General features: G+C 37.8%; 1 protein-coding gene across 3 annotated transcripts; it reads left to right on the top strand.

Moving 5' to 3' along the window:
• Positions 1 to 352: 352 nt before the first annotated feature.
• Positions 353 to 68337, top strand: OLFM3 (olfactomedin 3). Of its 3 annotated transcripts, none has more exons than XM_030033756.2 (6): positions 353 to 644; positions 49234 to 49380; positions 51890 to 52045; positions 55861 to 56080; positions 65151 to 65257; positions 66988 to 68337. In XM_030033756.2, exons 1-6 carry the CDS (start codon positions 576 to 578, stop codon positions 67663 to 67665), a joined length of 1377 nt encoding a protein of 458 aa, XP_029889616.1. In that variant the 5' UTR covers positions 353 to 575; the 3' UTR covers positions 67666 to 68337. The 3 variants fall into 3 exon arrangements, with proteins under 3 accessions (XP_029889616.1, XP_029889615.1, XP_029889617.1); XM_030033755.2 differs by lacking the exon at positions 353 to 644 and adding an exon at positions 44179 to 44511; XM_030033757.2 differs by lacking the exon at positions 353 to 644 and adding an exon at positions 47914 to 48038.
• Positions 68338 to 144179: the final 75842 nt, after the last annotated feature.

Here is a 144179-nt window from a genome sequence, read left to right on the forward strand (position 1 = left end):
ACAGCCTCCGTCAGCCACCGCTGGGGGGGGGAAGAACGCAAAGTTTGAGCGAAGGGCCACGGAGAGCCGCGCCGCGAGGCGGGACGCGGCGCGCCTTGGCGGCCCGGGTCGCGCCTCTCCTCAGCCCCGCGGTTGCTGGCGCCCCTCGGCAGCCCAGCCCAGCCCAGCCCAGCCCGCCACCGCCTCCCCGGCCGCTCCCCGCTAACGGTTCGCGGCTCCCTCACGGCGGCGGTGATGTCACATCCGCCGCCCGCGCCCCGCGCCCGTCCAGCCGCGCTCGCGCCGCCGTCTCCCGGGCCCAAACTTTTGCGGTGGGCTGGCCGGGGGCGGAGGGGAGGGGCGGGGGTGGGACGGGGCAGCGGAGCCGCTCCGGCAGCGCGGGCAGCGCCGTCCTCGCTCGCCCTCCCCGCGCCGAGGCTGCCCGCGGAATGAGCGTCCCCCGGGCGGCTGCCGCTGCCGCCTCCAGTCGGGCTCCGGCGGGCGGGCAGAGAGCGCGGCTGCCGGCGCGGTCGCTGCAGCGGGAGCGGAGCGAATGACCGAGAGGAGCGGCGCGGAGAGGCAGCCCCGGGATCAGGATGCGGGCGCCCGCCAACATCCTCAACCTCCTGCTGCTGTCCTTGCTGGCCGGCCTCGATCCGTCCAAGGTAGGAGCCGGCCGGGCGCCGCGCCGCGCCGCGGCCCGGCACGGCCCGGGCGCCCCCGCGGACGGCGGGTTCGCCCGGCTCCGCGGCGGCGGAGCGAGGCGGGCGGTGCCGGCCCGCACACGGCGTATGCGGTAGCGGGCGACGCGGCTCCGCCGGGCGGCTGGATGGCTGCGGGGAGAGGCGGGTGCGCGTCCTTGGTTGTCCGATCGGCCGGGCGGGGGAGGTCGTGGCGGAAACGGCTGTCCCCGGACCCGGGATTACCGGCTTCCCGGCGCGAGGCGGGGACGCGCCGGTGCCGGCCGTCAGAGGGGCTACGGGCGCGGGCACGCTGCAGCGGGGCCCGCGGCACCGGCGCGCAGAGCACGCGCACCCTACGTCCCCCGCAGCGCCGATCTCCCCGCGACCCCCCGGCACCGCCCCAGGCAAAAGTTGGATGGGCTGCACCGAGGGGGGGGGGCGGGGGGGGCGTCGGGACGGCGGGGGCAGGGCAGGGCGGCGCGGCGCGGGGCTCATCCCCCGCTCAAGGCCGGCAGCCGTCCAGCCGAAAGGAACAGCGACTTCTCCGACTCGAGGCAAAGAGGTCTGGACGGTGCTCGGTGGCTGCACCAGCTCTGGAGAAGCAGCTGGGCACTGGAAGCAGGGATGGACAGCCTCCGACTGGGAATAAATTTGTTTCGAGTGGAACCGGAGGCGTCACGTGAAGACACTGGTGTCGGTACTAGAGGCACGCTCCGGGCTGCTGCAGAGTTTCGTTATTTTCAAGTGTGTTCAGGTCACCAAAAGATCACGTCTGATACCAAAATAATGATGAAAGTAAACAACGTGGTTTAGCCGCGCAACCTGCCTTGTAAAGGTGATTTTAGATTAAATCATTAAAAAAATCAGAACTGCATTATACCGCTTAAGAGCAGTAATGACAGAAACCCCCTAGGCCTGCAGACGTCTGTAGTGCTGCATCTTACAGATGTAGAACTTGTCTCATTTGTCTTTTTGTGACATGCAGTCTTGTAACTGTGAGCATCATAAAAAAGTAACGAGAGAGAAAACGTTCTTACAGTATTGCGGTCCGTTACCAGCAGCAGTCCGTACCGTGTTGCCACAGCTTATATTGTATGTTGCTGAACGTCATTTCAGTGATACCATTTAGGTACCAGACAACGGTATGAGGCAATGTTCAGTTCTTCAGGCAGATTTTTTCCTTTAAAATAAAATCATTAATCACATAAATTAATCATATACAAAAATGTACTGAATTTCCAACAATATGGAAGGCATGTTCCTCTAAAAATATAAAAATAGAACTTAAAAAGCAATTCAGTGGAAATCTGATTTACAGCTGCAGTATTCTGACCACTTCTTAATCAGTAAGATACAGTGACAACTTAAAAAAGCAGGAGGTGATATAAGATTAATAACATTAGCTAAATAATTAATTATATCAATGTTATTAAATAGGAGCTATTTGAAAGTATTAGCTATTGCTGTGTCTGTAGAGAGACTCATCAGTCAATGCACGGGAGCTCCACATCTGTGTGAATAGCAGCACACGGTCACGTTATAATTACAGGTTTCCACACACTCGTTTTCTTTATTTTTCTATCTTCTGTTACACTTAGCGAGATCTATTAAAGTTAAGAGACTTAAAGAGACTGTGTGAAAGCAGGAAAAGCAAAATTTGTATCACTGTCTAGCCACAGAAGAGTAAAACCATTAATGAAGCAAACAAGCTTCAGCTGGCAGAATTATTCTTTTAGTTCAGGTGTCAGAGATATGCTCCAAAATAACAGGGGGGAGAAATGGTCCGTCCTACTTGCCTGTCACCATCCAGCACTGAAAAGTAGGATGAGCCACTGGAATGAAATGGCATGAATTAACTTTTGAAACTTTGCTTCTAGCCCTTTTTCTGTGGCACACTGTGCAGAGGGCATAAAAATGGCCTTTTATTCATCACTGCGTGTGACATTTTCAAGGATATTAAAATGTTCATTGCAGGCTCTTTTAACTTTGTGAAGGGGTCGTGAGCCAGAAAGCTCAAAAGTCCTTAAGATTATATAAAAATAAGAGCCCTTAAATCAAAGTCTGGTGTTTATCAGAGCTAAACTGGGTTTTCAGAAATAAAAACATGACATCAAGTGGTTACTCAGATCCTTGCTTAAGATGCCACATCACATTAAGCATTAAAAAGATACCACATAGCAGATAACCATTTAGTTTTGTTGACGACGAACAACAGATTTCATATTTCTGTGAAAAATGATGTATGTAAAAATGTTTACAGGATTTTTTAGCAAATAAGTACAAGTTGTGATTGAAATCTCAGTTTAGAAGTAGTGCTCAGTTATTTATCTTGCGTTATGCTAAATTGAAATGGAATAATAATTTTCTGCCCTGCAGGTTGGGAAGCAAATATATCATATGAAATTAATTGTAGGAAACAAGGGGATGTTAAATTCTTTCTTTTCCAGAAAGAATTGTGCAATATGCTCATGACTAGACAGACAACTTTTTACATGCCCTTGACACTCAGAAAGTATTCAGCTTATGAAAATAAATCACATCAGACATTTCAAAGTATACACAATACATTCCTATTCATGTCCTACATAATTAATATTCAATTTATAAGTTATTTTACTGATCAACTACTTTAAAATAATACCTGGGGAAAAAAGCTTTGATTTAGTATCAGGCCATCACTGACTCAAGAATGCTGTCCACAGGCACTCTTACTATGACAGGGCTTTTATGCTAAACTCACTAGGTTATTTACTGATAGGAAAGTGTTTAAGTGTCGCCATCTTATGGTAAAATATGTAACAAAATATGTATATATATATATAGTTTATTCTTACATCTCACATTAAGATTTTATTTCAACCATAGTAATTCTTTGCCCATGCTTTTGTATTTGGGGGTTTTGTTTGTTTGTTTGCTTTGTTTTTCCCGCTAAACACAATGTAGAATATTGACCAGCTCTGGAAATTCTTTAACAAGTAGAAGACACCTCACTACTGATTAACTTTAAACACTCTTAGTGCTAATTAGAGAATAGCAATTTTAAGAGATTTATTAAATGTTATATCTGTTGATTTGTTTCTAATTTTTCTCTGTATTTACATAGAAAAAAAACCCAAGAAAATATAATTATTCATGATAATATATTTCAGTAAAGTCTTATTTCCAGCAGGGTGGGTAGATATCCAGCAGGAAGCCAGCTATAGGGGAAGGACTTGGAATATAAAATCTTTCCTTTCTCCTACACTTAAGTGCAGTATCCTAAAAGAAAGAACTATTAAACATTAGGAAATATTCTAAGAGTTACTGCTAGATGGCATCTCTGTGCTGCTTTTCTACAAGCCTGGAGTTTTCTGTAATGACCTTCAATAGTATGTAAAGTGGACTTCTTTTATAAGGGTTGCTTTTGCTGGTCATCATTTGATAATCACAATAGTATAACCAAGTAAGCCTTTTACAAGTGATGTAATGCTGCTCCACATAGACATCAAGCTCAGCAGGTTTCAAAGTCTAGATGGCTTTTTTTAAGTTTCATTTTGAAAATTTAAATAGATCTGGAAAATATGTTCTTTTTTCAATGCAGTTAATGAACTTTATGCCTTTAGCCTTTATAATGGCTGTGTGTCCTACATCTGTTGGGTTTCAGTTATTTGAATTTCGCAAAAAAATGGTTCAGAAGCAGGCTGTCAAGTACAATCCCAAACAGAAGCTAAGTATAGTATCATTAAGGACAGTCACAGAAAGCAACTGTTATCTGTATTCATTGCTTGGGATAATAGGATGTTTGGGAATATTAACATTAAAAAATAAAAGCAAATTTGAAACCAGTCATCTATTTCTGAATGGTTAATTAAATTTTGCATTTTGATCTTCAGAATGGCTGTGTTTCTAGATTTCAAAAACCTAAAATTTTCACACATAATCAGACTATACAACTAGTCACTAAAATCCTTCTTTTTCCCAGATTTCAAGAACTTGTCAGTAGGAAGAGTGTGCTGCCTTAAAGCTGCTTCGAAATACAAATTAATTCATCCCCGTTGTGAGATTTTATAACAAGAATACTATGTACAAACAAGGGTTACCACAGTACACTATTTTTGTTGGAAATATGACTCATAGTACTACAATACACTGCAAAATTAAATGGAAATCTCATTAGCTACTTGGAAATTGATTTACCCCATTTCCTATAGTATTAGTAGTTAGTCAATATGAAAATTGTATATAATTATTTAGCCTGCATGATTTAAGAATGCTTTAAATCCTTAATTGCTGAATGTGGTCAGCTCTTGCTTGGTGTCTGCTTTCCCATTTCTGAGCAACGTGATTCAATAGCCCTTGAAGGACATCTTATTGCTGTCAATATATCGTGGGCCCTCTCCCAGGTGTCATTCCAGTTGTGTTACTCTCACTCTAGTAACTTCAGTCAATGGGTAAAGACCAAAGACTGTTGTTAACACTACTGGTTCTTCCTGCAATGGTCAATACAATGACTTCTAACCTTTCAGTCCTGGAAAAAAAGATGCTTCATAGATTTCCTATTCATCGGCACTCAATGACACATATCCACCATATGTTATATAAAATCACAGAAGTAACATATATTAAGATATTATAAGAGACTATGCAAAAACACACGAGTGACATCTGCATGACTGCTAACTCTTCTGATGCTATCAGACATCACATAGTCTTGAAGGGCTTTTTAAAACCGTTGATGCTATGTGAAGAGACCTTTTTTTTTCTCTAGCTAAAAACAGATTCCTCTGTTGTTCACTACTAATATGACTGCTACTTCTTTGAACGCACATATAGACTGATTATATACATTATATATAATCTCAAAAAAAATTTATATATGTATATGTGTATACATATACTAAGTAATTCTTTTCTTGCAGGAAACAATTTCCCACTAGATGCATATTGCCTTCAAGTAACCGGGCTTCCACCTTTCTTCTATATTTGGTCCAGTCATAAGCCAATAAAGGAGGAACAATTCACAAAATATGCAAAGAAGAAAAAGCTGAAGCAGAGAAGGTGACTGTCAGGAACAGAAAATGCAGTATAACAGCTATTAAAAGAACATCTAGCTATAGCTCTAAAAGTGGTGTTTCTAGTTGGCTACAGATTTAACAGTTACAAATTTCAAGTTCAAATCCGTGAAGTTCATAAGGGGCCTATTAGGAAATGAACAGGGAGTCCTCAGAGAGGGTCCAGTCTATTTGGGGCACTGAAATCCTCCTTTTCAATACTGTAGTATGACAAAAATGCTTCAGGGCATCACTTAGACATTCTTACTGGATCTTCACTGAAAGCCAGGTAAAATTCAAAAGCCTTGTGTAAGTCTTTGAAGCAGTAGTCTGGGAGGAGTCCTCTCAAAGACCATCTTTCACAAGAACAGCAATCTATATTACTGCTTCACTCCACAAGGCAGTGGATTTCTCGTCTAAGATAAAACCTAGAGAAAGTGAGGACTTCGTGTGCCTGGGTTTGAATACAGAATTCTTTTCATGAGGGAGCATTCAGGAACAAGTGGAAAACTTCTCTTGTTTCTAGAAATGAACTGAATATTTCAGAAATTCTTGCATTTAAGCTTAAGTGGGATAAAAACAGAAAGAAAGAACATACCTCAGAACTCCAGACCAGATCTATTATTCATGTTTTTAAACCAAGATGTGTGACACAAGCACATGTTCCTTAAATGTTCCACCTAAGAACCTAGCCAGCAGAATTCTTAGTCCTCCAAGCCAGTAAAAAACAGAAACACAGTAGCAGTACATATTACTCTTAAAAATACTTTGAATGGTCTACAGAAAAACATTCAGGAGTTAAACATATTTTTGTGTTTCAAGAATTCTGAAAGAAGATCAAAGAGCTTAAATTGTACTCATTTAATATAAGGATACAGTGTACACTACTTCCCACATGGTCAGCCAATAAGTGTGCACTTGGTTCACCTGCAGACCAGAACAATTTACTGTTCACCTGATCTGACCTTGTTTTTCAAAATGGAGTTCTTTCACCAAAAAAAAAAAACAAAACAGCACCAAATCTGTCCCCTTTCAGTATCTTTACTCGCTTTTTGTTTTCTAAGAGGAAATTTTCTTAATGCATTCACAGGGAGATCTCTTAAGAACTCTCAAAGTACACAGCATCAATCTTCATGTACTTCATCCTGGCATTAATGATGTTTTTTTGTTAAGTTTGCTAAAAAGAAAAAACAGGCGGCACATGTCTTAACCATTCCTTTATTCAGTCAGCTGGGACATTATCCTAACACTGGAAAGAAATTAATTTTCTAGAGGGCACAATTCCTCTTACTTCAGTACTAAGTTATCTTTACAACCAATTCAGATAGTTCATTCTTTTGTTTATCATATTTGCACTGGAACACATTGAATATTAACCAGAAAGGACGGTGCATGTTATCCAAGTAAGAATATAAGTGAAACAGAAGTGTAAAGGTGGCTGTTTTGAGTGAAAGCTGCATAGAACTCCAATTGAGAAACAGACAGAAAGTTGTAACTTTAACAATTCTGATTATGGCGCATTATTAGCTAGCTATCTGAAGGACACCCATCCACCACTGATGGCCACTTGATACCTTTCACTGTCTGAAATAAAGAAGTTACCCTCATTTCAAGATGCAGGAATCAAACATGAGTAGTTCAGTTAAGCGAGCATTTGTCTCTGTTCATGAATTTAAGATTCATATTACAAAGTTTGGGTGATGGTGAAGCAAAGACAATTCTGAGATTATTTCTTGTGCACAGCATGGTGTCAAGAAATGTCTCTGAAAAAAAGGAAGACTGATCTTGGACATAACCTCTTACATCACAGCATTACTTCCATGAATCAGTGACACTTCACTGTAAGCATGGACTGGACCTTCAGATTTTTTCACTAGTGACTCCAATCCTAAAGGCAACTGAACTTCTATCAGCAGCATAATTTATCAGAACACTTGAGCCTATTTCAAAAACATTGCTATTTTTATTGTCATTGTTTTATTCCTGTCATTAAAGGTTTTCAAAGTCTAGACTTCATTTTGTTTGGAATTGGAGAATTCATATTTCTGTCTGAAAGAGACACTAAGACATCAGAATGCAAAATAACAAGGCCCCCCATATGGATTATTTTATCCCCATTCGTAAGACCATCTCACTGGGAACAGTACTGAAAGATGTTTTAATAAATAGGAAATAACCTATGTATCAAAGAAAGTTAGTACCATTTGTCGAGCTAGCTCTGTGTTGACTAAAACTAAATGATCTCTAGTCTTCTTTACTGGCCAGCTTCTAGAAATAATATCCTAGTAACTACCTTTTCTGACAATATGACAGATTCATATTAATGAACTAAATACACCACAAAATGTGCATGCTTAGGGAAGGAAACACAGAGCACAAAATGTTGGTCATACAAGCAGTTAACGTTGAGGAAGTAACTGTATTAATGGATGTGGGAGTATACCCAGTAATTTGCTTACTTAAAGTTTCATGGTGGTATCACCATCACATATATTTTTTTCATACTACCCTGTGCCCTCTTCAACTTCATGACAGAGGTTTACTTATCAGAAAAGCAAAAGAAACAACTAGGTATATTTTTCACAAGTCAGTAAACAATCATAAACTGGAACTTGAGTTATAGCCAAAAGTAGGTTGAATAGGAAATATGAGGCCTATGGATATGCAATTTCATAAACTCCTACCCAGCTGCTTCTGTATCTATGTCTTTTCACAAGAAAGAAAAACATATTATGTAATTATTCACAAAATATGCACTCCTATTTATTTAAACATTTTTCTTGAAGGGAAATTAAAAGTAATTTTAATACTCTGACCCCTTCTGAGCCTTTCTCAGGCTTTTAAATCACTTAAATAACTAACCTAAAGCAGCCCCAGATAACAGAAATGTAATTTTTTCATCCTGCATTCCCCTCAAGAACAGTCATCTGTCTGCTGCACTGCCTTCTAACCAAACAAATCCTTGTAACTGTGAATGCAGCTTTAATATTTCTGTTTACTTATTTCACTGAAAAGCATGTATCGGTCGGCATAACAGCAGCTTAAGCAAATTCTGAAAGCAAGTAGCCCTCTTTACTCCTATGGTTTTGGGAAGCAGTGTTTACATTCTCCTGAAGCTCTAAAGTAACCTATAAGGGAGGAGCCAGAACAATTGGAAAAGACTTGCTCAGTTCAGAGGACTGCAGCTTCATGAACTCTCTTATTAAGTGCCAATCACAACACTGTGAATAATATTATTCTTAAATTATTGGTGCATGTTATTAAAAAACAGTTTTATAGAGATTTTCATTGACCTCCTTTTTTAGAACCACTCGCTTAGGAAAATACTTTAAAATGTGTTTCAGTGTATCCTTTTCAAGGAGATAACTAAGCACTTAAATAATTTTCCATATATGAAATTGGACATGTTATTTGAATCCGGACTTCAGTTTTAAAATTGGATTTACAGAAATATGAACTTCAGTACATTTAGAATACATTAATACCTGTGGTTACAGCAAATATTATTGATTTGAGTTCTCATAAATGCAAACCTGTCACACACTTGCTTACTCATATTAAACGGGGTTGTTCAGTCTTAGCCTCCCTACTGCAATTATTTTTTTCCTATTCATTTTGTATAATCTCTTACATATTATTCTAACAAGTCTACCTTCTTATAATAAGATTCTGTACATTTTCAATATATGGTATTGAGACCTTTCCAAGAAAATACATAGAAAACAGCATAGTTGTAACCCTGAGCTAGTGTACTAACAAACAGTACATAGAATAGATGATGGTATGAAAAATTTAGATACAGCTGTAGATACATGCACTCTCAGTTCTCAAAGCAAGTCTGTGACAGGTTTGAATTTATAATGAGATCTCAGATCAATATTATTTGCTGTCATCACAGGTATTTCTGGGCACTTGCATAAAGAATACAGAGGTGCATGTCAGGGAGAGTAGCAAATGAGCATGTTACAACAAATATGCTTTTTCTGAAGCATGAAGTAGGGAACTTTGACTATTTAGTAACTAATTCATATTTGCAGAAATTAACTACCAATTATGTCTGGTGTCTTATTACAAAAAGGTCAAATAGGCTCAGACATCACAAAAGTCCACAACTATATTAAATAAGAAAAAACACAGATATTAAGTATTATTCAAATTATTCCATCAATAAAATTATTGTAGAAATGAATGACAAAATACTAGTTAATGAAATCAGAATTGGTAAGTTCTTAAGTTTTCCTGGAGAACTCTGACCTCATAAATTATTTATAATATGCCCTGCACATATTTTACTCAGACTGACAATGTATTGAAAGCTTTTTGGAAATACCTTATTCAGAGAAAAGGTTTCTGAAAAGCAAATTTAAGCCTGAAAGTTACTTCTGTCACCTCAACTTAGCCAAGGAATTATTTTAAAATATATGTTTCAAAGAATGTTCAAAATTGTGGTTGTCTGCTTCAAGGTAAAATTACATTTCTTATGGGATCAGCATCATTCAATGGATTATTTTCTTTTGAGTTAGCCTTTCTGATACACTCAGTGGTTTACTTTTTAAATCAGTAGCTATTTTTCAGATACACAAAAAGCCTTGTTCAAGGAGTCAGTTACAACATTATATTCACTTTATTCAGCCTGGAAATAATTTCTATTCTGATAACTGATTTATCTTGAACAGCAGTGACTTAACATACTTTCAGGAATGAAAAGAGGAATACTAAGAGGAGTAAAGGGCTGTGCAGACTTCCCCCAGTACTGGTCTCAGTGCACTCCCAGGATCTGTTCTATGGCTCTGGCTACCCAATCAGGATGTCTTCATGACAACAGTACAGTAAAATCTGCCAAAATCGGAACCTTGAATAACTCCTTTGGAGGTTACCCCTGCTTGTAATTAGTAGTTCAAGACATGCATATACAGAAATTAAATGGAAAAAAAAAAATTAAGTGCAACTCAAAAAGAAAAAATCATAGTGAAATGTAGTGTAATAAAACTAGTTTTCCTGAGGACAAACACAGGGAATGATACTAACCTTTCAGTAAGTCAATACCAAATTAAAATAATACTTGGTAGTTGCTCATTCATGGCAAATGCATCCTTAAATACATGACAAAAACCTTTTCATGAACTCCTTAATAGTCTGAAGCTGTTTTATACAAAACAGATCATGAAACTTTATCATCAGTGCAATCAGAGACCTTTGGAGATCTTCTAGTCCATACCTCCAGCATTTCAAAGCCCCTCTCAACAGCAGCTCTAACTTTCAGCAATTTCCACTAATTTGGTGTCATTCTGCTCCATCATCCTGAAGATGTTAAACAGTATCAACCCCTCAGCAACGTCTCTCACTACCAGCTGTAAGTTAGACTTCAAACCACTTTGTAAGATTGTGTTTTTTATTATCAAAAAATGCAGTGACAAAAATGCTGACCCTTTCTCTGGAAAACGCTAAATGTTTACTTAAGGAAAATAAGATCTCTATTTCATTTTACATTATGCACTCTATGCAACCAATCAATCTTTTTCATAATCTCTCATTTCCAGGGACAAGTTATCTTTATTATTTCTGATGTTTATTTCTTGCTCATTTATGAAACGTGTTTAATTCACTATATCTATTTTTATTGATTTAAAGATATAGCTTCTATTTTAAATACTCATTTCTTATAAAATTATTTCTGTTTTGGGGGGTGTGGAGGATTAAGGACTAAGGGCAGAGGAAGTGGCTGGTTTATTTTGATTTAATAACCTTTCTATAAATTAATCCTTGAGCATTTGTATCAGTCCTTTCAGTCAGAAGTCCACTATGGGAAGCATTTGTTTCAGAAGTGCAGCATCCTCCATTATGTCCACTGTGTTTGCTTTGGTGTAAAACACTGCTGGACCATAAATCATATTCACAGTAGCAGCAATGTTCTGCCCTTTGTTTCAAGCAGCAAAATACAACTTTAGCCTGAGGACATATATGCTTGTTCTCCTCCTCTTTCTCAATGAAAAACAGGATGCATGTGAAGAAAATTTTGAATGGAAGTATTGACTGAAGCAGTGTTCGCAGAATGTCCCATTTATTTAGACCATGGTGGTTATCTTTTTTAAATACTAAGGACTCCCTTCTCTAAGGTGGTCTTTCTCACCTCAAGGACTCAAGAATGAAAAACTGTATTGGCTGAAACACAAAATCATCATTAAAAGGTATTTCATGAAGTGGTAACTTTGCTTTTGTGAGTGCCACCAGGGACTAGATTGTGGAATTTTGGAGTGGGCAGAGGAGTACAATTTCTTCTCCCAAAATGCTTGTATTCATACTGCAGTCGGCAGTAGCTTTCCCCCTCTTCCTTCTCCCACTCTGAGCTACCAGGTCCGGAGAGCAGCACATGAGGAAGAACACAAACGCTACTCATCTGCTCTTCCAAATCCTTCAAGATTGTCTGTGTTGGAAGGATGTACAGGCAGATCTGTTCCTCTTCTTGTTGGACTAGGCAATGAAATTATCCCTGATGGATATGATGCACAAGGAGAGGGAAGGTATATGTTGGCTTAATTTGTGTTTCCTCTGGCCTGAATGAGAAGCAAAGAGACACTCTTCCTCCTTTGGAGATTTCAAAACACTCTCCAAAGACAGAATGACATGGCTTCCCTGATGTCTCTGATAAGGCCACTGTACAAGAAGCCACCAGGTGATACTGAGAGCCTTGAACTTTAATTTTTTTGAGAAAATGAAAGAAGAGGGATTTTGATGCAATGCTGGCAGTAGCAGTAGTGTTCAAATTTGCCCAGTTCTAGATTTGTCAAGTGAGAAAGATACACTAACGGCTAAGGTTCACCACTGTTGTTCATACAGAAGAAAAATTTACCCAGATGCTGCTGGCATTCATGTTACATTCACTGGTGTCTGTCAGGAATACAATAAATTGCTCTTGCTTATAGCTTTCCCATTTAGAAAGAAAATGCCACAGAAATTAAATACGGTTAAGATGGGTTAGGTCATTGAGTCCATCTCCGTACAAGGGACATGACCACTTCATGTTTTCTCATATGGTTCCACAAACCACCTTCTAAACGAATGGTAATAGTGATGGTAGTTATTGAAAAAAATTCCTGATAAACCCTACCTGCCTAGTTTTTCTGTTAAATAGAAACAAGGTTGCAATTTTTTTCTCCTTTAGAATTTTCCCGAACCACGTACAATTAGATATTGTCTAACACTTGCTTTCCCCTTCTTGTTAGTATTTTTGGACATGTATATGCTACTTGGTTTTTTTGATTTTCCTGGTTTAATAGCCTCTAACACATAAGAACAACTTATTCTCATTTCACTTTCTAATTATTCTGGACCCCTACCTCCAGAAACAAATCTCTTAGGCAGATTTTTTCATGTTAAAATATCACCCTTTTCTTATCCATTGGCATAAATTTCAGTTACAGTTCTAAAGACTTACTGTATCATGTCGTCATTAGTTTCTCAAACATTTGCAGTTTTTAAGAAACTAGTAAATGTGATATCTTTCTTTTCTAATATTTTTGCTTCCTCTGTGGAAAATATGCTACTATTAGCTCTTTCATACCATTCAAAGTCCTTAGGCTTCTCCTTTCTTCTCCCTCCAAAATGCTGTTACTCTGTACCCACACACTCCTTGTTTGCAATCTTGGAATGCTTTCTGACTAGCCATATTCCTTACAGATCCCCTTAACTGCTAGGCATTTGCTTTTGCCATATTCAGTTGTCTTTAAAGGATGGCTTCTTTTTCGAGGAAACTTTTTTGATATTTTTCAGTTTTGAGAGATTCTTAAGAGTTTTGCTAAGTTTTGACAGACTCCTCCAGTCCCTTCCATATCACTCCATATGCTGAACTTTGTTACTTCTGTTATTATTTTTAATAATAATTGAAACCAATTCCTCTGAGCTACAAAAAAGTGCATTTCAAGCCAAATGCACTGTTAACCTAAGGAAAACATCCCAAGATTACAAGAATTCACATGATTATGGTTCATGTGCCATATATGTTTGATTTTACTTAAAAGTCCGTAACAGACAGATCTAGTAACTTGTTCATTAGACTGGAAAGACTTTCAGCTATCCTTCCAACGGCATATATCCAAATTCTGGAACAGTTACTCCCATTAGTATCAGTTTAACTAAAATGCTTCGGGGGGGGGGGGGGGACAGGGACCACCACTGCCTAAAGGTACCCTTTTTTATATATTGGTTGTTTTGGGGAGGCCACTTTTTAACACAAGTCTTCTCAAACAAAGCATTGACTGTAGTGGGAGGAGCTAATGATCAGCATACCTACCACCATCAATTTAAACACAAGCTTAAGAAAGATCTTAAATAATCTACTTGGTTATTTTAAATTAAAAAAAAAAATTATCCAGTCAGACAATTCACATTTGGAGATCAGGCACATTACTTCAGAGTCTCTGCTTTTACTACTGAACTCTTCTTTGAATTCAGAGCATTTTAAAATTGACAACAACCTGTTAGAGACATTTTTACACCAAACAGAGCACGTCCTCCCCATTTTCAGTCAATAAGGCTTTGCACTTCTGTTTTCATTAGGACCAGTGTGCTCAGACCTACAATCGTTGATGCTGGGGGAATTCTTACCTGACAAAATGACAAGGCTGATTCCTCAGTATAAGTGAGCGCCATGGTGTCCATTCATTACAAGACTCTACTTGAAGATTAACTTCCTTGAAGAGTAACTGGCTGAAAGACCAAAGATAACACTGGAAGTAATGGGAACTTCAGAATAAAGCCTTAAATGCCTAACTGTGGTTACAAGCCTATGCCACTGCTGACTTTTAAAAGTGACCTCTAAATCCAATTCAAAGCCACATGCTAGACCACCTGCACGGTTTACCTTGAGGCATGCCAGAGGGAAAGCTTTCCAGCAAACCATTGTACAGTCATGTATCCAGTTGCAGTATGGGCATTCCCATAACCGGGCAGCTTAGGTGTAGCACAGAGGGAGCCATACAGGCTTAAGAACAACTGCATATATATATGTACTGGTGGCCTGTACTCTTTTTTTGTTGAGAGGCAAGCACATCATTACTTTCAGTGGGCCTTTCTTCTCATTAATTTTTTGCACCACTGATTCTGAAGTGAGAACCAGCACAATAGGTATAGTTTCTGGTACATTTCCCTTACAAAATCTGTTTTCTACAAGTGAAACATCTCTTCGTAACAAAGACTGCCTCTAGACTGAGCAGTAGATACATGCTAGGGTACATCTGGAGGCTTGACTTGCTCATTGTCCAGTCAGGGTCAGTGGGCACTGGAACTTCTTTGCAGCTCTCCTTCTTGTGTTTGTCTCCCACTGAAACCAAGGCATGGGGGAACCTGGTTAGATGCCCATAACTAGCCTTATGTGGGCTTATAGCCAAAGCCTGTATGCAGAGCTAATAGCTTGCAAGCACTCTCAAGAGCCCAAACTTTAAAAATCAGAATTGAGCAGATAAATGCATCCAAATACTTCTTTTGCTACTTCAGTTGTCACATGGCACAAAAATTGTTTCTTCTGAATTGTGTTTTTTGGAACAATGCCTATATTATAAATGCTGAATGCATGAGATATCATTCTTATGGGATAAAATACAAAATCAATCTCAAATGAACAGTCCGTGATACAGTTATAGCTTGTGATGGGAAGAAGGATGGCAGTAATAAGGACTTAGCAGAATGTGCTAAATAGTGGGCACATTGTGAAAAAAGTACTAGGTACTCTGAAAAGTGGAAAGAACAGGCTTAGGAAGGGAAGATAACAGGAAACCCAAATGATATGATGTGAGATTAAAATAAATAATTCTACTGGGAACATCCTGGAAACAGTGAAAATGGAAGTATCTGAAAAAACATGATAACATCCTGAGGACTATTTTGTCTTTCATAAAGGTACTGACCTATTAATAAAAGAGCATATTAAAAATAAGACTAACAGTACCAAAGTAGATTGGGACTAGGATATATTTCACTAAAAAATACACTGCTGTTTGCCTAAAGAAAGCCCTATGGCTGTACATCCCTCTGCCTTCCACCAACGACAAAACCGAGAGATCTCCAAAGAAAAAGCAATGGCCACAGCAGCAAAGCTAGGTTCATTTCTCCCATGCATCAATCAGTTGTGGGTTAGAATGTAACCATACCTGTGACTAGGTCAGCAGGCCTATGCGCATCAAAGATTCTCTCTTGCTGGACAAGCACATCAGTGCAAGATGCCAATGAAGAAAATGAGAATGAAAAAGATCAAATGATTCATTATTTTTCTTTCCTAATGCACTGTCCTTGGTAGATAGGAAAGAAAACAGAAATAAAATCTTCCACAAATAGTCATTCCAAATTTTAAACAAGCGTGGGTTAAAAATTGTTTGTACTCCTTTTCTAGCAAGCAAAATCGATGACAGAGCAGAGTGTTAGGTGAATATTGTATTATATTTTTGGATATGAGTTTATAATTTGTACTTGCATTTGTACAGGATAACAAATTTTGCCTACTTATTTAAGAAATACCAATCTATTTTATGGTTTATCAGTCCAAAGTAGCTCAAATTTTAGCATTCAGGTTTGTGAATTATTCATAAAAAAGCTACACACCAGGAACTATTTATAGATACGTTGCTGAAAATAGTAATCTGTCTGTAGACTGATTCTGGTAAAAGAGGAAGCTAATTTTGTTAAATTGTTTAGATCAAATTATCTGCTTAGCCTTGTTACTGAGTATACAGTGCGGTCTATTTATAACTATGCAGTGGGGCTCTCAGCACTTCTCAGGAGAGTATGAGACAGCCTAACACATTCCACTGCTGCAATTTTTTTTCCCACTTCTTCATGCTCGGATTCAGTCCCTACTGTTGTTTATAACAAAACCACTCGGAGTTAAGTAATACTTACAAAGCAGTATCTGTTTTACTGATCACTGGGGAGGAGAAATACATGCTCTTGTTGTACTTTTTAGAAAGTAGTTCCACAAAATTATGAAAAATTAGAGAAAACAGGCAAGGGATCTCTGACTCATTGTGTAGACCCAAGGTTAAAAAGGGAAAGAAAGGGATCAGTCACTGAAGCCTTACAGAAGAATATTAAGTACTGTTCAATGGCAGGGAAGAGTAGAAGACTAAGAGACGATTGATTTTCCTTCAACATACATCTAAGAAATGCGTTTACGTCACATACGTCACAAATACGTCAGAAAGCAAACAAAGCAAAGAATAAGCTACTATATATTTGAAACAGAATCCTACACAATGGGATTTACAGCTGTTCCCAAGTTTTATCACTCTTTAGCTGGCCATCAGTCTCAAATAGTTTGTAACAAAGAAAAAAGCTCTTTCCTACTAGTTTTATAGTTTCTTGCAACTTCATTTACTACATTTTGAAGTCATTTATTCATATCTTTAAATAATGGGCACAATTACCTAAATGCACTTTAAACAATAAAGGAGAAAATTACATGCTTGGATTTTAAAATAATTTTTCAGTTTTATTTGCTTATTTTTCCTACTATAAACATACAGATCTTTGCAAGATAGGTCTAGATAGATAGATAGATGGATGTACATGAATAGAAGTCATCTTATAAGTTGTCACCATAAATGAAAATATCAATACTATTCTAAGGAGAGATTGCATTTTGTATGCTGCTACCAAGACCAGAAATAGCATTTCTAACTCTTAGTATTCTCACGTTGTACTAAGACTAAAGCAAATATTATCAGGATATTCCACTAAGATTTAAAAAAAAAAAAAAAACTAGTATCATCCATACTTATACTTTCACTTTCAAGACCATTTTTGGTATTAGATTTTCAATACTGTAGATATACACACAATTTTAAAGTTGTGAGGTTAAATATTTTCAGAGAGTCATGTTCTTAAATTCAGACAAGTATTTACACTAGAAATACTTGTCCTGTCAGGATTCAGAAATAAGCACATATGACTAACCTGACCAGTCAAAATTATCCATATAAGTAGGAATGGCAGATGCTTTCAGAGACAAATTTTTAACAAAACTTCAAGGCAAGGTTTCAGGTGGGTCAATACCACAGCTTTTGCCAAAGACACTTGAGGACATCAGTCTGGTATCAGTTACTTTGTGGTTAGAGGAGACCACATGATATTTTCTGCAAACAGTCCACCCAGCTCCAACAGTTGTCTTTCTGACAGGTAACAGATACAGTACACAATGAGTCCAGAAGGTGCTTTCCAGAACTTCATGAGACCTAATAGCCTCTTAGTAATATAAAAAATGTTACTAAAACTTCTCAAGGTAATGTCCACATTTTCTTGTATATCAGGGAAACAAATACTGTTCTGTAGGCCTATTATGAATGGATCCAGTGTATGGACTTGCTTTGAACTCTACTATTCAAGTAAATCTTTCATTGTGTTCCTAGGAACTGCTAAGCCATCCTCTTCTGCTTCTGTCCAGATTTTTTTCTTTTGAGGAAATCATACAGTAGGCAGAAGAAACAACAGATAAATTCCATGTGAGAAAGAGTAAACAGAGTAAACAAGATTACTGTTGTTATGGGGTTCACAAGCACAATCTCAAGGCAATAAATTTCCTTATTCTATAGCTAGAAAAGGGATGTGTTGGAGTTAAGTTAGTCTGAGGTGCAATAAAAAAGCATTAGGACACCATGGTCAATGCTTCTGCTCAAGGATCAACATAGTTGCAAACAATACCTGCACTGCAGCAGGGAAACAGAGGCAAAGACCAAGGATTGACTTACGACCAAAGAGTATGAGAGAGGTATCTGATCCTAAAAGGTCAGTCTTACAGAACTGGTTTACAGTTTTTATTTCTTCATGCTGCACAGTTATAAAGACATTTTATTAGAAAAATACAATCACACTGCACTCCAAATCAAGTCCTTGGGGATTTTATTTTCCTGTTTCAATACTCTTTTTCTTTTACTGCCTGGGTGAGAAAAAAAAAAAACACAACCCTTTTCAAAAGTTTCTTCAAGTTTAGATTTCTTAGATATTTTTGCTTTGCCGTTTCCAAAGATTCATGAAAAGGAAAAAGAAACTGCTGATGATGAGAATTGTAAAAGCCCATATATGAGCTACAGGAAAGCCAGAATGGGAATTAAAGTTAATTTCTTCATTAGTACCACACAAAGTGATTGTACTTTAAGGGGAGGAGCCATCCACAGCAAAACAATGCAGGCAGCATATTGCTTGGATGGTTCTATCGACTTGAGATATTTTGAAAGAACAAAACAGAATTACAGTGAGGATGCCAGAACTTGTAACCCTTCTGATAAGCCCTTTTGCTTTGGCCATTCAGGTTGTATATGATGCACTAGGATAGCATAAAATTACCTTATGTCTGGTCCCTACTTCTAACTGAGAGATACTGCAGCCCCTGAGCACTGTCAGAAGTCTGACAGGCAGAGTTATACCAGCTGAGGATCTGACTCTAACTAAATTTTTTGTTGTAATTTTGTGGTGTTACTGAGTCCTAGAGTGATCCTGCCATCCCCAAGCCAGTAATTACTGGCTATGCCTGGGACTGACAACCACACAGTGCTAAAAAGCTAGGGAGATGAGACAGAATCTGGCCATCATTATTTAACATCCTTGCCCCCCATTTTCCTCCTTCCCTCCTCCTCACTAAAGGAACCCTAAGCTGAAATAACAAGACATTTTTTATAGTCATTTCTGTCACCAGAGGTTCTTGCAGAGGTCGGGCGGAGTCAGAAGCTAGTGCTAACACAGAAGTGCTAAAGAGAAGTCTGACTGCTTTATGTGCAGTAGAATTCTCAATTGCCTTTTCTCCTCTGCTTGAAAGATTTTTAACAAAGAAATTCATGCTGCTATTTACTCCCTGTTCATCATTAGCTAAGTAAAACTGCTGCATAAATATTTCATTCTGGTAAGACCTTAATATTCAAATAAATCAACATACTCCAACAAACACATCCCTTACTACAGGTATATATAAAGATTTTTTCCCCCCCCAGACAATAAACAGAATTATTATGCTTTAGAAAGGATAGATCACCCTAAGCGTTTTCATTCCATTTATCTGGTGAACCAATGAGCAAAAGCAATGTCCAGAGAACAAAATTCTGACATCCCTTAAACTGGTGTAAACAAGGTGCTATTCTGAAGACAGTCACTTCAGGTTTACTCCTAGATATCAAAAGACACAATGGGGCTCAGTGCTTTTTGAGAAGACAGCTAAACCTGCATAATACACTGACATTTAATACCCAGAGTCACCACTAACAACCACCTTAAGGTAAGCTCAGAGTTGCATTTCATACACAGCAAGGCCTATGGAGCTAAACATCGTTTATACTCAGTAAGGATTTTGCTCATCATTTTTCTATTAGTTATCATGGAGATGCTGTTTCATTATTTGCTAGCACCAGGACTGGAAATCTACAAAACACAGATATGGTAGTTTTGAATTCATGTCTTTTTTTTTCAGCTCAATTTTCAGAGACCATTTTGAGAACAGCATGATAGCAGAATGTGAAAACCAGAATGGTATCTTTTGTTTCTGTACACAGTGACAGACAACACAATTTCTTTTACCATGCACACTTGCAACCAAGTAATTATATTTAGTGAACAGACAATATGGAGCAAAATCCGTAATCCTTAACCTGTCTAACTGAATAAGAATTTAGGGGTTTAGCTCTATATAACAATTGCTTCACATTATTAATACATGATTACCTTTACCATGTTTAACGGTGAGATAGTATGTTGTCATCTAGTGTTCAGTATTTATTGTACATAATCTAGAAACAAAGTGCATTTATGTGATGTTGTCTCACACATGCACATATATTCTCCATACATTGTGAAGTAGTATGTAGACATATTACTGAGAATCATACAGAAGGTATATTTATAGCATATATAGGGTATCCTTTTTATACCAAATCTACAGCTTAGGGTCTCGATTTTATCAGAGGCGTATTCAACTACAAACAACAGACATTACATTCAGTTCTACCTCTGTTGCAGGTACTCCAGGGTTTTAGGAATTTAACTGTAGTTTCATATCCATGACAAGAACACACACTGTTCATATCGTATGGGAGGTAACAGGATTTTAGAACTCCTCTTTTTTGCAGGGCTGGACTGACCATGTGTAAAATACTATGACACCCTTAGATTAAAGTCTCTGTCTAAATTGAAACCATTATTTTTACCAAAGAGAAATTGAGGAGCAATTTGAAAGACAATGAAATGGAAAAGAATTCAGTTAGACTTGTTCCAGACTTAAATACTTAATGTCTTTCTGTGAATTAAAATTTGGTTGAACAAAGAACCTAAGCTTGGATAATCTACAATTAACCTGTCTGAAATAGTTTTGTGGGGTCCCTCTGAGGAGTTCCTATGGCACTTGGGAGATGGCTGATTAACTGTGCTGCTGGGACAGCTGCCACCTCCGTAGAGTTTCCACAGCATGCCTATCCAGAAACCCTCACTGTAAAATTAGTCTACTCTTTACTGACTGAACCTGAAAAGATGCAAGCGCAGTTGAATTATTTGCCAACTGACACAAATTGATCCCTTGTCCTTAATGCAAATTGTGTTTCAAACGCTTCAAGCTTTTCTAGTGTGTAGAGTACAACTCCTTTCCCAATGATCTAAGACCATTCTTCCTCTCTTTATAAGATTAAGCCTTTGGAAACTATATAGGTCGTCTACCTCCAAATTATGCCCTGGAGATACAATTCTTAATGAGCATTAGACTGTTTTACTATTACATGAACAGCACAAAGAAAGAATTGTTTCCCCCTTTCCTCCCAAAGATGTTAATTATTGCTGTTAATATAATAAAGTATTTACTATTCTTGTCACACTGGCTCGTTTGCAGTGGCAGATTATCTTGGGAAGAGAAGAGGCAAGCCTATATCCGTTTTTGTATTCCTCCCTGCCCTGAAATTCTGCATAGCTCTCTGTGGGAAGAACAAAAGAATAGGACTCATTCTTCCTTATTTTCCTGAGCAGTCACAGGGCTGATTTCACAATATAATGCTGAGTTCATAATGCTTCCAGTGTTTACCAAAATAAGGGAGAGAATGCTGTTTGTGTGTTTGACTACAAATTCTGAGAGATTTCAGGAACATATACTCCTGTATCAACTGGAGGAGGGAGGGAGTAGTCCAGCGCTCAGTTTGGTTTTTAGTGTTTCTTGCTCTTTCCATTCTTATTCCATCCCTGTTTACTAAAGGAATAATACAGAAAAAATATTTGTAAAGGGACACAGGAGGGACCCTTCCTTTGTTCACTCTGACACTTCCTTGGCATTTATCTCAGTTTGGCAAAATTACATTGCAGCTGTGTGGAAGTGTTATTTAGTCTGTTATGAACTCTGCTTGAAGTATTTTTAGATTTGATTTTGTTGATCCTCCTCTGTTTTAGTAAGTTATTTCTAACTCATATGAGTTACATGAACCTGAGAGCTCCATTAACCTTCATTATGCCAGCTCTGCAGTTCATAGTCTGAGCTCACATACAAACAGAAAGAAAAGATATACATGAACCAGTATCATAAAAGAGATTAAAAATTTATCAAACAAACCACTGATTTAAGAAGAAGCTAAGAGGCACAGCTAGCTTATCTATACTATGATACCACAGTTGTTCTGTTTGACTGGTTTTAGTGGACCAGAGCCTAGTCAATAGTTTCTGACTTTTGTGTCTTGTTTCCTTGTCAGCTGCATCAGAAGAGCTCACTTTCTGTCACGCTGCTGCCCTCTAAGAACATAGCTCATTTTAATAGTATTTTGGGGAATTCTCCCCCCCCCCCCCCCCGCTTTAATCTCGTACAAAAAGAGGAAAATTCTCTCAGGTACTTCAGAAACTTTTCTCCTTCCCAGTTCACTCCCTCTACCCAGAAGCAAATCTTGTGCTCCCAGCCTTCATCAGAACTATCACAGAATCAATCATAGAAAATAAACCACAGACAGAAGCTCAAAAAAACATTTAATCTGTTCCTCCAAAACTGCATGATTTAACATACTTGCATCATAAACTCTCAGCCCTGCTTCATCCTAGGAATACAGTTGAAATTAATTACCTTTGAGTGCTTTATGCTGACAGAGGATGCCATAAAACCTTTTTCTTAAATGGGAAAGGAACAAATTTGTCTCAAACTAACAAAGACTTTAGGCCATGCAGCTCTTTAGTTTTGCTCTAAAGTCTTCAAAATCACTTATTGAATTTATCATCTAAGCATTACAGAGCTCTCACTCATAACTTGTAACTACGCATTGGGCTATCTGATGGAATGTGCAGGTGGGATTGAGCAGATCTAAAATACTGTGCTGTGCAAAAGAAAGGAAAAAACTGATCAAGTCAGTGCTGTGAAAACTGTCGGCAATTATGTGTGGCCTGTAGTTCAAGAATGTTATTCTGAACATAAGTGGCAGGCCTTATGTTGCCTTTAGGCTTTAAGTCACTTCCAGTTCATTAATTTCTTTGTTACTGTTGCCTCGATTACAAAAGACGCTAGGTTATACTGTATTTTTTAAAAAACATAGTACAAAGCAGTGACTTTCCCTCTGTTTCCCAGAAAAGTTTTTTACAGTACTTATATTTCAACTTATAGGATGTTACTTGTATTAAAACAACTTCAGCCCTTCTCACTCATCCTCCCTCCTACAGCACTGTGCAAGGTCTTCGTCAGAAAGTGGTGGGTGTTGCTGTCCACTGGAAGTGCTCTTCTCTTTTGCATAGGACAGGACACATTTGCCTGGAAAGGTTTACCTCAGTGCTCCTATTTCAGAAATCTGCTAAAGCACAGTTAAATATTTTTAGCACAGTTTTGAAGTCAATGAATTTGATCATGTAACGTTGCAAGTAACAATGTACTAACTGATGGAAACGATGACACATTTTTAGAAATTCGTATTATATTTTACAAAACTCTTTAAAAAGTTGCAGTACAGTTTCCTTAATTCTAAGTGTTCTTTTCAATTCCTGTGAGTAACCACTAATTTATATATTACTTCAAGAGCAGAGGCAGAACCCATATTTGTATTCTTGTGCATATTCCTTTAGTTACCGGATATCCATGAATCTGTGTCATGAGCAGGAAAAAATAAGTGCTGAAATAACAATCAGTGGTTCCATAAGGTGAAATAAGAGGGTTTCTTTCATAATTTCATTGATTACACAGTCAACCTGTAGCGGGGAATTCTCTCCAGTTGTTGATTGGAATTAAAGACATTTCACTGGGTACTAGTCATAGGAATTTTTAGTCCTATGTACGTTCCTTTGTGTTTCAGTAAAACTAAATCAGACTTGGGCAGTGTGATTAATTCAAGCATGGAATAAAAACCATCCAAAAGCCCTACTGTATATGAGACTTTTTAGTGATACATGCACACTCCTTTACTATTGATAAGGAACTCAGAAGAAACAGTAATGCACCAGTCCTTTTCCTTTAAAACTGTATCTCAGTACTAGAGCCGCGCATTTCTGCTGCAATGTCCTAAAGATTACAGGTTCACTTTTCAGGATCCCCTGACATGTATCCAGTAAAAGACCAGAAGAGAAGGGCTAACATAGAATCATAGAATCATTTAGGTTGGAAAAGACCTTCAAGATCATCGAGTTCAACCATCAACCATGCCCACTAAACCATGTCCTGAAGTGCCTTGTCTACGCGCTTTTTGAATACCTCCAGGGATGGTGACTCAACCACTTCCCTGCGCAGCCTATTCCAATGTCTGACAACCCTCTCAGTAAAGAAATTTTTCCTAATATCCAACCTAAACCTCCCCTGCTGCAACTTGAGGCCATTTCCTCTCGTCCTATCTCCAGCCACCTGACAGAAGAGACCAGCACCCACCTCACTACAACCCCCCTTCAGGTAGTTGTAGAGAGCGATAGGGTCTCCCCTCAGCCTCCTTTTCTCCAGACTAAACAACCCCAGCTCCCTCAGCCGCTCCTCATAAGACTTGTGCTCCAGGCCCCTCACCAACTTGGTTGCCCTTCTCTGGACACGCTCCAGCAACTCAATGTCTTTCTTGTAGTGAGGGGCCCAAAACTGCACACAGTACTCGAGGTGCGGCCTCACCAGTGCCGAGTACAGGGGAACAATCACCTCCCTGCTCCTGCTGGCCACACTATTTCTGATAGAGGCCAGGATGCCGTTGGCCTTCTTGGCCACCTGGGCACACTGCTGGCTCATATCCAGCCGGCTGTCAACCAGCACCCCCAGGTCTTTCTCTGCCAGGCAGCTTTCCAGCCGCTCTTCCCCAAGCCTGCAGTGCTGCATGGGGTTGCCGTGACCGAAGTGCAGGACCCGGCACTTGGCCTTGTTGAACTTCATACGATTGGCCTCGGCGCATCGATCCAGCCTGTCCAGATCTCTCTGTAGAGCCTTCCTACCCTTGAGCAGATCAACCCTCCCTGCCAACTTGGTGTCATCTGCAAACTTGCTGAGTTTAATGGATCCCCTCATCCAGATCATTAATAAAGATATTAAACAGAACTGGCGCCAATACTGAGCCCTGGGGAACACCACTTGTGACCCGCTGCCAACTGGATTTACCTCCATTCACCACAACCCTCTGGGCTCGTCCAGCCAGCCAGTTTTTTACCCAGCAAAGAGTACATTTGTCTAAGCCATGAGACGCCAGCTTCTCAAGGAGAGTGCCATGAGAGACAGTGTCAAAGGCCTTACTGAAGTAGACAACATCCACAGCCTCTCCCACATCCACTAGGCAGGTCACCTGGTCATAGAAGGAGATCAGGTTGGTCAAGCAGGACCTGCCTTTCATGAACCCATGCTGACTGGGCCTGATCCCCTGGTTGTCCTGCACATGCCATGTGAGCGCACTCAAGATGAACTGTTCCCTAATCTCCAGTAACGAGGTCAAGCTGACAGGCCTGTAGTTCCCCGGATCCTCCCTCCGACCCTTCTTGTAAATGGGAATCACATTGGCAAGCCTCCAGTCCTCTGGGACCTGCCCTGTTGACCAGGATCGCCAATAGATGATGGAGAGTGGCTTGGCAAGCACCTCCGCCAGTTCCCTCAGTACTCTTGGATGGATCCCATCTGGTCCCATAGATTTGTGAGTGTCCAGATGGCGTAGTAGGTCACTAACTATTTCCTCCTGGATTATGGGCGGTATATTCTGCTCTCCGTCCTCGCCTTCCAGCTCAGGGGGCAGAGTACCCTGAGGATAACTGGTCTCACCATTAAAGACTGAGGCAAAGAAGGCATTAAGTACCTCAGCCTTTTCCTCATCTCTGGTGGCAGTGTTCCCCTCTTTATCCAATAAAGGATAGATATTCTCCTTGGCTCTCTTTTTATTGTTAACATATTTGTAAAAACATTTTTTGTTGTCTTTTACAATAATGGCCAGATTGAGTTCCAGCTGAGCCTTTGCCTTTCTCATTTCCTCTCTGCATAACCTAACAAGATCCCTGTACTCTTCCTGAGTTGCCTGCCCTTTCCTCCAAAGATGATAAAATCTCCTTTTTTTCTTGAGACCTAGCAAAACATCCCTGTTCAGCCAGACCGGTCATCTTCCTCGGTGGTTCGTCTTGCGGTGCATGGGAATAGCCTGGTCCTGAGCCATTAAGATTTCCTTCTTGAAGAATGTCCAGCCTTCCTGGACCCCTTTGCCCTTCAGGACTGTCTCCCAAGGGACTCTCTCTACCAGTGTCCTGAAAGGCCAAAGTTTGCCCTCCAGAAGTCCGTAGTGGTGGTTTTGCTGACCACCTTCCTTGCCTCACCAAAAATTGAGAATTCTATCATTTCATGGTCACTAAGCCCGAGACAGCCTCCGACCATCACACCTCCCACCAGTCCTTCCCTGTTTGTAAACAGTAGGTCTAGCAAGGCTCCTCCCCTGGTTGGCTCACCTACCAGCTGTGTCAGGAAGTTATCATCTTCCACACACTCCAGGAACCTCCTAGACTGTTTGCTCTCTGCCATGTTGTATTTCCAGCAGACGTCTGGAAAGTTGAAGTCCCCCACGAGAAGAAGGGCACACAATTCTGAGACTACTGCCAGCCGCTTGTAGAATGATTCATCCGTCTCTTCAACCTGGCTGGGTGGTCTATAACAGACTCCCAGCACAGTATCTGCCTTGTTGGCTTTCCCTCTCATCCTTACCCATAAGCACTCAACCTTGTCATCACAATCGTGTAGCTCTGTACAATCAAAACAGTCCCTAACATAGAGAGCCACCCCACCACCTCTCCTTCCTTGCCTATCCCTTCTGAAGAGCTTATAGCCATCCACTGCAGCACTCCAGTCGTGGGAGTCGTCCCACCATGTTTCGGTGATGGCGACTAAGTCATATCTATCCTGCTGCACGATGGCTTCCAGTTCCTCCTGTTTATTGCCCATGCTGCGTGCATTGGCATAGCTGGGCTATCGAATCCACCCCCAACGTTGGCATGCTGCCTCCAGGCTCATCTCTGGTGTGCCTAGTTTTATCCCCTTCCCCCTTCAAACCTAGTTTAAAGCCCTCTCTATGAGCCCTGCCATCTCACAAGTGAGGATCCTTTTCCCACTTTGAGATAGCTGGACTCCATCTGTTTCCAGCAAGCCCGGTGCCGTGTAAACCTCCCCCTGATCCAAATACCCAAAATTCCACCGATGGCACCAGCCTCTGATATAAATCACGTGCAGCACTGCAGTCTTGGTGTTGCCAGGAGAACCTGCTCATCATAACATAAATCAGAGCTGACTGAAGCCTATGATGCAAATAAGTGATTCTCTCAGAGGTCCAGGAAGACAGTGAGCAAGACAGTCATGTAACCCAGAGATCTCTTCATGCTGAGACATCCTTTCTCAGCCAGCACAGGACAGCTACAGAGTTCCAAAGCATCCTAACAGAAACCAGAAAGCATCTGTTTCTTGAATTATGTCAGCCTTAGTTCTTACTCTTCTGTTTCATTCTCCCTGTGAAAGAGCTCAATTTTCAGCTACAGTAGTTTTCTTTTGGTAGATTGTTAGGATATTACCTAGCAGAAACACCATACTAGACTGAGGAAAAATCTTATTTAAAAGGCTCACTATAGAATAAAGAATATTAGCTCATTCAGCTTTCCATAACAACATTCTAGACTGACCATGGTAAGTCCAAACACCCACTGCCACTCTTTTTTCTTTACTTTGACTGCCCCTAGCCTAAGAGAGACAGAATTATCTGTTACATCTCAGGTTATTCTGTTACTGCGTACATTTCCTTCTGGTTTAATCTTGTTATTTTTATTTGTATAATCCTATTTTCCTTCTTCTTCCCTACTTTCTCATAGTAAGTATTAGCCTATGAAGTATTTTTGCTTGTTTCCTCTTTTACAATAGATTGCAGACCACTGTTTCCCAACCCAGAAGGCTTAAATTGCAGTATGAATATAGACTGTGAATTGCCTTAGATTCTTCATAATTACTAACAAGTGACTTTGTGCAGCAACATAACTGTCTGCATGGAATGCTGGAAGGCTTTTATCCTAATGGTTACATTCATAATGCATAAAACAGTATGCTATGTTATAGCTACATTGCAGTTCATATGCCTTTGGCATAAGTAACGACTTTAAGTAATATGGAATTTATCATCTGTCCTTCAACATCTGATAAACCACATTCTTTCTTTTCCAAGATACTGGTATTCCCAACTGTCAGCCCTTTCAGTTTCTATTTCATTTTTAAAGGGTCTGTATAGTCATCTCAGCCACACTATTTTCTCCAGATTGTCTCAGTGATGGGTAATATGTTTGATTATCTTCTCTACAGGTATTTAATATTTAAAATTTGAAAATTTTCACATATAGACTGTAGGGCCAGTTTTCTCTCTTTTTCTATTTGGTAAGTTCCTGGAGAATTGTTTTGTCTAATGGAGCAGTACTTGCATTTTGTGCTCTGAAACAATGTTGTTTCCAATTCATTACATAAGGAGAAATGAGGCATCTTGTGAAGTAAGCATTAGAATATGAAGTCAGAAAGTCTGCATTGCTAAGCCAGATTGGTCTCTGGGGAAATTGGATATTTCCACCCCAGTAAAAAGCTATTATAATCACATTCTTTTGACTGCCAAGTAAGCTCCACTAGAGACTTCATTTGCTCCCTCCTTAATGCATCTGACTTCTAATACCTCACTTTTGAGTCAAAGCAAGAGATTTTGCCACTCTTGTGAATCTCTTGCACCACCTGATTCCCAACCTTCATTCCCATACTGGTTTCATGAGATTCTAGTACTCTTGCCAAGTCCAGGACAAGGTGAATTTGCAGCAACAGGAACAATATCTTCTGAATTAAACACTAATTCCTCCAAGGCCCAAAGTGCAAAGAGGAAGAGTAAAAACAATAAATGGTATTTATATCTAGATAGTATTTGTAACCTTTATGCATTCAACCTTAGCATTCCAGCTTTATCTCTAGAGCACAATGCAACCGAGGTGAAAGCTGAAGTTTCTCATCTTCTATGTAAACCAGTCTTTTCCTATCATCTCCTCCACTCTGCCTCCTTGCTCCAATGTGTTCAGGGTAGAACTGTCTATGATCGCACATTTCAGGCTTGAGAGGAGTACTCCATTCAGGCTGCAGGAGTCAGACATACTTTCTTCTGTACTCATGATCAAGCCATTGTTATTTTAAACCAATTGAAACAGTTTGCCTGAACCTTACCTTTACCTCCATTTAATTTTCCGTATGTTTCAGTTAACGATATGCATTGAAAAAGGATAGCATCAGACAAATGAGCTCATTTATATATGATATCTTGTTACATTTTGAAAGAAATACTTACAAATCCAATATATTCTTCTTTGTCTCTGGGACTGCTGATCAGCCTAAGGGATTTATAGCCTTGACATTTCCCATACATCTAGGAATTCACAGCGGGAATGAAAGTCATCAGGGAAGACTGCTTGGGATACTGCTTTGTGTTTTGCACTTTGTTCTAAACATACTGCACAGTCCAAAATTTATTTATAGGCAATTAATCATACCCTCAAGGAACTACTAGGGAAGTCCATCCTAGGACGGCTTGGACCTTAGCAAATCTAAGTCTACAGTCCGATACCTCAATTTCTTTATACAGGTACCCTCAAGCTACACCACCTAGGAAAGTATTTGACCCTGCAAGGAAAGATGGAAAATCTGGAGTCAGATTACCGAGTTCTTCTGAAAAGAGATCCAGATCTGGGAATCTGATTCTGAAATCAATTGTTCTAAACCCAGAAAGTAAAATATAGCACAGAAAACTAATACATGTTAAGGGAGTGTTCTACATCCATGTATGTACATAAGCCATATAAACTTTTTAGGAAAAGGTCTTATCATTTATTAAACCAACTGATAGAGTTAGAGAAAATGGTTTGCTAAGGGAAATATTTGGCAATTTGTATTGCTTAAGAAACCATAACCATGAGTTCTGAAGAATCAAAAACATAAAAGAACTGCAAACAGCTGCTTCTGTACAGCTCAGACATGTATCTTAACAATAAATAAACATGAAAGACTGCCGCAGCAAAACATTTGGTTAGATTTCAGAATAAAACAAGATTGCTTGAACGTCCCCAGTTAAGTGTGGGTTTGTAGTCTGCTTTCCCAGGATCTAGATCATTCCCATAGGCTGTTTTGCTTTTAGATTATGACTATATCCAGTACCCTGTTAAACAACAAAGTATATTTCAAGTCTCTATCAATTTTTCAAAAGAATTAAAGTGTCTAAGCTGGTATTTATTCTAAACCCTTTGAAATGAGAATTTGTTGTTCAGCCCAAAATATCCATTCACGTTACTAATAAACCATTGAATTTATGTAAAGTGACTTGATTGACAAGCTTTCTGTGAATCAAAAAGTCATTTGCAGCCTAGGGACTTGTCTCTTTCATATATTAACCATTGATTAAAAGGAAGCATTCCAAAATGTTTCTTTTTATATCAAAGTCATTTAACAAAATCTCCAGTGATAAGTTAAATATTTTAAATTCATCAGACTATTTTTAATTCATCATACTACAGATGAAAAAATATGTGTCACTAACTTTATCTACTGAGTTTCCCTTTAACTAGTGAAATAACTCATCTGCATCCTTAGTACACTGAATAATGAATCAAAAATCTCACAGTCCAGAGCAGAGCTTAACAATGTGAGCAAAGGTAATCTATCCAGACCAAAAGAATTGTGATATACCTCTTGTGCAAATCATGCAAGTCATGCTTTGCCTTTAAACTGATTTTGATTATTTGACTATAATGAGCAAAAAACATTTGCAAAGTGACTGTCATTGAATTAAGTTACTCCAGAGCTAAAATTTAGCACTTTATTTTAAAACTCCACTTAAATTCTTCCAGGAAAACATGGCATAAATTCAAGCTGGGTTTTGTTGAAGTGCCCTTCAGGAAATGTATTATCTGTAAAACATGCATGTGGTAGTAAAAGAAAAAGAGCTCCCAATGGAGATAATTTAGAAAAGTATTATTAACAGTCTTCAGCCTCAAGTGGTCATCCCCTGCATCAGATTTAAGATCTGCAGAAGTCTGTTTCCTAAACAGTCTAAAATAGGCAAGAAGCTGCAACAAGCTAATTATTGGTTTATTGGGTTTTATTTCTATTGACAAAGCCAACATCTTTAAAATTATCTGTTACTGCCTATCCATTAGGCAAGTTTTCTTGTTATCACTGACTGCACACTGCTAAAGTCATGCATTAATATTTCTACTTCCCTTGCTCCTTTGACCTTTTCCTTCCCCTTTAACTGCAAGAAAGCTTATGAGAAATAAGAACACAGGCAGCAGGCATTTCCCTGCAGCAACCATGTTTTCAAGCTAGAGAATATATTTTCACCTTTTTTTTTTTCCACATTGTGTGTTACATTAAAGAAAAAAAACATCTAATTCTTGCAAATAGCCCTATGGCATCCCATCTGGCTCAAAAAAATCAAGTATTTTCCCTAAGCATTGGCTGAGGTGGGTTCCATCTGGAATCACTTTTCTCCTTATTTGTGACAGCTTGACTATGTGTTACATTCGTAAGAAAACAAATAAACAATAATTTGCTGGTCCATCAAAAGCGAGAAGTCAATAAAAAAGAAATATATGTGAAATGCAGTTTCTTCAGCTTCCCACTTTTGAACTCTGCAGTATTTTCTTCAGCATCCTCCTGTTTCTGTCAAACCATCTCTTCTTATATAGATTTTAAATTATTTTATTCTAGTTATAAATTTAAAACTGATTTCCAAGGCTAACAATCATGGACCTTAATGCTTTCTTATTGCTATTTAATTGCCTTAACACCACCAGTGCTTTGACAAACTGGCTAAGATGTATCAATTTTTTTCCAGTTTCACATGAATAGTTTTTACTTTTATGGTTTAACGTCTTGGTGCTTTTTAAAAGTCAATGTGCAGTGGGTAATATGTTCAACACCAGGAGATCTGAACCTTGGCTAGGAACACACTAATGCAAGACAAAAACTCAGAACAGAATTTTCACTTGGTTAGGACAGACGGCTGTAAAATACAGAAAAGAACTGTATAGTCATAATTATTTCTGCATTACACCTCTTAAGCAGCAGAATGGCAAGTCACACCCCTGAACAGGAAGAGCACCTTGCCTGCAACTTGCAGGTAATTTTATTAGGCTTCAAATAATGAAAGGAAAGCTATAATAATTTTATTAGATTTCAAATACCAAATATTTTAAGCCCACGAGCAATCATCAACCTCCTTATATTTAGAAGTGTCTGAAAAGAATGTGTTTCATTGTGTTCTTGAATCATTTCTCTATGGGATATTTTGAAGTAGTGAGTGATTCAAATATGATTCAAAAAATATAACTCTAATATGCTTTACTTAGCTCAGGATAAAAGGTAGGAAATAAAATTCCAGATATGGTATAATCAGATCTTTGAAAAAGTTAGTTCAGTTCTGAGGCACTATTCTCCAGTGTTCTCAAGATGGATTAAGATTTTGAGAGAAAAGCAGCCAGAGTTTTTTCACATGGATTTTACTGGAAATATTCAATACTTCATAATTTTCTCCTCCCAAGCTACATTTGAAAATGTAAGCTCTACTTACTTACAACATTTCCTACCTCTCTCTTGCTATCAAGATGCTGAAAAAGACAGTTCACCCCTCTAAGCAATATGTCACGTAGAGCACACATTGCGTCTCTGATGTTTTTATTAACAAGGGCATACTGGGTTTCCAGGTGAAAATCAAAGTGTTTCTGCTCACTATGAAGACCAAAATTATGATGCTTTGTTTGTTTATGAAAGACATTATTATGAGTCATAATACTAAATGATGGTTCACAGAAATCATACAGCAAAATACTTTCCCATGATTAAAGAAGTTCACCTTTAGCTCCAGCAATAATGATGACTCAATTTCAACAGCCTTTCTGTCTTGACAACCAAGTATCAATATTCTCAGTTACTTCCAGTGTATGCAGGACTGATATATGAATGGTTTGGGTGCAAGAGGACTGTATTTACATATCTAGATCTTGAGTACTATATTCTGTACTATGTTATGTGACTGATGGGGGGGGGGGGTTCCTTTTAAATTACAGAAGAGTGCGTACCAGATAGTCTGGAACTTAAGCTTTCATAAAACCCAAATATGCATCTCAGGTGAACTGTGTAATTGGCTGTAGTTTAGTCATCTCCATTTTAAGATATGGTTATATCACAGAAATGAATTAAAACTTTTCTTCTCCAGACATTCAGGTTTCAACATACCTGAAGAATACAGTGATTTTGCTTTCAAAATGCTGTGTATTGTTTGATATTGGGGGAGGGAGGGAGGTCTTACCCTCATGACCTTTACAGTAGTTTGGATCGAAATTTCCTTTTCTTGTTTTGTGATCCTTGAGATGAGTTTGTGCATGTTTTTTAAATGATCTTTTTGGATTGAAAACACCTTTCAGGAGCTCCAGCACAAGTTGTGTGTCCAAAGTTATTTTTTGCTTTTGTGCAAATAGTTCCTTCACTTTCTGCACCACTGTTAGCCAAGCTGCAGAAACAAATTACAAGATTTAGTAGAAATCTTTTATTAAATTTCTCTGTCATTTGCTAATGAGTTAAATCTCCCTGTAAAATTAATATCAAATCTTGAAAGTTATGTAAATGCATTCATTAGCCAAAATCTTGGGCCTTTTTTATTAAGTAGATCTAAAAGCTTATGTAAAACTTCACCAGCTTTGCCTATGAATTTTATTCTTCACAATCACATTACTAAGCAGTCCTTCAAAGACTCACTGACTTTGCAATTCTTAATTGGTGAATTCCCCCTAATTCAAGGTAGAAAGAAAAATGCCTGCATTGAACTTCTTGTGGACAGAAACCTTTTTCTCTGGAAATGGAATCTTTGCTTCTAAGCTGTTCATTGATGCCCACTCCTCACACATTTCATATTTTTCTCCTGTGAGATAATAGTCATTTCTACAGTTTTTAATTTTGATATTGTAAACAGAGGATTATGACTGCACACATAGATTAAGTGCTGGAGATGATAAAAAATAACCTTAAACTGCTGAAAAGACATTTTGAAAGTATAGGTTACAGACTGTATATAGAATGTCAGTAAACAGAAGGCTTCTGATCTGGTATTGCCTGAGCCTTCATCATTTATACTCCTCTGTTGTCAGCTCACTAAACCCTGCAAAACTGCAAAATTGCAGTCATCTCGTAAATTGGGAATCACCTTGTTACCTTTGGTCATAAAATGCAACTATAAAAGAACAAGAGTAATGTGACATGATGTGTACCGTTATTTTTTTAGAATACTTCGCATTTGGAAGCTGGAATGTGAGCCTTTTGTGTGGGATAAGTCATTGATCAGTTTTGATGTCAGAACTGCTTACTGTGCTGTAAAAGCTTTGTTCTCTTTCACTGCCATAGCCTGTAGTATCAGACATTCCACTACATGACTGCAAAGCAACACAAAGCCCAACCATTTTCCACCATCTCAACTGCTGCAGTCGTGTTCTGTAATCCCTGAAAAATCACTCATTATTAGTCCAAGACCACAGCTTTCTAACTCAGACAATAGGATTCAATGCCTGTTTCAGAGACACATGAAAAATGGGGTAAAGGATAACACATTACAGGGTGAGGAATCACAAGCACTGAAATGATTAACCTTTAAGTACCACCATGCAAGCCACATAGTTATATTATGAACACAGTCATTTAGACTATCTCTCCAGTTTTTATTTTCCACAAGTTTGAAGAAATGTTCTACATTTATCTCACTGTTTACATTGGCTCACAATTTTCTGTGCCAAGTTTTATGAGAACTTTCAACATACACCACTGTTTTCTAATCAAAAGAACATGGCCTCTCCTAATAGTTGCTAACTATTGCATATATGAATTTTTCTGAGCATTATGCTAATATTAAAACTCTGCAAAGTGCTACATCAATCACACCTAAGTCAAACTGCTGGTAGAAATAGAGGAAGGAAAGTCAGAATACAAATTACTTCTTTCAAAACAATGTGGATATCTGTGGTTGTCCAACACACTTGCTGAGCCTGGGATCCTGGAAAATCATAAGCTGTATGAACTACAGTAGCCTTATATGCCATATATGTCCCAAAAAAGAGGCAACTTCCAATACTAAGAATATTAACCAGTTCAAGATTTTGTTAATTCTCAAGGAAGGATATCAACCCTCACAAAGCAAGGAGTATACCTGAGGTGACAGAATGACCATGCTGACGATGGGCACATTAGCATGACTGCCACTGTCCCATGCATAAATACTAAATTTATAAAAAGATGCTTTGGGTTTTCTGTCTTCTAGGTATATTTCTTTTGTTATATTCAAGTGATAAGTTAGGAGCAAAGAGGCAGCAGTCCCTAATACCTCACCACTAAGTAAGTCTTAGCACTTGCAGCTCCATTTTTTTCCCCTCTCTCTTCTTCCCTGCAGCTTTCTTTTCCTTTCTACTACAGGTTTTACAAATTTATTGTAAACTTCTCATGTTAAAACCAGCTTTTACAATCATGCTTCTCACCCATATGCAGAAATCTCAATCATCCATATCAAAACTTACAAAATTGGCATTTTGTCATTTCAGGAAAATGGTAGCCAAGATTAAACCATATTTTATTTAGTTTTTTATTTATTTGTACAAGCCAGTGTTACTACATGAGAGGTAAGAGCACTGATCTTCACAACGTCGGGAACACATTTGTGGGTTTTTTTCATATTTATGTTTGGTTTTGTTCACTGCTGTGCATTACAGAAGTGCATTTCTCACAGTATTATCTTCAGACAACAGCACCAATTTAATAAATTTCTCTTTTCACTCACTAGGGGCTGGGAACAGAACCTTGGACCTTCAAATCTGACACCCAAATTCCTCATCCATGAAAAGCTTCAGTTGCTATTAGCATTCTGGCCCTCAGGAGCCCTGTGGCACCCATCCCTCACGAGGATGGACCTAGCTCAGCCACCCAGAGTATTGCATGCCCATTTTGATAATTTCAGTAAGGAAAAAAAAAAAAAACAAACCAAAAAAAAACCAAACAGTGTAAAAGGCAAGATTCATAAAAATGAGCAATTGAATCTTGTAAGTAAAATATGTTTTAAAACTTTTATTTCTGTTCTGTAAAATATAAATAGGAAATAAGAAAGGCAGCTAGAAAAATAGTACGTCATCATTTCAATGAAGCCTATGAGATACTCTATTATTTTTCTGCAAGTAATACAATTCTGATTAATTTCCAAATAAATATCTTTAGTTATTCTCAGCATTATTCAAATCAGAAACTTTCAGGATTGTTACAGCCTTACAAAATAGCAAGTGATTGCTTTCTATACCCTTATTTAAACACAAAAGTATTTTATAGCATCTTTGATCTCAGATCATGCTTTGTGGCGTATACATGGACTATTTTACCCACTACTGAAATGCAGCCATCTCTGAGGTGAAACACAGCACCTGTTTGATTGCATTCAAAGCACGATACAGCATTTAGAACAGATTACAGTATCCAGCTGAAACCACAGGAAGCATTTTGCTAGACAAAACATAGCTAACCCTACTGGAATTTGGCCATACCATTGAGATTAACACCTCTGTCTTGCAGGAAAGATCACCCGTGGAATTTTCTCAGTATTCACTTACACTCCTTGTATGCTTTCATCCCTGTTTAAAAGTAAACTAGTCCTTCCAGAATGGCATCGAGAAACAGTATACATTAAAAATGGATTTGCTTGCAATGAGACACATTCACAAAATCTTGGTTTTTGAGGATTTTGCAGGAAATACAAGCAGTGCTTTCTGAACAGCCACATAATTTTCTTTCTCCGTCTTTCTGCCTACTGAAAGAGATCTTCATATCTCAGAAAGGAAATGTTGTTAATGCCACTGTTGTTAGCAGATCCTAACAGGAGGATGCTACAGCCTTTAAATGCCATTATCAGTGCCATGCTGGTTAAATGTATACATTTTTTGTTAGTATCTATATGTACTGTAGCCTGTGGGCTGCCAGACCACTGGAAGTAAGCACTAGCTTAGAATTCTGAAGAATTTTCCTTATTTCATCCTTACAGAGGATATGACAGGGATATGTTAGCAGAGGGAATCAGTATGACTTGACAGTTTGAAAAGAGACTTGCCAAAAGAACGTATGAAACATGGTGGGATGAAGGGCAAGTCAGTAGCATAACCTTCCCCATTTCACTTTTTCATTAGTCAGTTTATAGAGTCTTGACAACTATCTGCATCAGGAAATAAAAGGATAAAGCCGTGTTTCTGTAATGCAAAGCTGTTAATTTACAAAGAACATACAAAGGCCTGTTTGTCAGAATACAGGAGAAATCAAACAACAGTAGATGGTTCCTTTGCTCTTAGTTCCAAAGACAGCACTTAGCCAAATGTCAATACAGCTATGCTACTAAATAAAAAGGAGATGAGCTGCTCTCTGGACCCCCAGGCACAGCTCCTTTCCATACACCAAAACTACTCTCTTTCCCTCCTGAAATGCTGCATCCATCTCCAAACCATCTAACTCTGAATCATGCCCAGCATAAAAGGAAAAGGTAATCAGGGTGTGTGTTAACAACAAACAGTATGGTTTGCTATGGGCCAGTATCCAACACCATGCCCCAACCCTGTTGTGTTTATAAGTACAAACACAGCCAATTAGTCTTTTCCCAAAGCCAGAATTCCCCTTTTACAGGGAATTTCATTGTACAAACCTTTTTTACTTTCTTCATTTTTGTCTTTTTCTTTCTTACAAAGATTCAAGGAGATTTTACGAAGGGACTGAACAAATTTACCTGTGGCTATTAAATGTGACAGTCCACAGGCAACCTCCAGTTTAGGGGTCTGTAACCACTGACTGCCAAAAGCTGTAAGCATACATTAACCAGAGGAGGGTTCAGTTATACTGGCCATTTTCAGAGAGTCTAAATGGACTTCTGTTCTATCTTACATCTGTTTTCTGACATCTAGTTGCAGTCAGAGCCAGCTGAAACCACCTATTTTATTAAATTACAACAGAATTCACCAATTTTCATGGCTCAAGCTCTACTCCAGGATTATATATGATCTAACTTCATGGTGAATTTCAGCTTCTAGACATCTTAGAAGAATAAGTTTCTTTCTAAATTTATCCTCAGTGAAAGCCAGCTCTTCTGCCTCACCTGCCCTCAACAGAATAGTATGTATTTTGAGGATGGAAAAAAGACAAAATTACACATAGTTAAAAACCTTAAGCATGAGGATTACTCCAGGAGGAATTATTCATAAATCCTTATATCCAGTCCCTACAGTTTTCAAAAGAACATTGAAACTGCATTACTGTGCGATGCCCAACTAATTCCAGACCCAGGACCATTGAACATCGCACCCTGCCATTCTATAGATCTTCATAGCAAGAGGAGGGATCCCAGGATCCTCCAAAAGCATGCAGATTCCCAGCCAGTGTTGAAAGGAAAAGGACTCTCTGCACAATCTTTAGTCACTCTCTACTAAGTAGATATCTCTTTATATTTTAGAAAAGAAGCTTTCTGAGTAAGCATGAATAACCTTGATCACCCAGAGAAATAAAGGGGACAGAAGAGAAAAGGGTGTTTTCACTGAACTCTTTTTCTCCCATTAGATCCACCATCATATCACACATTTGAGGGAAAAAGTGATGAGGTTTTACTGAGTATCTGATATAAATGTTATTGCAAATTAAAATGGCAGGAAATCAACTGAAGAAGTTTTTGTTTTCATTTCAGTTAGTCCTTCCCTGCCCGTTTTTTTTTTTTCCCCAGCTGTTTCAATGAACTGCAAACTTTCCTAAAACACACTGCCCAGCCTGCTTCTATGTTCAGGCAATTCTCATCATGAACTAAGCCCACTGTAGACATGCTGTTTTGTTACTCTGTACACTTGGGTATTGCTAACAGCAGAACACAAGAGAATAGGTGAGAAAAGAACATGAAAATGCTCTCTAAGAACAATGTCTTCCTTCATTCAAAGGAAGCTCCCTGAAGCCTGAAAAATTAATACACAGATAGTTAAGACTACTTCAGAAAGAATGTCACCTCAACAGCATTGGTATAGAAGCGTGTCATGGGTAACAGACTTTAAAAATTCCTTGCTCAATACTTTTTTCTATCAGTGGAGATGCCTAACTGAAGAATGTCACTGTGTATGCACAGATGAGCTGGTGAAAAGATATTCTCTAGAAAGGGCACATACCTCTCAATCTGCTCTTACAAAGAACCTGGATATTACTACTCACAAGTAACACTGCAAAGACAGAGGATTTTGTTGAACAAAAAAATAGAGTTAGACAAAGAAGCTAATGTTTTCTCAGTGTTTCTAAAGTCAGAGATTTGGAATTGAACTGAAAGGGCAAAGATGTACTTTCTAAGTCCACCTGCAGCTCTTTGAATTTTAATTGCTATTCAAATTCCGAGAACTTTGGTTTATACATGCATTAACCTTATGTGAATAAATAATAATGTTCAGGAACGTGACTAATGTACTGACATACATTTTTAAAATCAATGTACTACTGAGTCACCACTAGAATATATCACATGAAGAAAAAGAACTTTATACACTATAGAACAACACTATAACAAGGGAAGCTTTGACTTTTATGCATGAACTTACTTTCTAAACCTAACTTGTCAAAGTACAAACTTACTGAGATTTAAGATTCCTGACTTTGCCCTGCTTCAAAGGAAGCTATTTAAGACAGCTGAGCCGTGAGTATGCAATCACTTGGATCTCTATCTGCAGAAAATGCAAGGTTTTAGGCAAAGGCTTTATAGCATTTACCCATGCCCTTGATTTTGAATTGTAAGAAATATTTGGGAATAAGGTAACTTTTTTTTACATACATTAAAAAAGCTGCCATGAGGGCTAAGGGACTGCTGCTGAACTTCACTCTTTCCTCTGTCTTACAATCACTTTTTCTTTTCCTCCAGCCAGGAGATTATTAGACATTCTTCATGCATTTATGTGTGTGTGTTCACATACTGCTAACTCTCAGGACATTTGTTTTGTTGATATTCCTAATACTGACATTAATTACTTTTTATAATACAGAGATTATCATACCTCAGCTGTGATAACGTTGGGCTGTATACATTAGACTTTATTTAACCCACATCAAAATGCAACAGGATCTCAAAGTGAAAGTAAATATCAGAGACTAGAAGAGTCTCCAACTTCTTATATAATAACAACAAATAAGGCCATTCATACAATACCTTAATAATACCTTTAATGCCCCTAATAATTTATAATATAATAATTGAATATTACAGAACTGGTATACAGTAACTCTGCTAACAACACCAACTTTATTACAGATTCACATACTTTTATGTAAGATCAAAATATGGCATCTGTAGTTATTCTGTATAAGTATTTTAGCTTTTACTGAGTTTAGGAGTAGTTAGCTATGAAAAGAAGCAGTTATCATACCAGTAGAAATGTCAGGGTAATAAAGAATAATGTTCAGATTTTAGAACTACTGTTGCTTTCTAGCTCTTGTTCAGAAAACTACTTCATAGCAGTTTATCATAGACTAGAAATGTGAAATTGCACCTTTTTAAAAAAAACAAAAGCAAAACACAGAGCTAAAATGAAACACAGATCATAAGGTTTTGTTTCTACTTCCTAATGAGACAAGATGAGAATAACTATTCAGTTATTCTGTGGCTTCTGGTAAGATCTTTGTGTATGTGATTTCAGGTGTTGCTCTCACAAAAATTTTCTATTTGCTTGCCATTTTTTAATCTACCCAAATATTTATGGCAAAATACAGCTAAAATTATTTTAAATTTGTAGTTCTTTAACAGAAAGGTTTTTGGGACATTTCTACAGTTCTGCTAAGAACACAAACAAAATATAGTTCCAGTGAGTACTTCCACTTTTCAGAGACTGTCTCTGTTCCCACATATGTCTTCTTTTGCAATACTACTCTGAACCAACTATTTGACAAATGGGTGCGTGAGATGAGGAATGTTAGATACATAGAAGATTGACATTACACTGAACAACTAATGTCCCTATCTAGGGGAAAGGTGTAGCCTATGTAAGCAAACCCAAGTTTAGCATTAAATTTGCAGCAGTATAGGACACAGCTACCACATACTTACATACAGTCCTAGAAGAACAGTTTTGCAGCTTTCCAGTGTAAGCTACACTACTGTTAGTCCCTAGGCTAGGGCTGCATTAGAAGACTCACAAACACCTCTACAACCTGCCATCACCCCTGCACTACAGTGCAAATGCGCTTTAAAGCCCTTGTGCAGTTATAGGGGAATCTAACTTCAGCACCATGGGGATATCAACCAGATACAAATTATACGGTAATTTTAATTTATATAACCAGCCAAGAGTGCTAGAGGATTATCTCCTGCTATGCTCTTTAAAGATGTATCTAGCAGCAATACTGTGAATCACACGTCAGCAGGTTTTCTCTTTAGCAGATGAACTAGTTGGAAGAAAATAAGGTTCTAAACTACATTAATGAATACTGTATCACAAGAACCACGCAGCATGTCATCTGTTAGGAATAATCATAATAACCAAACAAACAGTGTTCTTTGCAGGAGTTGACAGTACACTAGATTAAGGATAATCAGCAGTAATTATTCATCTGGACTTCAGAAAAGCCTTTTATTGTCTTTTGAATATACGTTCTCCAAGATTAAAACAGTCAGGAGGGGAGGGATTATGTTTACTTTTCTCCTTTGGAGTCAATAGAACAACAGAAGGTAGAGTCACCACTGGCTCTCAAAAGGTATCATCAACAGTGTTATGAGATTTAACAAAACTGAGTTGTTTCATGGGATTGATTACCATATTTGCAGTATCCAAATGAACTGATGAAGGGTTTTTTCCATTAAGTAGCTGAAAGCAATTCTGGTTGTTGGAAGTAGATGAAGGTTATAATTTTCAAAAAAAAGGTTTCCCAATGGAAAATTGCAGATTTGGATTGAACACAGCATTTCTCAAATTTGCAATCTAATCATGACTTCTAGTAAGTATGTTTTTCACACAAGACATAATTAAACTGTGGAACTCCATGCCAGTGGATGTTGTGCCTCCTAAAAGTACAGATGAGTTAAAAAGTTACTTGAGAAATTCATGGCAGAAAGCATCATGAAAGACTGTTGAACACAAAGTTACAACCTCTGGCACAATAAGTACCACAGTTTGCTGGAAGGTTACACCAAGAAAAGTATTACTATATGTTTGTTCTCCTGTTACAGTCCTCTTTTAAGCATCCACTGTTGGCCATTGGTAGAGAAAGGAGCTAAATGGATCAAGGAGACTGATCCAGTACAGCATTTTTGTACTGGGATACTTTTTTTGGAACTGAGCAAAAAAACTGTGGTTTTTTTATTCAGACATCAGCATAATCAACTATCAGATCATATTTTGAAAGCAATCAGAGTTCTCTGGTTAAAACGGCCCTTTTGTGTTATTTTGTCCAGGAGTTTTGGTATCAGTTAGACAAAGTATGTGAAATAAGTCAAAATGCATGCAAACAAGTGTGTTCATTCAACAGGCTACAGGTAAATAAAACTACAACAAGTTTAGTATTTAACTGATTATCGTTTTCATATTTAGGTCTTTTACTACAATATCTATATATACAGAGAAACTAGCAAAAAGCTTATTTTTCTGTGCAGAAGCCATATATAAGCAAACTCATATTCTTTCACTGTTTTCAAATGCATCTCTTCAGTGAATTAGGTTTTTTGAGTATTGGAAACATTTCACAGCTCACCTTACTGCGTAATTCCCAGAAAACATATAATACTTGAATACACAGAATTTCTCTCTGTATTCTATTGCTGGAAGACTCCTTATAAGATTATATAATAGCTCTCAATGTGTTTTTCAATTTCTTTTTAAAAAATTAATTTTCCATGTGTCTTCATTAAACTGCAGAGATTTATTGAAATAATGCTGAATTAATTTTGGAAAAGTCTAGCCTGAATTTGGTGTACAAGCTCTGAGAATCTGAAAAACTGTTTGTAGGGTTTTAGTAACTTTAATAAATGCGTTCATGATCACACACTCCTATAAAAATACACCCCTTCAGTTTCACTACAGATTTCCTTCATACAAACCACCAAAATTCCTTAAGAAAAATATAGTCTCTTGGAAGCAAATTCAGAAACAAAGTGCATAACTGCCTCTGGGAAAAATACAGTAGTCTATCTCTCTGCAAACCTTTAAGCAAGTTCTCTCTAAAATGATTGCTGTTAGAAACCCTTGCTCAGCATACCTTCTTTTTAAAATAATTCTAAGAAAGTAAAACTACCCCAACGGCACAGTGATTTCTACACTCTTTTTTTCTGGTGTGTTTTTTTTTTTTTCCCTACACTTCTTAAATTTATGAATAAGATAAATTGCTACTGAACCTGGAGATCATTCTACAGCACTAGAGAACAGTAGATTTAAAAGGAGATTAGAGCCAAAAGAAGTCTCAAAAAGCTACATGAGCAACCCACAATTTGTCTTCTGTTCCCATCCAAACAGCAATGAAGACATACTGAGTCTGCCAGCCCTGGATGTAATGCAGTAATTCTCAGTATAAAAACTTGTAAACTAACAAGAACACTGAGAAACATGAATGTTCTTTTATGAACAACAAATATCATAATGACAAGCTGTGCAAATTAGAAAGTCACTGATGTTTGTAATTTATGTGAGATCAACAAATCAAGGAAGGTTCAGAAAGGTTTCTGGTGTTTTCATGGGCAGGCTGACAGTTCTTCCCCATCCACTTGGACAGTATAGTATCACATTTAGAAACAGACCTGAGCATATTTCTACCAAAGCAGTGATGGGGAATGGGGGGTTATTTGTGTTTGGGTTTGTGATTGAACTTTTGCATTTCAGACAGGAACACATACCACTCTGCAAGGACTGAACTAATTAAGTGCTAATTGACTCTCTAGCACCTATAAAGAGGTAATTCACCCATGCGCTCTCCCACGAGAAACTGCAATGATTATTAGCATAGAAAGGACTGTGTATTTAGTGGTCAGCATAAGATAGTCGTAAGTATTTGTTAGTAAGAGCAGAAAGACAGAGGGCAAATAAGGATATGAGTGTTTTTAATGGATGATTAAATCTGGGTAGCTTGATCTCCTTTCATGCTGTGGATGTTGTGTGCTGCAGTCACGCCTCTCACTGCCAGCCTGCACTGGGTTGATAATCAGTCACTATGAAAACTCATTAGCTCCACAGCAATGAGTCCTCCACTGCTGAAGCTTGGTGCTGTTCTTAGTACCATGGCAATGATCTCTAACTGGATGTCCCAAACTCTCCCATCTCTGGTAGGACTAAATACCACCAGAATAACCACTTCAGATACTCTAGTAAGTAGCTGTGATGTGTTGCAAGCCATCTTAATGCTGAAGTAGTATTTAAGTGGCAGCAAAAGCTTTAGTTTGTTGCCTCTTTGTAAATCTCTTTTTAAGCTACTAATCTTCCTATCATCACTTAATGCATGCTTCTCTTTGGGCATCATAAAACTGCACATTAGTGAGCATGTTGTGGTCTTACTGTGAAAGGAAAGATTTTAAAATAGCATCCTTAAATATTTAAGAACAAATGCCTTCATCTTGAGCATGAAATGCTAAAAATAGTACAGCAATGTCATTTTATTTGTCTAGACTTTTTTCCTGTTTACCGTGCCAGAAAAATGTATTGAATTATTAAGAAAAAAAACCTCTGGCAGTAGGTTTCTTTTTGTCCGAATAATATTATATATTCGCTATTCACTACGATATGCAAGGGGTCTGATTCTTTCCTATTTTTCTTTATCAGCATACAGTTAAGCAAATAAACAGCTGTTAGAAACAAAATAAAATTGCTACTGGGAGGTTGGGTGCCAGAATTTTAGAAAGGCTGATATGGGAATAATACAAATGACACAAGTATCACTTTGTATCCTTGATGCTCGTACACAGCAGCCTCTGTTAATGAAGACCTACAGAAAAGCTGTGATAAACTACTCATGAGAAGCCTAAAAATGAAAGTAATTCTTTAATTGGACAAGAGGGAACACTATACTGGTATTCATAAATTAAACTAGAACACTATTTTCCTAAATGTTTAGTAAAACACTCTGTGTATCTTTTTGTGTAACTGCAATCAGATGTTTACATAATAGTATGTTATGTAAAATGTAAATTTAACTATTTGTACAGTAGTTCACTATACTCAGAACTTTGTTTTTTAGTTGTAACTAAAGATGATGCATTTACTAATCAAAGTTTAATTAATTGAATATATGCATGAAGGAAAAACATTACTGCAGAAAATCACTGCATTTAGACTTTAAATATTACTACTTTAAAACTAATTAAAAGATGTTGTAAGAAAGAATTCTGTTGTGTTTTAGAGCAGCAAGAAGGTGAGAAGACAAGGAAAAGCTCTATTTTATTTTCCTTAAATGTAACTTGTGCTCACTGAACTACAGTATATATTGCTAGTTCTTGTGTCAATATGATATTACAAGTAATAAAGTTCCCTATCACATTTAAATCCAAGTTTAAAGTTGCAGGTGAGTAACTATGAGATGCACACTAGTTATTATAGTACACATATATCTATTTATACACACACACACAGTGTGTTTATATAGATTAACATGTTCGGCTCCCAAGTAGTGTAAACTGTCATGCTTCCCTTGGCTACAACAGAGCACTGCTGATATAAATGCCTCCTAAGTATTATTTCAATAATGCTCTTTGCACTCATTGAGTTGGAGGTATATGCATATTTTGTGTTTCAAGAGGGGTAAGAGGAGTGCCAGTAGAGCTGGGGAAACAATCGTAAAAACCTGAGTATCTGAGCTTGGCAACATCTGCCAAGTAAAAAAAAATATGAACTTCAATCATGTGGAGTTCTTTTTGCATAAAACCAAGCACTGCAAATCTGCTACCGTTCTCTAAACTTTAGATGTTGGCTGAGAGACTTTATGTCCCAAGTGTTCAGTAATACCGAGGTCATCGCTGACTGGTTTTTAACTGCCATCGAGAGTTATCCACTGGCAGCTTGTCCAGTGAACAGTACAGCACATGCACTTCTCCAGAAGTTCTCTCCTAGCACGTACACAGCTCATAAATTTTGTATATTGTACCAGGAAAAAAAAAAACCCAAAAACTCCCAATTTACTCCCTTCAGCTAGAAGAATTGTACAAGGAGGTAGGGTCAGGGAAAAGGCCTCTTCTTTTGAGCTCTGTTCCAGACCCAGGATTGAAATTGCAAGACAAACTGAAAAAATACTGTTTATATTTAAGCAACTGTATTAAGCATACGTACTGCCATTTGCCCTGTCACTAGTATCAGTGGAGGTAACTCTTAACAGTTTATTCAGAATATATAAAAGTGCAAATGAAAAAATAAATCTTTTGGAGGTAAGTGAATTGAGTCTGTAGCACAGCAGCCTGCCAAGGCAATGGTTAATATTGGTCTTGTAGGGACTCCTGCATTTTCCCCAGATTTTCAAGAACTAGCATAATTTATTATTGTTGCTGTTCTCTGCTTGTTATTTCTTTTCTTGTTTGTTTACTAAGGCCTGTCAGCAGTAAGCCTGCATTTGAAGAGTAGATTCAGTAGCTTTTGTAAGGTTTTGATGCCTTCTAGCTCTTTCCCTGCAAGGCACAGCAGTTTCTGCTTGAGGTAGGGATTAAATGTCAAAAATAACAGTGGGGAAAAAAAAAAAGTAAAGTGCACCTACACACACGGGCTTGCTTTTCTCTGTGATAACTCATATGACCCATCCTAATTGATGAAGGAACCCTAATGGCCCAAATACAGGGAGCCACAGAATACCACAAAGAATTGTAGCCTAAGTTGTAGGAGTACTATGTGAGTGCTTATTTATGCATTGGCAGCCAATAACCATGCACTCGTATTGGGCCTGGCAGTCTCTCACTACGAGAAATATTTTCCCAAATAGCAGTTACTTTTTAAAATCAAGCCATATGTTAGACTCTGTAAGAAAATATCTGCTAAGTTAATCAATAAAGGTTTTTTTGTTTTGTTTTTCCTTAGATAAAGCCAAGACACGCACTCATGACATCACTAGAACACATAAATACCTTTGATAACACAGCCTGGATTATAATGGCTTTACTATAGACTGTGCATGATCCTGGTATCTCATACATTCTCCACTGTAGAAAACTTACTTGAATGCAGTAAAACCAGTTGCTACCAATCTAAACGTAGCAGGTATAAGGCTCAAATATCACAATATTTCATAAACTCATATTAAGTATTTCTGTCCTAAAGGAATTATAATCACAAATTCCAGGTTCCCGAACGTGTTCCTGAACTTCAACAAAAATTTGGTTTCCTTGCTCTTGCATGACAACACCGTCTGGGCATAAGTTCTACAGAGAGTCATGGAAACTACTGGAGTGAACAGAGCTTACACTTCGCAAGGGTTACCGGCCTTGATAGGCTTCACTTGTTCAAGCTTGCAATTTTAGTAGCTGCTCAAAACCAATTTAAATTGTCTCTGCAGATATAATTTTGTTTAGGTTTTATTGTTCTCCATGTCTTAAACTAGATTCCCTTTGCCCTAAAAATTAAGGTGAAGAGAATGCCATAGAAGCAGTATAATTTAGCACTGAACTCTGGATATGCCTTTCTAGCAAACTCTAAGGCAAGTTCATCTTTTTTTTTGAGATTACTCTTTTTATAGCCATCTACATTATGACAGTTTGTTTTTCCTTGCCAAACAGGGGAACAATACAATTTTGATCTTTCAATTAACTGCAGTAGAAGAGGTCACTGCTATGTTCAATGACTTCTTCAGAAGAGCCATTGTTGTGAAAAGTCTGTGCTCTTTTCTAACCTCAGTCTACAGAGATACTGCACCTCTTCTGAGGTGAGGAACTCTGCAACTTATTCTGGACTAAGCTGCCAGTAAAGCATCAATATCAAAGCTTGCCAGTTTAAATAATCGCTCTCTGTGCTGACACTGAGTACAATTTTATAATATAACTAGTAATTGATTCCAGCTGTGTCCAGACCAAACTTACTTCAATCGCATCTGTACTATGAAATTCAGTAGTCAGGACTATATTATTAGAAAAGAATAATGCATAATATTAACTTTAAACTACAGTTTAAAAAGAAAGTAAAAAAATTACTACTTCTGTTCATTACTTTTAATTCCATCACCTGAATCTTTTCAATCATCTAATTATATCACTTTCCCTCATTCTTATGCTGTGTATTTCTATACATCCTATTAAATAGACAGATACCTAGTCTCACAAGGTATCACACAAACTTTAAATGCAGTGCACTGTTAGCCTGCTCTGCAAGCAAACATGATTTTTTGCTTTTCTTTCTTGGTTGTGGTTGCTGTAAAAAAGAACAGGTTAGGAATTTCCAGAATTATTCTGTCCCAGTGAAGGACGTGCAATGTCTTAATTGCACTGTGCCAAGCTTGCCATGACCCCCGTTCATCTAGACTAACCAGATGCTTTTCAGTACTACCCTGCAGCAAGCCTCTTTTCCCTTTGGTGTACGTGCAGTAGAAGTCAATGGAAAACAGTTTTCTGTGCGCTGCATCTTTAAGAGCCAACCTGCTAACCCACATCCCGAATACCTTCTGAGCCAATTCCCAGGGCGCGAGTCACATACACTGTGCTATCTCTTCGAGGTTTTATATTTGTGCTTTAATGTCTTTGTTGTTTCCATTAGTGTAAAGTAAAAGTCATTCAGGCTGAAAGGACATGTTTGTTCTCTGCTGATGAAAAACTGTAACATCCCTTTGCAAAGAATTAAATCAACTAGGTTGTGCTGAATCACAAGCAGAAAACTGTTCTCATCCACCCTGGAAACAGGGTGTGCTGGACACGACTGGAGAACTATTACGAAGGTGTGAGATATGACAAAACTGTGTGAAAGCACCAGTCTAATTAGTTAAGAGAGTAAGAAATGTTGACTAGGAGGAACCTCATTGCAAACGTATACTGCAAAAATAAACAAAAAAAATATTCTGAGGTAGTGGTTTTTCAAACAACAAAAAAATCAGTTCAGTTCCCTTTATTTTTATTATTTTGTTGTTACAGACTCAGATTAGCCCCAAGGAAGGATGGCAAGTTTATAGTTCCGCCCAGGATCCTGATGGCCGTTGCATTTGCACTGTTGTTGCACCTGAACAAAACCTATGTTCAAGAGATGCCAAAAGCAGGCAACTCAGACAACTGCTAGAGAAGGTAAGTCTTCCCAGCAAATTCCTCCTTTTGATCACTAAATTTCCCATGGAAATCCACTCCTTTCCCTCTAAATTTAATATATAATGGAGTACTGAAGAGTTATCTAATAAAAATATTTCTTCAGGGTACATCGCCTACCTGTGTTCTCACCACTGATCATTATTTGTCTATTTTCCTTATATCACACCTTTCCCAACCCAAGCCACTTATCTAGCAAACTGAAGGTGCATCTTCTGTCTTGTTCACTCTTCCCAAAATTCTTCCTTACACACAGACAGGGCTGATTCTTCTGTGTAAAAACAATTACAAATCCTACCTCAAACCAACTAGTTGCTGTGGGATTTAAACTACAGCTTCTGCTTCAATCATATGAGACTCTTGAAGGTCATTCCTTGTCTCTTATCAACAAATAACGAGATACAGACATGACAGCATCTGTGAAGCGTGCTGTACAGAAGAGAAACAGTTCTAATTTTCTTTCATTTGTTTTTTCCTCAAATAGTACTATTTATTTATTTTCTGGTGGTGCGAATTTTCCCCAAACAATCCCATTCTTATTTCCAGTATTATCCACTATTGCCTCTATAGTAAAACCAGTGAAGTGTTATTTTCAACAACAATGGAAAAAATGCTGCAACCATGAAAACAGAAACTATTGTTCTGTATCCCCTGTATAAGTAACCAAGGTTATAGTTATTGTATCACAGCTAGGGGTACAGAACCTGAGGCCTGAGAGAGTGTTTGAACAGCAGCAGAAAGCAACATAAAATGTAAACTTAAAAATACATTTTTTAGCATACAATATTCAGTATTTTTCTAGCTATAGAAAAATCACTCCAGTGCTAATATAGTGCCAGATCCCCGCAGATTTTCCCTCCCTAAACCTCCATGAACTTCAGCAGGGACTTAGTTCCAGGTTGTGACAGAGCCCATAGCATGAGATGCAGGGAGAGGACATTGATGAACCAGCACACAGAGGAGGAGCTACCTCCCCTCAGGCTGTCTGTTTACTTAACAGAGGAAAGACTTTAGGTCCCAGAGTCTTTGCTCTAGCATATTTCCCAAACACTAAAATATTAATGTAAAAAAAATTGTACTTTCTTTTGGGGTGGGAGCTGGAGTGGTGTTAAGATCTCAACAGGTTTTGAGCTGCCACAGAAAAGAACCTAAATCATCAGTCTCTAAAAGCTATTTTCTTATGATTAGAACTGCATAATTATGGGTGTGTAATGCCATATTTTTGCGTCACGAAGTCCATGCAGTCATTTAATTAGAGCCTCTACGTGAATGCATCTTCTGCCAAATGGAAATACTCAAAGTTCTTCTAAGACCTGAAGGACTTTCAATAATTAGAAAGCAAAGAAAAAAGAAACATTACTTTTTTTCATTAAAAACACTTTCTAAGAACTCCTAATGGGAACTGTGCAATAACTAAAGTATACTATTTTTAAGAGTATTTCCTGAATCCACACATTCTGTAGGTCAAAATATATTAGTCTCAAACATGAATATCTGTTCAAACGTTGCATATTCTTGCAAACAACAGGAATACTGCCAGGTTTGTCTTTTATGAGGAAGGTAGGTTTTGGGGTTTGGGTTTTTTTTTTTTGCTTGAGCCAAAACTTCAATATGGTGCCTAATACATTTACAGTAGTCTACTTTTTTCCATGTTTTGGGAAAACAAAACACTTGCTGAAATAGAATAACTGCACTTGCAAAATGTGTCATTTTTATGACTGGCAAAAACATTGCTTCTATAACAGATACTTTTAAAAATATGTATAATTTACTCTAGCAGGCAGTTATTCTTCCCTCATTGTGGTAAAAGTGCTCACTGTAGCTACAAAGTCACTTGCTCTATGAAAGTTACCTGAACATTCACTACTTCTCATCTGTGAAAAAATGTGGTTTTCTACCAATGAGACAATTGGATAAAATTTCTAATTTTATATCTACCTACAAAATCATGAGCAAACACCTATTTGATGATGGGCACACCCAAGCTTATCTTTGGATAGTCTTACTAATTCCTTATACTGAATTATTATATAAATGCCTACAGGCAATAAAAAACATGCTGTTCACACTAACCAAAATCTCCAAATCTCAGCCCTGTCCCTCCTGAAGTTCTTGGGAGGAAACATGTGCTGTACAGCACATCCTGAAGAACAGTCAGCATCTACTACAAGTGTCAAGGTAGACTCTACTGCTTAACAGCCTTTTTTGAACCCATTGATAATGGTGCTGAAAGGATCTCTCTCTTTACCTCCAAGCTAGTCCAAATCATTTAATGGCTTCAAGGTCTTGCTGCTGATAGTCCTCTCTTAGCCCTGTTTCCAAATTTTTGTACTGTCACGCAGTTATGGAATTTAAAACTATACCGTGGTATAAATGACTCATAACTAAAGCATTGACATAAGCACATTTTATTGCCTGACATTTAACTACCTAACCAGGAAAAAAAGTAAAGCAACAAAAAGTGCATTTAGAGAGTGTTCTTCTTTAACAGGTTCAGAATATGTCCCAATCTATTGAAGTTTTAAATCTACGGACTCAGAGGGATTTCCAGTACGTTTTAAAAATGGAAACACAAATGAAAGGGCTGAAGGCCAAGTTTCGGCAAATTGAAGATGATCGGAAGACATTAATGACAAAGCATTTTCAGGTATGTTTTATTTTAACAATAACTTTGAAAGCCTGCTGGAAGCAACGTACTAAGCAGCAATGCATGGACTGCTAAGATCTCAGCTTGAAATGCTCATACAAGAGCAGCATTAAAAAAAAAAACCATAATAAATCTTCCTTTATGATGATAATCTTTTGCTCTGTTCAATTTAATTGTAAGAGGGAGTAACTATTTATTATTAAGTCATTAGAGAAATGTCACTATAAACAGATTCCTGTTTTTTCTGTATCAATGTGTATGTCATACTGAGAAATTTATATTCATTCAAGCTCCAGTGAAAAATGGGGAGATCTGATGGAATTAATGGCAAACAGCTAGAGAGTTCTGCACTTTTACTGTTGCCTGACATTTACTGCAGTTGAAGGGAAGAAAGCCTATAATAAATCAGGTTGTTGTACTTTTTATCCAGTACAATTAAGATTAATTTCATGTCTGAAGGTTTGCTATTTTGAATTTGGGATGGGGAGGAGGGCAATCATTCCCAGTCACACTTGTGTGATCAAAAAAAGACTTCTAAGGAATTTTAATGACAACAAAAACCACAAGCCAATCCTTTGTGAGGAAGGAGGGTTGAAGATATTACAAAATAGCATTGTGTATTCTGAAAAAACTATCTGAAGTACTCTTAAGGAAAAAATGTTACCAGAGCATGTTTAAGTTCTTTAAATATCAAGTCTGATAAATTGATATTTCAAGACTGCAAGACAGCAAAATAGGATCTAGAAAATACATTCTGAGGATTACATTATGTTAACCAAATATATATTTTTAAAGTGTTTATGAAAGTTCACATAAAATTGACTTAATTTTCTAATTGCTGCTAAAGTTAGATACCTAAACAATTACATAGCTAAGGGGTCTACTTTATTTTTCAGAGACACTGAATATCCAATGGGTCTTAATAATATCAGGAATTAAGTATGCTAATGATCTGACAACCAAACTTTATTTACGTCATCATTCTTAGTGTAGATTAGAGTTTGAGCACATACTTCCAGTTATTTTCAGGTAGTAAGAAACATTTCCACTTTTTTTCCCTTCATCACTCATTGCTACAACAACAACACATTTGTATAATGCCATTATATATTCTGTATTCTCATTATAGTTTGCCTTGGGAACAAAATATCAACATTTGAATGTTTGATACATGATGTCAAAGGTAGCAGATTTCTGCAGTACCCTAACCTTTTAAATATTCGGTATTTGTATTGGCCAGTCATTTAACTTCAGTTTGACAGTTTGCCAGGATTTTAAAACAGATTTCCAGCCAATCAAGTTATAGGTAATTTAAAAGGTCAACATAATACAATATGCTGCTGGCTTTCTGAAATTTGATCTACTAAAATTCCAGTGCTTTATCTTTCCTGAGACAAAGAGACTCATTCTGCATATGGCATAACCCCTTATATCAGCAGGCACAAAGTGCCAGAATATGTCTACCACCCATCTGTGTTGCAATACAAATTAGTTCTTGTACCACTCATCATAGCAACAAGCTAGGACTGTCAGCAGAAACCAATAAAATTATTTTCTTTATCATGAAAATATGAAAACCACCTTTATATCATATACTGAAGTGAGATATTCTAATGCTGTGGTTCCATGTTGATGAGAACCAAAGAGTACACATTTGATCCAGATCACACTTGAGCATATAGTCATACTTCGGTCAAATCAGCATTTATGCCAGGCAGGAGATACCTGATCACCTCAAAAAGTTCCAGCAGTTTGCTCAAATGATACCTCATCTGGCATAAATGCTACCAGGAATAAGTTACCTTCAGTAATTCTCTTAAACATGTTTTATCTTTCTGAGTTTTTGCAAGCTTTGCATTTTTTTCCACCATGGTTTACCCATGATTTTTGGCAGCTCACTGCCCCACAGAACCAAAGCCCAAGTTCATAATTTCAAAATGAAGTAACAAAAAATTTGTCTTCTGGAGCTCTGCTTTCTATGTCACAAAATCTACTCTCCTTGTCATCAAGGAAAAAATAACTATTCATTTTAACAGGCATAAAGTAGGCTCGAGTTAAGTTTTTATTAAAAACAGTCAAATAAAAATAGTTTTAACTGTAAACAAAAAGACTCTCCACTTCTTTCTGTCCATTTCAGTAATTCTGCTACTATAATGTAATTGGAAGACCCCTTGAGAACAGAACCAATAGAACTCCCAATACTCTCAAGTCCCTTTATAATGATATATAATTATAATGATTATAATGATGCTTATAATTTAAAATGCAGTTTTCTAGCTATTAAGATGACCTATGTGCAAAATATACCTCCTAACAATACATGAGTCTTTATTTTGAGTAAATAATAATTCCAATATGAAAGCAATTGTTAAAACAGTACAGATATATTAGCTAGGTGATGAAGAGAGACTGCAGAACTCTGAAGCTGTCTTAGAACATGTTTGAGAGGCAAAAATTCAGAGGTAGATCTTCAAGCAGCTCAAATGCTGACCTTACCTATCAGCTTCCTTCACATCTCCTTAGCAAAAATGCATTTGGCATCATCATGTTATTTATTTTGGAAATGTCCTACCCTGTTTATTGCATCCTTTAATACAAGTGACGTAACAAACTATACATGCATGTCTTCTCACACCTCAGTGACTACACTAACCTCTAACCACATTTGCTTCTGCACCTCTTTCTTGTGCTTGGGCTTCCATTTAGTTCTCTTCTGCTTTCCCTTTCAACTTGCTGACTACTCCAGCTATTCTTTAGGACTTATTTTTTAACCACTTCAATAGCCTCTCCCTGTGTCCTCATCTGTTCCCAATCTCTATTACCACCTTATGCTAGTACCTAACAAATCTTTATTTCCATCCTTTGCCCTGTTTTGTCCAGCCTTGCATCTCCTCATTTCTCTCTGGCATTTGCTCGTGGAAGTCCTGCTGTTTCCTCAAATTATAAAAAAGATATGCAAATCTCTATATACAGATGATACATCAGGGACAAACCCGTCTGCTTTTCAGTACAGCAAAACCTTTTGACTGCAAGGATTCTTTGAGGTTTTCTACAGAATAATAAACAAACAAAAAACAACCTCAAACAATTAGTTTAAATTTAGTAAAGTCCCTATGATAAGTGCATTTAGAAGAGTAACTAAGAAATGAAAGATGAGCAGCCAAATTCTCAAAGTATGAGACTCGGCAAAAGTCTGAGAAAGAGGCAATCCAAGATTCCAAAGTGGAGCCTTATTTTATTTTAGCCTAGTGATGCAGCAGGATAACAAATACAAAGTGCAGTTAAGAACCATGGACTTTTTTACTTCAGAAGAAAGAGGTATATACCACTGTGGCCAGAACAGAACTAAACAGTGTTCAACAGCCATTGAGGAAAAAAAATTAATTCAGTATTTCTAGGGAGTGAAATAGAAATTAACAGCTCGCCCACTATGACAGCACTGTAAAACAGGTATGACCTCCTTGAACGTCACTGTATGTTCAGGCCTAATCACCTTCTCTCAAGAAAGACGCACTTAGCAGAGGTTTATATCTTCTGGATGGAAAGTCAGACCTTCAGCAGGTTTGGTTCAGATCACTGGAAGGTAATTGTGTACTTTCAGTAGAGAAACTATTCTCTCATGCATTTTATCTACTGCTTACTACCATTAAGTCTGGGGTTTCTAAGACTTTCACAATGCACTAATAATAGATCTGTAACTAAAATCAATCATTTTCAAGTCATTTTAATAATCAGGCATAAATATTACATTAAAGTGAATTAGGGGATTGAACTCCTTTAAACTGCTCTAATACACATTTGATTGCCTTTAACAGGAGTTGAAAGAAAAGATGGATGAGCTCCTGCCACTGATCCCAGTTCTGGAGCAATACAAAACTGATGCCAAATTAATCACACAGTTCAAGGAGGAAATTAGGAATCTGTCTACTGTCCTCACCGGGATTCAGGAAGAAATTGGTGCTTATGACTATGAGGAACTACACCAGCGCGTACTCAGTTTAGAAACCAGGCTTCGAGACTGCATGAAAAAGCTCAGTAAGTTAACAGTTTCATGGCAAATTTGGTCTCTTGGCTGTATATTGTTAGTTGTCTCTCTATAGAAAGATAAAGTTTTCTTTTTTCTTGTTTGATGAAAGACTGGATTATATTCTGATCTGTGCTACCCTAATAAAAGTCAAGAGTTACTCAACCTAAGGTCAGTCATAACATTCTAAATTTGCACCAGTGTATATTGTGTAATGATCTGCCCTACTGCATACAGAAGGAATTAAGATGGAAAATTATAACAGACAGCAACTTTAAAATCTAAGAGGTTTACAAGTGGTTGGAGAGCTACAAATATTCTTTCGAAAAAGGTCAGACAGGCATTGCTACTTGGGTCATCTTTGGGACGTCAGTGTGAAAAAAAATTTAGTGGGAAGTAGACTAGAATCAGTTTTGAGATGTCCGCATCACAACCCTGTCGTCTTGCTATGACACCCGAGAGGCCACTCTGACTGTACTGTCTTTAGACCTGTAATATTAGCATTAAGAGAGATGTGCCGTTCTCCAATTTGCAATACAACATAATTAAGCATTACACCTAATTTAAGGGAACAAAGCATGATTTTTGTAGGAAGCATAGCAAGAATCCATTGTGAGCACTGCACTAGATTTAAATCAGGCAGCCTCCATCTTGGGTGCTTACATGCTGGCTTTAGTTAAAAAAAAGTCAAATGTTGAGCACCTCTGAAAATCAGCACTAGGTCAGTATCAGCTACCAAAACTAAAAGCCTGAAGTATCATTATGAAGTGTCAGCCTTAACTTCCATTACCCAAAGAGGGATAATTAGTACCTACCTGTTTTACAATCACAATGCAGTCTCCCCCCTCCCCAACTCATCCATGCATTCTGAGACTCCTGAATGGGTCACTGTTGCAATCTGGATTGCTACAGCTAACAGTCCAGCCCCTCTATGAGAAATAAACACTTGGTAAGTTAACACTGAACATGAATAAACTAGAAATTCCAGGTTTCAGTCCCATGGTTGGTATCTTAGTTATCAGGTGTGGGATGTTTACTTTTAAATGCTACACATGACATGAAATATGTTACTAACTCGATAAGCAGTGCCTCTTCATTTTTGTGAGGCGATGGAATGAGAAAAATCTAGGTTAGGTTAGGCCCTTAAATTATTTATTTTCAATTTCTTTATTTTACGCTAGAAATAACACAGTGATGTTGGGCTAAAATACATGAAAGACTTCTTCAAACAGAAATTTCTTATGATCCTATTTTCCCCTCAGTACACACACATAATAGCACATTACTGCATTGACAGGAGGCAGTCAGGAGAAAATGGCTGCATAGCAATCCCACAGCAAGCAAGAAAATCCATATAAATAGACAGTATTTTCTGATAGTGAGTGTTCCAGTAAGTTTATTAGACACCAAAAGATCATCAACTTATCTTTAACGAGGATCTTGTTTTTCTTTGCTTTTACGGCATATTCTTGTAACATTGATTAGTGAAGTGACTGCAGTATAAGATACATTTTATACATCAGAATGACTAGATGTATTCACAGGGGTTATTTCGCTATTTTTCATCCACATTTCCGCTCCTATCTATCCTGAATTCCTGCAACACATTCTATTTCTCTTGATGTACTAATGTAAAAAAAAAAAAAAAAAACACTATTAAAATTATGTTAATTTTATATATATTAATTTATATAACCACTATATTAACAATAGAGAGAAATTTTTTGTATGAAATAGATTATTAAGCACATCCATTATTAAAAGGCGTTTGGCCTTCTCAAGATCTAATGCAGCTTTATTCATCCTTATTGGCATTATTCCCTGGTCTTAGATGGTTAAATGATTTTTATGCTTGCCTACTAATCGACTGGCTATATTTCTGGCCTACCCCTGTGTGGCTTTTAAAGCAAAAACAGCTTCAGTTAAGCTTACTGTGAGTAACTCCTGAAACTGGTGCTGTGTGCTCAGATCAACAAGCATAAAGGAAAAACAGCTTTCATGCTCACACCTTCTCCCCAGCCACATTCACCACACTGGAGATGATCCAGCTGTGACCGTCCATGCCAATCTGATGGCCAGAAGCCTATGGCCACAGAAGGCAGACTGGCCCCAATGTGCCGCAGGATCTGGCTTGACTCTTCACAGATTTTGTTACATTTCACAATATAATTATCTAACCAGTGTGTGTAATAGCTGTTTTCCATTCTTCTCCCTAGCAGGTGTTTTTCAGCAATATAATGCATTATTTATATTGTCCTGGCCACTTAAAAGGGATCTTCCATCTGCACTGGCAACACTTTCAATACTCATTAACTTACAGTAAGCAGTTATCTTACTCTCACTGAGGTTTAATGATTACCATAGCAGTTGTGATGACTGAAACTTCCTCCTTCTCTTTGAAATAAGAGAAAATTCAGGCTGAAGCTGCTGAGAAATTTGTCCACAAAACTTTAAAAGGGTGCATCCAATTAAACACGTAGGAATAGAGTGCATATGATTGCACACACCACAAATTCACATACACTTATGCGTCCTTTGCTGGCAGTCATGTCAGGCATGTGCATTTATAAGAGAATGCAGGTTGCACAGGACGCTTGGGACCCTCTGTCATGACCCAGACCGGACAGACCAGGGAGTCGTGTTTAATTCGAAATTCCCTCAGGCTAAATTAAGGTGAAACAACACCAAACGATCCGTTAAAGATTTTATTCATGACAGAAGCAAACTGAACTGGGGAGGCATGGTAGTAGGTGGCAGGGTTTCTCACAACAGGAATTGGCATAAGACTACTTCTGTAAACTGTATAACCCAGGGTAACCACATACATCAATCCAGGGAATAAGGAGATCCCTCCCGTTGAGTCACGAGGTTCAGAGCAGACCCCCTTGCTTTCTAGACTCCTCCTCAGAGAAGGGCCCAGGGGCGGCTGGATCCACTCTTAGTCCCAGACTTGGTCAACAGTTTTATGTCTTAAAGGGATGAGGTGTGGGGATTGTGGAAATGGAAAAGGAAAGAGAGAAGACGACAGAGAGAGAAAGATTTCACCGGTCCTGGGTCCGGCGTTGGTTCAGTCAGCCGAGGGGTCCAGTTCTGGTGGGCTTGCGCATCTGGGGCTTCAGTTTGTGTCCTTTTATCATCCTTGCCCCTGCTTCAGGCAGGCACCCGAACTCGTCAGGCTAATGAGCAGTTTGTGAGCCTTTGGGCTTGGGGGTCGTTTGGGGAGTAACTTCTCTTTCCCTGCAGACACTGCCATTGTTTGATCTTTGTATCAGAACAGTTTATCAGAACAGGGAGCTGAGCACCCTCCAGCACGCCCTCCCTCTCCTGTTGCTGATGTCTGAGCTGATGGGCTTTTCACCTTGGTTCCTTGCTGTGCAGGGTTTGTCTTTAAGCAGAACTTGCCCCACCACAATGTTTGAGACATTAACTCTTTCAGTCTCTCACACCCTCCTATTCTTGTCATAATGTGTTTATGAAATTGGAAAAAAATTATATGGGTAGCATTCATAGAAGCCAATACTCTGTCAAATGTTGCTTATGAAATATGAAGAAATAATTAGAGTAGATACACATTGGATTCATTTGTAGCTACATCTGATTATAAAGTAGAATCTAAACAATATTTTACAGTAACATTTTTTGCTAGAAGTTCAAAAGTAGAGTATTCCATGTATCCAAAGAAATGCTGTTACATCAGTGGCAGAAGAGGTATTAGTGCAGGCATGAGATTACTTTACTGATTGCATTGGTACTTGTACTTCCAAAGTATCCTTCCCTTTGGGATTTGAAGAACTTTACAAATATCATTCAGTACGAAGCTATGCAATAGAAATATATATTGTTATCCTCATTTTGTAGACAAAGGAACAAGCAGCCCAGGAGGATAAATGACTTTCCCAAAGATTACATGGCAAGTCATTGCACACGTGCAGAAGAATCCAGAGGCTTCCTCTCAGCAAGCTCTAATAACTAGACTATAGTGCTTCCTGGATTTGTAGTATGCAGGACAAGAGACATACACCCATTAAGTAAGAACTAATTCTTCATTTCCTCACATTACAATGTTCTGACAAATTTGACCATAAGCAGAAAAGTGCAAGTAGTAAAACACTTAGAAGTAATTCGTGCAACCACTGAAAAAAATATTCACTTCATTTTCCCGTTTATTACCAACAATAAATAGAATAATGATGCTTATGAACACTTCGAGAGAATGTTTTGATTTTTTTCCCTTGCAAGTCCTTCTATAAATCATACACTCACTTGGTATATATAGCAGCTATCAATATTGATTTGCATCACAGAGACTGGGACTATCAACTACCTATTCCTAGCTAACTTCAAAACAGCTCCTGTCCAATTGGTCTCTCACAACCTTCTCCTGGTATTTGCTCACTTTGGAGCAGCTTTTCAGATGCGTTCTGCCCCATAGACTTTCCCAGCCCACAGGAGTAGTACATCTACTTTGGTTTTTAATGGTCACTTCCTGCTCAACAACTTCCTTAATATAAATAAATACAGGAAATCACAAACAAACTTGCTGGAGTCCACAGTACAAAACTGTTACAAGAGATGAATCAAGCCATAAACACCCAGATTGTGCATGATATGATGTTCCTTGTACAGTTCAATTTAGGATGGATAAACACTCAGAGGTTTGATTTTTCAATTACCACAATCAGTTATGGTTGGGATTTTCTAATGTAGGCAGCTGGTTCTTTCAAAGTCAAGGGAAAGATACTGAATGCTTCTAAAAATCCCACTCTTCTTCTGTGTAACCCCATCTGAACCTCTTAGTGGTGGAAAAAATGCCTAGACATAGATTTATTTTTTTTTCTTTTTTCTTAGTGTTCCTGAACTTCCTGACATTTGCTAGTATGGAGATGTATTTGACCTACCTTCTCACTAGCATCTGGTCCTTCTGCTGTCACAGAATTAAAGAGCAGAGGTTTGCTATAAACCAAAACTTTTCAACCAGTAAAAAAAAGCTTTCCCACCATCACAAGAGTTATTTCCACATCCTCATATGTTCCCTTCTGCCAGGAAAAAAAAAAAAAAAAAAAAAAAAGAAAAGAAAAGATAAGGAAAAAGAAAAAGGAAAAAACAAGGTTTTGGCCATGTTAAAAAAAAAAAAGCATAGGCCAGTTTTAATTCTCAGCCACCTCACTGCTATGGAAAATTCATAGCCCAGAAGTGTTTCCCATTTCACACGACATTTGTCTATATTCTATTTCCCTACGTATAAAATGAGCTAGACAAAAGTCTCAACTGGAAAGTAATGGAATTTTTTTAATTTCAGACCCCTAAACTTGCCATGCCACAAAATTGTTAAGTAAATGATCCTGCCTTTCAGTATATTAATATCACCATTCCCTAGCAAGAAATCTCAGCATGACAGATCAATTTTAATATAGCCGCACAAAAAATTATAAGGTTCATTCTGCAGCTAAGAATGTAGGCTGGGATTAGATCAACACATTTTACACTTAAGAAGAAAAGAAGCAGCTGTTTGCAATTCTGGTGGAGGAGTGAGTAAAATTTCTTGCACTGAATGCAGAGTTGGAAGTGCTTACAACCACACAGAAAACTCACCTTGCTTTGTCAGTGAACTGTTAAACATTATATTGAGCTTTACTCTTGAAAGAGTTGTCATTCATTTAAGTTCTGTATCAAATGCAAGATCAGGCTTGGGCAATCTATAAGGGAATTCTCTTTATAAAGTCAGTAATGCTAATTATTTCAGTGTTAGATTGATAAACTGCATATTGTAGTAACATGTCATCAAAATGGTGTGATATTCATCTGGAGTAAATTATTTAATTGTATTAGTAAGTCAATAATACTTCAGCACAGACAGCACACTTGCTACTTTATAATGAACAAAACATAAATGATCCCAATTCTGCCAATTTATATAGGTCCGCTGTAATGAATGGGTGGACATATTTGAAGATAGGGCTCCAAAATACAGAACTGGGGAAAACAATGACACCTGTCTCTTGAAGAACGAAAAATTAGTTTTACTGTTTTCTTAATTGCATTCACTTGATTCTCTTAACTTCCAATCAAATATTGGAAACACTGCATTAGAGGACTGTCTGAAGGTTTGACAGAATAAAGTGTGAACTGAATTACAGTGGGCACTGACAGCTCTGCTGCTTCCTTCTTACTGCCCATGCTGTCAGCAAGTAGGCCAGCAGACCTCAGGTTCCTGTGTTTTACAGCAGAAACCTGCTGGTGGGATATAAATTATCACTACAATGGGAATGGCTTATCATATGTGGAAAAAATACTTGTAGTATTACTCCTTAGTTTTAAATACCAGTTCCATCAAGTTATATCACAAATAGGTATTTATGGGTTTCTGTTCAGTGAACAAAGAAAAGAAAAGATGGGACATACTGTAGGGCAGGAGAAAAAAAGAATCTTCATGCCTCTTACAAGATGCTCTGTTTTGGTATGCTGAAAAGAGTTTTGTCACTTTTTGAGTCAGTTGCCCCTCAGCTATATAGCAACTCTCCTTTCTTGATCACTACGTTGTATCTGGGAATAAAAATTTAATCACATAAATATACCCTGACTCAAACTGCTGATCATTTAGTGGCTGAAGTACAATGTCATCTCTTTTTTCACATTGAACAGTATCTCAATACAGTTTGAAAGATCATTCTCTAAAAGCATCCGACTCCTGTGACAGGGGAAAGCAGCTCGGTTCATATAGTTTAAACCAAATCAAAACTGACGAGATTTATTAATTATTGACAACATGTAATTAACTGGCAATCGGTGAACTATACATTCAGGATCAATACAAGTAATACAACAGGCAAACCACAGTACTAGACGCTTAAGAAACATTAATAAACCTACGAATTTCTGAACACCTTTCTCTAGCTAGAGTCAAAAAGCTCCAGTCACACACGGCGCACGAACACGCACGGAGCTATGTGCGCACGCCCCCCACAGCAGCCAGCACGGCCTACAAGCACGGCCCCTACTTTTACACCTCTCCTGCTGGAGATGCGGGGCCTCGAGCTGGATGCGTGCCCATGCTGCTCCCCACAAGCCACTAACCCACACAGTGGTGAGGAAGCCTGGGAGTTCACACGCGCCTGCCCTGGCCATGGGACCCGGCTCGCTGCCCCCATACGCTGGCTCCACTCGCTGAGCGCTGGCTGCTCAGCGCGCCTGGCGGGGTGGCTGCTCTGCCCGGCCTCAGCAGAAGTCGTCGTGCCCGCAGATAGTTTTGCAGATTCAACTCACACTATGCACGTTCCCATGCCCACCCCAGTACACGGCGTTACCCAGGCCATTGTTTCAGAATTCCAAATTCTTTGCTTATTAGTTTTCTTTACTTATTTGAATACTGTGTTTTAAGGCAGCAGTTAGTATACCCTTTAACTCATACATTCGCTGTATTTTAATTATCTGAAAAACTACCAGTTCAGGAGTAGTTAATTCTTCCTGATTTCTTTCTACTCATTATTAGTTTTCTGATAATTTTATTCCAAATTAAATATTCCAAACTCCAAGGTAAACCCCTCTGAAGGTTTGAGTTTACCTCGTGCCCATTTCTGAGACTATTTATTAACATGCCACCTAAAAATAAAAGCCTTTGCCTTGATAGGATATAGTCCTCTACTTTCCAAGCTAATAGCAGTTCATTGCTGTAGAAAAACAGCAGTCAGCACAAAATACTAGCAGCCTATCTACAAAAAATTCCAGAATAAAAAATTATGGACTATGATAACCAACTGCAGAAAACCTATAAGATTCTTTAAAATGGGAAATTCCAAAATATCTTCAAAAGATTGTAAGGTACATAGATTGAGATATGTAAATAATAATGCCTTTGAATTGACCCACAGCCTACCGTGCTCGCTGAAGTCTCAGCGTGTACTCAGTTATCTTCATTTCCATTACACCCCACTTCCCTGGCTGTGAACAGAATCCCCGTGAGCAGCCTGAGTTGTCACCACAGCACTAACCCCCTTCTAATTGACTGAAACAGGATTGCACAATACGTTCCTTGCCGGTTACGTAAAGTAGAAAATCCGGGCTTGATGTGACCTTCTCTTTTGGACTGAATAAATTCACTCTCAACACCACATACAGTTTGTTTTCCACATTTCCTAGATAGATAGGGTTCTACAATGTAGCACAACCATGGATCGCAGAGAAGCACTTATTTTTAAATCGACAAAAAAAACCTAATATGTCACTTCTTTTTACATTCCTATGGAATAGATTTTCTTCAAAAACATGCTATTTCACCTAATCACCTACACACCACTGTGTGATATTAAGCCTCTTGGTAAACACATGAATTCCACCAGGGGCTTGTTGCTAATAGGTATGTTATTAATGTCCCCTAAAATATGGATTTTTTGATTGTTAGGAAGGTCAGCATTCAAGATCATATTGACTTTCGTTATTTCCTCCCAGACAGTCTAATATGAGACAGCCTAATGGATTAGAAGCTAACCAATACAGCCAAGGTTGCTGAATAATTCTCATATTCACTTTCTTAACTTCAGACAGGCCCCTAGTACTGGAACAGCTACGTGTGTGTAACCACAGGGCAGTCAGACACAGGTATTTGTTCACAGCTATATGTTTTGCATACAAGCTCATTTCTTCCTGTCTGCCCTTAACCTCCTTGTTACCCTGGTCAATGGAAAACTGAAACATCCATCAATCCTAGCCTTGCACTGAACTTTCTGAAGGCAAAAGTGGGGGGGTTATGTCTTCTTTTCATTTCTTATTAAATGTTATTCACTTCAGCTCAGAAGATATTTTACTAGGTTGTATTTTTCTTTATGCCCAGAAAATATAACTGTGCATTAAAATATATAAAAACAAAAATATACACAAATAAATTTTTATTCGTATATTTTTACATATTTATATTACTGCTTGATATGGAAAAGTTTGTACGGTGAAGATGACAATCCATCTTCAACATAAGCTGAATCCCCTGGAGCCACTATTTAGTTTAGAGCAATTGGTCTTGTGCTCTGACTGATGTCAAGGAGAGTTGTGTAATTATTTGCATTAATGTGTTTGTTTTTCTAATTTCAGCATGTGGCAAATTGATGAAAATTACAGGCCCCATTACAGTCAAGATATCCGGAACCCGATTTGGAGCCTGGATGACAGATCCATTAGCATCGGAGAAAAATAACCGAGTATGTTAAGGCACTGAATATCTTTGTGTCCTCATGGAGTTTTACTTGCTTTATTTTAATCTTTAAAAAGATCCCCCTAGGAGGTTACACTCACAAGCATGTTTCTTCTACTTTCATCATTTTCACTGTTAAACATCTTCAGAGAAAAAGCAACAGTGTTTCTGCAAAAATATCCAAAGACAAAAGTTAGCTAAGCACCTTTGTGCCATTTCCTTCAACTGTTTCAGGGATGGCATATACCTGTCTGAACTAACTACACAATTTTTTTCTTCCTACCATATTTAATTGAGCTTGGGTCTTTAAGAATCCAAGTAATAGAACACAAACATCAATGCTTTTTACCCAAGAGCATAACCCATAATGCAGCACAGTCAACATTTGCAGGATTAGGCCCCATATACGCTGTATTCAGACCATTTGCTGCCTCAGATCCAAGTTATGTTATTGTTTGGATCTGCAATAGGATCTCAAACTGGCCACAGCTTTGAGGAGGTGCTCTCTCCATCACAGGACTTTTGATGTCAAAACACTAGGTTTCATTTGTATGAGACCCACAAGGTTAATTTTTTGAATACAGAAAAAAACAAAGGCAATAGAAAAGGCAACATACAAATGGTAATAATTAGATTTGCATGCAGCTCACCCCTGCCTGCTGTGTCCAAGCAGGTTTACTACTGGCCCCAGAAATCTCAATTACCTTTAGGAGAGCAGCAAACTTTGCTCAGCCCCATCTTGTCCTGAGGAATTTTCTTCTGCCACCTCAGAGCACCAGTGGCATCTCCAGAACCATCGCCGTGGCCCCTCGCCTCCACCAGCACCTGCTCCCCTCTGTGGCCCCACTCCCCGCACACGCTGCAGCCCTGCAACCCCCTACCCAGACAGCCTCTACTTTCCCCCCACTGCCACCCTCTTAAAGAAACACAAAGACTACCCGCGTGCATGCAAATTAGAACAAACCATATCCCTCACAGCATCTCAACTAATAGGAAGATGGGGAGCTGAACTGGTGTTTGTATAAATGTTTTGTTAATGCCAGTTTTGAAATCAGCACAAAAAATATCTCCAGAAACTATTCTGTTCTTTTGTTAGTCAGGATTTGATTTGTCCCCTGACAAACTAAAAGGAAAAAAAAGGCAAAATGCATGAAGGAAAAAATGGGGGAATGAAAGTTGGCATACAGAACACTAAAAAAAAAAATTGATTTTGTTTTCTTTTGTTTTAAGGGAAAAAAATGGTTCCTAAACTTTACTGGTTTCATTGCTATTGTATTTAGTTTCTTTACTAATACACTATTTTTCACCAATTAGAGGTTCAGCTGAAGACAATTCAACCAAATTTATTCCTAAGCATAAATCCAAGCTTAGCTCACATGCCATTTCCCATCTCTCTCTTTGATTATTAGTCTCTCGGAATATCTTTGAACAAGCCCCATGTAGCAGAGACCCAAACACTGAATAAACCAAAATTAAATTTCTCTGAAAATGCAGACACTGTAGTTAGTAACAGTCTTCTTGAGAGTTCACCTGTATAGGTAAGTTTTGATTCAGAAATTCAGGAGTTCCTCATGCTTTTGTAACAGGAATGTGGGCAATATTGTACTTCGATAGCCTGCTGCACACTTAAAACCTTTTTTCCTTCTTTTTCTGCAATGTATCCATCAAGCCATATCGTGATCACATACCATGGATTGTGTTCCAGGTGTTTACTCCCAATCTTTGTTTTCTTTCCAGGTCTGGTACATGGATAGTTACACTAACAATAAAATTGTCCGTGAATATAAATCAATTGCAGACTTTGTCAGTGGGGCTGAATCAAGGACATACAACCTTCCATTCAAATGGGCAGGAACCAACCATGTTGTCTACAATGGCTCCCTCTATTTCAACAAGTATCAGAGCAACATCATCATCAAATACAGCTTTGACAGTGGGCGGGTGCTCGCACAGCGTAGTCTTGAGTATGCTGGTTTTCACAATGTGTACCCTTACACCTGGGGTGGCTTTTCTGATATTGACCTGATGGCAGATGAAATTGGGCTATGGGCTGTGTATGCCACCAACCAGAATGCAGGCAACATTGTCATCAGCCAGTTAAACCAGGATACACTGGAGGTGCTGAAGAGCTGGAGCACAGGCTACCCAAAGAGAAGTGCTGGAGAATCCTTCATGATCTGTGGCACCTTGTATGTTACTAACTCTCACTTAACAGGAGCCAAGGTCTACTATTCTTATTCCACAAAAACCTCCACTTACGAGTATACAGACATTCCTTTCCATAATCAGTATTTTCATATATCCATGCTTGACTACAATGCAAGAGATAGAGCTCTCTATGCCTGGAATAATGGACATCAAGTCCTGTTTAACGTCACCCTTTTCCACGTCATTAAAACTGAAGATGACACATAATTTTCTTTCCCTTCCCTTTCCCTGACCTCCCTCCCTCAAAGCAGTGTCATTTGTGATAAACTCTAAGAGCATCCATTTCTCTCAGTTCCTTTTAATTTACATTTCTTTTTTCATTACAGAAAAGAAACATTTTCTACCATGTAATGCATTTCAAATACGGCTGAGCCTGTCAAAAATGACCTGTTGGAAATAAAAGCATCTTAACTCATGATTCTACAAGGTCTGTCAAGACCTTGTCTTGAAAAGCACTAAGGAGGATTTAAGTGGCTAAGGACAGTTTTTAAAAGATTATGATCTGCCTTATTTTAGAGTCAGAGACTAACGGTGGCTTAAATGCATGAATGTCTTTTTTTACCTCATTTTTGTTTTTAATCTATTGCTCAACTTCAGGAAATATTTTGGTAGTGTGAGACATATTGCACATTGTATTTTTTTTTGTATTTATTCCAAAAGAAAGATTTAGGAATTTAATTTATTTGGACATGGAGTATGATTCATTTTGCCATCACCCAATTTCAGATGTGGTGCTGTACAGTATGTTTTTAAATCTCTTGCAAACATTTTATTGACAGTATGTATTTCTACCATTGTAACCACCATTGTGCAATTGTATCTCTTCACTTATGTGAAAGTAAACCAAGTACTATTTTTTATAAAATATATCAAAGCTTACTTGCAGTCCTGGCTATGGGTCAATTGAAAGTGGTAAAAATCTGAGAAAAGGTTGTTATTTCTGAGAAAGACCAATAGCTTCTCAGGTGCATGATCTCTATTCTCCGCTTCGCTTGGTAGACACTTCTTATTCACCATTGGTGCTTACTGGCAAATTTGCAATTTTGAAGCCTCATACCAGTCCCAGCTTTACAATGGTTTGCCCTGCCCAATTTTTATCTCATGCTGCTGGCTTCTGTCTCAATCCCTTTTTTTTCCTACTCTCTTTCCTTCCACCATTTTACTTCCCTTGTTTATGCTCACTCCCTGATCTGGGCTTTACAGGCGAGAATCTGAAAGCGGGCTGCTGCCCATGCCTCCAGCCCAAGCGTGTGAGTGCATCCCATATTTGCCCTGTTCTGGGGCAGTGAGGAGCAATGTTAGAAGTCAAGTTGCTTTCCTTCATCTGCCTGTCTTCTTGCTCGTAATAGAAGAACATTTATCTGTTGACAAAGCTCTTCTCTGGGATAACAGTAATCAGGGAGAAAATACAAAGGAAAAGGTTCAAAGCCTAAATGATCAGTGTGGCACCTGGTAGCCACCATATTGCTTGCCCTTGCTAGAAAACAGCCACAACACTGAGGCAAACCTCTTGCAAAGAAGTTTGGGGTTTGCTAGCAGTAGTATTGTTACTTATGGTCAAAACTGATGCCTTTAAGAAGCAAGTATTTTTGAAAGCTATGTGTCTTGATACACTATCTTATTAGAAATTTTGGAGGGGGCATATTTTATTGAGAAAAAAGGAATGAGGTGTTATTTATCTGTTTTGGCATAAATGGAAAGAAACTAACATTAAGAACTAGTATAAGACTTTTTATTAAGCTGGGCTATCACATAATGCAAAAAGACAGGTATCTGAAATATTGTGTGAAAGCTGCATTCCTCACAAAATCTGAGATTCTCCTCTCTATACCCTTTGAAATTGGGCTCATAGAAAAGCAAGAACATTTCCAAAAATGTTCCTATTTAAGAACAAGAAAAAAAAATTAAATGCACTGACATTTTGCCAGATCTATTTTGAAGATATTTGCTTTACTGATTCTTCCAACATACCAGCAGAGACCACCTTAAGTCTCATGAATGTTTTCATTATTACAAATATATTTGTCTACATACATTTACAAGTTATTACAATATAAGCCCATGTGAAGCTGAACAACAAAATGTGTTATTTTCATACTGGTTGCAAAACAGAAAACTACTAATTAGGTTTCAAGAACTGATAAAGGGGAAAAAACCCAACAAATTACATTACAACATGACCAGGGAAAAGTTACTCTCTTGTTTCCATTTCCCACCTCCTGCCTAGCTGAAATGATAGCTGTTACCTCTTACAATCAGTTACACAGGATTTGGAGACACCGAGTTCAGCTAAACAGACAAATTAAACCACTTCACTCCTGTAACCAGCTTTCCTGTATTGACAATGAAACCTCCTCTGTGACGTGAAAGTGTATATGACTACTCATTTAAAAAGGTATTTTATGTCATATAGGAATGTTTTATGAAAACAAAGTATGTTCAGATTTTTATCAAAAGCCCTAAAACAAACCCTAAACTTTCACACACAGAGTAACTTCAGCAAAATAGAACTTTTTCACAAACACAGCATTCTTAAAAACATTAGTCATTAGATTGAGAAGTTAAACTTCTTTCTACTGTATCATCATGAACTAGACTAATAGTCATGACAGGAGGATCACTTCATCTGAAAAAAATGGTTACTACCATATTTATAAGAATTTCATACTGTGTAATTAGCATGCATACATTAATACAACCTGATAACAATTCTTACACTAAGATTAATCTTACCTGATTTCAATGCCATTTAGTTAGCCATTTAAAGGGTAACAGACTCCTATTAGTCAAAGGAAAGAAAGAAAGAGACACTACTACAGGGTGCTAAAGATGGGTGGCTAAGAGGGGTAGGAAAGGCACCTTTGAAGGGTGATTTGTCTTATTGATGAAGCTACTGTGCTAAAGCATAGAAGTCATACCTAGATAAATCCTGCCCTTCTAAATAGTAACAGTGGGTTGGATTCCAGTACCTTTAAACATGAAATAACAGCTTGCACAGCATCAATACAACGAAACCTGGTGAGACATTATCAAGTAAGTAGCATTGCTTCCCACTAAGGAGCATTCATTTTTCTGTGAATCAGTGTTGATTACTTGTCTTTTCCAAATTGGAAATTCCAAAGTCATATTCCCAAAAGGCTGAAAACACCACGCCTCAATATAAGCAAATTTGTGTTACAAGCTTTGCCTTCATAATTGAGTAGCACAAGCAGAAAATCTTCATAATATAGCAGCAACCTACATACATATCAGCAGGTAAAGTTTTATTCTTATAGTTGAAGCATAGGCTGTTTGTTATGATGAGGTACTGATACTATAGGGGAAAAAAAACATCTCTCTTTAAACATGAGAAAATTAATTGTAGAGCCTATTTTAATATCTTAGTGACCTCCTGCTTCAAGGGATAAACTTATAAAAGGACCACATTATTGCTGTGCTGCCAGCAGAGAGGGATGCACACAACCACAAATCTAGCACAGGAACACAAGTCTGCCAATCCATCAGGCATGCCTCTCCTGAGGGAGCCTAAGGAACGTGAATGATGCACCGTGCAAAGCCCACAGCTTTCTCCCTGGAACGGGCTAACCATTCCCCATGACAAAACAGGTAGAACAAACCTCCCCAGAGAAAGCTTCCTGAACAGTAATAATCTTTTATAGTCCCTTCTGGCTATTTTTTCCAGTGAATAACTACCAAGTCTATTGTTATGCACATAGCTAGTTCAGCCTACTGTATCTGTCACAGTGCGCTGAGCAGACCACTAGCAGAGTGACTCTGTGGAGCCTACTCGGCACTGTAGTCACTGCTAGCAAAAGATGGTATTCAATTTGAAAAATTAAAAGAGAATAGTTGAATGAGACAGAGTGATACAATGTTTTAATCACAGATTGCTTATTTCTAAGAATATTCATTTTCAGACAAGCTCAGGGGCATTAGCTGTCACTCAGCTCAGCAGGCTAGATTCACAGCAAAGGAAGACAGGATCTTTGTTTCAAACCACAGCCTGAATAAATCTGTTACCTGATAATTTGTCATAATAAACAATTGCATAGAAAACACTAGAGCAGCGATGAACAAACCATTCACAGCAAATTATTCATCGGGTAAATTGTATCCTTTTCCAGTTCAAGGATTGCCAGGGAACAGTCTTGATTCATACTGATTTTTATGCTAGTCACAGCGGTTTTGGAAATCATTTGGATGAGCATGTATCTTCCTATAAATCACTCAAGCATTCCCTGCTGCGAATCTTACTCTATGTCCCTGGCATTCGGGAACCAATGCTGAGCATTTGGGCATCTTTTCCACAAGAGGCCGATAAGGGCTGCAGCTGCAGAGGTTTGGGACAGAGCTGCATCTCAGCCTGTTGTGCTGACAAGCTTCGCACTGCACTAATTCTGAGGAGACCGACTCCTGCTCCATGATGCTCTGCAACAACTGCATCCCACCAGAAGCTTACACTCAAAAGGACTCAAGCATGCAAAGACTAACCTCCACAGATCATAAAGCCAAGTCCTGAAACTCACTTCCCCACCAAGAATGGAGACCATCTTACTGCCAAAACAAAAAGCAAAACCCTTTTTCTAAGCTGAGCTTTCCGCAGTAATTATCCCACACATGACCCTATACATGCACATCAATATGCAAGCAAATAAATTAACTATAAGCTAATCCTAGAATTACAAAATAATAAGGTCATTTCTCCCACAGAAAGCAGACCATTTAGGTTATGCAAAGATCATCACTACCGGGGTTTAAACGTTCAGTTACTGGGAAACTGAGGAGACATAGAGTTACCCAGCACCACATTGTGAAGACTATATAAAAATGAATGTTTTGTGCAGTATGGCTTTTGCTGGGCTCTAGAAAACAGACATACTACCTTGATGCAATTCACAAAACTGAGATGTGCAGGTGTTTTCTCCAAACTGCAAACAGATCATCCACCTGATTATTCTGGTATCATGATTAATTACCACTCTTATAATCTGTGAACTCGTGTAGACTTTCATTTGCCATCAATCAGCGCGTTGAATAAGCATTTCAATACAACTTCTAGCCTTCCACATCTCTCTCTTTTTCTTCAGAGGCCTCTAACGCAAGTAGCACACATTGTGTCAGACAAGCTGCAAGGGTGATGACTGCAAGGGACACATCCTTTCTGCAGCTCTCATTCAAGTCAGAAGGGATTATTCATAAATGTAGAGATTGGCCCTGGACATCAAAACTCTGTATTTCCTCTGAAACCACCATACGGAGGAAATCCTCACTCTTAAAATACAAATCATGTTTATTGATTTTATATCAACAGCAGTTGTACAAGCTTCTCATAAAAGTGTTCAGCCTCTTCAAGACTAAGGATATTTGTCTATATCTCTGAAATGCAGGCAGGGAAGAAAGTTCTATTTTCTTTAGAATCAGAAATTTCTGCTAGACTCTTACGCAGCTTGCCAGCTGAGTATCATCAGCAGAGCCTGTGGAGTTTTCCTGTATCTACTGCTTCAGAACACTCAAAATAATTACATTGCAGAAACTTTTCAGCAGTCCAAGTGAAACAAAGCTTCTTCAGGATTTTGTTTCAAAAATGGCAGTGTTTTAAACACAACCCACTATAAATGCAGATAGTATTTAGATCAGCTGCATTCTGCCCCTACCTTTGAGTCCACCATACAGAAGTCCCATTTTACCTGAAAACTGTGCAACTGATATATCATAGCAGCACAGAAAAGTATATGATGACACATGAAAATGACAGCTAACAGGTCAGATCTGGCATCTGAAAATACAATCCATTTTACTGTGCTTTTTATACAGAAGCCTGAATTCACATTTACACAGCTCTTACAGTGAACATGAATGGTAGGAATCCACTAGGTCAGAAATACTCATTTTATTCAGCCTGCAGTGACATAGTGCAGTGCTTCATGCTGTGGGCTCCGCACTCTGAGCAGATATTCCCAACATTTGTTCCCAGCAGAAAACACAGTCAATACCTCCTCAGACAACCTACATCGAAGCCAGCAGCAACTCTCCACAGCCAGTTGCATCTTTCTGAAGCTAATGAAATCTTTCTCACCAACAGTTTTTCTGAGCTTTACACTAGCTCAGTATTTTAAGCCTTATTCATCTCACAGCAGAAATTATGTTCCTAACATGGTGCTCTGAAAGGTAAGCCAAAGACTCTTCTGGATCTGGTAGTCAGAACACGCTGGGGTACATGCACTTACAGCTCTCCATTGAAAGAGTCCAAATGAGCTCATGAGGCCCTCCACATTGCTGCAACTGCTTATTTATAGACAGGTCAAGTATCTTTAAACATTGTTACACTCAAAGGTCCAACTGACAGGTACAGTTATCTGTAGTTTTATATGCTTTGTATAATTTAGGATTATTTTTGTTAGTTGTTCAAAAGAACTCACAATACTAAAACTGCACTTACAGTGGCATTTATAAATTGATTAAAGTGATTGCTGTATATTTTACTCTATACTACGTTTGATTCCATGTCCTTTTTTTTTTTTTTAACATAAATGGTTTGGAGCCCTTCAAGATGAAAACATTTACTGTTAATATGAGCCACTGTGGCATCAAAGGAGCCACTGTGGCATCAAAGAAGCCACTAATTTCAGACTTCTGTAAAGAGTACTTGCCCAGTATTCTCTACTCCTGTCTGGTCCCTGTGGAGGGAATAGCTTATTTTAGGTTTCTAGTGAGTGCTACTATCCCAGCCAGTACATCAGGAGGTAGAGGAGAGACAGACAAGGATCCAAGAACAGGGTACTGGGCAACTATCTGCAGCCAGAAGGAATGGAGTACTTGCATGTTGGTAACCAGTGGATGTTGCTCCCTTCTGCAGATGCATAGGCCTGAGTCCAAACTGGGGTGCTTAAGTAGGTGCAGTCAATCTGCAGCCATTCAGTCCCAGTCTAAGGCAATGTGATCTGGTGTACATAGACAAGAACTCCTCTACTCCACGGACCTGTTGGCTTTGAGTCTCACTGCTTTGAGTTTCTGTGAGAATAAGGAAAATGGATTTTTGTGCAAATAGATGTCAACTGCTATACATACTTTATGTAAAGTTATACATTAAGTTAGTTTGAAAGGTGACCACATGAAAAATATTTGGAGAGGAAAATACCTATACAGCACAGTTGTTGTTTTAAAGTAATCTGAAAGAAATGTACCATATTGTATTACTGAATTGTGTTGTTCCTTTGATTTTCTTAAGCTTCCTGAAGTCATTCCTTTACTTTCCCTCACACAGTATCAGGCACATGTACAAACCTCTCCAGATTATTTTTCTTTGCATTTTATCTTCTTTTGTTCATTCTAATCTTCTTGATCTTCACCTAAACCTGCCCCAACCCCTCTTTCTTGCAGTGTGAATTTTAATGAACGGCTGTTCAGACAGAACTCAAACTGCACAGATTTATAGCACAGCAAGCTTCATCTGGAGAAGGCCTAAATTTATTTTCCCAGTTATGTAAAATTTAGCTCTAGTATGCCCATAAAACTGCCTACAGGCAGTACTGATTGTATATCATGGGTTGCTCTCCAGAAATAAGTTAAAACAGATTCAGGATAACTTTTTTCCCTTTTATTTATTTATTTTTAAGGAAATATTTTGTTTCATATCTGCAATGGTGAGAAATTAAATTAGAATCATCTTTGTCCAGAGCAGGTTTAGACATCCATTTCTCCCTTCTGGATCACACCCTCAAGGTGGTCAGCAACACTTCCATCTCCCGGAAAACAGGCATCACAGTAATTGAGTGTGCATCCTGTCAAAGGTGTTTATGCCTTTTGAGTTAAGCTCCAAGTCTGTGTCACACCATGCAGACAGGCCATTTATTTAGGCTTCCCTCATCTGGGTACACTGGGCTTACTGTCACCTTGAAGGACATTACAGATTAATGGTTACTCAGGACCGTCACTGTCAGTGTAGCACTTCGAGGAACAAGTGTCTTTTAAAGTACACAGGACAACTGCTTTAACTCATTACTACAACTCTAACAGTAGCTTATTCCTGGAGAAAGAGCACACACCACCTGACATTTCTGTAGCAGCTACTTCCTCAGGACTGCAAGGCAATTTACAGACACTAATTAACACAGTTTCCCACTCTGTCAGGAAAGAAAGGACATTTTTACAAATTTCATTCTTCAGGCTGAGCGGTTTGGACAAAGAACAGCTCAGCTTAAGCCCAACAGGGTTTCACTGGCTCACCAGGAGTTGATGTTAGATTTCCAATCTCTCAAGTCAGTATATCATTCATTAGGTCTCCTGCAGAAGCAAGCATCTGTGCCCAAACGTTCAGTTAGCGCACTCTTACACTGATTTTTTTAATGGCTTTTCCTATGTTGTTTTCAACCTAGTAAGGAGGCCTTTGTTCATTGGCAAGATGTTAATTCTAACTCAAGAGTTTCAGCCTCGGCGGCATGTATTGCAGAGGTGGCTGGTTAATTCATAATCACATCATGCCTGTCATGGATAACCACCTATAATGATTTCTGAGGGAAAAATGTCACTTCTATAAGGAGGTACTTTATTTCATGGAGAAGGAATCCAAAGGGTGCTATATGGGACTACTTTTCTGCTGCCCATATTTTGCATAGCTGCAAAGGTCTATGTTTCCTACAGACTGACTTAGAGTAACTCCAATACTGCTAGACTTTACTAGCTTCCCTTGGTCGTGAAGAGGATTAGCCATAGTGCAGAGCATTTTATCCAACTCAAGATGCTGCCGCAGCAGGGCAGTATAGGGGATGGAGTATAACCTCACACATAGCCCTTAGCAGAGCTCTGCACTGACCCACAGGGGTGCACATATGCATTCAGAAAGAACAGCGCGTACCTACCTAAACATATTTTAGGCTCTTAGATCTCTGGACTACCTCTCTTCACTTCAGAGCACGAACCTCATCAAAGTATATACAAAAGCAGTTTTGTTCACCCTGCCAAATAAGCGAGGAAAACATGGCGATTTTTATATGTTTTTACACTGATTTGAGAGCTGAAGTAGGACCTGGGAGATTCACAGGCCTCATCCTGGCCCTATGCCCAGGAATGAATTTCACTCTGAAAGACTAAACTGCATTCTTACAGTGAATGTTGATACGCTGTTATTCTAATAGTATGGCAATATCATGACACAGAACAGAAAAATGACACCAAAGACAGCAGAGTCCCTTATCTGAAAGGCAATAAACACTGTAAAATGTAACATATTAAAATAAATAAAATTATCCCAATGGACTGTTTCACAATACATCCTCTAGCTTAATAGCACTCAGTTATAGTTATTCAATAGAATATACTAAATAAGTACCAACTCAGTTGATTTTATTAGTATTTACTGAATGTCAATAAGCATGACATATGCCTAGATAATTATGGAATTGGATATTTATGTACCATATGACAATGGATATTTAAGTAATTCAACTGGCTCACAAAAAATCCAGAAAATCCTATAATTATGAGTGTGGAACACTGCTTATTTGCCATACTAAAATAGAGTAAGAAAACATATGGAAATAGAAATATTTTACACCACAGTACAAGATGATACTTATATTAAAGATATAAATTAGAAATCAGTATATACAATGCATCATATATGTCTGGAAGAAAGACCTACATAAATTTCAGTTTTATGTTTTCCTTTCCAAATTGCACTTAGAAAAAGCACAGAACTGATTTTACAGATAATATAGACATAGATGCAGATGTAAATACAGATACATGACTGTACCCAAATTCTACATGGTATTTACAACCATGCCTGGAGAGAATATAGCATCTCTGGGCAATCACTTACACATTGATGAAATAACATCCAGAAAAAAATCCAACAACATGCAGTATAAGAAAACTACCCCCTTGTTAGTCTGACTCCCTGAAATGGAGATATTTCTTCTACCTGGAACAAAGTCTGTCATGCCATGCAGAGGCTGCAGCCTGCTAGAGATGGACAGCCATGGACCCCAGTGCCCAGGCAGCTACCACCGCGCAGTGCAAACAGCAATATATTCATCGTATGGAAACTGCACAGCTCTCAGCAGATGGTCCTGAGAAATCAAAATGCCCCTCCTTTGCTCACCTGAATAATCAAAGGAACCTTTTTAAATAAGGTGAAGCAAACAGTACAGTGTAACAAGCTTTGTAAGAAAACAATCTTAGTGTAAACAGCTTCTGTCTGACAATAAGCCCCGTTTGCCAATGTTTCATGCCACTGCCGAGCTGGTCCACTTGGTGGCACAGACGCAGAAAGAGGGAATATTTTTCCATGTTTGCCACCTGGCCTCCCAGGAATTAGGTGAGGGAGATGAGAGATTTATTACAGAAATTTTGATAAATGAGGAGACAGCTATAGCAGGCCCAGAAAAGCTAATTAGGCTTTTTACAACTTTTTTCTAATTTGTATTCTTTTGGGATACCTTACTCATCTGCTACTAAATAGGGATTCCTCTGGCCTGCCAAATAACCCATTTAAATTAGCATACATTTACATACACTGACATACAAATTGGCCCCAATGTCATGTTTGGATATGGTCTTGTCTGAATCCACCTATCAATATTATCAGCTGAATTATCATTCACTGACACTACTGGGCCCACCCTTGTAAATTTTCTGAGCCCTTTTACAAGTTGTTTCACTAAGTTACAGACAAGGGGCTTTAGCATTTCAAGTAATTAGGTATCATTAGATACCAGTTTAGTAAACGCTCTATTTTACATTTCCATTCTTACATAAGCAATACTGTCCATTAATTTTAAAAGGGGCATTAAGGAACAACTTCTAAAGAGAAAACATTTTAATACCAGTAAGAGTTGTAAAACAACTGACTGAGGAGATTTCTGTACGCAGCGATGTTGGCTATGTGTGAACCGTCGTAAGTTACACCTCAGTTTTGCTTCAGTCATTCCCAAGCTATCGGACTCAACAAGGAGCCCATACTGGAGTCAGTTTTGGGGAAGTGTAATGGTCTGTGAAATAGGAAAGGTCAGATTAGGTGATGCATTATTCATTATAGCCTTAAACTCTGACTGCAGGAGTCTCTTGACATATTTAGATCTAAAGCATTTATCAGTGCTTTTGGGTCCATTCTTCCATTTGGATTTATAAAGACTGAATAAACACATAGCAATGCTTCAAGAAACATAAAAAGGTCAACATGAAAACATCGTCCCATTGATTCACACTTTCCTGTGCTTATTGAATTACTGATCTAGAAAGTCACATGTATTTATGAAAGTTGTTATGAATAACCCTTCATGACTTTGTGCTTTTCAAAAGCAGATAATATTAAACAATGGTTACTTTGGGCTGTCTTTTGGTAATACATGTAAGATACCAGCATTTAATCAATTTTTAACAATTTGTCCTTAACACAAAAATCATTAACTTTGGGGTTTTATTGGATAAGTAATTTACTTGAAAAAATTGTACAGTGATTTCTGTTTTGTCAATGACTGTTACAGACTTGGCATGAATCAAGACTGCAATCACGAGTTTCTACAAAGAGTATAGTTCTACATTTCATTTTCAGTAGTAGGAAATTCAGTTAAAGAGCTTCCCGTGTTTCTCTCCCTTTCCCTGCTTCCACCTCTCTGCTGCAACTCACGGCCTGTTTGAAACGATACAACTGTTTGTGGGGTATGCTGCAAAATTGATAAACAGAATAATATAGGGTTAAGGAGTAAAAAAAAAGGGGGGGAGATATAGACAACTAGATAGATATTGCCACATAGACCGGGAAAAATAGCCAAAAGTGTCTCATGAGGTAGAAAAAGGGAGTCCTTGTTGCTTGTGTAAGAATTGTTCATGTTTTGTTAATATAGACTGTGGTTGGTGCAGACGACACATTTTATCTACTGTTGAATAAACCCCTAGAGTTCTTTTGTATCTGTTGTGGGTGTACTACACCTCTGACACACGGTAGAGTAGTTTACTTTTTGTATAAGATATAGCAAAGAAGTTTTTACTTAGTCAATATAATAACTCTAAAAATACCCTGGAGATCTGGGACGGGTACCGGTGGGTTGGCATCCCCAACTGAGAGACCAAGTTGGACCCTAAAACCCTGGAATACCCTTTGGGACAAGTGAAAAACCTATACTCAAATATACCCAAAACCATAAACTAATGAATCCCCTATGGAAGTTTTAAAATATTGGGAAAGGTTTGTAGAAACATCATATACAAAGAGGAAGGACTGTCTTAAGCATGCTGGGCGGATGGGGAGTGCCCTCCTATTTGCTTATAAAATACAATGAAGACAAACACAAGAATTGGAGGCAAAAGTTAAACAGCTGGAGAATCAGTTGCAGGAGCTTAAAGCGGCGACAGTCCTACAACAACAAGCCCTCCTTAGTGAAACAAAACAGCAGGAGGAATTGGTGCAGAAATGTGCCAATCTCACTAACCGATTTGCAGTGCGAGCAGCCTGTTGGAGGCAAAAGGGCTCCCAAAAGCTGAAGGGTGGTCATCATGTCCAGACAATTGTAACTGACCCCGAGTGAAATCCCGAAACATGAAACAATAATATATAAAAAAGTGATGACGATGATTCCACCGAGACAGAGGGGAAAGAGGCAGCACCCCCGACCTCTGCAGTGCCTGAGTCAGGGAAGCAAACTGCTCCCATAGTAAAGCAAAAGGCAGTACAAGATCCCAACAGCATATTTATCCGACAAGACCAGATGGAAGATTATTCCCCTGAGGACATTAAAAACCTCTTAACGAAATGTAACCAAAAACCAGGGAAAAAGCCACAACATTGGCTGATATGGTTTATGGAAGAAGGAGGGGATACAGTGTTGATAGACAGTGTAGACACTAATAAATTCCTGGGACTTAGAACAGACTCATATGTTCATTCAGCCTTGTGGCGGATGACTCTGGGTGTAAACCACACCTTAGTTACCGTAATAGCCGAAGGACTTGCAGATCGACATACAAATGATGGGGGGTAACCGCCAGGTGCAAAAAGTTGGGCTACTTTACAGCAGGCTATCGCCCTCCTGAAGGCAGAGGGTATGAAATCAGCAGTGAGTATGGGAGAATCCAGTCTTTATCTTGAGCAGCCACTCCTCCCTGGGAGTCGTAACCTGCTCTTTGAGGGCTGTCCAATGGGTTGGAGACCATATTTGATTCCCCTTTTTATGGCGCAGCAGGGGAACCCCATATCTCAGGTAATTGAAAAGCTGGGCCAAATGAGGGACCTTCCGGGCGTTGCAACAACAGAAAATAACACTCCCCGATCCCAAATCACAAAAGAAACACACTTTAAGCGAAGACAGTCCGGAAAGTGAAATCACTTGTTTAAACAGCTGTTGGAGCAAGGTATCCCAAAAACAGAGATAGACGTAAAGCTGACACCTACCGACTGCTGGGCTAGACTTAGGACACAAGAAAACACAAAAATGTACAAGATGTATGGATGGTTCATCTTCTTCACAATCCTTGGATCGGTATGTTAATAGTTGGGATTTTTTTACTTTGTAAAATACCCTTAACGTAACGCATGTGTATAGTTAATAAAATGCTTACTTTTTCCCTTATAGTCAGTGTGTGTGTGTTTACATTCTCGGAAATCCTTGAAACTACCCTAAAACAGCCATGGACAGAAATATTTCTGAGAGAATACATGAAGACACCAGCCTCACCTTTCTGAATATTTCTGAGGTATCTGAGTTCTCTTCTTTTTAAAATAGCTATCATTCCTTCAGAAAGTATTTTCTTGACTAATTGATCCAGGCCCCTCTATCTAACTTCAGCTGAAAAGGTTGATATAAATACCTTTCAAACTGTACAAAATTACATGGAATGTAATTTAGCAGATAACCATGAACTTACACAAAACATCTATACAAAAAGTCACTTTATTAGACAATTTTCTGGCTCAGTAAACCATCTTCAAGAATCTCCAAACCTGCACTAAGTAACTGATTGTTGCTGTTTCACTGACTCAGCTGACAGACATAGCTTTTACTGCATTAATATTCTAAAAATTTTTCCATTCTTTCAAATTTACAGAACCCATGCATCAGTATCACTTACAACAATACTGTCTGAGATGCTATCCTAGCATTCAGCTATAATTTCCAGAGGTACTAAATAGGTTTTCTCAGGCTAATAATTTATTACAGAAGCTGAAGTTGCTACACCGTATCAGTTGTGTTGTTCACAACCATTGAGGCTTTTCGGGGGGAAAAGATGGTGCACCAGCTTCACAGCTACCTTGCGGTATTATAAACCTATATAACTAGTCCTTTTTACAGCTAAGTTTCTATCTGTGTTGTCACACCAGGGTGCAGCAGCTGTATCAAATCTGTCACTCATGGAAAGTGGAAGACGTTCTCAGGATCACTGCTGATAACAAATACCCATATGGAGGAGGCTCAGACTGTATGAGGATGAGTGCCCAGTAGTTGGTGGTTAATTCATCATTCTTTATCATTGACCAGTTGTGGATAATTTCATTCTATTTTACTGGCACTATATCAAGCATAAATTCAAAGACTGTATTAAATGCAATCAACAACAAGAGAGAGAACAGACACTTCAAAGCCTTAAAAGAAGTAAGCCCACATTTTATCTTAATGAGTTTAGTATGCAGCTTCTATGAAGGTCTACATTTAAATACAATAATACTTTGATGGGACTTGGTTTCTCTGCTTGAAAGCTGGATCTCTATTTTGTACACTTTAAAGTATCTAAAAGCTAATAAAAATATCTTTGGGAAATAAAATTCCCACTAGAACTTGCATATTAAGTTAAGCCTTTCTACCAAGAATATTATTAAATCCCACTAAATCCTATTTCCATTCAGTCATCAGCAGCTCTGTGCATAAATAGATAGAAAGAATGCTATAAGGTATTATGTTTGTGAAAGAACTGTCAGCTATCATTCCTGGCTCATTCTTTAGCAACAAAACAACGATGAATCTTAAAAAATTAGTTTTAATCTCCCTAAATCAAGAGGTTACTGACAACACTATTTTAAATCACCTAAGTACCTTTAAGAACTTTAGCAAGATCAAACCATGAGAAAAACTGCTGGAGATGAGCACTTTCCTTACCGTAACTTGCTATGTTAGTAGCATAATGGTCAGGAATACAGAATGAGGGATTATGTCAGATTTGTCCCAAAATACTCTGAACGTTGGTGGAAAATGAAAGATGTCAATAAACATAGAAAGATGTATGAGAAAAAAATATTTTGGGGGGGTTAGATTGTATGAACTTATCCAACAGGGAGGAAGATTTCTTCTGAAACACTTTTTTGAAAGGAGAAGAAAGCAGATGTAAGACGTAAAATATTTCAATAGCTTTAAAACAAATCCAGGTCAAACATGAAAAGGCACTTTCACCCCAAACATCCTTGCACACAGAGATTTAACTTGTAGAATAATATGATACTTCTGAATATCTTGCTTCTGAACTACTAGTGCAAAGCTAACATACTTCACTTAATGTAAGGGAGAGAGATTTGTCTTGCCATTACAGATGAAAGTGAGTTCTCAATCTTATGAAGAATGTCATTCATCCAACAATTGCATTGGTTGGCAGAAATTAGATGCAACACAAACAACGTATTGGGAATTGCACAGGAACTGGTAGACACAGGTTGATAAGCGGCAGAGAGCTATCTTTCCAACTGCAAAAGTCACTGACTTAAGCATCCACAGGGATTCTTCCATCAAGGTAAGTGCAAGACTCCATTTCTGGACTACCAGCAACAAACTGTTGGCATCCATTCTTACAATCCATTTGTCAGCACTTTCCCAGGAGGTCTTAGTCCATTCATGTCACTCGCATGCCACTTCAGGGACCAGTCACGGATTAACTCACCCTCTGTCCTGGCTCCTCAACAATCAAACTTGGCAATAGCTCACACTAAGAGAAAGGTAAGTCCTTGAGAGTGCCTTTGAGGCACATGGGTGCCTTAAAATTATCTTCTCATAAGTCCTGCCTCTGAGCCTATATATCCTACTTTAATACTTCAACCTTAATTACTATTTCCATAGCTTCCTTCAAAGGCCAAAGGGAAGAGCGTGCCTAATCCTGGCATACTTCTCTGTCTTTAGCCAGCCAAACCTGTACACACTCAGGATAGAACTTGAACTAGGAAAATATTCCCTGTTGGCTGTCGAAGAAAGAGAACAGATCGAGATTTACTCATCACCTCTCAGAATCAGAGGGAGCAGACTCAATATTCAGATGTCATTATGTATATATATATTTTGAATTATTGCATTTATTTCACTAAGACTTGAGATCTTTAATATACTTTCATGGAAATTGCCCATCAGAATGACAGAAACCCCTCAGAAAAAGTTAATTTACCTCACCTAAAGCAATTTTTTCTGATTTAGCCATTTTCTACTCTGATATGGGCTTCAGAACTTGTGCTGCTACACACGCTGATGACTTCAGGGGTTCTGGAAAGAAAATACTGGCTTTAGTGCTATTCTTTCTTCTCTCTAAGGATATTTGCTCACCTCAGTGGCCTTAGAAAATACCCAATTCAGTACCAATACTGAAAGAGCATTTTGTCTCCAATAATGCAGTGATGGTGGCTGCACAGTCTACCTTTGCTGCATGAATAAAGACAAACATTTGGAGAAAATACATTTCTTGTTCACAGAGACTGCAGGTTAAAAAAAATCTCTGTGGATGTACATATAACAAGTCTAGTGTAAGTCTTCAGCTTTCTGAAGAATTTCCTTATGGCATTTTCTATGCCGACTTTCCCATAGTTAAAAGTTTCATATTTTATATTTTTAATGTACCTTTGCAGTTCCATTTTGATAGCTGACTTTAACAGCCTTTTCCTCCATACTGTAGCAATTTTAAATGCTCTGTCTTTATATATGGCTATATTTAGATTCAGACAAACTTTCCCAGTTTCTTCACATTTGCTAGCAACAAATATTTTCAATTAATATTTGGAGGAATTTTAGTTTGGTTTTATGACTGTATTGGTAAGACAGAAATGGTGGATTTTTGTGCTTCTATGGAATTCAGATTACACATGACTGAAAATTACAATGAAAAAGAGCACATCATACCACACAGGAACACCACGTACAGTAATGAATCAGATTATTCAAGCAGTATAAAAGCATCAGACCTGAGTTTAAACCTATATTATTTGTTTAGCCTAGAAAACATAATTCATTAAATATGTGCTGTTGGAGCTAAAACCCTGAAGGAAATGGAGCTTTAGTCTCTAAAATACTAAATGAGAAATGAAACAGAGATGTGCCAGTGTGTGTAATTTCAAAAGCAGCCCTCCTCCTTCCTGAGTTTGCCTTATACTGTTCTAGATGGACCTGCTTTTAGACCATTTCCTTCAACAGTTTCCAAATTCCTAAGACTATTAAAAAACAAAAGTGCAGCAGCTGATAAGATAATTAGGTGATAAGATACAGCAAACTGTATAGTTTACAGGCTATTTCAAAGCAAATCAACGAAGACTAGGATGCAGCAAAGAGAATTTGCTTTTGCCAAGTCCAACATAAGCTGTACTTCCTAGACCCACACCCATGCCTAGTGCATAAGGAAACAAAAAGTTACATTGCCCTCAACAGGAAAACTGCAGGGAATTAATACCTTCTGATTACTGTGCATCATACATGTTGCAAAATAGCACCACAAACACCTTCGATTTAGACCTGAAGGGACCCGATGTTGGCTGTGGATAAGTTACTTTTTTGCCATACCCAGCAGCCAAAAATAATGCAACATATGATTCAATGATGTGGGGAATCACTACCTGAGTAGAACACCCATAGAGATGTATTAGACTTAAAAACTACCAACATTCAATGCCTACCACCTTTTTCTGAATTAAAGCAACTGCCTCCATCCTTCTACCTGATCTAGTTTCTGCCAGGAAGTAATGCAGAATCTTACAGCTATCAGATAAATGTTGGCCATATAGGATAAATATGTCTTAGCACTTATTCAAGCCTTTTTCAAGCATTGGAGAAGCAGAGAGTCTGATAGCTACAGGAAGCATCATAGTGTAGATAGAAACATGAGAACCTGAAGTTCCATACCTTGAACAGCATTGATCAAGGGGATAAATAAGACAAATAAACTAAATGTGCACTGTAATGTCACTTATATTCATAAAATGAGAAGTCCAGTGAAGGTTAACTAATACTGAAGTCCATCCATTCACTTCAGTGCACTGTAAAATCATCAGCTATGATTACTTTATGCATTCCATTGATATAGGTAATTTACTCTACAGGGTGTCTTGTTAAATGAAATTACTTTATCAAAATATATAGTTAAACTATAATTGACAGTATTTTTGTCTGTGACTACAGCAAATCTACATTTTTTTCCACCGGTACTTAGGCTCAGATAAATGTTTATAATCCTCCCCTCCTAAAGCTGTGACATTTTTCTATTCTGACCTTTATACAGCATTTATGATGGATAGACATTGCATTGACAGTACAACCATACATAAACTTAAACTGTCACAGCATGAAGAAAAAATGATGTATTAAGAGTAGTCAGAAAAAAATGCCACCTACTGTATCTGTTCTTTTCCCTTCTTGCTTTCTTTTTCCTTTCTTTGAACTAGAAGAGTCAATAGCTGTACACACTTAAAATACCTGGCTTTCTTTGGAAGATTACATGCAAATTATTTTGAAAAGTCAAAGTGTCACAATCATTTTTCATCTATGGAAGAACAAAAGGGAAATTTACAGTATCTATATGAGTAGGTAGAGAGACAACCTGTATTCTTTACTTTTCTCTCTATGAAATACTAAATATGATTGAAAAATAAGTGTTATTTAGCTATACAATATTTGGTGATAGACAATAAAATTATTGTATTGATCAAATTGCAAGGAGGAATATTCAGCAGTGTTCACTTTGATTCCTTTTAATCTAGCTAGTAGTTACAGTGTTGTGTGTCAAACAAAAAACCAGAATAAATCCAGACTCAATCAATGTTTTCTCTAACTAAATCCATTTCTAATTAACCAGATTTTCCTGCACTCTAGACTGCCAGCACTACGTTGGTTTTTTGCAACTGCATGGTGTCTTTCCTGCATTTCTGTGCTTTGATATAGAGCGCACAACAGAGACTTCGGCAGTTTAAAATTCACTTCTGCAAAATAACAGAGGATGAGTATCTGCCTTAGCTATGGAACAAGGAGTGTGATCATGTCCTCATACAGCAAACTGAAGACATCAGGCAGGTTACCCTCTGTTCTCTCTTCCTTCGTGACCTCCTGTCTACTCTGAGTCCTGTTGTTTTTCCCTAACCCATGGTTAGCCTCTCCAGGGCAGGTTTCCTCGCACGCAGTGAGAAGTAGTACACACGTATGCTAAACATTACAACCTGGAATTCCCATGTCATTGTTGAGAAGAAAGGAATAAGAGGATGAAAGAGGAGAAAATAAATGCTGCCTTCACTTCGATTTAATTCCTGTTTATACATAGAACCTGAAGGCTACAAAAGGCAAAACAGATCAGATAAATTAACAAAGGATAGCCGTCCACATACATGTGCTGTGCCACACCTCCTCCCACAGACGCTGCCTCTTGCTCCTCCTGGCCTGTGAAGGCAGTGGACAATACACAGCTTCGTATCATTACCTCTTCACTCATGTTTCAGTAGATCAATAAAGACTCTAAAAGACTCTTTGTTCCCTACGGCTAAACATTGATTTACAGTCACTAGAGTAGGTCTGTTAGCCTCTGTGCACATCTCTGGTTCTACATGATAAAGGCACTTTTTGTAGACGGTGAAAGATTTTGTTATGCCTCATCAAATGGTGTGAAGATGCTGGAAGTGTCTGTGAAACACAGCACATTGTTAAGCATGGATTAAAAATAAATATGTGGCAAACTTCAAAAATGCCTACCTGTTTTCTGGGACTTGAAATTATATTTACATTTCACAGCTGTGGCTGTACAGCATGTGTACACTTACTAACTTTTGGGATATACTACACAGATCATCTTTAGTCTACAGAAACAGACTCGTGGAAATAGTTATAGTTTATTGTAATTATATATCTCTTACGGAAGTTTTCTTACAGCAGATGGGAATTATTAAAGTTATATCCCATAAAAAGTCAATGGAAGTTCTTCACCCGAGTGGACTGTGGGAAAAAAATTCCAATGTTAGTTTTCTAATAAAATAAATAACTGAACATCTGATGTTTTGATTCCCTAATTGAGAAAGGAGAATAAGCATCATTCTTACTGGCAATTTACCTGTTACATTTCATAGACTTGTATTTCAAATTCACTTACTAAATGATGACATCTCAAATGTAAATTGCAAATGTGGTTTTTTGTTTATACCTATGCTTATTAAGATACAGATTGAAATTAATATCCAGGTTTTGCAAACAAAGTAATTAATTGAGCATTATAGAAGCTCTATACTCATCCAGTTCATGACTGAAAGATAACAGGAAAGCAGTCCATGCAAAAATTAACAAAAATTTCAATTCTGATCCCTCCCCACTAACATTTAGAAGAAAAGGGAGAGATTGAAATATTGTTTGGATAGATAGTCTTGACTGATATATATTGTCTATTTTCACAGGCATCTGAAGTGTTTTGAAAATTCAAAGCCATTAAGAATAATACCTGTAAGTATGTTGACAGACTCAAAGGCCAGCTATTTTATAAAAGATCCTTCTGCATATAGTTGCATCACAGCAAGTCCTTGAGGACTTCTGTTTTTTGTTTCTGGCAGCACTGTACATAAATATTGCAGTATCTGCATATTAGTTAAAGCATAATTTCAAGAGAAGCATGTCTTCTGTTACATGACCATGGGTTTTTCCTATTAGACCATGAACTTTATGTTCAGATGTATGCTCAAACTACAGCATTATGAGAGTGGCTAACCGATACGCTGGCCAAAACCTACAGCACACAAAAGAGCAGAGATGCTTGGCAAGAAGTATTCCACGTGAAATCTCTTAAATCCCTCACTCTGTCTGTGTAGGAATTAGAGGGGGGGGTTCAGTTGGCAAACCTTATTTCTGGAACTCAAATACTGTATATTGGAAATTTTTTTCCACAAAGAAAAGCCACAGTTACATATGACTGCATAAAATAATTGTCAGATACATACAGAAAAAATACAGAACTGACTCCTTAAGCTGGCACGGTTACCTTGCAAAGGAATCAGATCCATAATAAACAGCTACATAAAAAGCACTGTTTTGGTATCTCTGGAGAAGCATCTCTGTTGCTGCACACATCTGCGCATACTCATGCTATTTTTCTAATTGTTCAAATCTAAGAGCATGCAAAGCAATATCATTAATATTCTTACAATAGATGTAAGAACTTTTGTACGGAAAAAGTACCCTATGTAAATACTCATTTTTTAATGACACTGAGAAGCAACATTATAACAATTTTGGAACTGGTTTGAAAGTTCTCTGGCTATCTTGCCATGGCTGAACACAAGAGTGGGAGCAGAGATGTGACAAATTTTGGATTTTACTATTCACTTAATTATTGAATCCAGCATTTTTCCTAATGCCTGTCTAGGAGATACTGACTCCCTTACTGGTGAAAGAATAAATTGCACTTCATCTGGAACTAAACCTCAAATAGCACATCAAACAAGGCTTTCAGTTGTTAAAATTTTCAAATCTGACTTCTGGAAACTGCATCCAGTGTTACATCTAATTTTTGGTGATGAGGGCTGAACTCCATGGAGCACATTATGTCAAATGCTTAATTGGTGGGAATTAGCACAAGTCTATAGACGTCAAAGGAGCAGTATCATGATAGTGTCACCTTACCTCCCCCAAGTTCCTGAGCCTTTAATTCACAGTATGTAATCAAATGGAAAAAAAAAAAAAAAAAAAAGTTGCTAAATATCTGCTTCCAAAATGCAAATCCTAATAAAAAAATACTACCCACTGAATGCACTATGACTTTCTAAAGTTTATGTGAGTGCCAAAATTGGCCTACCATTCATTTTTTATTAGAATATTTTTAACTTAAGACAGAAACATTCACATTTCTATAGCAATCCTTTCCATTTCATCCCTCAGTAGATGAAAAGACCACATTCAGCTGGTTCACCAACTATACAACAGTTCAGTCTGTACAGAATAACTATTAAGGATTCCAGTTCTCTTAATTTAACCATGCCAAAGTAGCTTACAAGCCTTCAAGAATATCTAACAAATAATAATTCAACAGGGTGAATACAAGGGTCCAAGGAAAGTGCTAAGGTATTTTGTAAGACTAACGTAGCTACCTGAAGAAACAAAACAGCCTGACGGTTTAATTAATTTAAACAGTTCATTACCTTTTCCATAGGAAAAAAAAAATCCACTAGCGTTAAGAATGTAAAGAACATTTTTAAGAGTGAGAGACATCTGCAGCCACATTGTTAGCAAACAGCTGAAACCTCTAGTTAGGGCTTTCTCAATTTTTCCCATTTGTGCCTCAAATATGTATATATGTCAACACTAATTATTTCAGCAACATACAGTGTCTCCTGTGTGCCTGATACAACACAAAACACCCATCTCATTCTTAGTCAATGTTTATTCATTTCCTCTCAGTTTGCATAGTTGAATGAAATATTAGTTCCAAGCATAATGAGAATTGTTCCAAAGCTCCAGACAAACATGTTGCCTTAAGTACAAAGTAAAGAAGAATCTTTAACAAGGTATTTCAGAGACACCTCATCTCCAGTGTATTGCCCCTGAAACTACTCTGCTTCTTAAATCTGCCCATTTACCACATATGCAGGCACTGTATATTTCATTGTTCATGTTCTTTGTTCATCACGCAGGTACTGAGCTTTAAGAGGCCAAACTGATTCTGAGCTTGTAAGGGCAGTCCAGTTGATGAGACCACAAGCGTACAAGCATACGCTCCCTCAGGATGCAGGAGTGTAGAGAAGCACAATCGTGCTTCTCTACAACTCTGTTCATTTTTCTAAGTCTGGAAAATCATAGGCTGACAATGAGTTAGAAAAGAAGTAGAATGGTAAATCCAAGGCCCAAATCAAAGACAGGGATATAATCGATGTTGCTGCATATATTGTTTCTTGGATTAGCAACATACATTAAAAAAAACGTGTTTAGAGCAAATAAAAACTCTAAAATTTTCTATGTTCATACATAGAATATTAGTGATCACGTGTGACATTCCATTAAAATCTGTCCTACTACTGATATCCCATAGACAGAGTCGATGCAAATGAGGGAAAATTTTTTGAACTTAATGTTTTCAAATACCTACTGAAGCCAGTCTCCATTGACATTTCCTTGCAGACAAGTTTTAAATGAATAAAACTAGTAATATTGGCAAACTGTACTACCAAGACATCTTAGCAATGTCTGAAGTGAATTGGACATATACTTCCCTTTCTTGTTAATACTAGCAAATCATGGATTGTACTGAAAACAACTTTTGTACAGCACTTTTGATTTGTATTAAGCACTATTGCTGAAAAAATCCTCCTACATATGTAAGGCACCTATATCTGACTTTCTGCCTTTAGTTCAAGCATAAAGGGTAGCATAAAAATATTCCTGACCCTAGACTCCATGCATACAAATTAATTCAAAGAGGTAAACCCACTAAACATTGCTGTTGCAGAAGGTGGCAAAGCTGAGCTACATGAGCATGCGAACCACACCCAAACGAGACTTAAACAGCACATGGCAATAATGGGATAAGATTGGGAAGCTATAATAGCACAGGAATGTATATAAATTGTAGAGGCTGTTAATATGTTTTGGAGGGCTTTAAGGACTTTGTTCTGCTGCTTAAAAGTAGTCATTCATGATAAAGCAGAACTCAGCTTGCTTAATGCTTTTGCTTAAGATTGACCTATTCTCTGATTGGAGAAATAAGAAGATTTGGAAAGCCCCAGAGCCAGTTTGAGCCAGGAAAAGGAGATAGAGTAACAACTAACCTATAAACCAGGAAAGAGAAAGAACCAGCCTCAAGATGAGAAAAAGGACCCAATGAGAGAGAAGACCGCCCCAGACCCGAGTATTACTATTGGACTAGACTATGGTGTGAGGGGTGGGAATTTAGATTATAAGGGTATAATTGCCCAAGGACTTAGAGTTTCAGGTCCTTCTCCAGAGGCACCCAGCTCAAGCTGTCTAAATTTGTGCACCATAGATAGAATAAATCACACTTTTTATGTTGAAGGCCTTGATTAGAGATTCTGCTTCGGGGAACCTAGGGTGGAGCCTGAGGGAAGAAGCAGCACCCAAGAGTGAGTGAGTGTGTGTGCGTGTGTGTGTATGGAGTCGAAAAGGGCACCCATTGGCTCACTGGAGACACCCACTGCGAAGGGACTCCAGTCCTAGCAGTTAAAGTCTCAGGTGGTGTGTGTGCAACTCCTTGATTGGTGCAGCCTGTACCTGTGATGCTTGGACAGCGGCTTTTCCCTTAATAATTGCCAAATCCGAATGCAGCCTGACAGCATCTCATTAAAGTAAAATTATTTTAGCCAGTTCTGCCTAGATCCATTCCACCTCTTTAAGCACCTAACCAAAATGATCAACCTAGAAATGTGGTGATCCTAAACTGTGTATATATATCAACTCATCTAATCCCTCAGGATAACAACTTCAGGGAGCTCTAATCCCAATTTTGGTGCTCCAGTTACCTGCCTATGAATAGGTGGTCTTAAGTGATCTCCCATCTGCATCAGTACAAGATTCAGGGCACATATGTATATTCAGTCACAGTGTCTGCTGGTGTCCGTGTTTTGTGGCTAGCCCCCTTGAAAGGAATTGTGGAATTATTTAAAGCACCAAGAAACTGATGGTGACAACTGTTCACATTCAACTTGGGACACTGTATATTTTACTACTCATGAAAATAATACAATTATCAAAGAATAAAGGGAAAATTTACCCATAATATTTTGCTAAGGAGAAGACATAAGTATGTAATACATCATAATATAAGTTGTATTATTCCTACGAAATAATGTATAAACAGGAACTATTCAACAGTTGCCTGACATTCTCTATCAATTACTAAGAGCCACCAAACTTTCCTTCACTGCTTTCCATTCACCTGGTCCCAGCATCAGTTTAGGCACACAGCACCCACACCTATTTGTGCCTGAGGAAAAAACCATTTCTAATGAAGCAATGGCCATTTAGATAGATGCCTCAGCTCTAGCCCCTATCTTCATTATGAAATGCTTCTTCGATTCTGCTTTCATTTCTCTTTTGTTAGGCACCAGGCATTTATAGTGCACCTCTAGAAGGAATTATCAATTTACTTAATTCTCTATCTACAGCCCCTTTAGATGCCAAAAGTAACAGTCCCTGAACTGGCAAACACAGCAGCTGTGTTATCTGTACCATTTCTTCCTCTAGCAGCTCAGTTACTGAATGCACAGTGTCATTGGGAATCAGTAGCTTTTCTGGATAATCTAATGTGGTCATCAGCTAACTTAACAGTTCCTTGACAGTCTCCTAGCAACCGCTGGACAAGTCCCTGCCACTAGCCTTACTATTTAGCGAAGATGGATTTGAAAATTAAAGGAAGTTTTCTTCCATGCTCCGTTTTGAGAGTTTCCATTTGTTTGGCAGATTTTCTGTATGGTTAAAAAGAAATATTCAGCTGGAATCAATGTTATCTTCTCAATGCCAAGTCAACTTTTATTTTGCCTAGAGCCACAAACTAAGACTTGCTAAATTTTTTACTATTGTTGGTAGCACTGCAGTTCCAAAAAAAGGTTGGTGTGCTGGTGGGAAATGTAAGGCTCTTCTGATGAAGCTATTTCTGATGAAATAGTATAAAAACTCTTGGAAAAAAACAAAGAAATTATCTGAAATATATGCAATATAGTGCAGTAACTGTGAGTATAAAGTGCTATCAGCCTAATAGGAAAACACAGGGTAGCGATGACAGTTGTTCTGCAAAAAAAAAAAAAAGAATATGGGGTTATTCTTTACCTCCAGCTGAAAGCAAAATTAAAACTCTCCTGCTGTAAAAAAAAAAAAATCAACTATACTAATACACATGTTGGCGCATGTCACATAAAAGTAAAGGTGTTGGACATAAATACGTGAACTAAATCTTAGAAGCTCTGGAAATTCATCACATACATAGGCTATAATGCTGTAGCTGATTTACAGCATCCCGTTCAAGAAAGGTGAGAAACAACTAGACAAAGCCCAAAGAAGATCATCAGGTCATCTGAAATCTAGAAAATATGACCTCTGCTTGAAAGAGGTTTCTTTACTGTATGGGAGAAAAAATTGAGGATTCACATAGTGATAGGTGCTTATAAGAGACTGCTGTGAAGAAAAAAGAAGCAAACTGTACTCCATGTTCATTGCGGGCAGGACAAGTAACAAGCTTAAATTGCAGAAGGAGATTTAAGTTATGTAAAATATTCTTACTAAATAGATAAACTGCTCAAACTACTGTCTCAACCCTAATCTATTTTTCTGTTAGTTGAATATATTTAATATGTGGTCAGCCTTTACCTATTGTGAAGTGTATGAGTTAATGAAAAAAAGGAAAAAAATATCAGGCATGAAAAAGGTGCCTAGTTCACTAATGACTACAGCAAAAAAAAACCATCAATCTCTACAGGTTCAGGATTTTCTCCCATAAGAAAATGCAATGCTGATATGGCTTTATTTGCATTTTCTTTCCTAGTTGGGTATGTGTAAAAAGAGACAGAGTAAGAAATATTTTACTGAGTGTATGATCTCCACAGCAGAAATTAATGTTAGTAGCAGTGGCTGCAGAACTGAGGGGGTTTTTTTAGCCAGTGGTACATGAAGAGGGATTCTGTAGTGCTTGGAACAAATGGGATTATTTTTTCCTAAAATTAGAACCACAGCTGTATTTTGAAACATGTAAAAGGCAGTTACTATGCTGTTTAATAGATTTCATGTTGATTGTGCTACCATTTTCAGACACCTTTGTTTCCTGATACTAAAAAAAAAAAAAAAAAAATCAGAACATTCAAGAAACATCAAGTGTTAAATTGACAATTTATGTTTTTTAAGGCCGATAACCATGTGCTGGTGGTGTGGGTTTTTTTTTCCTTTATGGTTCGTCTTGCATAATATCCAATCTTATTCAGTTTTCTTAAGTGCCCAAAAAGCAATATCCTGGTTAAGAACATTGTTGAAAACAGTAATTGAGTGAATCAGATATGAATCCTAGCCCTGTGCTTGTCTAGCAAATACAAGGCATTACAGAATAATTGTCTTCGCAGTTACATCAAGAGCAATATTTTACAGATAAAGGCAAAAATACAGGGTGAAAAACCACCTTTTTTCAGCATTATTTGAACAAGAGCTCAAATCATGCTCTGCGAACTTTTAACAATTTTGCCCCCAATTTTTTACATTTACTATCAGGCAATTTCAAATCAAATCAGGCTGAAAGTCTGTACGTGGCCTATCAGTTCAAAACTGATGGGATTTTTGTTACAAAAGGTTTTCAATTACTTGTCTTTCTGAATTTATAAGGAGAAAAAACTCCTCCATTTTGGGAGCAGATTTAGATGCACATTGCCAACTATAGTACTGTGAGTTGAATTTTTTTATATATATTTTTTTTTTTTATTATTTTGAAAGTACAAAGAATTTTTAGATAATAAATTGACTAACCTTAGGGTCGGAGACTTTCAAAAAAACAGTAACAAAGGATATTTAAATATGAACATTATCAATTTAGTACAGAATATTTCACAGCTAAATATTTGATCAAGCACTCAAAAAAATTAGCAACATGCTGAAACCTTGTGACTCCATAATGAACCTTGATGAGTGAAATGGTTTCCATTTATACCTATTTTATTATATCGGTTTGAATTAAAAAAGGTTGAACTGATTGTATTTCTGTATTTAATATGCTGTAGCTAGTCACAAAGCAGACATCCCAGTGAAACCAAGACAAAATTGGATTCTGACTCATCCATTCCTCCTGAAAGTTCATAAGGCAACGATGTTGTGGTGGCTGCCAAGACAGCAACCTGTTCTGAAGGGTGGGCTGCACGGAAACAATATCCAGGAGTGCCTGTGGGTCTAACTGCCCTGCAGCAGCTGGCAACAGATAATTGTTTCCATTACATTTTCTAACTGATCAGGTTGTCTGACTCTTCTCACTCTCTCCAACAACAGGTGCTCATCTATACCAATTGCTGCGAGAAGTGACATTGTGCTGTGGACTGGCGCTGTATTGAGGCTACCTATGAGTAACTCCACATAGACTTTATATTCACTGAACTTATTCTGAAAGTATAACACTCAGAGTGATTAGCAGATTCTAGAGTTCAAACAAATACACGTCCAAGCCTCTGCAACATTGGGGTCACAGTTTTAAGCTCGCCTCTCCACCCCAATTATCATGTTCTTAGACCACCTTTAAGTTATGCTGCTCTATACTGTTATTTTACTGGTGAATAAGTGATGATTCTGTATTACGTGTGAGGATTACAAAGAGCACTTTTGAATGCTAAAACAGAGCAAGAGAATGATGCTTGCAGATGTTATGTAAGCATAACAAACACCTCAGGTTTTCATTTAGATCTGCATATTTTGTTAATTACTGCTGAGAACTAGACCTTATCAAATTTCAGGTTAATATATGCTTCTGTCTGCTTATACATAACAAAGTCTCTGTAAGTACATTTTCACACCTAGCTCCCGTTGCTTGCAATCGAAGGTTAGATTTTAAAATTGTCTCGGGGATTTTGTTCCCTTTGCCACCACTCTTCACCTGTAAAATGGAAACAGAATACTTTCCATTTCCACCCTGTTGTAAAACTTAAACTCTTTCTGCTTGTCTGAAATGAAGTGAATTTACAGAGTTTTACTGGACAGGCCTCTTCATTTTGAAAACATAAGTACTGCATCTTCAACATTTCTGCAGAAAGCATCACCTCTGTCATTTATTTCATTATGCTATCAATCAACTGTATGCTGATTACATTTGTTACAAAATTTTGGTAAAGACAGTAACAAAGCTTATCATTTAGAGGAGATACCCCTCCGAAAAAAGATTGTAGTGAATATTGCCAAAATGCATCTAACAATTCTCTTGAATTCAGGCAATAAAGAAAATATCTGTATACAACACTAAGCATTTCATTAGGTCTTCAGTGTATTTTACCTGCTTCTTTAATCAACAAATTATGAAGACATGGGGCCAATCTATTCAATTTACTTAAACTTGAGATACTTTTGATTCAAAAGTATTTGATTTTCTATAGTTATATATCATTCATCCAGTTTATATGTAGTTGTCCTGGGTTTGGCTGGGATAGAGTTAATTTTCTTTCTAGTAGCTGGTATAGTGTTGTGTTTTGGATTTAATATAAGAATAATGTTGGTAACACACTGATGTTTTCAGTTGTTGCTAAGTAGTGTTTAGAATAAGTCAAGGATTTTTCAGCTTCTCATGCCCAGCCAGCGAGAAGGCTGGGGGGCACAAGAAGTTGGGAGGGGACACAGCCAGGACAGCTGGCCCAAACTGGCCAAAGGGATATTCCATACCATGTGATGTCATGTCCAGTATATAAACTGGGGGCAGTTGGCCAGGAGGGGCGGATCACTGCTCAGGGACTGGCTAAGCATAGGTCAGATGGTGGTGAGCAATTGCATTGTACATCAGTTGTCTTTCTTGGATTATATTTCACTCTCTTTTTGTTATCTTCCTTTTCATTACAATTACTATATTTTATTTTTTATTTCAATTATTAAACTGTTCTTATATTAACCCACGAGTTTTACTTGTTTTCAACTGTCCTCCCCATCCCACCAGGGGGGACGTGACACAGCAGGGAGGAGGAGTGAGAGGCTGTGTGGTGCTTAGTTGCCAGCTGAGGTTAAACAACAGTAGTCTATATTCTATCTATCTTCTTACTGAAGTGCCATTTTGTTACTGTGTGTTAGAAATAATTAATGCTGCAATAACATTATGGCAACACACACATACTTGACACTAATGGATTTGTTTCCATTGCTTTTGGATATCTCTTTCCATGACCTGACAGCTTTAGTCTGAATTCAGTTGAAGAATAAGAGTCAGTTCTACTACCAAGAACACAATTAATTTATTTCTAATGAGATGTTTTATCAAAATATATTTGATATGATAGCTGAGGAAAGTAATACTAAATATAATGCAAGCACAGGGTCAAACAATGGACCAGAAAATACCCTTGCTTTTCATCCTGAAATGTTTATGAAGCAATAGTTTCAGACCATTAAAAGACATCCCCAACTTGTAATCCTAACCATGGGACTTTAAAATAGCATTTAGATAAACCATAAATTAAATGATACCACAAATAAACTGAAGTACCTGGCAGGATATATTGCACACCCAAACAATTTTGAAGAAGCAACATGGATAAATTCCAAGATGTTAGACCTGTGTTTGTTCTCTTAGGAAAATATTTTGTGAGTTAGTATTGTAGTAGCACTACGTTCTGCTTATTTATCTCCAAGGTCCAAGAATTCTCCATAATAGAGAAAGATTGTCTATTTATAAGATAACAACGCTTTCCCTTTGCAACGAAGTGACCTGACAGCAGAGCAAAAGGCCTGTACCAGACCTGTGTGCAGACCAGCTAGTAGGAGGCAGCTGGCAGAAGCTGGATCCAGGATGAGGTGCCTTGGAGTTGTCAGCTGTGCTACTGCTCACATATTCCCTTGCAGGCAGGGTAAGAATTGACAGATAACTAGTGAGAGGGCACGATGCTATAGTCTACCTCCTCTCTATTTTAACACTGTTCAAGCTGAAAGGACTGAAGTAACTTCCATCGCAGTCTACAGAGCATATTTACTGCACAAACCCTTACTGTACAAACGGTGAAAGTAAAGGAGCAGGTTGCTATGTGATTTTTACAAAGGCAGATCTCAGCCAAGAAACTAAGAGTAAGAAGAAGGATGAGAAACTCCTAATTCTGCACTCAGTTAAGCAGACAACACCATATCTACACATATGCTAAAAGAAATCATAGATTTTAAAACATTGGCAGGGCCTCTTTGGCCTTTTAGATTCCTCCCAGCATAACAGCTAGATATATAAAAGCAGTTGTAAAGAATCAGATTCTGTATATTCTCCAGATACTGACTGCCTGCAACTACCTTTAACTTTAGCAAAATTTGACTGTTATCAATACTTCTCAATGGAATGTAGTAACATGGCACTAAAATATGATTTTAAATCCTGTACAGTTTGCTCCCAAATTTCTCTATTTAGGCTCCTTTATACCACAATTCATATAGCTAATCAAATAATGCTAATGAGTTCTACTTAATAAATGGTATAAAAATATTACAAATGAAGATGGTATGTTATGCTTTGCTATAGCTTATGTCAAAGAAAAATGGATTCAGTTCTTAGGCATAATATTCTGTGAATATTGTTTCTGCTGTTTCCCCTATACCTGTACAGAATGCTTCCTTGGAGACTCTGGTCATTCCTATGTCTCATTCCAGGCAAAGGAAGATGAGAGCATATCTCACCCCTTCAATACTCAACATTTTGCAAGTTCTGCGCTTTTTTCTTTCTCTGGATGCCCTGCACAAGTGGAGGGAATTAAGTTAAATAGAAACAGCAATTTCTCCAGTCATACTTTTAGCAACTATACTGTTGCACGATATGTCTCTCTGGAGCATTACAAGTAGAGGAAGGGACAAATCAAGAGTGAGCAAAGAGACCACATTCTGGTCCTTAGTATTTAAATGGTAAGTCTGAAATATTGGCTTCATTAGATTCAATGGCCCAATTTTCACTGGAGATCCAGAATACACCTGAGACTGTAATTGCTTGCTGGATAGTTAATTGTCCATGAATATTGCAGGCATAGAAATGGATGGAAAGGCAGGTGCAACTTGACATGAATAACAGCACTCTAATGTTGATAAAAATACTTGTTTACAAGCAAATTAAAGAAGTTGACAAAACACTTTCACACAATGTCAGCAGCAACATGTAAATAACTGGTTTTTAATGTGACATTCAGCTGCCTTCAGAATGATACAGAGATCAGAAAATTTTAAAATGTGCCAAAGAAAGTGTGCTGCTGGCAAAAATAGAAACCACTTGGTATGAAAATTCTGCAAGATGTTTTTAGCTACAATATTTTAAAAACAGATTAAAATAGGGATTGCAGATACGATCAGATATCCTGGCTGCTGGATTTTTCGTTTCACCCCTTCTCTTGCTGGAACAGAGAATCACCCAGCAATCCATGTGCTATATGCTATAGCCCATCCAAAATTAATAGGACTATAATCATGACTCAGCCAGCTCTCCCCTGTTACTAAATCTTCTCTTACTCAAGTGTATTAGGAAATCTCCCCTGCTGAAGCCACAGGCACAGCTAAAGACATACTTTACTACAGATAAGATATATCTAAGGGATAAGACATGCCAGTCCATGATTAGGTTAGAAAGTGATTAGTGACTTCATCCATGTCCACTTGTGGATGCCCAAAGTAGGACACCTTAAAAGAAATATTGATAGGCAGAGTTCATTCAAAGACCGTTCCAAAACCCACAGTGTATTGAAAATCAAAGTCTTGGCTTGAGGATATAGACTCAAACAGAAAATATAAATGAACTATCATTTGCATAGCAAAGGAAAACAATTCAGGGGATAGTTTCGTCCCCTCTCTGATGCTTGTAAGTGCGCACACAATCTGAACAACTCAGGCCAGAGTTTCATTCCCTCTCTGATGCTTATAAAGACACAGGCACAGAATCTCAACTGTAAAACTAAAAACTGGGTTGGTCCCAGCTGTATCTTACAGTAAAGATGACCATGGCATTATATCCATTTTTCCAGCTCTTCAACATATGCCATTCATGCAGAGACCTTGCAGTATTTTGTTTTGAAAAATGTAAGTGAAAGAATAATGCTTAAGGGTGACTTCATATTTTATTTTTATAAGGAATTTTACGGTTTCTGAGAGAGATTCATTATGACCAAGCTCAAAGGATTCAAATTATCATGTTTTTAAAAAGGTTTTGCCCAGAGGTCAGAAAAAGTGGATTATTTTGACCCACTAATAAAAAGCCTTTCAGGGACACACTGAACATACTTATTCTCTGATGTAAATTAGAGCAGCTTCAAAGCTACTCTAAATTCCACTTTGTCTGCAAAAGCCAGAGAAATTATGCCTGCCAGAGGCTGCTGCAATACAGTATATTCTGAGAATGAAGAATAGAGCAGACAGCTAACCTGCTGCCTTTTTTCTGCATAGGGATTTATCTTACGAGTAAGCAACCTTAGCTGCCCAATTAGAACAATTTCTAGACTCTCATTTTTAATACACTGAATATATGTAATTTAGTAGTCCTGTACATGCAAATTTGTTTTTGAACAACAGCATGATAAAAGGCTATATGGTGAGTGTTTTCTTAGAACACAGTTTGTTTAAAAGATGCTAGATCACGGTGAAGAGGAATCACTTCACCCCAGTCTCAACTGCGCTAACTTCTTTATGAAAAACCTGTCTAGCATTTGTGGCTATGTGCAATGGTCCATAGTTCATTTCAGACTCCTGAAGAGACACTGTAATAAGCCAGAAGAAATGTTTCAAAACCATTCCTGGGTGGAAAAGCACCTGTACAGAGATTGCCACAAACATTTGGTTACACAGGTTTGGACCACTTCTACAGTGTTTCACAGCAACACCAGAAATTAGGATTTATCTTGATAATCCTTTGTAATGGATTAGATAATCTTTTGTAGAGACTGTAGTCTATGCTTCCAGGTTATCCCAGCTCCACAAATACAAAAGTAGTGATGGAGCAATGAAGAGTACAGCTTTTAGGGATTCTGCCTGGCTGAAATCCCATAGTAGGGATTAGCTATCAAAGTTACGAAGAAGGACCTAGGTGCTTCATCTTTCTCAGTTTGTGATAGGACCCAATATAGCTCTAAGAAAGCTGGCAGGGGTAAGACTCCAAAAGGATGAATTGTGAGCAGTATCAGACCTATTGCTCAGGATTGCTCTTTCTTAATTCATGTGGGAAATATCCATTTTTACAAACAGTCCACTTATACTTCATCACATCTACCGGAACAGTTAGCATTGTAGCATTTTTAATCATGCTCCATGGGGAAGAAGTTTGAGTTCATAAAACTGTGCCAAGCTTGATTATTTCTACAGAAGAATGTTGATCTTTTCAAAATGCAGTCTTTGAAGTGTCCAAACAACACATGCTGTAAAATATGCACAAGTGCTGCTTGCCACATCTCAGATGCATAATCCTAAATGAAAATACAAAATTCCAAGCACAAAGTGGCAGGCTGAATCCTCACACTAGTCTATCCAAGCAACCAGAAAACTCAAGCTTCAGGCTTGTGAACATTCATTTTGGACCAGATTCTGATTAATTTACTCAAATTGAGCAGTATCTTATTCCTCAAATGATTGTGTTGAAATTGAAGTATTTGTACAGTTCAACCCAAGTCTGCTGTATTTTAACACATAGTATATATCCCCATGTATTTGTTACTGCATCTGTGTTATATATTGCTGCTAGGAACAGATGAAAAAGTATTTTCAGCCAGGCTTTTTTGCCATTAAAATAAATACAATTTATTATATCATTAGGTTTTAATGTCATATCTTGACAAGAAGCCTAACTGTTGAGGAAAGGCTATGTTGCAGCTGCTACTACTGGATGACTGTCCATATGTATTTCCTGCTGGCAAATTAAATCCTTCAAAGTTGTCAAAGGAGAAAAGTTATCGCCATTGTTTTGACAGTTTGCTGAATTTATAAGCACTAGATGTCGCAAACCCCTTGCTGCTTATTTTCAAACTACACTCGGTGGCAAAATACGGACTACTGTCCATCTTTACCACAGATTTTTCACTAGGAAGGAAGGGAACAAGCCTAGTAGTTGGTTTTGCCTTGAGAACAATGGCATGAGCTAAACTCAGTGGACTGCTGGTACATGGTGTGAAATATCAACGTGTTGTGCTAGTCAGGAAAATAGAGTTGCCATCGCATTCTCATTGCCCTACTCTCCAGGATCACATTTTCTCTTACATACTGTTTGACTTTCATTTCTCCATCTTTTTCTCCTGGTGATTTTCTCCTGATATATTTAACTTCCTTTTGCAATAACAATGAAGAAATAATGTAGTAGCCTTGGGGAAGACAATGCAGAGTGGCAATCAGAGAAAGCAAGGTGCTTAACCAGTACATAACTTACTCATTTTTACCTACATTGTTCTATTACTTTGTGTTATGTATAGCTTCCCATGATGCAACGTAATGGAGAAAGCATGCACATAATTACTTTTAATGGATTATATTTACATGACTTTTCTCTAGAATAATAAATTAGGAAAGCTTTTGTGAAGGTCACCTTGTTAATGCAGTAACATAGAATATGACAGGACCAGCTGCCACCCCTTATTAATATAGAGTGGAACGACAGCTAATGAAATTCGCAGTTCTTGGACAGAGGTCTTACCTAGCGAACAGTCATATTTCTATGCACAGCACGTTTCTACCAATAGCACAGACTCACACCTCACCACACATCAACACAACCTCTGACGACTAGATTTGAGGAAAAAAAACAGAAATCACAAGTGAATCTTCAAAAGGGCTTGTTTAAAAAACTGTCTGTAAGAATTGTGATGGGAATTACTGTGTGCTGGCATTTTATTTTTCACATGACAACCATTAAGAAGTATTCATGAAAACGCAGATTTAGTTTGGAAATTTTGGCCCAAGTTGTGGGTAAGCAGAACTTAAAAAAGGGAACTACTTTAAGAATCTGAACTTCAAATGTTAATGAAAATCTCAGAAACCAAAAGCTTTTAAAAATATATCATTACTTTCAGGAAACAGCACTTTGAAAAAATCCCTCTGAATTATTGTTAAAACATATTTCTTAGCTGACTTGATTTATTTGGGGAAAATAAATCTGAAAATTTATCTGAAGTCTTCAAAAATAACAACAGCTTAAGCTGCTCTCCAAAAAGCAGCAAGTCAGGAAGATGACTTGTATCCTGGACTTTCTTAGAATTTAACACTCATTATAAAAATAAATTTATAAAAAAATAAAACCAAAAAATATTCGTGTAAAAGCCTCAGTGGAATTTTTTGCTTTTAGGTAGATCAACTGACAGTGGATACAACTGTATGCTAATAAGAATTATATCAGAGGAGATTAATTTATGTTTAATACTGTCTATGGCAATCTTAACATCATCTTCAGGGAGATAATTTAGAGAGATTTTATTCAAAATATTATATTGATGCATTGCTGAGACATTTTAATACACACAACTCAGAACTTCCTAGCCCAAGGCAGGTTCCCATAGCAACTGCAATTACACTACTTTCACATGTGCATTATTGCCTTTTCCTACAAGATAACAGAACAGAGAGCTTGGCAGTCTAAAACTCTACTGGGACATTGCTTTTACTACATTTGTAACTCTGATCTACAGTGTGCTACTATACTCTGAACTTTTAAATTTATTTTTGTACTCTGAGTTATGTTTTATCTTGAAAGTCAGTAAGCCTGATTCTGACCTCACTAATACCAGTATAAATCAAGACTGAAACAGTAAAACCACAGCAGTTCAAATCTAACTGAAACACATAACACAGAGTAACGCATAAAGCATGTTACATACAGTTTTTGTGAGAATAAGCTGTTGCTACCTGGTGATGGACAAACACACATGCACCTTTTTTTTTTTTTTTTTTTAAATACCTATTGTTTCAAGAGTTGCTATTCTGGAAATGTTAAATTCCTCAGAATCAAACAAGACAAGGAAAAAAGTATATTTCTGTTTCTAGATGTCTGTTGGTAAAAGAAATTCTTAGTAATAGAGTGAGCCAAACACTAGAGGAAAGAAAATATTTCACTTTAAGTCCTCCAAAAAACTGCAGTCTGCATATTATAGATTACCATAGAAACTTCAACTAAATACACTGGGACTGCTCTTTTTCTTTTTTCAAATTTATTCTGAAGTAACACACTTTCTTCTGAATTTAAGAATGAGTGGAATAAATCCTCATACAATTCCACCGTATGTCCTTTAAATTTGCTTAGACAATGTAACCCTGAGCTAATAGTTTGGCTGAGGACAAAGAACAGTTGCAACTGCTGAAATCTTGTTCAACAAAAACAAACAAACAAACAAAGGAGAGATTAAGAAAAGATATTAGGATCCACCTAACATCCCGACAAATAGTATTTAAGGAATTTAAGCATAGATATTATACTAGAGTTTATATTCTGCCTTACTGAGTTAAAAACAATATTTTAGCACACTGAAATATATTGGGGGTCAGAGCTTTAAAGATATGTAAAGGTATACAGCTCACACTGAAACAAGAATAAGTCAGAAATCTGAATGTCTGATAAACTGGGTTTATTGACTGTGAGCGTGGTTAGTGGTGCTCATATACTGTCAAGAGACTGTATCAGAAGGGTGCTTGGTACAACAAAACTGAACTTTTTTTCTTATTGAGATATTTATGTGGAAAAAGACCAAGTATTTTGGACAAGAGCAAGCTAGTAGAACTTTGAGTATTAAACCTAGAAATGAAAATTTGGGCTGAGAGGAATTGAAGGGTTGGCCATTCCTAGAGTATGTGGAACAAATAATCTCCACTTCTTGATAGAGAGGCAGAGACTGTCTGTCTCCAAATCCATAGAAGATATTTACAATGCAAAGCTATGCTAGGAACCATGTCTTCAATGATCCACCGTAAAATAAAACAAACTCTAAACAGGGCATGGTGATGACTGTGGTATAAATAGCAGATTATTGGATGACCATTGTTCTTCACCCAAAAGCTAAAAAATCAGAATTAAATTTGAGCTGACCTATATACTTCAGATCCCATATTTGTAAATGAAACAAAATTATACTTAATTATCTTACTAGGGTACTGTGTATGTGAGCTCACTAGTGTTTACAGCTTTCAGGGAGGCTGGCTCAGAGCACTGAGCAATTCACGCTCTGCAGACTGCTCTGTGGGCCAGCACTACTCTCACATGTACTGCAGTGCAGTTCAGACAACCCTGCCTTTCTCTATTAGACACTCCACTACCATCCTGAGGGTATCAGTCTTTAGTCTGCAGAGGTCTTTTCCAAACCTTGACTAACCTCCATTGTGATAAAACACTCCCAAAACAAAGCAGGTAGGATACAGTTTCAGGTGGGGTTTGCGGTGGTTTGGTTTGGGGTTTTTTTCTTTTTTTAAATAGAATGAAAAATGTATTTGAGTTCTAATCAGTTCTCCATCTTTTTAAGGAAAAGAGTGAAAAAATATCAGGCTATCACTAAGCTATATGAAATAGTCTGCTGTCTAGTGCTTTCGCAGATATTTGCTGATCACAGAAATATCCACTTTCCCTTTCTCAGTTCCTCTCTTTGTGCATATGCCAAATGCTGGCACGCAGGCTGCCCAAAGGGAATAGTATATCATCTCCGGAAAGTTGTTAACATAAGGCTGAGCATGTACCATGCCATTATTATGACAGCTTGCTCTAAAACAGAAGAGACAAGCAGAAGCGGGGAAAAGTGCACAGTTCTTTTTTTCTACCACATATGTCTACTGTTCATTCCTAAATATTAAGCTTACTATGATCTAGAATGCGGACAACTGGCAAAGCACAGAGCATTTCAGCAATTTAGTTTGCTGTAGCTCATTTTGCCCAATTTTATCACTGACAATTAGCAACAATCTTCTGCACAGGCTTCTGAATGATTAACTTCCAGCAAAATACCTGTCACAGAAATGTCTTGCATAACACAAGAATCTCTCAGCTCTTCCCCTCCTCTGAACTGTGGGATCATTTGGATATGACTTGCAGAGTTTGCCTGTATTGCAAGAAACAGTAAGCTACAGCAAGAATCCATTCACTTTATGTTGCTTGAAGAGGCCAATCTGGATCAAGCACAATTAGCAAACCTTGCCATGTCATTTAGTCATGTTATTTCTCCTTAATTCTTCTGCTTCATTATATTCCTACCTCATAGAATTATCCTGGAAATATCTGAAAACACATGACTTTCATGAATATTTTAAATAAAATATTAATGAATTATTGTTTCCATTAGCTTCTTGAGTATTTTCCCCACAGTGCCCACTACAGCTTTGAAATACTCAAGAACTCTTTCTGCTCTTACGTTGCCAGTTCCTATCACAGTTATTCTCTGCTTCTTTCTCAATGCTACAGCAATCTCATTAGTCTCTGGCATTCCCTGCACTCTTTCTTTAATAGGCCCCAAAGAGATGTTCATTTTTAATTTCCTTTCTACCTCTTGCAAAAGTAAACTGGAGAACACACGTCTTCCATTCTGTGATTCAATGAAACCAAGAATGGTAAAAGCACACTGTTTCTCTCCTATCAATACTGACATTTATCTTCTACCTTTTGGTATTGATAGTGTTTTTAAAACTGGGTTGATACATACATTTGACCTGGTTGGGTCAATCTGCCATTTCTCTACCATTTGCTAATTTCCCAAAAATCAACATTTGTTTGTACCTTTTATAAATAACTTCAATGCAAGGATTTCCCTGGTTTGGGATAGAGTGCCCAGCCAGAAGAGCAGAGCTAGTCTTAAAGATAGGGCAGCCAGCAAGCCCCTTGTGCTCTCATTAGGACACCTGGCTTAGGCATGAGAGAAGGCCAGGTCCTTTCCCCACAAGAATCCAGGCAGGTCATGGAGATGGCTGTCCCTTTAAAGGTCCCTACCCCTCATGCTAGCATTTATTTTGTGATCACTATCTTTCTCTCTTTTGTGTCCTTGGCATAAATGTTTCTGGTTTGTTCAGAAAGAAAATCAAGGACAATAGCTAGACCTGAATATATTTTACTTAATGAGAGTCTTCCAGGTAGCTCCCACATAAATCAAACCAGTTCCAAAAAAGATATTTCAGACAGACATTGCAAAAAGGTTGAGTTTATAACATTATACTATATCATTGGCTTTTTGTTTCTGTTTGTTAATCTAGTAGTAATATAAAGATAGCGAGTACAGCCAGATGCCAAAAGGGATCTCTGCAAAAAGAATACATCAGACTGGTAATATTATCTGCTTTCTTCTTTTTTCCCTTTTTTTTATCTTATAGATTGCCAATAGACTATAATATTCATAAATTCTACAGAAGAAAGAAAAAAAAAAAGCCAAAAAAACCCAAGAACCTGGGAAGATGTCTTGGTGTGATAAAGGAACCACAAGAACAGACTGAGCCAAATACCTACAGATGTTCACATACTACTTCAGCCAATTTGGCTCCTCAATACAGGATACTTTTTCTTCTTGAATGGCATGGATTATACTTGTAGCATGTTACCAACTTTCTCGGGTGTTTGGGTTTTTTTTAAATGATCTTTCACTTTGAGAAGTAGATTTGAGGACATTTTCCTACTGTCTCCTTCCACATTACTCCAGTATTGAAGGTGCTGCAGTATTCATGCAGTGTTTATATGGTTTTAATCAATTCTTACTAATAGACCTTTTTTTAATTTATGCTTGTGCATCTTCATGAAACACTAACTTCTTTCCTTCAAAAAAAAAAAGTTATATGATTGCATAGAAAACCCAGGTGAAGCAATTAAATAATTCATCCAGAGCCACATCTGTGCCATCCTTGTCATAAACCAGATGCTAACACCTACTACTGGAAATTAAATTCATCACCATAGGCTCCAGACTTCATCAACAGCAAAAGTATTCCCCATATGTGAATGAAGAACAATATATGCACATGTATTTACATATATTTTAATATATGTGTATGAACTCGAGTATATAAATAAGCACTAGTCAATAAGGGAGAAGTCTTGGCTTATGATCAGAAGGGAGGTTGAGAGACCAAGCATGAAGGCACTATACAGAGAGGGAAAAAATAAAGAGAACACATGTATGGATTTCTAACAAGTGTCAGTATGATTGAACATTACATTATGCTTCCGGAAATTGCTATTTGGTTTGTCATTAGCTCTGGGTGTACTAATTTTGGCATTAGTATTATATGAGAGTAAGATCTCATATACTTTTGATCATGACTTCAAATTATTAATAGGAAAGACAGCTTTTGCAAAAGAATTTTCTTTTGTCTATATTGTTAAAAAAATGTGAATTAATGTACTTCTCTAGAGTTTTTGATTAGTATTTAATTAAGAAAATTCACTAAACAAGCTGATTATTTCTAAGCTATTCTTACCACTCGAAATATTTTATTGAAAGAAAATCTTCTATTTCATCAAAATTTGTGTGCTACCGAACATTGAAGAATATAATGACCAGAATATCTTCACAACCCTGATCTTTCTGCAGGATAGACCGCATATGTCCAAACTGGAGGATGACTTGTTGCCATCCTCCCCTCAATCCTACAGGCACTATACAGTCATAAAATTCACATGGAGACCCTTTTTACTCCAGTAGATTTCACAAGGCACAAAATATTACGTGCCCTGGATATTAATTGCTTCTCTTATTGCCACTCATTTTCATGCTGCCTGCACATACAGAAAAAGTGGAATTCCAGCATCATGGTTTTCTTAAGTTAATTTTTGCTACTTCACAAAATCTTTTTTCACATGAAAACTGACATGAAAGGAACATGGAGTACTGAGCAAAATAATATACAATAATTCAACAGTTAAACTGATGCAGGCTTTTTTTTTTTCCTCTTCCTTTTTTTAAGGAACCTTTAAAAATTGGCAGGTAAAATCACTGCTCCAACTATTAGCCTGTAGCTATTTCTTGTGTGAGATTCTGGAACTTTCTTAAAGAATTTGATTCCTTGACACCCATTACTCAGTAATTATCTACCCCTGACCTGACATGGAAACAAAATGAGCTGAAAAGCTGGTAACAGATTAGTATTTTGTAGCAGAAATATGACTTAGAACGCCCACAGTATAAATCCCTACAGGAAGGGTATTGGTACAGATGCACTGATGGACTTGTGCCCTCTAATACGAAGGAAAGAAACCAAATACTTGATAAGTACATGTTTCAGCAGAGTTTGTTCACTGTTTAACTTGGTTTGAGCCATTTCTAAATGAATTACTGCATGCAAGTAAAATCATGAACTTCTTGCCCTTATTTTGACCTTTTAATTACCTTGCACTTCTCAGAAGACAATTTGCAGTGTAACAGGAACTGATTTGGAACACTGATGAAGGACTCTTTCTGCCTTCCCGCCTACAAAAAGGGTAATATTGTAACCTTGATATTAGCTTATTGAAAAAACAGTTTTGCACTCAAAACTAAAGTGCTATGTTTTGTGGAAACCAATATTAAAAAATTAGAGTAATTATGCATACATTTGTGTCTTCTTCCCTTGGAGATTATAAACACCCTGAGGCAGCTCATTTTTACAGTGTTTGCTGTCAAGAAGCAATGAAGTGCAAATAGAAGCCAATTGAACTTAGCAATTTGTTTACCCAGGAAGACAACAGCTGGAGATAAATGGAGTATTTTAATAGTTAGCCAGTCATATTAGATAAGGGACAAACTGGTATATGCTCTAGCATTATAATAAGAAGACTTCCTTTGGGGGATTATAGAGAATTAGTAATTATCTTCCTTGAGGATCAAGGAATTTACTTCACCTTATCTGAGGATGCTGGAAACTGTGAATAGTCCAAAATATCACTCCCTGTCTGGTTTTTCCAAACCCTCAGGCAGTAATGACTTCACAGTTTTTTACTTCAATGTTCAGAAACCCCTCTTGTATATCCACTAGTCCCTATCTTCTCCAAAAGCAAAGCTTCATAAAATAGAAATTGTTTAATGATTAGATATTATGTATTTGGAGAAATTAAAATTTGTGTTATCAAGGATGTAGTGCTTTGATACCTTCTTCTGAATTATCTCTTGGGAATTCTTAAGTTTGACTAAAACTTTACTAATATATGACAAGTGATTTACCCAAATAGAAACAGTGATGAATTCTAATATGTTGTGCAGCTCAATTATCCACTACCCACTGGTACATACAAAGGACAGAAAAAAATGTATTTCTTCATTAAAATGTCTGCATACAAAATGCTTAATCCAAAACCTGCTGCAACAAATAGAAAGCTTCCTGATGCCATCACTAGCTTTCAAATCAGATTCTGTCTTGCAGAACAACTTGAACTCCTCTCATGGACAGTTCAGTAGATTTTTAATGTTCAGTGAGTTCAATTGAAATTGGTTCTACAAGATGTTATTTTAGACCTTTGGCTAAAGTGACAAATTTTCTTGATATGCAATTAGAAAAAAATCAGAACTAGAGGCACAAAGACCTGAAAAGCATACAGAGGAGGCTGTAGAAATTACTACAGGACAAATGTTCTGAAGAAAACAATTGTTTCTTACCCCTATGTAACAGTAGGCTTTGTATTCATTTATCTGAGTGACTCATCATTACTGGACAAATTACAGAATAAGGATCAGCCCTAGCTGGAGTCTATCCTTTAGTCCTCAAATTTAAGGCCACTCAATTTCTGTTCAGTTTCCTATTTTTGCATGGTTATACAAGAGAACTAGACCTAACAATACACTGCAATGCATTAGGCCAAAGTTACTGCTGTGAAAATTTGGGTGTTCCTTAAATCAGTGTTTCCTCAGCTGCTCTATCTCCCCATCAGCCCTGTTCTCCTGTTCCAAAAACTCCACAAAATTCAGCTGAAAATTACAGGGGAGAAAGAGCAGCAAAAATTGCTATTTCCAAGCTTGGAAAAGCTCCCAGGAAGCAAGTCTCACATCTTTGCTGAATTAACAAATGTTAGTCCTTTCTGCTTTCTTCTAATACATAATTACAGTATTCCTTGTTATTACTGTTGTATCTTCAGAACTAATGACCTTACCAGCACTTTTTTTTTTTTATGTGAAGATGCAGTCCTACATGTCTGAAAAATGCTAGAGAAACATAAGGTACCTCTGAGCAGCATGCTTATTTTGCCAACACTGCAGTTGTCGGTTTGGACAGAATAACTTAAGCAATTTTGTGTTTATAGAAAAGAAGCTAAAGAAATAATATAATTCTGCCAGTTCTGGGAAGCAGTTGCATAATTCATGCTAATTAAAATCTGGTATTACACAGAAGAAGCTGTAGTTAATAGTTAGTTGCTAAACCACTCTCTCTACAATTTTATTCGTACAGTCTGTCATACAGCACATAGACGACAAGGCTTTATGACATTTACGGTTAAACTAATTACAGCAAACTTTTTTTAAAAGCTGCCTCTAGCTTATATGCTTCATGATACAATAATCTTATTATTTTCTCCATTTTTTCATTACCAATCTTGTTAAATATGTCTTACAGAAAGCATTTCAACATTTTTCTGCTGATACACACCAGTGTCATACTTAAAACAAACTCACATCTTTTTATCTAAAGCTAGTCAAAGGCTAACCTGAAGTTTACATCAAACAACTTCATGCACAGCCTGGAATTCTCACCAACTACATCCATGTTCTTTCTGTGATCATCTTCTGCAAGTAAACTGGAAAAGGGGCAGGAGCAACATTCACAATGAATTATAAATAAACTAATGCAACATATTTCTGAAAGTTAATTTTGAAAGTGCCATGAAATAATTTGTACCAGAATCCCGCTTTTATGAAGCAAACTCCCACTCCATAAATGTTACTGGTATCTAATATATTATTAGGAAGTCTGAGAACACTGAATCCTCATTTCTCTGTAGATCAACGCTATTTTGAAAATAATTAAAAATACAAATAAACCAACCTGTTCATGGGTAACTTGTAAGCTGAAAAGAGGACAAATACATAAAATACATTGTGTTCACCATAAAACACCGGTGTCTGTAGTTGTTATCAAATAATTCATGACCACCAAAAAAAAAGGATATAATTTTAATATCAACCCAAGTGTAACCTCCTGTTCCTGCAAGAAAACTGACAAAGTGTTTCCATTCAACAAAAGAGGAAAACATCAAAAAGCACCAAACTAAGTTTAACAAGACATCTAGGTTTCAGAATTTCTAGAATTTACTATTTAACATATTCAGAGATTCATTCTGCAGACATGCAAATAGCATTTTTCACCTCATTAGGACCAATTAAACCATGTTTTCACACTTATGAAAACACAGAACCAACTTCAAAGAAAAACAACAGCCGTGTAAAGGAACTTTTTAAGTTTGTGTAACTGATAAGTCCTCAGATTTTTAGAAAACTAATTAAAAGAGATTAACTCTTGGTAAATAAATGATAAGACATGAAATTTGTGAAATATGAAGCAAACCAAAGTTTCAAATGTTAGTTCTGCTTCAACTGAATTATTCATTGTGAATCATATTCTTGTGAATTTAGACATCACAAATCATCACAAATTCTCCAGGAACTGACCATAATTTTATTCAGACATGCACTACCTGCAAGCATTTGCTGAATATTTTATGTCAACAAATTTCAGTCCTTGGAATGCTTGTAAAATCTTCAACTCAGTACCATACTACTTAGTAGTACGGTCCCTTAGGCAGGGACTGGGAGAATGAAGAACCGCCCACTGTAGGAGAAGATCAGGTTCGAGACCATCTAAGGAACCTGAAGGTGCACAAGTCCATGGGACCTGATGAGATGCATCCACGGGTCCTGGGGCAATGGGCAGATGAAGTGGCTAAGCCACTGTCCATCATATTAGAGAAGTCATGGCAGTCCAGTGAAGTTCCCACTGATTGGAAAAGGGGAAACATAACCCCCATTTTTAAAAATTGAAAAAAGGAAGACCCAGGGAACTACAGGCCAGTCAGTCTCACCTCTGTGCCCAGTGAGATCATGGAATGGATCCTCCTAGAAACTATGCTAGGGCACATGGAAAATAAGGAGGTGACAACCGACATGGCTTCACTAAGGGCAAATTGTGCCTGACAAATTTCGTGGCCTTCTACAATGGGGTTACAGCGTTAGTGGATAAAGGAAGAGCAACTGACATCATCTACCTGGACTTGTGCAAAGCATCTGACACTGTTCTGCATGATACCCTTGTCTCTAAATTGGAGAGACATGGATCTGACGGATGGACCACTCAGTGGATAAGGAACTGGCTGGATGGTTGCACTCAAAGAGTTGCAGTCAAAGGCTTGATGTCTGAGTAAAGACCAGTGACAAGTGGCATTCCTCAGGGGTCAGTATTGGGACCGGTGCTGATTGACACCTTCGTCAGCGACATGGACAGTGGGATTGAGTGCACCCTCAGCAAGTTTGTCGATGACACCAAGCTGTGTGGTGCGGTCGACATGCTGGAGGGAAGGGATGCCACCCAGAAAGACCATGACAGACTTGAGAGGTGGACCCATGTGAACCTCATGAAGTTCAACAAGGCCAAGTGCAAGGTCCTGCACATGGCTTGGGGCAATTGTAAGCGCAAATACAAACTGGCCAATGAGTGGATTGAGAGCAGCCCTGAGGAGTAGGACTTGGGGGTATTAGCAGATGAAAAACTGAATATGAGCCAGCCATGTGCGCTCACAGCGCAGAAAGCCAATCGCATTCTGGGCTGCATCAAAAGAAGAGTGGCTAGCAGGTCAAGGGAGGTGATTCTCCCCCTCTACTCTGCTCTCGTAAGGCCCCACCTGGAGTACTGTGTTCAGCACTGGGGCCCTCAACATAAGAATGACATGGACCTGCTCAAGCGGGTCCAGAGGAGGGCCACAAAGGTGGTCAGGGGGCTGGAGCACCTCTCCTGCGAGGTCAGGGTGAAAGAGTTGAGATTGTTTAGCCTAGAGAAGAGAAGGCTCCAGGCAGACCTTATAGCAGCCTTCCAGTACTTAGAGGGGCCTACAGGAAAGATGGGGAGGGACCGTTCATCAGGGAGTGTAGTGAAAGGATGAGGGGTAACAGTTTTAAACTGAAAGAGGGTAGATTTAGATTAGATATTAGGAAAAAATTCTTTACTGTGGGGGTGGTGAGACACTGGAACAGGTTGCCCAGAGCACCTGTGGATGCCCCATCCCTGGAAGAGTTCAAGACCAGGTTGGATGGGGCTTTGAGCAACTCGGTCTAGTGTAAGGTGTCCCTGCCCATGGCAGGAGGGTTGGAACTAGATGATCTTTAAGGTCCCTTCCAACCCAAACCATTCTATGATTCTGGAATGTTTGGCCAACTCGATTATATAACAATGTTTCCAGTGCTCTGATTGGATGACTAAAATGATTTAAACAAGAGAATAACAAACAATGAACAATGAATAGCAAATAATGAAGCACCAGAGAAGATTTTTGGACCAAAAAAAAAAAAAAAAAACAAAACCCAAGAAAATATTTAAGGCATATGTATAACACTGGAACGTGGATATGTTTAAATTTAACCACTGCCTCACTTGAGAATCATTTGGTATTTTTATGTCTGTCCACTTTACCTCTGACTTGTTAATGGTCTTGAAGCTGTATTTTCAAAGGTGCTTACATATCTAAAGATGAAAACAAGGTTAAGAAAGGATTTACACATGCATATAAATCCCTTGAGTTAAAGATGTTTTTGAAAAGCCCATTTTGATGCTTTTTTACATCACCAGGCACTTAAACAAGCTTAAAGATCTAATCTTTTTTTTGTGTCCTATACCTCATTGCCTTAATTCTTCATATTTGATGATAAATAACAGCTCTATTGAGCTTATTTGGAGAATTTAGTTAGCTTATGCATAGACAGGATAAACGCTGTCTTGATCCACTATAGATTGACACAGTGCTGAAGAAGGACAATGAAATTCTGCCCAAACAATAGGCAGAATACAGCAGCTCAGTTCATTGTCTTCAGTCAGATCAGGATTTGACTAGGAGTCAGAGAGAGATGGCACATTTCTCCTGCTATTTTAAAATCAGATGCTAAAAATAAGTTGAAAAGATAAACTGGAAGAATCTTACTACACGAGACTTCTTTTGAATATGCAGTAATCTCTGCCTGTGATGGCAAAAATCAATCTTTATCTGCTTGATAAAAATAAACTTAACTGAACTGCAGTAGGCATCAGTTGAAAAAATGATGATGATGCTCTTTGTTTCCCCCATGGTATTCTTGAATGTAATACTAAATCTACCTGGAAATAGCATTTATGGTGACTGTTTCTCCAATTACATGACAGCTGGACAAAAAGGCATACTTTACCAAATGAGACATATATGCAAAATTAAAGTAAAACCCAACACAAACATTTCAAGTTTGCCCAAGACTTTGCAGCAACCCGTGCACTAACACAGTTAGATTTCTCTGAAGTTCTAAGAAGCAGTTATTGCCTATGAAAACAGTGAGAGAGAGGGGATGCAGTCAACATTTTGCTTTATCTCTTTAAATATAGGTCATCTTTCTAATATTATATAACCCCATTTGAAAACCTCAGTCACAAGCTCCCTAAAACCAGGCACAATGTCAAACTAGCAGAATAAACACGTAAGTCAGAAATACAGCCCTGGCCATATACCATAACATTCAATAATAAAGCTTGTAACCAGACATTTATATTTTCCAGAATATACCGACATGCTTTAATTTCATTTTGCTTTGAATTTTAATCAGAATTAAAGTTTTTAAAACACACATTTTAATATAAATAGTTTTATCTAATGCTGGGGCATTGTACCTCAATAACATGGAAAAACTACTGAACTTCACAGGCTATACCTGTGATATCGAACGTGTGCAAGGTGAAAGGAGTAGTATATTAATAACAAATACTTTAGAAAGGGGTCAAGATGGAAAAAATATTTAAATATTTCAACAATATCAAAATGAAACAAGTTTGCAGCATCTGTTTTGACTTTTTATGCAATCCTGTGACTAGTTTCAGTTTAATAAAACTGCATTTTCTGAAGATTCTGCCTAAACTGAGCCAGCACAGAAAGGAAACTTTAGCATTAAACATCTTTGAAAACTCCCTGCTACCTTCTGTCAGACACCATGTCTAAGAAAATGCGGTCCCAATATCCATGCTGTGGCCACAGTGGCAACTGGAGAACATTAGTGTTTCATGAGAAGGATGGAAAAGGAACATCTGGAACCGAATTCCAGGAATATCTGCAATCCAAATACAGTGTGGCATTCAAACAGTATATGGATGAGGCACTCTACAAATAGTTCAGAGAAGTAGGACATGAGAGACATACTTAGTCAGAGGTAATTAAAGTGTTACTTGAAAGTAACCAGTAGTACTGGTTCAATAGATCTTCTATTGACACTGACTTTCCAAATGAAATCAGTGTCACATATTAAGTTACTATTCAGAGAATCCAAATAATTTTGAATTAATATTTTTTGGAAACCAGTAAGACATCAACACGGCGTGCTTATGATCATTAAAAGAATTTCTGTGTAAGAGAGACAAAAAAAAAGGATCTGCTAGGGCAACGTGAGACAGCCGTGAAAGACTGTGAAAGACGTCACTAGGATTTGACAGCAAGAAAGAAGAAAATCCTACTTTTCCTACTATCTTCCAAAGCTGAGGTAAGATATTTGCATAATTTAAAAAAAAATCTGTCTATATGTGAGTCAAAGAATAGAAATTTAAATAACTGTCAAACAAGAGAGCAAAATGAAGAACATGGGGAAGGTAGGAGAAGGATGGAGAAGAAAATAAATGTGAACATTGTAGAATGCTGCAGAGAATGATGTAGCCTCAAAACAGCCACTGGGAGGAAAAAAGAAAGCTCTTCAGCGTGATGAAAAATCATAACAAAGACCAAATTTTATACCAGGAAAATCACACATCACATACTGAGAGTGCTAACTGGAGTAATCAGTGTAAATCCAAATAGAAGTGCAAGAAATTAAAATGAATCAGACATTCCTTCTGTTTCTGGAAAAGGCTGAACATGCCATTTCATTGCTGTTGAATGCTGTACTCCTTACAAACAAAAGGGGCTGGTTTTCCTTCTGTTTATAATCAACTCCCACTGCAGTTCCCAGAGTTATACAAATCACATATGAGTACGAATGATAGGTGGATGGACATGGATTGATACAAGTTGACAGCATGACTCATATTCTGTGTCCATAATGTCATACTGTTTCCTTGAACAGAGTTTAATCGCAGGATCTTTTAAATATGGAAAAAAAGAAATTCTAAAGAAAAAAAATTATTGTGTAGTCTTCAATAATGTCCTTATTTATTTCCTCACTGCCATTTATCACAGGACCTTGTAAATATAAAGGAACTAATAAAAAAAAAAAATCATACAAAACTTGAAGAAATAAGGACATTATTAAATACAACACAATGGATTTTCCTTGCTATTCTTTCTGTCTTTGTGTTTACAGGGTCCAGTAATGGCAGTAAAGAAAGAAGGGCCTTTAAATACACACAGATGGAAGTAGCATTGGGAAGGATAGCTAAGCTTGCTGTATGAGCTTAAATATTAAGCACTGTAGTTTCCCATCTAGTATAACAGTCACTGTCAACCACTTCATCCTGAGTGTGACTGTACATAATCATTATATTTTCAAAGTTGCATGATGTCATTTTCATCTAGCAATTATATAGTACAGACTGTATCTCTGATACTTAGGGCATTCATAGCCAATTGACTTCACTTGCCAGAAAAAGTGAATCATGCTTTCCTACTTCTGCTTTGCAACAGTGCCTGGCTTAATGTATCACACATGTTAAAATACTGTTCTTACTGTAATCCTCTATAGTCAACCAACCACATATATACAGAAGTGTTTATTCCTAACGTTTGCATAAGATTATCACCTTTTTTCCTTTCAGCATAATTTACTGTGCTCGTCACACTAATCCATACCATCTCTGGACAGTACCAGGACAAACACCAACTTCTACTGCTCATTTTGTTACCCTCTCAAACACCTCAATTATTTTTGTCTAGACTGAGTATTAAATAATGGAAATATTTATTTGTAAAGAAATTCATGGATTTACAAAAGAAAAAAATTGCAATGAATACTATTTGTAAAACATTATCCCCCAAACTACAGCACTAATTGGCTACAAACTTTGGTCCCACTCCAAATATTCTTGCAGATCTTTGTAACATCATAACCGCATTGACTACAAATTAACAAAAGACTGTCAACACTTTTGCAAGGGAATTTTCTTGAGGTGAAGAGAAGGGAATTAGCCTAGACCTACTCAGGGTGTTCACCTTCTTTGTGGCATCAGAAGGAAGGTCCAGATGACTACCCTTGATTAGATGCCTAATTTTACATTGTTTAAGTGGGACAAACCCATTCTAAAACCTGCGTATATAAGCAATAACTTCCATTTGTGGCCACCAAATAATTGCTTTGTTTCAACATGTTATTACAGTTTCTTATTAAATTGCCTAAAATAATTATTTTTTCAGGCATTGTTTTGTCTCCAGTGACCCTCAGTAAATTCAGTAACAGATTTACTGTTGCCTCAAATGGCAGCAGAGTTAGACCTAGACAGCACAGATATTATTTTCTTTGTCTAATACTTCTTTACAAAATACACCAGAGAAAGGAATGGAGTCTTCCTTTTCAGACAATGAAAATACATGGGTTTAATTCCTGTTTGAAGTATATCCAGTACTATCCCCACAAAATTCAGCAAATTCCATAAACATGACTAAAGAATTAATATGGCCTTATACACCTGTGACAAGCAATCCATTGAGAAAAAAGTCTGTAGAGTTCACAGTTCCTACATTTTTAATCCATTGACCTCAGTAGTGACACTAGCATAAAGCAGATGTGAGGAAGCTGGGATTAAAGCTTGTTAGCCACCAGAACCCCAGACTAACATTGATCAGTAGCACTTTTTCTTTACAAACTTAGTCAGTTGCTTAAGCCAATGAACATGATATCACCTTAAATAAATCTCCTGGCAACAATTAATTCCTAGAAACATGTCCATTATTGATTGATTGCATTAACATTAGGGGATCATTTAAAGAATGTTAGCTACAGGAAAACAGAAACTAGATTTTTGTAAGTTTAAATATAATGAAGTTAACTGTTAACACAAACAAACATAAAAACAAGTCCTGCTGCAACTTCACTATGCCAGTATCCACAAGCAAATATAGGGATGCCTCTACAAAAGTAACTCACTAACCAGTTGGAAAGATTCTGCTCCCGTCTAATACTTCCTCCTCAGAGTACTACACATGGAAACATAAGAATTGGGTGTCTGTGTGGTCTGCCTAAGAAAAAGATATCAAAACAGACTTGGAAAACAAAAGGAAATAAGCACATCATTTTCAGAGTCTCTTTAAGAAACTCTTTAAATAGCCTCTGAGAATTTTTAAAGTCTTCTCTTTTGGTAGGAGACTGGAGAATTCTGTTCAAAAAAAGTTCTACAAATATAATAAATACCTGAAAATATACAAACGTACTAGAGTCATTAAGTCCAGTTAATTTCTGATGTTAAACAATATCAGAACTGTAGTGAAAATGGAGAGAAGGAAGAGCTTAAAATATTCAAAGAATAATGATGCAATAGCTGTTCTACAACCTCAGTTTCTTATTCATTCCAGACAGTTACCACCCAACTTTAAACCTGAACCAGAAGATACATGCTCCATCTCATACAAGTTTGATTAAAGAAAACAAACCAAAGAAAACATTATGAACTTAATTCCTTGCATTTACAACTCTTCTGATATCTAATTACTGCATTTGCAGTCTATGCAAGGAATAACGTACCTTACAACAAATTATTAAATGCAACCTCAATTTTATGCCCACATACTCGAAGCTAAACTTTTAGTTTCTTACATTTCCACCTAATCACAAACATATCACCCTTATGAAAATCTACACCTTTTTGAGCCTCCTCTTTATCATATGACTTAAATATGTGCCACAAAGTATTTCTACCAGGTTTCAAATTGTTGCATTTAAATTTCATTTAGCATCCCTTTTCTCTTGTATTTTATGAATTGGAATAATTAGAAATACTTAGATGACTTTTCAATCCCAGGTAAAAATTACTCTCATTTCATCTTAGTTTACATTTCCAATCTAAGTACTGAACCTGCTTTAAACCTAAACCTTCACAGATTCTACAATATCTCTTCTGAGACAGAATGAAACACCTGTATACAGTATTCAAGGTAACAAGATATCACTGATTTATATAATAGCCCTGTATTTTCAGGGTTAATTTGTAGCTTTTTATTAATAAAACATAACATCTTCTGTGACTGTAACAGAGGATGAGCAATGAGCAGATATGCTTACTGAACTTCATAAAGTAATGCCAGCATGTTTGTTCCTCAGTGGTTATAGATAATTGAATTAAGCTATTAATCAGTAACCTATCAAGCACACAACTTCAAAATACACAGAAAGACAGAACATGAATATATTTAATATGAACATTATGGCTGAGATTTTTCAAAAGTATTCAAGTTTTTTTCCAGTCCCATGGAAATTGGTAGTAAAACTCCTATCGATTTCAACAGGAGCTAGGTTTGAAATACTCCCTTAAAATTCCACTATAAAACACTCTTTAACAAGATTTCTTTAACCAAACAAAACTTTAGATCATCATCAGTCCTCACACAGAATTGCAGACATTCCTGTTTTAAAGCAACTCCTTTAAATTAGATTGAATACAGACCAAAGCACTATAATGAATATCTCTGAAAAATACTGAAAAAAATTGTTAATAACTGTTCTTGTTTGTAGATGACCTCACACCGATTTCACACCACTTCTTGTTTTGCTTTAAACTAATGGCAAAGCCAAGGAGGCAAAAGGCAGAGGAAAGATTGTGCCGTTGGTACAGGTTTTGCTGTGTTTCATGGTCAGATGCATGTCACTGATGTGGCCTTTGCCCTTGTTGAAGCATACTTAAGAGCAAGCAAGCCTTGCGTTGAAAAAGCCCTGTTCTAACAATTACAGTGGTCTGATCAGAAAAAAAGTTATTTTTACAGTCTATAGTAACAACAGTCCAGATATGGCACTACAGACTTATTCCAGTAGCTGTGACAAAAAAACCTTGCTCAAAAACATGAGCAAAGGCATTGCAGTTTGATAAGTAATTAGCATTCCATTTTGCATGTGAAACTGCACATCATTTGGTCCAGCTCTAATATTCACACTGATGGAAATCATGGGCAGTGCCAACAAAGCCGACAGAATTGCACTAATTTAAAGCTAATGCAAATAAAAGAATAAGACCCAACATCTGGAACACGCACTGACCCATTTGTGTATGCTGAAAAGCCTGCTTTATTATCCTGTGACTGTCCCTGAAGTCCCCTTTCGTAATGTTCAACCTTGCAAGCAGAGAAGCCTCTTTAGTTTAAGAACTTGATGGTGAACTAATAAATAATAAAAACTAATAGAATAATATCCTAGAGCAAAACTGCCGAGCCTTCAAAACTCTCCTTGTTTTATCTGCACTAAAGGCTTTCATTTGCTTCCTCTCCATGCCTCCCTAAAAAAGAGAATAAATATCAGTAAAATGAGGAATAGCTGTTTACTGAGTTTCAGGTACATTCAGTGATCCATTGCAGGGGGAGCTCTCCCCAGCACTGATTTCAGTACCCCTAAGGAGATTGCATCAGGTTCTTCTGACATGGCATATAGCAGTGGCAAGAAAAGTTGCATGACAACTACTGCAGCCTTGAGACTGCAGAAGTTTGCTTGTTCCCGATTTTCACATAGGCAATGGTTAGAGTATTTAAGCAACCCCATTCATTATCATGTATTTGCACACTTGTTATGCCCTGCCCTAAAACTATTCCCAGGTAGGACCAAATGAAGCATTAAGTTCTGTCTCCTGCTACAGTTTGAAAAAGTCATAGTCCTATTCATAAAGCTAAGAAATTTTATCTAATAGGAAGGATGCTGCCCCTACTACTCTGACTACAAGGTTGTTCCAGGACCTAGTTTCTCTGATTGTTAGAAACATTCATCCAGTTTCCTACATAAGCATATTAATGAATATATTATTTATACCCTTTTGTTCTGCAAGAAAGTCCTGATGATGTTTTGACTGTGATTCCCCCTGCTGCAAGACTATAATTAATTTAGTACAAGATAGGATTTTGCTTCCTGTTTGCTGAGCAGGTCTCCTTTAAGTACTGGGAATTCTCTGAGGATCTGTAGGACTCCCGTGTTTACTGCTTACCATGATTGCAGTTCTGTGAAGTATCCAGATTTCATCAGCATAAAGCAACACGCTCTGCCTGTGCCAATCCTGGGAATGATATGGCAGTTGCAGTTTCTAAGCCAGCCTAAGATTTTTCTCCATGACATCTACTTGACACAAAAATCATATCTTTTCCTAAACTATTATCTGCCGCTAATAAACTTCTGCCACATCAATCACGAAACTGTACTGAGTTAACTGGGGTTTATGCAATTTTGCTGTGATTTTGCTCATCGTCTCTATCAGCCCTTTGCATCAGAGCACTGTTAGGCAACTTCATTGACACAGAGCTCAGTTCATTAAAGAAAAAGAAGTCATGTTTCACATTAATGTATAGTGAATAGGAATTTTTCATAGCCGGGAATACATTTTTTTTTTCCTTATTAAGTCATGACTGATATTTTCTTAGCACACTGAGCATCTTCAAAACTGAGCATTTACAAACCAAGGACAATTAAGAATCAGGACAAATAAAGCAGAGAAAAGCATAATTCTTTCCTGCTTTCTATCTGAAGATATAACCTAGAGACAAAAATCAAATATCATGATACATCTATAGTCTTTATGTGAGCAAAATTCTCACTGAAATCAACACAAGACTTTTCAGCAGCATGTGTACACCTTTACATTTTCAAGCAGCAAAACAGAAGCCGTGAAAATGGAACTGATTGCTCCATACTGAAGACTATGCTTGAAAAAAATTACCTAAATACATAATTGCATCACTAATATGCTACTGATATTCACATGTCTAGTATCTCGGGTAAAAAATCATCCACAATCATGGCCTCCTTTTCAGCTCTGCCCAATGCCATTGTGACCAGTAGGATTTCTAAGGTAGCCTTTCACCACTATTCCTGAAGCAAGCGGAGCCTCAGCAACATTACAAAGAAAGGAACCACCTTCACTTCTAAAAAGCCCCCATAGTTTTAACAAAGGACGGGAGTTACTTGTTTTACATTATGAAAAAGACTGTATAGGCTGAGTTTATCTTTTCAGTTCCATGATATAAGACTTTCGTATCCTGTTTGTGGTATTTGCAGCACATTAGCAACTCTACTGAATTTTGCTCTCTTGTTACTAGATTTAGGGCCCAACTCATCCAAAAACACTTGCAATAAATTGACAGGCTGCTTACTTTTTTGCATTATCTGGAGATTTCAGTGTTTCTACGTAAGTATATAACCATTTATGTAACAGATTTTACAAATAATTTATACCAACAAAATTCTGACATGAATATAACAATGCAGATTTATATAGCTAACCGCAGGTTATAATTTTGTGTAAATCAAACTAAGACTATGGAGGAGAAACAGTGGTATTTCCTACCATGGGTATCAAAAAACAAACCTCAAGCAGGAGCAGGCACTAAGTCCTGCCAGGCTCCTGGTTACAGCTTTTTAGGTGGAGAAAGGACAAAACAGCTGAACAGCAGAGAAAAGGAAGGGTCATCTGTTCAGGAAGAGAAGGACTGAGAGGAAGAGATGCTTTTATTCAAAGAAAAGGAAAGAACAAAACAAGAAGAGGAGACGAACAGAAAAGATAACAAAGATGAGAGAGACAAGTATGAAAAAATATGATGTGAGGAGGCAATAAATCAAAAATATGAAGTACAGAAGAACAGGGAAAACAAAAAGAGGTAAAAGTGCAATTTTATAGATTATTTTATTATATTTCTCTGTCAGGCATTTTATAATGCCGTATTTTGGAGGGAATTAGACAAAGAAAATCTAACATCCACTAACCCACACTTCAAGTGTCTGTAGAGCAGATCTATGCTGATACAGGAACTAAAAGTATGAACTCCAGTGCGCTAGCTCTTTTGGTAAACTATGCTGTCACGAGTATAAATGTCTTACTACAAAGAAATAATACAGGAATAGATCACTATTCTAGTTAGTGTAATCTACATACCTATTCCATATTTACAACAGTTTGTTGATTCACCTTTTATATTTTTTATTAAGAGCTCACCTGTAAAGGAAGGCTGACAATATGCCAAAACATCTGTTCTCAAGTAAGAGTGAAGTTACACAGACGCTTTTAGACAGAGCTTTTTGTTGCAAGTTACACACTATTTTATGTGTTTATTACCACAGCAATATCAGGACATCTCACAAATTGGACTAATTCTGAAAAAGCAAGCTCTTTTCCACTTCCCAAGCGAGTTAGCAAGAAATAAGTGAACTAACACCAAATACTTGGGGAGGAAGATTAAGAACTTTGTGTCAGCCCGCACTATCCACACAGGAAGACTCCAGGCCAGTCCAGTAGTTCTGGTCATTACAGGCTCCAGCAATTATTATAAACAAATTTATAGGGAATATTGAAATACGTAACTGATACAGACATATGTTCATATGCCCAATCTCACCATTCATCTGGGCAAAGCAATTCCTCAGGTAAGTTACTGAAGTTTTTGAAATATAAGCAACTTTGTTCATTTGCTCTGTTATTCATTGTTCCTGATCCTGGATTTATTCATAGAAATATTGAGCCTAAAGAATTTTGCAGGTGGTATCCAAGAAGATCTCAGGCTTACATGAAAATGTGTTCTGTGTATGTGTTATAACCCTCCCTCCATTTATTCACCTGCTTTTTAAAAGCTTGCTGCTGAAAAATGAAAAAGCAGCAATAATGTGCAACTTAGGTGACTAGTCACACACCATGAAAATTCAAAATGAGCAGCTCCTAAACAACCTAATCATGGAAATGTATTAGCAAAGCTGTCTGGCAAGTGCCTGTAAATTACAAATAGATCCCTAGAAATCAATAGCCATTTTCAAACAAAGAAAAATATTTAAACTAAATTGATATTATAACTATTCTGAGCAGATCAACTATTTCTAACAGTAAGAATACAAATCAACAATAGATGCAAAAATTTGACCTCACTCAACTTCTGAATCCAGAATCATGGTCTCTCACACATCTGTTTTAATCAAATGAAAGGTTTACTGCAGCAGCCAAAGCACACTCCTAGCTTCATTAGGAATAAGAAAATAACAAATATAAGAGCTGCAATATCTGTAAACCATGACTCGGGCTCTCCCAAGAGAAATCCTCTGCAATGCAAAAACTGCACGGGGGAGTAGGAGGTGGCACCCCACAGAAGAAAAGGCTTTCTTTTCAAAATAATATCTTAAAACACCTTCCATTTTTTAATTTGGACTGATAATCTCTGGTTTGTAATCTTCTTAATATCTTTAGAAATAGAATCAATATATTGTTTATTTTAGAAACTATGTACATAGATCACAAGCTACAAGAGTAAAACCTTAAATATACAAATTTTGGAGCTACAGCCCAGTTGCACAGCACCCATGGTACATTACTATATTCTGCAGAGCCATGGCCACAGAATGCAGTTTTCCCATTTGTCCAGGAAGAATTTTGGCTCAGCTGTTCTCGGCAATGTCAAGAAAGGAAGAATGGCTACAACTTGTTATTTACCAATACAGCTAACTATTTTCCCCATGAATAGCCAACAGCCTTTTGACACAACCGTGTTACTCAAAGTAGTATAACTTTGAATTCGGTTCTCCAGGGCTAACTGCATTACAAGTCTATGGGGCCAGATGGGATCCACCCAAGGGTACTGAGGGAGCTGGCAGAAGTGCTCACCAAGCCACTCTCCATCATTTATCAGCAGTCCTGGCTAACCAGGGAGGTCCCAGTTGACTGGAGGTTAGCAAATGTGACACCCATCTACAAGAAGGGCCAGAAGGAGGATCCAGGGAACTACAGGCCTGTCAGTCTGACCGCCGTGCCAGGGAAGGTTACAGAACAGATCATCTTGAGTGCCATCACACAGCATGTACAGGACAACCAGGCGATCGGGCCCAGTCAGCATGGGTTCATGAAAGGCAGGTCCTGCTTGACCAACCTGATCTCCTTCTATGACCAGGTGACCTGCCTAGTGGATGAGGAAAAGGCTGTGGATGTTCTCTTCCTTGACTTCAGCAAGGCCTTTGACACTGTCTCTCATGGCATACTCCTTGAGAAGCTGGCGTCTCATGGCTTGGATAAGTGTACTCTTTGCTGGGTAAAAAACTGGCTGGCTGGACGAGCCCAGAGGGTTGTGGTGAATGGAGGTAAATCCAGTTGGCAGCCAGTCACAAGTGGTGTTCCCCAGGGCTCAGTATTGGCGCCAGTTCTGTTTAATATCTTTATCAATGAATTGGATGAGGGGATTGAGTGCACCCTCAGCAAGTTTGCAGACAACACCAAGTTGGCAGGGAGGGTTGATCTGCTCAAGGGTAGGGAGGCTCTACAGAGGGATCTGGACAGGCTGGATCGATGGGCAGAGGCCAATCGTATGAAGTTCAACAAGGCCAAGTGCCAGGTCCTGCACTTGGGTCACAGCAACCCCATGCAGCGCTGCAGGCTTGGGGAAGAGCGGCTGGAAAGCTGCCCGGCAGAGAAAGACCTGGGGGTGCTGGTTGACAGCCGGCTGGATATGAGCCAGCAGTGTGCCCAGGTGGCCAAGAAGGCCAACGGCATCCTGGCCTCTATCAGAAATAGTGTGGCCAGCAGGAGCAGGGAGGTGACTGTCCCCCTGTACTCGGCACTGGTGAGGCCGCACCTCGAGTACTGTGTTCAGTTTTGGGCCCCTCACTCCAGGAAAGACATTGAGGTGCTGGAGTGTGTCCAGAGAAGGGCAACAAAGCTGGTGAGGGGCCTGGAGCACAAGTCTCATGAGGAGCGGCTGAGGGAGCTGGGGTTGTTTAGTCTGGAGAAAAGGAGGCTGAGGGGAGACCCTATCGCTCTCTACAACTACCTGAAGGGGGGTTGTAGTGAGGTGGGTGCTGGCCTCTTCTGTCAGGTGGCTGGAGATAGGACGAGAGGAAATGGCCTCAAGTTGCAGCAGGGGAGGTTTAGGTTGGATATTAGGAAAAATTTCTTTACTGAGAGGGTTGTCAGACATTGGAATAGGCTGCGCAGGGAAGTGGTTGAGTCACCATCCCTGGAGGTATTCAAAAAGCGCGTAGACAAGGCACTTCAGGACATGGTTTAGTGGGCATGGTTGATGGTTGGACTCGATGATCTTGAAGGTCTTTTCCAACCTAAATGATTCTATGATTCTATGATTCTAGAAGCTGAAATATGAGCACAGGCCTTCAAGAAACTTTACTCCCAAATTCCGTTTTCTGAGTGCCACAGACAGCATTTACTGTCCCCAAAGAATTCAGTTTTATTTTTAAAATGTGTATTCAACTATCTATCTTTCTGAGAAGGGAATCTTCCATCTGACAAAGTCTTACAAAAAACTTGACTTCTCATTTTCTTCCAATGTATTTGCAGGTAGCTACTGCAGTAAAAGCATAAAAAAACCTACACACAAATCACTGTTCCTAAAAACAAACACTACAATGCTCAGGAACTTTATCTGGACATTGTTACAAAGCAGAAGTAATCAAAAGAGTTATGCTTGGGAAAAAATTAGGCTCTAGAAAAAAAAAAATTAAAACCTTTCCCTTGCTGAGAAGGGAAAGCCAAAGTGCAGGGTGGGGGAAGGGCAAGGGGAGACAGCGAGAAACAGGCAAGACCCATGCTAAATTACAGGAGAAAAGCTGAGAAGAGATAAACTGCAGGATCTGATCAGCTGATCTACAAACGACTTCGGAAGCTTCATGCTTTGACTAAAAAAATCTATTATCTTGTCTCTTCTTGAGGATAAGCATTCACACCTGGTGACCTCCTTTTTTTCTATTTCTAGTATTTTGCTTTTCACCTCAGAACCTCTCTCGACGCTTGCCTCTCCTGCTTTTTTCTTTTCCAAAGAAAATGTTTCTTACACTTTAATTCCGGTTTCTTTTCAGATTCTCAAGCATTCTTCAGCATAATTGATTTTTGACAATTAATCCTTTAGGGACAAAATAATGCAGTCTATGTGTTATAACTTATTAATTCCTTGCTTTAGGCCTTACCTCTTGAGAGAAGGAATAAAAAAATCTGCTTTCTTAGTAAATGGATTGGATGACATATTAAAAATAAGAAGTGGAGACTGATGTTGCCTGCTGCTGCTATGTGTTGTCTGATAGATAATTGTTCATAAAAATTCCCCTGGGACTCCAGTACCCTGAAGCTTTGGATAAAAGTTAAGTGTTAGACTAGAAGTTTCTCATTTCTATGTCTTAGTCTCAATTATCTGTAGAACATAATGATAACATTTTGCTTCACACCCTTAAACTTGTTATTGGTGAGGGAAGGAATAACCATCATTCCCTAAGAGGAAGTTTATAGCTTGGGAGTGTTACAGCAACTTGCCACATACAGTGATATTGTTCCTTCTCAGCATTTGCCTGCCCTAATAGCATACAGCAGAACTGTAGCAGAATCATCCAAAGATTTCGTTTTCCCCAGTAGATCATGGCCTGCATCATATAGTAAAATACCTTATTCTATTGTGTTTCCCATACCGCCAACAGTGTTTGAATATGGGTATGCATTACGTTTGTATACCTAACAGTTTTCCAATAGCACCACTACTATTGCAAACACTGTTTTTCAGGCAGGATAGTAATTTCTTACTGGTACGCTATTCTTCTCCTCATTAAGTTACTTGCTGATATGTTATGTGCTGATCACACATGCTTAACATAACCATCACTAGGACTGCTCTAGTTCAGGCTGATGACACTGTGGAGCCCGAGAATGAAATCAGCTCTTTTGTTTCCTTTACAGTTTCTTATTATTCAATTACTTCTAATTTTTTAACTCTCTTTAATCAGCTTGTGTGGTAGAGAGTACACTTTCAGAGATGTAGATTACTCAAAAAAAGTAAATACAGAAGAGGAAAAGGGAAAAGTGCCATATTAAATTCTCTCTCATCTGCAGTCACTTCTGCATGATATTGGCACAGCTTTATGTGAAACAAAACTGGCTGCTGAAGTCAGACAATATAGAACTTGTAAAGAACATCATAGTCTTTCTTAATTAAAAAGTTGAAAAAAGGATGTGATGTCCTTCTTAATATGCTGCAAATGAATACAGTAGAGAATTAGAATGTATCTAGTTTTCATACCCATGGAAGATTTTTCCAATCCACACAGACGAGCATAGCAGTTTTCCTTTTATGTCATCTGTGGTTTAACTTCAGTATGCGTGACTTTGAGATCAGTGCCAAATACATCTGGCTTCTACAGAACTTTCAATCAAATCAAATTTACATTATAAAGCAGCCTTTGTGTAACATTCTAGGGCACTGAACAAATTCATTTTAAAAATAAATGCAATTGAATATTAATAAGTCAAGCCAAACAAATAATTTTGTTTTATAGTTAGAAATGCACAGTTCTACAGTTTTCATACAAATAGGGATTGAATTTCACAACCAAATATCACACTAAACAAAAGCATGTGGGCCCCAGACACAGAAAAAATAAATGGCAAAGCAAAGGAGGTATCCTGGTGAAAAATTAATTTGGCTGCAGCTCAGGTAGAATGGAGACAATCTCTGAGCATATGATGAATCTGTGTCAAGCTGACTGTTGGCCAGCACAGTTGAAAACCTTAATCCAAGATTTTCAGAGACATGCCTAATTTAGAAGCTATATTGATTAATCTGGGCTACAGGCTCATATTGACTGTTACCACATTTGCTTTATCACTAAACACCATGTTATCATGTAATTAACATAATTCAAGAGAAACCCAAGATGGAAAAAAAGATTTACTGATTTCAGGGCTCTGTTAGTCTGGAACTGTAACTGTAGGTGTAAGGATTTACATTTGCTCCGCACAAATGCAAATATCTGTTCATTTCTATGACCCCAACCAATTCATACACATAGAGATCTTAACTCTCTTCTCAGCTGAAGAATGCACACACAGTTATGTGTATATATACATGCATACATACACAGACAAAAAGTTTTGTATTTGGAAAAACCCCAAAATATTAAGAATTTCTATTATCAGTCATCCCTACGAACATCAGCTGTTACAAAGTTTACTGGATGAGTCACGAATAAGAAACTTCATTATTCAAATAAAAGAGAGTAAAGACACAGGTAACCAAGCACACCTGCAATTTCATATTTTCACATGCAGAATAATCACTTCTAGAGCTTGAGTCTAAAATCTGTAGCTACAGTCCACCAAAATGTTTAAACAGTTGCTTAACACTATGTATGTGAGTAACCCTGACAATTTCAAAGGTGCTATTCATAGGCTTAATACAAAACAGATCTTGAAGGATATAGTCTTACACCAATTTGGATATGTCTCTACTACCACAGTTAAGAGATAATGAGAAGAATATAGGTCAACTGTTTAAGATCACCTAATGAATTTAATCATATATAGGATTTATAACCCACCCTACTTACTTGCCATCTCCTGAGATGGCTTATGATTTGAAATGATTGACAGAGTTGATTTTTTTTTTTATTTTTCTGTGCAGATTTTCTCCTTTATTATCTTTACTATATCATCTAAGCAATGCTATCATCAGACACCGCATCACTAATGAGTCAAAATCTCAGCACTGTTGATAGGCATATTACAGACCTACATTACATTCAAAATCAATATGCTAAAAAACTGAGTATTAAGCTTCTAAAGACTAGCATCAAAAAAGACAAACTTTTCCTGTACTTTTTCATTAACTTGTAACTGTAAACTTGCTGCCTGAGCAGTGCTGTGGATGTTAAGAAATGCCTGTGTTGCTGAACAGAACTTTTAAGGAAACTTTGCTTCTCGGATTGCTGCAGAGCGTAACTTTTTGCTCACCGAGTCTTACACCAAAATAAAACTCAGTGTTCATACAAGTGCCCCAAGGAACTTCAGAGGCAGAGAATGTACATCATGCATACAGGCATCCCATTTTTTCCTCACTCTTTTCTTCCTATTTTTCTCCTCATGATTGAGAACATATACTAACTTCACAGGATTACTGCACTCAGGGAAGAATGTAAAAAATGCATCCCTCTGGTGAGAACAAAGTCAAAGACAGCTGTACAGCCTCTGGGGACCAGAAAATCAACACAGCAGGGAACACTGCAGAATCTAATAAAATACCCTGGCTGTACTCCCCTCAGCCATTTCCCATTAGTTAAAAGTTACTGATAATATTTAAAAACAACAAGAAACACAGTCAATGTGGATATCTATGTGCACAGGCACAATTCCGAGCAATTATGATGCCATACAATTTGTTGTATGCATTTTTAACTACAATTTTTGTTCCTTCCACTATTCTAACTCACACAACCCATCCCACAGGAAGAGATACAAATAACCCATTCTATAGCGTAACATCTGAAAAGACAGATACACCCAGGGATCTCTACTAGAAGGTGGGGAAAAAAAATTGTCCTACCCAGCCAGCAAAGAGGTTACAGATTAGCTCTCTACAAACTAGTCTCCTGTTCTCTCTCAGGAAAAGGGACGGAAACCAGTAGAGCTTTACACATGCTTCCCATCTTCTCCCACCCAGCACCCAAGATGGGAACTTGCCAAACTATCAGGTTTGATACTCAAACTCTCATGTAGCAAAGCCTAACGTGTTCCACTGCCAAAGCAAATATTCACAGTATTGCAGGCTGGGTTACAATCTATGCCACAGCCCTCAGAGACCACTCTTCAGTAAAATTTTCTCCATTCTTTACGCACTCTTCAGTTCTGTCTCTACCTCCTTCATTTTGCATGTATGGCCGTTGGTTTTTTTAAAACCCTTACCACTAGTCTTATCTTGATGTCAGCCAGAAGCTTTTTGTTGGCTTTTGTAGAAACTGGATTAGGCCTTAAATTTAACTTTACTCTCAAGAGAGAAATTAATCACATAGGAAACCAAAAGCTAATTTAAACAACCTTTACCTTGTCCTTCACCAGTATGTTTACAGGGCTTAAACTTTCTCAAATAAATTTAAGTATGCCTGTTTTGTCACATTCATTGAAGATTTAGCATTTAAGTACATTGGTCCCTAACACATTGAAAGGCCCTCATCCAAATGGAGCTAGTTTCAACACAGGTCATTCTCATTAACTATCACGGGCTTTAGATTAGGGTTAGAGATATCACTGCTGAACAAAGGCCCACCAAGTAAGAACTGCATGAAACATGGAAACAAGCAGTACCTATTACTGGCCATCTTCTGAACTGGATGGCTTTCTATTTCTATACTTGAACAGTCTCTTATATAAGGCTTTTCCCCAATTACTTTGAATAAAAGCAAAATACATAGATTTTGCTACTTATTTTTATGCATAACATGTTAGTAGAATTTGGTTCTCAGGTTAATACTGATAATGACCCAAGTAATTTTTACCATCTCTACAAATATCCTGTGACCTGGTTTATGTACTTGATTGTTAGGAGAAGTCTAGCATCAATAGAAATGACAAAGCACAGGATACCACAGGCCAATCACCACATCTCAGGTAAGAGCCGTTAGGAAAAAACAAAGAAGCTTCCAACAGATCAGTATGCAAAGAGCATGCTGGACTACAGAATGCTAATTGGGTTAATAAGGATTGCACATGAATTGCAACACAAGCATAAGGTTGCTTGTCATTCCTGAATGTGAAGTAGTATTTGTCTCATTTTTTCCACCTGTGTTTAATTAACAATTTAAGACTTGTGAGAGGCCTAGAAAGCCACAAGCAATCTCACCAAGGGTATATGCATTTCCTTGCAGATAAAACTTATACTTGTGACAGTTGACTTCAGCGAAATTTGTTACTACAAGGGAAGAAAAGCTGCTGAGAAACAAGAATGAACAAGATTTTACAAGAGGAATAATTTGGGATAAACACTGTGGATAGTAAAAAAACTCCCAAGACATTCTATAATGTGTAACAATCCTGTAGAAATCAAAACAGAGACAAGATCATCTGTGCTATGTGATGCTGGTGTTGGAGTCCATGAGGGATTTATGGTCCCAAATGTACTAAGCAGTGATTTTAATCTACTTGTACACACACATCATTACTGAAGTCCTAGGGTTTTGTGTACTGAACATGCAATGTAGTTAAAAAACTTTATTTCCAGCTAGTACTTGAAGAATTAAGACTGTCATTCAGTTAATAGTCATTTAAAGTTACAAAACTATTGCCGGCAAGAGCAATTTATCAGAGCATGTGCCAAGCTATTTGGCTGATTGTTTTTGGCATGGGTCTTCTGCAGACCTGCGTCATTCAGATCAGTTAAAATGAAAAGACTCTCATTCACAAAACATTGCTCTATTGAAGCAAAGGAGTATTTTGTTTTATTTTTCATACCGTATTTCTGCTTCATTTCTGTGACATCTAGCACAGTTAGAATTACAGGGTTAGTCACAAACTTCTGGATCTCTATGAATATAGTGGAGCAACGCAAAGATTTCCAGAGCATACCTGATACTTACCCTTTCCACTTAACTCTGAAAATTGTGGGCTGCCTGCTAATCTCAGCTAAACTAATGATAGAAATAGAGCCTGCACCTACCTAGAATCCTAATGTGTCTTTGCATCATTCCTTTCTAAAAGAAGAAACTCTCCATCTGAGCCTCTAAAAATTAAGTATGACCTCCACATTCTCAAGACAGTTTAGTCAGATAAAGGACAGTTTCTGTCAGGCTCAATTTGTGTCCTACCTTGTCTCAGCAAAATTTTCTGCTTTTGTTGTCAATACAGAGATCCTTAGGACTTTTTAAGACCTTCAGAAAAATCTTACTTGGTCCACAGTCCTAATTAAAGCATTCTTCATGTACAAACAGGCAGATTTCATTAATAGGACATGCCTATTGGATATGAAGTGATGAAGAACTATTGAGCCATCAGCTATACTTCATAGCATTTTCCATTACCACCTTCTTTTACACTCTCAGCCACCTCAAATTTTCATGCAACTTTTGGTGGCTTTCACTTGAACATAGATATTTGGTTCATAGAAGCTCGGTTCTATCCACTGAGATGATGAAAGTAATTTCTTGGATAAATGCTAGATCAAAAACACAAAGGTTTAAGAATAAACAAAGCAAAGTTTCAGCCTCTCCCCATTATGCCCAATTTTCAAAGAATATGTAACACCAAGTGTTACTAGTTTAAGTCCACCTTCTCAGGGACAATAGACTTTTCATATTGGAATTCACTGTAAATTTATGTGCTCTGGCACGTGAAGACTCCCACAGTTTTGGTCCATCTCTTGAAGGTTAAACACTGTACACTGCCTCTGATCCCCTGATCCCCTTCAACATACAGCACTTCTTACCATGTAAATCCAAACTCTTCAACTTCTCTCAAGCTGCAGTGCCAGCAAAAAGCCAGTTTGCTGATTTGAAAGGCAGTCAGTGTGGGCCCATACTTCATTTTCATCACACTACAGCTTCGCTGACTACATTAATAGTGAAGAGGCATATCTTCTATTCTAAGAGACTAGAAACAATTTTAATTACCTAATCGCTATTTGAAGGCTTTGAACTGAGAGAAATTATGATTAGCCTGTTTTCATTAGGATCTTCCCAGATATTATATTCTGTCCTTTGGCATGCATTTGCCTCAACTATATGCAAATCAGAGATAAGTTTATCCACACAATTTGTGCTATTCTGGCTACTATCTTTTGAGGTGTGACTTCTTGTAGTGACCCTAACCAGAAACCTGTTGTACATCAAGGAGTTAGATGTTAACCTTCACAGTTGACCTGGGTGGGCGTGAGCTTGTGCTGTGCTATGCTGGATGTACAGCTTGGCCACCAAGCCTGTGCTGTGCATATCCCTTGGCTGCAGGATAAGCTCAGCCAGCTAATTGTAGCAGAGAAGCCTGTAGGCACTCAGCACTGGTGATTACATCACCTGCATGGCCAAAACTGCAGTAGCAAGTTCATCTGAACACCATTTTTGTTTGACAGTAGAAATAACGAATAGAATTGTTTTCTTTTCAGCCATTTTGAAAATTAATATTTCAACCAACTCAGGCAAAACTAACATAACAGAAATTTCTGGTTTTGGCACCTCTATGAAGTATCTTGTCAGCTAATAGTAATATAGGAGTTTTCTCTGTAAGTGTGAAAGCACAGCATATTTCATGTGCAGCTCACTGGTTGGATGAGCTATGGAGCCTTAAAAGCAGCTTTTCCAATGCACTTCTGTTTAGAAAGAATCTTCAGATTTTGTATTTTAGGTAAAAGGAAAAGAGCCCAGTTATCTCTGAGTCTGCAGAACCCCCTTCACCCACACTCAGCACAAAACACCGAGCCAGTTTCTGTTCTACATTCTGTTCAGTAATGGCTGGCTAACAGAGGAGTATTGCCTTTCCAATAAACTTTCTGCCAAAGAATGCAATTTTAAATGGGGAATTTGGTATGAGAGCTGTTTGGAGGAAATATTAGTCATACAGCACCACTACATATTTATTCTGTATGTATTTCCACAAAAATGATAAAGCCCTCTTGAAGCTTTGAATTTGATTCCAGTGTAATATTAAACTGTTTAAGATGTCACTGCATAATTCAAAAGTGAAAGTGAATGTGCTGTAGAAAGGAAATTGTATAACGGGGGCTTAATGTATGAGAAGTCAGCATTATCTGGATCTTTCTAATCATAATTTCAGTTGTTAAAGCACCAGGGACTCCATCAGTATAGACACTATATTCTGATTCAATTACATTATGCATTAAAAAGTGGTGGTTTACAGCACCCATTAGACTTGTTATTACCCTTGTGCCATACTCAATTGACCAAAGGAAAAAAGCTTTCTCCTAAGGGAGGTAAAAACAAAAAAGCATATTCAGTGAAATGCATTAATAAGTACTCCCCGAGAGAAGTTTCAGTTCATTTCTTCCAGAGATGAGTGTTCCTACAAAACGCATCAAAGTAAACATCAAGCCTCATTACCCCTTTATACTGTTCAGACCCCACATATATGGGTGTAACATTGATTAATGGAAATAAATTACAACATTCTGTGACTCAGAATAAGTGACTCTAAAAGCTTAGCAGGACTAATAACAAGAAAAAAACCTTGAATATAACAAATTTAGCAAGAAGCTAATCCAAGCCTCATCCATAATATCTAACATCTCATTTTTCTGTTTACCTTGAGCCTCAAAGCCATAAAAATAAAATACTGTCATTCTTAGCATTGTAACTGATGGCAATAGCCACAAGAAGATGTTTAACTTTAGTCGGACTGATGAGATACTATTTGCTGTTATTACTGAATGTAAGATGCCAGTTCTGCAGTTCACCAATTTAGCTGTCAATTTAACTCTGATCTACAATACAGCACTTTCCATTTTCAAACAGACAAAAAAAAGAAAAAAGAAAAAAAACTGTTCCCAGACTCTGTATAGTATTTTTCAGGCATCTGCAATCTTTAAGTACCAGCAACTGCTGTTTTGAAGCCATTCTACTTAGTATTCAGAGTGTTACTGATCTCCAGATTAGATTTTAAACACTTTTAGAGTGTTTTTAGAGTAATTCAACCACAAGGTTAATTTTTTTTTAAGCAGGGTAGGTCATGATTGTTCATATAACTATATTTATTGCTAAATTAACATGTTTACCAAATAATCGCATTATTCTGGCTTTCAGACTTTACTCAATCCAGGAACAAGCAGGAAATTTTCTCCCAATCTTCTAAGAATTTGATGTGTAAAATACTTCTCATTCAAAGATGAGATAAAATGTTATTTTTTTGTATGTTACTGACAAAGCAAAGCACGTGTTTTAAGAATCAAATGAAATATTTAATTTGGTTATTTCAAAAACTTGGAAATCATGCTAATGAAGGGGGGGATCAAATTATGTTAAAGAATAACATTTTATTTGGAAACTGAACTAAGAAATAAAAAAATAAATTATTGACAAAAAGTAATTCTCACCAAAATTGCACCTTTTGTGCAGTTTTCTTTTTGGGTAATGAGATATTTTCAGCCAAAAAATTCTCACTATTCTATAAATGTGCAATAAATTTACTCACAATTCATGCCAATGACATAATGCCTTTTTACTCTTTTGTGGCAGCTGTAGATGCCTCAATTCCTTTACATTCCTATGCTTTAGAAAAAAAACTTCCCACCAAAGTCATTCTTGTTCAAGAAATATGAACAATATTATTCAGGAAATAAACATAATCAGGAACCAATTGCTTGTCAGTCAAATACAGCCAACACTTGCTATGTCTCTTACTGCTTCTCTCCCCCATTGTCTGTTCCACCAGCACACACCACTCATTTCATGGCATTACAAGCCTACTAGGTTCTGGCCATCTGTTTCCCTGCTCTAGTGAATCCCATTTAGACGTGTTATACAGCACATAAGACTTCTTGTCCTGTTTGCTCAGAAAAGAAAACGTCTGGCCAATAAATGCTGCCTGCTTGACAATACTGAACACTATTTACAAACTATAGCTACCTTTAATCAACACACTTGTCCCTGATTCCAAGACATGATTGTGATTCATTTCAAGTCTGCAACAAAATTCTTGTTGAGATAGATTGCACTAAGTGCAAGCATAGGCCCCACTCAGGTGGGGTCCTCTGCCCATGCCAGATCCCCACCACAATCAACATAGCTCTAGGCAAGTTTTTGGAGTAACTGATATGATGCTTACACCAAAAAAAGGACATCAGTGAATAATTTCTCGGTATCAATACATAAGCTGAATCCTATATATATGCATCTTGCTCTCTGCAGCTTATACCAAAGCATATAGCTAGCATAATATATGAGGAGGGAGTAAAGCAAACATTCTCTTTTAATGTCAGTGATGCTATGCTGATTTGCATTAAGCATCTGACTTCTTACCTGTGTAGGTCCCCTGTGAAATCTGATAAGGCACTTTTTATCTGATGATGGAAGATATTTAAAAAAAAAAAAAAATACATCAAACATGAACTTTCTGGAGGATTTTATTTTCTCGTTTGGGGTGGTTTGATGGTTTCTTTTTTGTTTGTTTGTTTGGAGGGAGGTACAGCTTTAAAAAAAGTATTTTTCTATAACATCCTTAAGAAAGTGTTTCTTACTAGCACTGGTTACCAAAGGTTTGAGTATTTTCACAAATCATTGTAAGAAGTTTGCCACCAACCTTTTCCTATTCCAAGGCAATTTGCGTGACATCCAACAGCAGATGCCAGCTGACTACTCTTTTATGTCATTAGTTTATTGCTAGAATAAAAAAAGTCCAGAATCAAATTAGAGGCAAAAATGAGACTTGAAACAGGAAAGCTGAAAATGACAAACCAACCAAGCATCTATTTATTTCATCCCTTCAGATACTAGGAATATAAAATAATATTACCCTTCACATGCCTGAAGATGGCGCAGAGCCATTGGCTCAAGAAAGCAGCAATGCAGCATCAGGAACAAAGCATAAGGAATTTAGTAAGTGACCTAGTGCATCAACTGAGCAAGACCAGCACCAGGACTGGCAGCCCTTGTTTTTTTTCTCTCCCTACGTGATTTCTCAGTTTTTAAACAGTGTGGCCTGTGTCATGCAAGATGGAGTAGATAATCAGTGTTTCATGTTGGCTTTGAAATCTTTTACGCCCACAGTGGTGTGGTACCCTACAGCAGGAAGTCAAATGCAACACATTCTTACTGCTTATTGCTCACAATACTAATGGCCTCTGCCAAAGTTGCAATGGGAATCACTGCTTTGCAGAACTGAAACATGTGAGTATGCAGCAGTTAATCTGAAACTACAAGTGCTCTTGCTCAGGTCATCTTAGACATTATAAGGAATACTCATAAGTAGAGCATGTACGTGTAAACCAAAGTCAGTAGCAAAATTAAAGTTCTCTTCTGATAAACAAAAATAAAAGTACTTGAAGTTCACATTGACTGCAATACCAGACACATCTTTGGGCATATAGGCTTGTCCCATCCAATGTGACTGAAATAAGATGGGATCATTAGAATAGAAAGTCTATAAACTTGCAGTTGCCTTAACCTTTACTTTTTTTTTTTTTTTTTTTTTTTACTCATTGGCATGCTCTAAATGAAATTCAAGTAATTTTCATATTATCTCATGATAGGGACTGTGGCTATAGCCTTCCATTTATTAGACAGAGCTACAGCTTCAACATTACACCTTACAAGAAAGGGATCTCATTCTCCAGTAACAGGCCCTTTTTGTAGTAATGTTCAGCTGTGCAAGGGGATGAACAATACTTCCTGATCTGATGAATAACATTTCTTAGTTCTTTCAAATTCACTTGGGATTCATGTAAATATACAGACATGGATAAGATCAGAGTCCTAAATTTCCTGTCCTGAAGATAAGTCCTTACAGTCTAAGGGACAAACTGCACACCACCTGCTCAGGAAGCATGTGGTTTGTATGAATAGTGAATACATGATTAATCAGACAAAAAAGAAAAAAAAAAACAACAAAAAAAATCCCTCTGAGACAAAAGGAAAGTAGGCAGTATAGAAAAACAGAATTTCTTTTTTTTAAGATGTCATAGAACTTGTGGTTTCTCTTTCATTCTCATTGTAGAATTGTGTTTATGCTAATCAATAAGTTGCATCAATACTGTCTTCCAAACCTCGTTCCTCCAGACATTTAAAATGCACAAGCCTGCCTTGCTCTCTCAGTTCCAGCAGCATATTGGTTTAAAATCCTGGTCTCAGAACTGGTGTTAAGGAATTCTTATTCTAATAGGAATTATACTATTTCATTGTTCCACAGTACAGAAATTGTGCTGAGCTTTCCACACCCAGATTTAACTATTCCAATGCAGAAAGCATTTATCTGCCTGTCTGTGAAACAGTATTGTTTAGCAGAGACCCAAAAGCCTGTAAAGCTTTGTGGCCCAGTTAACAAAGGTACATGTTTATGACCTTTGAAATCCATCTTCCTGATTTATTCAAATGCTCACTCAATCGTTCTCTGAAGCTTGTGGATGTCTTTGTATCACCTTTAACAGGTATTCATCTGAGTCTAGATGCAAAAAAACCTAAGCAAGACAAGGAATCTCGTGGTAAAACATTTGTCTAGCAAACATTGTTTAATGGGAAGTGAAGGAATTTTTTTTGTAATAATATATTAACGTTGGTGAAAATTCCAAGGAAAACTATTCTCTCTGAAGAGAGAGTTGCATTCAGTCATTGCAAAGAGCTGCAGGAGATAAAGTCCCTGATCAGCCTGAATCAAATTGTGGATTTTACCCCTGCATTCTCCCCAAATCCCACGTGAATGTTCTTTTCAATAGACTGTAATTATTGCAGGACACTTTTGTCCTGTGAAAGTCTTAAATTCTTGGTTCATGTAGAAGCACGGTGGTATCATGTTAATGTTAGAGTTACTTCTATAAGGCTTGTTTCCGACCAGTCACAATAAAAATATTACAGAATCACAGGTTTACTGGAAATTAAGTCAAGAAGTAGAGTTAAAGTTTATTGCTAAAATTAAATGGGTTGTTTTATCTTACTTTTCTTGAGGCAGCATAGAGAAAGAAGGTTGACATGGCAAAAATCATCCACATCACCTTCAATAATACTCCATAGACCCACATCCTCAGATATGAATTTTCTTCTTTTATATCTTACTTTCTAAGCATACAATCATATTATTATAATAATAATTCTTATTGCCTAGCCACTATCATTAAATGTATATAATCACTTATTGTTGCAGTTTCTATAACATACCAATGATATTGCCATAACTGGAAGATACTGGTAGCAAGGAGTTACCACATTGTGCTTCTATGTGTCTGTATGCCTGTGTGTCTTTTAGTGGATCACTTATTTTTAGAGTGAACTCTTAGTGATCTGAGAACTGAAACACAGGACTAGCTTGTGTTCACAAAACATCAGTTAACCACAGCCTGAGTGACATCTAAGAAAAACAGATGCTGTAATAGCAGCCCCAGAAAATACAGGCAGAAAATTATAACAGAGGCCTTGAAATAGCAAGCACAGGATGATAACAGAGACCACAGAACTACCAAAACAAATCACAAAAGATTGATTTACAGTCACTATATGCACGCAAGTTTGGGAGCTGTGTAAAACCTGTTTTAGGAGTAACAAAGAAAAAATATCCAGCATATGTAAAAAATAACATAAATAACAGATCTTGGCTATAATGTCACATTATGAATCCATGGAGGAAAAGCAGGTGAGCAGACTGTGTTAGCAATCACACAAAAACAACATGAACAGTATGCAAAACCATGGAGGAAGAAACCATCATTACACTTACCTTAGCAAAGGACTCAGGATGCTGACAACTCATTGTAAAACCACCTCCTCTTCCTTACAAGGAAAATTAGCTCATGAAATTTAGGAGCCAAAGCAGCATGGGAATAAAGGGTAATGCCAAAAATGGGGAGAGATGACAAAGTTTACACATACTTATTTATATTATCATTGCAAGTGAGCTGTAATAACTAGATAATTTGGATATTAAGTGTTAGTATTGTGACTGAACTAATAACAATTCTTTGATTAGATGGTTAACACCATACTTAGGTTAACAATAAATTCTTGGCTTCAAGTACGTTTCTTCAGTCTGCACAAAATGGAGAGATATTTAGGCTGGTATCCTGTCTTTGAAGGCTGGCTGTTATATCGGGATGTGACTTTATTATCACATTACCATGGTCACATTCTTACCAGAACTTAACTTCGTTAGGATTGATTTTCCTCAGTAATGAAGTGCAAACAACTGAAACATTCCACCTCAGCAAAAGTTGCATCCCTATTTTTCTTTCATGCAGACAAGAACATTTCTACTTTTTCTGGATGGCAAAGTAGCTTCTCCTCACCTCAGCTCTCATTATTATAAATGCACACACACACAAAATGCAACTCATTTATGTCAAACTTCTTCACAACTAAATTTTCCCTGATCATTTTCTGTCAAGCCAAAACATCCCTTTATGACCAACATGCAGATTAACACACGTTTTCAAGTCTAAAAGATTTAAAGGACAGGAAAGCTATTTTTGCACCTCATGCTACAAACGTAATCGACAAATGCCATGTTCCTCCAATGCAGTACTCAAATTGCTCTTCTGCCTCTGAGGAGAAACAAATACAGAGTTAACATTTCAGCTAAGTTACACTTTGTTTTTGATGCTAGACAACACTGTCACTTTTTATTTGTTCTGGAGCACCTCAGCTGGGCTGTTGCAACAGAGCTTCAAAGAACGATTTAAAGACAATGTCTCTACTGCTTTCACTTTCACTATAAGCTAAGAATGACATAGAATCTCCACTTAAAAAGAGTATTTTGAACAGAATTGAGCCCAGGCAGACCCACACTGAAACTAAACCATAAGGACTGACTCAGTGCAGGGGGAAGGAGGAGAATTTTGGGGAAAAAAAAAAAATCATTCTTTTCCTCCTCCTATTTCTGTTACCATTTTTAATTGCACTATCCACAAAGAAATCCCACCACCATTTCAGATCCTGTCTCTTTTTTTAATTCAAAATATATAATGGAAAAAAAATAGGTCATATAAAAAACAGCCATAAGCATCCTGTGTCACTTCCTATGCTACTTGTGCTGCACAATACACTGAATGCATGCACCAGTAGTTCAGGAATACAAGCTCTTTTGTGGCTTATCACTTAATTGGCAATTATAATCCTATAATTAACCACAGAAAAAAAGCCTCTGGCAAAAAGCAGCTGGGCAATTTAAACATGAGATACAAAATTACTCCTAAAACCAGTCAACAGACAGCTTATCTGCAAATACATAAACAAACCCCACTAGAGAGTTAGTACTGTCAATTACTGTGCCCACTCAAGCCTCTAGCCACCAACGGGCCACATCAGTTCACAAGTGACAGGAAATGGTTGCAGAGCAGCCATCAATCTGATACTGAATTGGACTGACTGTCAGCCGTTCCGCAAAAAAGGGGAGAAGACTGAAAAATCCTGACTCACCTTGTTGCTGTAAACACCCTGATATAATCTCCTAGTTGACAATCACTTATAGAAGTAGTGGTGCAATAAATGAGCTCGTGAAAGTGTCACTTACAATAAGATCTCAGCAAGCCAAGAAAACCAAGCCTGACTGGCATTCATCCTGCTGCACTTGACTAAATTCTTCACATCACACTGCAATGTTAATTGTAGGAACACACGCATCTGCAGCCAACCTATTCTCTTTGAGAGAGTAGCAGATGGGCCAAAACAGTGAGTGACAGAAAATAAAATCTAATGAGATTCACCTCAACTTCCTTTTCTGATATTCAACACTTCTTCACCCTATCTCCTCACCTTCTCAACCCACCACTAAATTACTTCTGTAGCTGGATGATAGCATAGTGGATCTTGCCATGTGCTACAGATTTCTTCACAGAACATAACTGAGCCTAATCAGCCTTTTATCAGGCCATTCAAAAGCATTTAACATGAGATTGCTTAAGTAATGAAATTCTTTCTTAGGTGTTCATTTTACAATATTTGTAATTGTACACACTGAACAGCTAATTCAGCAGTGCCTCAGAGAGACTCCAGCTACTGCAGCTAGCTCCAGAAAGACACCAACACTTACATACCGATTCCCATCTTAAAAGATAAATTAAGTAAACCACACAGCTCCTTCTCTAAAGAGCAGTTTGTGTTATTTGTGACCACAAATGTTCCACTTCTTAATTTTTAAACCAAGGACTATATACAAACAAACAACTTAAAAGATAATATATACAATTGTGAAACAGCA

The sequence above is a fragment of the Aquila chrysaetos genome, chromosome 12, assembly GCF_900496995.4.
Source record: "Aquila chrysaetos chrysaetos chromosome 12, bAquChr1.4, whole genome shotgun sequence".
Taxonomy (NCBI): Eukaryota; Metazoa; Chordata; class Aves; order Accipitriformes; family Accipitridae; genus Aquila; species Aquila chrysaetos.

Coding starts and splice junctions, on each gene's coding strand:
- OLFM3 (XM_030033755.2), top strand. CDS start 44,383: ATGAGTCCTCCACTGCTGAAGCTTGGTGCTGTTCTTAGTACCATGGCA. Junction 49,381..51,889: donor TCAGACAACTGCTAGAGAAG/GTAAGTCTTCCC, acceptor CTTCTTTAACAG/GTTCAGAATATGTCCCAATC. Junction 65,258..66,987: donor CATCGGAGAAAAATAACCGA/GTATGTTAAGGC, acceptor TTTTCTTTCCAG/GTCTGGTACATGGATAGTTA.